We start from the raw sequence: 120,557 nt of genomic DNA, 5'->3' as shown, positions 1-120,557 counted from the left end.
CTTGCACAGCTGCATTTTTCCTAAATAATGTCAAGTTCCTATTTGCCAACTGTGTAGCAATTCTCTGTGTCAATTTAGCCTTGCCTTTCTGATTGAAATGAATCCTAGGAGATAGAACAGGATGAGTTTTAGAGAAAGCTTTTGCAAAGAGGCATCACAAACCAAAGCATGAAGGATTTTTGGTGAGAGAGGCCAACTCTGTTGCCTTTTTTTGCCCCATTTCCATTCTTGCAGTGATCCTTACGAAGATACAAGTTTTCTGTGCATGATCTTGGAGGAGCTAACAGGGACTAAAATAAATGCCCTGGTTTTGAGGTGGCACCACATGTTCACCCACCTAAAGTCTCGTTTAAGAGGCCTGCAGTAGTCCATGGCACCCTAAGATTGGGGATTAAATACAGATCTAAGAAAAAAGATGATAATTTTTTATACAGAAGTGGACCGATTGAAGACATGAGACTTAAAACTGGGTTCTTTGACTCAGTCCTGCCTTGTCTCACATTTAGGGTCCTATTTACCATGTTTACTGTCAGTTTTGTATTGTCAGCTCTTAAAAATAGAGTCTAAAAAATATTCCAAAATAGCAGAGTTAGTTTTGATCTGTAAAATAACACCTGAGCAGAGCATTGGTTGTGCAGTAAAAATACCAGTTTCTGAGCTGACAGTGGAGCACAGATGAGGTGCTGAGGTGTTAAGATTTCCAAATAAATTGGAATTAATTTGAGAGAATTAGGTCTGGTTTTATTAGACAACGTTTCCTTTGTGTTCATTATTTCACAGGGAGAAGCTATGAAAAAGCTGAGAGCTGCATTATAGTTGGGCTTCAATATAAGAAAGATAAAAGATAATCTTATGTTTTTTTTAAAAAAATCAATTTTGGGGTTTAGCTAGTGGAAGTTAGGATGCCTTGTTCAATATTTTGTCTTTCAGTATAAACAGAAGCTGCTTGATCCTGTGAGCAGAAGTGCATAAGTTAAATAGATGGTTTTTTGTGTATATAATTCATGCCTAATAGTTATGATACATTTTTATTGACACTAAGTAATGTGTATACTGCAGTACAAAAAGACAAGGGATGTCCTGTAAGGCATTGTAGTTTAGGAGCAGGAAGTCTCTTTTCTGTATCATCTAAACCATCCTTCTGTCAGTTAAAAAACATTCCCCCTTGTCCTAGTGCAACAGGCCCTGCTGAAAACTTTGTCCTCATGGTGCAAAGACAATTTGTCATTTTGAACTTAACTCTGGAAATCCAGGTATTGAAGCTGATAATAGTTGGAAGCTGTATCTTGTAAGGCACATTACTGTGGAAAAGATATAATTTTTCTTTTTAAGTCTGTAGTTAAGGACTATGTAAGATCTGTCTTGAAAGTACTTTTTGAAGTGAAAATGTCCTTTCTGAGAAGTTTTGAATGTACTCTCTTTAGGTTTCTACTCATACCCTTTCACATATATCCTACAAACAGTGAGTGAGTGTATGGCAGGAATAGAGAGCAAACTTCAAAATTCGTGTGCACGAACAGACAAAAATGTCATCCTTTGAGCTGTGTTTTTCGGTGTTTACACACTTTGTCACAGTGGCATTATCAAGGGCACGCATTCTCTCTTGCTTTATCGTGTTTGCCTCGGTCAGGGGGCCGTAAATAGCAGCGGGTTTGGGATCTTTGCGGGGGGCTGCGTTTTGTAGGAAGATGTGCAAAGAGCGTTTTTAAGTTAAATTACCGGGATTTGAGGAGCCGAGCCCGAAACACAACCAGACCCGCGGCTCCGCCCGCCGCTCCCCGCTGCGGCCGCGCGGGGGCGCGCTCGTCCCGTGCACGCCGGCGGGACGGGGACGCGCTGGGCTCCTCCGCTCCGCGCGCTGCTCCCGGCCCGAGCCCGGTTTGGGGGGACCCGCCGTGACTCAAAGGCTCCTGTCGGGGGCTCCGGGCCCCGGGGCCGCCCGCCCCATCCCCGCTCCGAGCGCCGCCCGCCGCCCGCCGCCCCGCACGGCCTGCACGGGCCGCTCCCCCTCGCCCCGCCTCCCGCCCCGCCCCTCTCGTCTGTGATTGGCCGGGCCGTTCCCCCGCCGCCGTCGATTGGTGCTCGCCGCGCGCCTCATTTGCATGCGGCGGTGCGGGGCGCGCGGCGGAGCCGCGGCGGGGAAGTTGCGCCGGAGCCGCCGCCGAGCGCCCGTCCCGGCCCGGCCCCGCCGCAGCCTCCGCGCCCTCCGCCGCGCCCGGCCCGAGCGGGACGTGGCTGAGCGCAGCCTCCCGCCGGGATGGAGGTAGCCGGGCCCTCGGGGAGGGCTCCTGCCCGCTGCGCTGCCAATCCTCCCGCGCTGTTCGGGGCTCGCTAGGGATCTGCCCCAGCCTCACCTTTCGCGCTTGTCGTGCCGCTTGGCTTAACCCGTCTTTCCTATGGCTGGGATATACAGCTCGACTCTGAAGACCCTGGAGGATTTAACTTTGGACTCTGGTTATGGGGCAGGGGATTCCTGCAGGTCCCTTAGTCTCTCTTCTTCCAAGTCCAACTCGCAAGCCTTCACCTCTTCTCAGCACAGAGGCAACTGGTGGTACTACTCGGGCTCCATGAACAGTAGGAATAACAGCTGGGACACCGTGAACACCGTGCTGCCGGAAGACCCCGAGGTCGCAGATATCTTCTCCAAGTGCCCTAAGCTGCCGGATCTCGAGGAGTACCCTTGGACTGATGAAGACATCGGCAGAATCCTGCGCAAAGGGAAGGGAGAGGGCCAGGGCAGGAGCTTTTCGCAGGAGGCTGTCCGGCGGCTCTCGCAGCTGCTGCGGCGCGCCCTGATCAGGGTGTCCCGGGAGGCTCAGCGCCTCAGCGTGATGCACTCCAAGTGCACCCGCTTCGAGGTGCAGAGCGCCATCAAACTCATCCAGAGTTGGGCCCTGGCCGAGAGCTGCGTGCTGGCCACCGTCAAGGCCCTCTCCCTGTACAGCATGAGCGCCGGCGATGGGCTGAGGAAGGGCAAATCCGCCCGCTGCGGCCTCACCTTCTCGGTGGGCAGGTTTTTCAGGTGGATGGTGGACACGAGGATCTCGGTGAGGATCCACGAGTACGCGGCCATCTCCTTAACCGCTTGCATGGAGAACCTGGTGGAAGAGATTAAGGCTAGGGTTTTGGCGAGTCAGAGCCCCGATGGTGGAGGGGAGATCTCGGCTGAAATCCTGGAGATGGTTATCAACAACGATGCGGAACTTTGGGGAGTGTTGCAACCTTACGAGCATCTCATCTGTGGGAAAAACGCCAATGGTAAGATCCAGCTTTTACGGTCTGTTGTCTTCATACCAGGAAGCTTTACAGTAAAGTCCTCGCTCTCTGTGGACTTGGGGTTTTTCTGGGTTTGCTTTGCATCTGGATTGCGTCTTGGTCGTGGTTTGTGTGTGCGTAAAGTAGGCATGATGGTCCTGCCAGGCAGGATCCTGCTCTGTTCTTAAGCTGTACCAGGTTATAAAAGGCTATGGGAAACCAAGCCCTGTTGTCCTAACAAACATCTGACTTTCCACCAGCTGCTGTTTTGAGCATATTCCCTCTAATTGGCGTGCAAATATGTTCTCTGTAACCCTAACGTGAAATGTGCTTTACAACCTGCTGTCCAGAAAGAGCCACTATATCTCTTTTAAACAAAATTTATCTTACAGCGAGTATCTTGTAGTTTCATCTTAAAGATGCTGTTACCACCTACAGCCTGGAGAGGGAAAACAACATTAATTTTTTTTTTCCTCTGCGGTAGTAAAATTCACTTTATGAGCAAAAACTTTGAACTTGTATGCTTTGGAATTCCTTATAACTCAGCAGAAACCTGTGGTGTCCTTTCCTGTCATAAACAAGAGCGTGTGTGTGAGCGTAGCACGGTGTCTCAATGATGAGAATAACACAGTGTTAAGGTACGTACCGCTGCCATTTGTTTGGAAAGCAAACTTTCCGAACACTTAAGCAGATAGAGGAATGTTGGCATCTTCTTACGGGAGCGAGGAACAGTTTGGAAGGCTTAAGCCGTGACAGTTGTGTTAAGGAGCTGCACTGCTTATTTTGTATTGTCACACTGAGGAATACCATATTTTCCCATGGAAAATTCAGGGAAACGTTCAGTTTAGGAAAGTATTTTGTGTACCACCCACGGTTTCATGACTTTTGCTGGCCTCTGTTACGGTCGACTATTCCATGCTTAACACGTTTGTGATTTAACTCTATAAAACCAAGGGGCTTGGTCTTTTCAAAGGGGAATCTCGTAACGAGAGAAGTAAAGGAGCTGTTTTAATTTGAGGGAAAAAAACCTTTGAAATTGTCAGAGATGGGCTGACTCACCTCCTCCTCCCTGGCTGCATTGATTTCCTGCAGTTTTTCCATACCCAGGCAATTCTGTTGTTCAGATCACGAGTAGGTGACTGCAGGGAGTTGTCCCCATTGGGTCAGCATTACTAAACACTTGTGAAATAAATGTGAAGAGCCTTTTGGATGTTCTCTTGGCTCTGGTTCAAGGCATAACTGTAAGTTTCAAGGTCAAACACAGACATCTACACTTCTAACCAAAAGCGCTTGGGTGATTAGAGAGGTATGAGGATGTGTCTGCCAGAACACTTGTCATTCTTCGTTTTTCATGGGAGTGTTTGTTTGCCACCAGCTCCGAGAAAAGGACTTGTTTCCCCTCCCTTGTTCCTTATTCAGGGAACCTGGAGTAAAATATTTTGCTTCTGCGAACCAAAATGTACATTTAAGCTCTTCTCTGCTCAGTGCTTGTGCCACACAGGTTCTGTGTGTAAAGTGAAGAGTTGGACCCTCAATCAGCTTTTTTTTTTTTTTTTTTTTTTTAAATCTATTTCTTTAGAGAAATTTCCCTGGGAAAACTGCAGTGAGTGAATGGGTGTGAATGGGTGCTGGTGTTTAATGGGAAGAAGAGTGAGTGTACAGAGAAATGCTTATAAATATTCAGAGCACCAAATGGTCAGTTATGATAACGCTCCCACACAGTGGAAAGCCAAGCAGTCAGTGGCCACAGAAGGATTGGCTTCTGTTGCCTCTTTTGTTGTTCCTGCCTTTCAGATCAATCCTGTCAATAACTGAATGCATTTTTTAAGTCTGGAAATTGAATAAAACCGCACATGAAGGCATCCTGTGATTTCCTGTGACAGTCTGTCACTAGTGTTTTACCTGACACAAGTCAGTGAATCCTCTAAATGGCTTTTCTTGCAGTTGGAAGGCTACAAATGGTTTTATATGGATGCAAAAAAGCTTGAAATAACTTCTCTATTCTTCTCCCTGTAGGAATTGTAAATGAGTAGTATTCACATCATTCTCCACAGTGCTTTCAAATGATCTTGTCTTTTACATTAATTTAAATCTGAAGTAGATCTGGCAGTGAAATAACTGGATTTATTCCTGTTTAAGGATCAGGGAAACTTGCTTTACTGTCACTTTTGGTTCGTTTCTAGTAAAAGCATTAGTGGAGCACTTGTAAATTGCAAACTTGGGGGTGTGTGTGTGTTGGGTTTTGTTTTATAGCCCTGAGTTTGATGGCAGAGATAAAAAGCACTTAGAGGTTCAGTTCTAGCTCCAGTCAAGCATTGTAATCCTTGGATGAAATCCATGGTGCTGTCCTATGCAGAAGATTGCACGGGATTATCATAATGGACATTTCTGGCATTATGATCTATTGAATACCATTTTCATTATTAGATCAGGACAGCCTGCTGCTTTGGAGTCAAAAAAACAGTAAGTAAATACATAAATCTTCCTAAATTCTCATGAGACTGAGGTTTGGACCTGTATTTCTCCAGTGACTAATCTCCCATCAAAGACCACAGTCCAGTCCCTTGAAGCTTGGGAGGCTGAAAGAGCAATACTGTGCATTACAACAAACGTGTTTTAATCAACACCTGCTGCGTGAAGGGTAAAGTTTAAAACTCTGTAAATGCTTTAGGGGGAATTTTAATATTATTTTTAAATAAATAATAATCTGTGGCTTGCTTGTTTATTTGCCCTTTCTGTGAAGCTGTTCTTTAATCAACTTTTTTTGCTGCTTCTGTGAGCTGTTCTCTGCCCTCAGTGTGAGTTCTGATTTTGTACTTGGGACTTGGTGGCTCTGCCTTGGAAGGAGGAGGAATGACCTGAGCCAGTGGCCCTGAGTTCTGCCGGGCTCTGGGTGTGTTAATGCCTCCAAGGGTAAGGTGTTCTTAGGCAGAGTTCAGAGTTAGGCAGGTGGGACATTGCAAAAACCATGCAATGCTGGAAAGAAAATGAAACAAAAGCACCAAAAAAGATAAGCAGCTACTGAACAATGTAGCTAATGAAAGGTAAAACGAGTGTAAATTGAAATACCGGTTTTATTTTCTATTTTTATTTATATGGAGATGTATATATGCAGTGGTGGAAAATGCACCAGTGGTTTCGCAAGGATTTTGTGACACGCTAATTAGGAATATTGGGGTCTATTAATTTAAAATACTTGAGAGGGAAGTTGAAATCTAAACTTACCTTGGGAGTGTGATTCTTTTACTTGATCTGCCTGTGTTTGGTGCATGGTTCTTTAGACTCTGAGCTGTCAGCACTGCAAATACATTTGGATATCATTGCCCTGTTAATTATAGCACCTGGGTTGTAGTGAACTCTCTGGTTATGGTCAGGCACTCCCGTGTCTGCCAGTCCACCTGCAGTGCTGTTTAATGCATCAGCACATCCTGGTGCTCTGGAGATAGAAGTGTTGACAGATGTTTTGCCAAAGGAAAAAAAAAAAAGGAGAGGGGGAAGGGTTGGAATTTAACCTGATAATGCTGTTTCTTCATGTACCTCTTAGCTCAAACACTTGAAGTTCTCCCTGGACAAGCTAATCCATAAATGAGTCTGTGGTTTGCTCACCTGAGGATGAAGAAAAATAGGGTCTGAAATAATTCTACTTGTGTTTTGAGGTATTTTTCTTAGGAAGGGTTGAGGGGGGAAATGTATAGTCTTTCCACACAGTGTAAGGGAGTGGTTTGGACTCTATAAAATTAAACAAGGCATGAATTTTCTCCTCTCTAATATTAAATATTGCCAAAGCTTATCAAACATGGGCTTAGCATTTACTGTCACCAACCTTGTGTTCTTTTATATTTTACACTGCGCTACTACAAATTAAAAATTATAGCCAACTTTAACAGAGGATTTTTTTAGAGCTATACTCTGATGAAAATTCATTTTTATACCTATCACATGGCCTGAAGTAACTTTTTTATTTCTGCATAGTCATGGTACTGTATTGAAATGCAGCATGGGGGAAAAATAATGACATTTCAATAAGCAGAATGTCCTTTTGTTATCTGAGCTGAACAAACTGGTGTGCTCATCAAGAGCCTCATCAATTTTAATAAGCTATCAGCTCCACAAGTCTTCAGGAAAGCACTGCATGGTGGAAGGGGGGCATTTTGGGGAAAAGAGCTGCAAATGCAATCAATAAATGAAACTATGGGGAAATACAGGATTCATATGGTGGTACAGTAGGCAGCTTGTAAATTGTTTCAGAAAAGAAATAATCAAGTAACTCTGTCTTCTGTGTTACTTTGTCTGAAGCAGGAGTTTGAAGCAATTTTGGGGATTCCTGGGCAGGAATTTGGTAACTTATGTACACATTTCCATATTGGGTGAGTTGGTTGTGGCTATGATCTTTTTCCAACTTTGGCTTCATTCACCTCTGGACCCTCAGCCCACCTTGTGTGCTTCTACTCCTACAGAGCCAAGGGCTTGGATTTCTATCCACAAACCCACAGGGACAAATTCTTTAAGCCTAAATATTAATGCTTGTACACACATGCTCACCTCTCCTACAAAAAACAAACCACCAGGTGCATATCTGCAGATGTTTGTGTTTTTAATTGTGCATCTTATGTTAAAGTACAGAGCAGGTAAGGCTGACCTGCCTATTTTTTTCCACTTTACTGTGTGTCTATCTATATATTTTTAGTTATAGTACAGGAAAATTAATGATGTAATGATTCTGTCTTAAATTAATCATTCACATTGCTGATATTGCCCCATGGCAATAAAATTTGTGTCCTTTCAGTAAAATTGGTTAAAGAGCAAGTGCTGAAATCCCTCTGTCTGTAACTACCAGCAGCAAATGCTGCTGATGTTTAGATTTTTAGTGGAATCAGTGTTGGTGGCAACTTAACCTTGTGAAACAGGAGTTGTTTCTCTCTGAGAGAAAACTCTGTGATCTTTTTTGTCAAGGCTGAAATCTCTTGTTACTGCTAAAGTTTGAACTGAGCAAATATTGTTTGGGTCAGGACAGAATTTTATCCCTAAGTGACAACAGAGTTCTGGTGTTTGGTTCATTGATTAATTGATTTTCCAGGTGAAAAATCATGCTGGTTTAGTTCAAAGATTAGCAGTGAACACGTGTGCAGTATCTGGGGTGCTGTTACATGTTATTTTGTGCGTGTGTGTCAGCAGAAAATGAGGAATGGGCTCTAAATGCGATGTGTTTGATGTACATGTCTTCTGATCCTGGAATAACTGCAATTAAAGTAGAGATCTTGCAGCTGATTTTGCTGAACGGAGCCACCAGAGTGGGTTTTTTTCTCACATACCCCATCTAATTTCTTATGTGATTTGAAACAGCAAATCACCTGATCAAGGGAGGGTTGCTTAATGTCAGTCAACTTCCATAACTCATCTGTAGGATTATGGATATCCTCTTCCTTGAGATCAGCACTCATCCAGAGCAGGGATGTCATATATATATTTTTTGGCTGTTTTGACATCTTAATCCACCCTAATTTGGAGTTATTCCAAAACTAACTAAATAGTAACAAAGGGTAGTGGTGAATTTTGAATACATTTTGTTCTGATAATGGAGTTGAGATGAAACATCTTTTTACACTGAAAAATCTTGTTTGGGTAGTAATGCTATTGCAATGTTTTCATGTTGTAATAATTTGTTTCTGCTGATATACATCATATGATTCAGTTACTCCAGTTAATGGTCCATTTAGAGCTTTCTTCATCTGTTTGATTTTTCTGTCCCTTTCCCCAGTTTGGTTTGTAATGGATGGATCTGCAATAACTCAAAGGAAATGTTTCATTTTATGAAGTACTCTGTTGCAGGAGACATAAGTAAAAGTACTGGAAACGTTTATTTACAATAAACAATTCCAAGTTGCAGAGGAGGATGGGTGAGGACTCAAACACTTAACTTCAGAGAAAGCCAAAGCTCCAAAGTGCCCGCTTGCACTTGGGAGCTTAAACCCAAAATCTTGCTGCTGAAGTAGAACTAAGTTGTTAAAAAACTAATTTTACAGCAATGCAAGAAAATGGAATAAGACCAAAAGTGGTATTAATCCTGTGATCTTCACTAAATTAGCTTGTTGTCCTTTCTTAAAGGCTAATGCATTTTATATTTCACTTTTTCTTGAGCAATTTGTGAGTTGTGCCAGCAGAATTAAACAGAACAGAAACAGAGGCTTGTAAACACAATAAACCCACTGGATACTCTGCAGTGCCCAGTTAATCTCTCAGCTGTCTTAATTCTCCTGAATGTTTGGAAACAAGATGAAAATAATTCTCCATTTATGTTTGAACTCTCACTGAGCTTTACAAGTCAGTTTATGTGGTCCTTATTTATAAACATTTCCCATTGTTGGAGGCTCAGGATTTTGCAAACTGGAAAAGGAGTTTGCAAACTGGAAGGAAAACCTCTCTCTCCCTGATGTTTTGCCCCACCAGGAGACAGCAGGAGGAAATGTCCATTTGCTCATGTTGAACTATGAGAATTCAGGCTGATGAACACAAGGATAAAGCCAATTGAATTTCTGGTGCTACTCTTGTTTTATTGGGATTGACTTATGTGGTATTTTGAATTTAAATGCCTAACATGATATTCCAATAAATCCAAACAAGCCTGAGACACCAGTAAATCCAAGACAGTGGTGGCTTCGTGCTTTCTTCATTTACAAATTGGGGCCAAAGTACTTCAGCAGAACTCTTGATTCTTTTCCATACAGAAGAACAGCTACATTTAAAACCAATATATATATATAAAACTGGTGGACCTTGTTGAGAGCATGAGTCAATTAAGGGTTCCAAGTTGTGGATTTTTTTATGGAATACCAGGTTGGAAGGGACCTGAAGGATCACCTTTCAACCACATGAGTGAGGAGAGCCTTTGAAGTGCAGTTGCCTTGTTTGCATCACAGGACTTGTCCTAATAAAGCAACAATAGAGGAAAGGTTTGTTCCTTGCACCCCCAGCTCATCCAGACTTGCCTTTGGCCTTGGGTCCCAAGCCAGGCAGATCTGTGAGCTCAGCCTGGTCCTTGGGAAGGGTTGGGATACTGAAGGTGACCTGGTGAGTCTGGCAGGGCATGGCTGAGATGGTTTTGTCAACCCCTAATTCAGGTGTCTGCCTGCAGCCTGCCAGGGTGGTGGCTGCACTTCTGTGAGCTTGGGACATGTGGGATGGAATTAATAGCGTGGAAGTAGCTTCTGAGGAAAGGAGATGATGTAACTGCTGTGCTCTTCAGGAGGGGACGCTAAGGATTGAAGTTAAATGGAATTCTGAGCTATAAAATCCTTGTCTTCTAAAACCTACTTGTTACATGGTACTTGCAGGTGAAAGCCCCTTAGAATTGTAAACTTCCTCTTTCTCATGTGCTCAAAACCTATTCCTTAATGCTGTGGTTCCAGTCGGGCTGATGCTGTTTGAGGAGCTCCTCCGTGGGGCAGTGGTTTGGGTCAGTCCGTGCTGTGATTTTATGAGAAGAATTTCTCTGAAATTGCCCCTGAGCAGAGCCTGAGGTCCTGGGCTGCAACCTGGGAGCATCATTAAATCAGGTCTCAGGGATAGTTTGGTGCTCTTGGTGTGGTTTTGACCCAGACACTCAGAGGTCAGTTGTACACCTGAGCACTTGTCAGTCTTGTTCTGGTTGTTTAATTATTACACCTGGACCATCTCTTTCTTAAAACCTGTTTGATGTTCACATCATGTTGTACTTGACCTGCTTCAAGTCTGAATTGAGCAAAATGCCAGAGCAATCTGTCATAAGGCTGCATTTAGCTTTCCCTGTCCAAAAATTTAAAAGCCTTGACATAAGCAACAAAAACCAAAAAAAGAGGAAAATGTACTTAAACAATTCCTGTAGTTTTTGTGTAGTGACACTAAAATGCTTGAGATGATGAAGAGTGTTTGTGGTAGAATCCTGGTGTAGAGACAAAGAACTGAAGCCAAATAAACATTTCAGAGCAGCTTTTCAGTTTGTGGATGTAGATTTATAGCAACTGATAAATTTGCTGTGGGGCTGTGCAAGATCAAAGTAAAAGTTGTTTATGATATTTTGGGGATGAGAGGAAAGGACCACTACAGAAGACATGATCTGCTTGTTCCATTCTTCAGTGTTTATAATATCACAGTCCATGCTGGATACTTCTGTCAGTTTAATTTCTATCCCAATCTGGAATCTGTTGCTTGGGACCTGGAGAATAAAGAAAAAAATGCAACTCTGTTTATGCTGGGACTTACACATTAAAAAGATAAGCATGTAGAGGCATAATTATCTTTTTTTTTTTTTGATCCTATATAGCTCTGGATTTTTTCCTCATTAATTCCAAGATGACAGTGAACAGATTTTCTTCTAATATTTACATTTTATTGTTTGTGAATCAAGCACACTACTATTGGAGCTGAACGACAAGAGTTGAATATTGGCAAACAGTTAAAGTAGGGAATTAGGCCAGTTTTGCTTCATATTTATTCTTCAGACTGTTTGGAATTTTGATGTTTTACTAGAATTTAGTAGAAGTCAGTTTCTTGTTTATTTTGTTTAAATGACAACTCAGTACTCCAGGCTCATGTCAGGTGAAAGCAAAACCCAGGGTTTCGAGCTGCTTTTAGACAGTTCACTCATCTTTATCTGTGATTCCTCTTACAAGTAGTTGTGAGGTTCCTTTTTATTTCTTTTCCCAGTTTTTATGCAGTTTCCTGAGATAACACCACAGGCCTAACCAAAACCTTAGGGATGGGTGTTTTTTGCAATAATATGAGAGATAACATATAATGAAATGTATTTCCTCTGTGGAGGTGGATAGAAGTTCTCTTGAATTGCACATTGAATTTCTGCTCTTTGGTTGAATGTTATCTTCATTCCAGCCCCCCACCCGATTTTGTGCTCAGCTTGCATTGGCGACTTTGTTTAGTCTAGACATCATAAAAATTTCTCCCGAGCTGCATTGATACAGTTTACAGGTTACTATCTTAGTGTGGTTTCTGCTACTTTTAAGCTGTTATATGAATTTTATAATGTGTCTGTGTATATTTGCACTGTAGGGACAGCTGGGCTTAGAGGGGAGGGAAGAAGGTGAAAAAAAACCTATATTGGTAGTAACCAATTCATAATCTTTATTGTTGTTTTTAATAAACTATCGCACTCTGTTGTCAATATATAAAGACTTTTAAAGCTTTTTTTCCCTCCCAGAAGTGTTAGGATAATTTCTGTTCTGCTTTGTCAGCGTATGTTGAAACTTTGCCTTGAATGGATATCAGTTTTGTTCAAATCTGAAGTAAGATCAGATTTGTTAGAGCTGTTGTCAGTGACCTGCTGCTGAAGGAAGCTCAGAGTCCATGCAGGAAGTGCTGCTTACCTCGAAGTTTAACCTTGCTGCCACCTAAGGAATAATTTCCACTTGTTTTAATAGATACTTGATCAATTTTTGCTTGTCAGAAAAGACTGGATCCTTTCTGAAGCAGTTGCCTGGGTTCGAAATTGCTTGGATTGAGGCCACATGTTTGTCTGAGGTGGTTTTGTTTTAGTACTTTGTAATAAACTTAAGGGATTTACACCTTGAGGTGGGAGCAGCTTTGGCTTTGGTGACCATTTCTTCCATGGAAAACCTGCATTGGGGGATTTAAAGCATCTGTGCCCTGAGGTAGTTTTTTGTAGCTGTGCTGGTGAGTGCAGTGTAGGTGACTGGTGTGTTTTTGTTAAGCTTATTATTTTGTTAATATTATTTGGGAAAGTGTGTCCATCCTCCAGCTCTGTTCTCTAAGGTTAATTCCAGATGCAGAGTCTTTTATTAAAGCCACTCAAGGAAGATTCATGCTGAACATTTCTCCATGGAAAGCAAGCTTGGAATTGTTTCTGGCACTTTTTCCCTGTGTGTGTAATTCTGTGGCTCATGTTTTTGTAGCAGGCATGTGGAAATGCAGCTTTCACCACAGGTTATTTTGTGGGATGATGTATGTGCTGCACATCCATAAATTTGGGGAGGGGGCTGTCTTGCTTTGTTTTCAAACAGTTGAGGTGACCTGTGACCTGCTGGAATTGAGTGATAAAACTCCGTGAATTTTCTTGTACCTCCACAGCAGTTCAGAGTATTCAAAATTCTCCTGTACATGCAAGGTTGTGTGATTGTGGTTTTTCACGTTCACTGCAGAAGGCCAGAGCTCCCCTAAGGCAAGCACAACTTATAAATGAAAATGAATATAATTTATTAGCATGCAGGTAACCCTTGCCACACAGCCAAGACTTAGATAATTCTTAAGTTATGGCAGAAGATACCGAGCTGGCATGGGGCATTTGGCCTTGCACCATCTGCAAAGCCCGCACTCCAATTTTCTGCTGTTGCCATGGGCTGCAGACTCAGACAGGAAATCATGGTAGGATGGGAAAGGCTCCAAAATACACACAGCCTGTATAAGGTTTGCAGTTAAAAGGGAGTTTCAGAGAACAGGCTATCTGTTCTGCTCACCAGGCAGGGAGAAGCAAAGCTGCCTTGTGTGTGCCCGTGTGCTTTAAATGTCTTGGTATGTTTTATACGCTCATTTTTTTAAAAGCTTGAATTTTTTCCACGTAAAGTAACGTGCGTAAGTTCAAATGATCCATTTATATACAAGGGGCCTGATTCAGCCCTCGCTTAATTGGTCATGCTGGGCTGAGAGCAGAGGAGAAAGGAGTAACCACATGGAGCTTGGGGCACATCAGGCAGAAGAGCATCCCCTGCCTCCCCTTTCCAGCGACTCATTTTGGGGCTTTGGTTCTATTTTCAGGGATCAAGGCCCGGGTTCTGTGCACTACAGAGCGTTGCTATGGGAGGCTGTGTGTGTATGGCCCATCAAGTGACAGGGATGCAGAAGGTGTTTGGTTAGTGGAGCTGGGTTGCGTTCTAGCCCTGGGTAGATCACAGGGTCAGAGTTATTAATGCATTTTCCTGGAGCCGTAGGTTAAAATAGGGAATACTGGAGTGATTTGCTTTGGAGAGCAAACAGTTTTATCATCTGCCTATGAGAGATAAGCACAATAATCTGTGTGTAATAAACTGCACAGTCTGCAGAGCTTCCAGTGTGTCTGAAGAGTAGTGTAGGACTGGTCAGCTTATGCTGCCTTGACAGATGGGGGAGAGGATAATTTCTCCAGCAGTTCATAATTTAATTTTAGTCAAGGAGATGCTCCTTGACTAAAATTTACAGCAAATCCACACTGAGCATCATGCTTGGGAGGCATTCTGGACAGACAGAACAGGAGCTCAACAAACTTCTTGTGGTAAAAGCCTGCTTTAAAACTTTCTCCAAGGCCCATCTGTGGTTTTTAATTCTGACTGAAGGGAGCCATATAAGAGGGCGGTTTGTTCACCGGGCATTTTCCAATTTGGCTTGTGTATGTAGTGCCTCTCCAGCTGCTTGGAAGAATGGAACTGTGAACAGGAGTAAGGTGAGGTCTGTGTGTTACACTGCCAAATATTGCTGGATGCACTGGTGATGTATTGGTCAAGAATGAGACTGGAGCTACCAATTAATCTCATTAGAAATTAAAAACTTCGGTAGGGTTTAATCCTGGGCCTGGGATCAGTGACTGAGGCAGTTTATTTCATGACCCTGTATCTTCCAGTAACTGCTGCCTTTTTATGTGCAATATAATGTCAGAAAGATTTGCTGCTTTTCCTTTTTGATTTTATTTAAATCTGAGGGGAGACAGCGTTCAAATGGCAGACTGTCTCAGCCAAGCCATCTGCCTGAGCCCTCAGCAGTGCATTGTATTCCTGAAAGAGCATTCTAGGGAAACATCCCAATTCTGAAAAGTTTGAGCTGATTCTACATTAAAAGAAGTGATCCAAAAAGCTGCTGGTGATTTACATGTGAACACTGCCAAGTATTTCTCTGATGAGAGTGCATAACAAAGGAGTGCTCGAGTGGTTGAGTAAGGCTGATTGGAACAATCTGTTGTGGGCTACAGCTCTTTCTGATGCTCCACAATGCTGAGAAGCTACTGTCACTTGTATTTTCAATCTGTATTTTGCTTAGAGGTACAAGATCTTTTGTTGTCAGGTCCCTCGAGCCAGTTGTGGATGGGGGGAGAGACAATATTTCTTGCTTTAAAATATTCATGGAGCTTGCATGGGCTGGCTTCAGCTGACTTTGTCACCCAGAGTGATTTCTAGAAGACGACAGAGAAGTTGTATTTGATTCATCTTAATTAGGGCTTGATAGACACATTCTAATTTGACTTCTGGATCTGAATATGGATCTGCATTAATAATCAACTGCTCTCCTAACCTTGCTTTTTGTTCTCAGCTGTTACTGAGGAGTTTGCTCAGGGAATAGCTGGAAGAATGTGTAGTATTTGTTGTGTGGACAGTTCATCTGAGGACACTTTTCTGTTGTTCAGGGACAGCAGGTTATTTTCTGGGCTTGTTCTGTGATGAACAGCACGAGCTTTAGGAGACTCGTGTGGGACTGATTTCTTCTACTTTTTTGTGATTTGCTGTTGAAATGAGGCAGGTCATATAAAGCAGCTGCTTATTTTGGAACAAAATCAGCATAACACATTAAAGAACTCATTAATCACTTAGCTCAACAATTTATTATTAAAAAAACTTATTGCACCTCTTGTACACTTTGAAATGCCAGGGATCCTAAGACATATGTTGTATATTCAGATCTATAGGTTAAGAGCATCAAATAGTTATAATAGGGAGTGAAACCAAAACAGATTCCTGCTGAAGTATTTACTCTCCTCTTAGTCATTTTTAGGAGTGGGAGGTGGCTGTATAAATACCTGCACAAAGAACTGCTCTGAGCTCTCCTCTTGTGTAAATTATTGTCCTGCGATAGTGGCTTCTTCCCTTTGTTCAGTTTTTGCTAGCACAAAAGCCTTCACTTTCCTGAAAGTCTTTCAGTGCATTAACCAGCTTCTGCATCTCCTCTCTTCTCGAAAGTCCCAGTGCTTATTTTACAGCAGGACTTATTCTGTAGTTAAACCCCCAAGTTCCTCGGGGATGTCTTTCTTCTATATCCCCTGTGTAGTCCTAATGGTATGAGAAGAGCTTACTATATTATAATCACATTAACTTGTTACAGAGTTGGGCTTTTTTGAGGAGTGGGAGTAAATGGATCAACCATTAAAACCTAGATTAGTTTTGAGACAGAGGAAGGGATCAGTAGATTTGGTCAGAAACCTGCTCTGTAATTGTCTAATAATACAATTGTCTATTCCTGCAAGCCAAAATGGGATCATAATCACGGGACCCAGCTTCTGTTCAGCCTTTAAGGAGGGTACTCAAGCAGCATTTTCATTTTATTGGGAGGGTACAGTCAGGTTTGTGTGGTCATTAATATATAGGAGTTCATAAAACTGGCAGCCTTAATTGGATAGAAGGGTTAGTAAAGCATGAGGTGAACCAGAATGAGATCTCTTGGGGTCTGAGTTGTGCCTCCTCTTAAAATACGCATGGCTTGGCACAGTGAGTAGCTGGGGCTGAGAGCAGTGTAGTATTAATTTTGTTTGAATAATGGCATTCATGTGCCTATGCTAATGAGTGTGTTCTGCCGCCCGTCCTGCAGATTGTGGACTGGACTCTGAGCTTATTTCACATCTCTAGTGCTTATTTCACATCCTTAATGGCTTCCTTCTGCAACAGAGCCTGTCTTGATTCCCAGTGATGTAATGGATCAGAACCTGACCTTGCTGCACTGCTTTTCCCACAACTGTTGTGCAGCAATCACACAGCTGTTCACTGATTATTTTTTTTTTTTTCCAATTGGCTTCTTTGGGATACATTATTCTTTGGCCTCAACTTCCTAATGCAAGTCATCAGCTACTCTTTGGTAACAGCATTCAGGCAGTGCAGGCAGTGGTGTTGAAGGCTTTAAGTATTACTGACGTGTTTGGGTCTGCTCAAAATGTTGAATGGATATTAGGTTTATTTTTACTGGTGGGGAATTATGTGCTTCCTTTGCCCCTCTCTTTTCCTCAGCTTATGACAAGCTAAGACAAAAGCAGCATTTAATAAACAAGTGAGGTGTTTCAAATAGAAATATCTCATAGGGTTTTTTTCCCCAGTAATGTCATGGATATGTGCTCTGTTACATTCAGCATCTGGGAAGTTGCATGGACTGGCAGTTCAATGTTGTTTGGGGTTTATTTGTGTTTTTGGGGGATTTTTCAAGTATTTGTGATTCATCCATTGTGAAAATATTGTGAGCTGATGAATTAAAGCTGAGAAAGGGTGGGAAGAGGTATAGAAATCAATACTTCACAAGCTGGAAATCTCAGCTGCAGTGTACCATAGAACCACTGAAATGCCAGTTAGGATTTGCTCCTGGAGGTTGTTCAGTCCATTTCCACTTCTGGTTGGACTCCTGCCAGAACCAGATCAGCTGAGTGATGGCTTTGCATCTCTAAATCTTGGGAACACCCCTGTGGTAGATCCCACATCCTCGCTGAGCAACCTGCTTGCTTTTATTAGTGAAGAAGTTTCTCCTGATGGTCCAGCGTGAGGCCCTTAAGTCACTGTTTGTGCCAGTGCCCATCATTCCACTCCATAAATTTTGTAGCCACCTAGGTGTAGGTGCTTTTTAAATTAGCCTTTAGGGTCCTCACAGCCAGACTCTACAAGCCCAGCTCCCGTACCCCTCGCCATTTCCAGGCAGAGACCATCCAGTCTCTCTGCAGTTTATCCACATCCCACTTGAAGTGGGGAGCCTAAAAGAGTGTTCCCCACAAACCTGCGGAGGCTGCTTGTGGAGGGATTGAGCAAGCTGGACCTCAGGACCAGCTGCTGTTCTCTGATCATTATCATGGCATTGTACTGTGTGCTTTGCTCTCATCTCTGCCTCACCTGGAGTGCTTTCAGGTCGGAAAGTGCTGCTGAATTATGTGGTTGAGGCTGTGACTTTTTGAGGTGGAAAAAGAGGAGTTTCAAATGTAGAATTTTCATTCTGTCAGAGCATGAAACGCATGAAACTCAGAGAGCCCTTTGGAGTTTCCATAGAGAAATTTGAGTTTCAATTTGAATTTGAAACTCAGAGAGCTGTTTGAAATTTCCCTAGAGAAATTACTTCATTTCATGAGTGGGATGCTTGCTGCCACAAGCAGGGCTTCTTGAGTTCCTCTGTACCCACTGGTACAGTCAAAACTATTTCTGATGTTTAAAAAAGCTGAAAGGAAACAAAAATGAAAAAGCCACCACATGTCCAAACCATCAAAAAACTCCCTGAAAAATCCAGCAAAATCAAACCAACAAATATTCCTTAAAGTCTTCTGTGTGGCAATTCAGTATTATGGGGTTTTTTGCAAACTCACCTGAGTTACAGCTATTGCAGTGTGTGAGAATATCAGTGTTTTCACTGTCCAGACACCTTCAAAACCAAGAGTTTGAAGTCTGGCTCTGAGTCTGCTTCTGCCTGAGACCTGGTCTCAGGTTTCAGTGCTTGTTTTCTTTCTCCTTTCCTTTCCTGTCCCCCCAACCAGAGTGGAAGGCATAACCTGCCTGATGATTTTAAGCTTAGAAGATGGGAAAGAAGGTTACAGCACACTCTCTTTTGTAATTCTTCATCACTGGCTGCCCTTTCTAAATTTACCATCACTTAGATGAATGCTGTCTCTGTGGTCTTGGAGAATTGAGGCACTCTGTGTGACTGGAGAAGTGAGAAGCAATATTTTGGTTTCTCTACCCACTGCATTGTGGAGCTTTCACAAAAACCAAAGGCTCATTCAACATTTCTTTGGAAAAATGTGGCTCTAAACACTGCTTGTCCAAGAAAACAGGTACGGGATTATGTTTTAGTCTTACATAACCCTTAAAAACATAACATCACCACCAAAAATCACAGACCAATAATATAAAAGCAAGCAGTTGAAGAGGATTCTATACCAATTAAAATAGGAGTGCTGGTGACTGGGCAAGTTTCAGTGTAGCCACACTGCTCTTCTTCCAACTTTCATTTATTTTGCTTCTAGGGTTATAAACTTTGGGAGAGAGAGGGGGATGGAGACTGTGACACTGAAAGTTATTCTGTCTTAACTTGTTCAGCTCTTGAACAAAGCTCCTAAATCTCGAGCTTTTGAAGTAATTAGTGCAAATAACTGATAAGAGTTGTAACTTTCTCTCCTGTGGAAATGTTGAGCTTGTGTTGAACCCTTCCTTGGAGAGGCTGGATCCCATTAGCCAGCAGTGCCATTCCTGGATGCACGGTTCCTTTGGAGGAATGGAAGAAGATGGAAAAAGAGTAGAGACTTCTTTTTGACATAATTAAAAACCCTGGAAAATGTCAGCAGAGATAATGCTGACTAATGAAGTGTAGACTGCAAATATTGGTATATCCCAGAAAATGGTGTTCTCCTGTCTGGGAGCAGAGGAACTAAATTGGGTTTGGTAGTAGTAAGAGGGGGCTTGCTCCCTACACACAAATTCATGTCTGTCTTGCTCTAATTGAAGTAAACCCCCTGTGAAATTGCTACCCAGAAATGACCTCACCAAGGCTGTTTGCTCAAGCTCTTGGCAATCAGTTTTGAATACTTAATGCAGTAGCCAGAAAGGAGAAAAAAAAACCCATGTGCTTGAGGTGGTGGTATTGTCCCTTACACCAAAATGCTTTGTAATTCCTCTCTGCTTTCAGTTGAAAAAATAATTAAACTAGTGTTTTAATGTTGCATTTATTAGTTACACCCTACCATGTGAAATCCAAAGAAATGGCTCTGTCTAGATGCTAAAAATGCCAGAGGTTAACTGCGCTTCAACATTTCATATTCATCTGAGTAACTATATTGGGCTACTTAAATACAAACATTAGGGGGGAAAAGATCCTGCATTACCCTTGTTGCCAGTGAGACTTTGAATTTAGGTAATTTCATGCATGCAGAGGTAGACTTTATTTTTCCTTCATCAGCTAAAACAACAATAAAGCTCAACTTGGTATATTTATTTAATGAAACACAGGATCCCTGCCCTGATGGTTTTAATCAGTCCCCTCGCTATGTGGTAATTAGGGGTTCTCTCCCGTGGTTCTGTTTTTACTTAACTTTCAGAATGTGCAGCCAGTTTAAGTTTCAAGAGATACTTGCAACTAAACGTTGCCTCATTTACATGTGGATTATCCAGAGGGGACCCTTAAACACACTCTCCCGTTACAGAAATGCAGCCCCTTTCAGCACTTTCTCATTCAGGGAGCAGCGTTCTCCAGGAAAATGTTATCTTTTGTCAGGAACTAATTCATTCCACTCGGAGGATGTGACCAGCCCTTTGATTCCTCGCACACACGAGGATTCAGAAGCTGGAGATGGCTCAGAGCCAGGTTTGCCTGTGTCCCAATGGATTCAGCTCTGCTAATTCAGGAGAGCATCCCTGAAATCAGGTTCAGGCTGTGCATCTGTCACAGGCGAGCCCTGTATTAAACACAGGGTGAGGAATGGCCTTTTTCTGACCAGACAGAGCCTGTCAATGCTTCTCATCTTTGTTTGATAATCAGCTCCCTTCAAGGGACCTGAGAAATGCTGTATTTGTGCCTCTGACTGTGCAGCTGGGTGCCATTTGCTCCTGGCAGCTATGGAATCGCTGGAGACGTGAGGAAGTAGAGCAAATACAGAGTATTTAAAGCTCTCTAAAACAGCTTCCCTGCATAATGTGTGATGTTAAAATACTAGGTGGCAGTTTGGGCCAGTGTAAAAGTTTTATTGGTGTGAGTTTGAGCCAGCCACATTATTCAGGAAGCCACTACTGAGCTCTCAAGTCATCTGAAATGTGTGCTAGTAAAACACTTTTTATAAAGCAATACAACCCCATGCAAGTTCCCCGTGTAACTCCTCATCTGTGTCCTGGGATTTAGCTGGTGGGATGTTTGGGCTGTTGGTTTGTACAGGTACTCTGCTTGTAAATCCAGACAGGAGTGAGTTTATCCCAGTCCCAGGATTCTGGAGAAACCACCTCTGCACTGTGCTGAAAGCTTCTAATTAAACTTTTCTTGTTGCAGAACTCAGCCCTGCTGCTGGTTTATTCCCTCCCAGATTAGGAGGGAATTTGTAAAGTTTTATCCAGCACACCATGTACTTACATGTTTCTGATTCTACTGTAGTTGTAGCTGGTGTCTTCTCTAAAAGCACAAATATCAAAAAGCCTTCCAAAAACGTGACCATTGAAGGGATGACACTGAGACAGTGGAACTGGAGTTTGGGATTGCAAAAGGGGAAGGAAAGTTCTCTTTTATAGCTTTTGTCTCAGAATAAATTAATCTGAGACTAGATTAACAGGAGATTAAAGCATTTGAGTTGCCAAATACAAGTGAGCAGCTGGAGAGATTTGGGATCAGAGCTGAGACAAGTGGTACAGGAGCATTGCTCCCCAGATGTGGATATACACCCCACTGGTTCCAAAGGTCCCGTGCCACAAATGTCCTCTTGCTCACATTCTTCGGAATACTGATAATTGTGAAATACCCTCATAGCAGAAATGCAGTGTTAGGATGAAGGTCTCTTGTGTTCTGAAGGCAGTGGGATCTCTTGTTATTTGTCTAAAAAGCTGTTTATTTCTGAGCTAAATAGGTCTTTCCAGGCTTCTTCACTCACTTCTTTGATCTGGTTTGGCACTTTTCTCTTTCATTCTGTTGTAATTTTTTTTCTTTGCAGCTCAGCTGCTCTTAATCACAACAGCTCAAGAATTTAGGTACATAGCTTTGCTCTGACTTTGAGGGGGTTCATCTTTACATTTTTTATCATAAATAACAAACCCAAGAAACTGGTAATGTGCTTTAAACAATTTCAATAGGAAGGCTTGTTGTGATGCATTGTGAGAAACCTGTTTCACTGGTACCAGTAAACAGTGTATTAACAGCAGCTTAACTTTAAACTTACACTTATTGCCCACAAAAAAACCTCATACACTTAAAGCAAAGGTAATTTTCTGTTGTGAAGAAGACCTGGATATGATTGTGGAAGAGCTGTGCGTGAATACTGTGGTTTGGAAACCAAGCAGGAGGTGGAGATTGCAAAACAAATTGCTCAAAAAAAGGGGGGAAGGATGACCAAGAATGAGAATTATTATGAGCAAACAGCAGGGAACTCAGCACTGAATGGATTTACTGTAATAGTAGTACACTGTAGTTACTTCTGTAGTAGAATCCTATGAAGAGCATGTAGGTGAGTGGAGGATTAGGGGTGTCCCCTGCTTTCCTGAGGGATCAAATATTATTCCTGCTTTTATGTTAATTGGCCTGGATGCAGTCAAAATATTTGAAATATTTGCAAACCTGTCCAGGTTTGTCCATGTTATTTCTAGGGAATGTAGCAGTGGATGGAAGATTGTGGGTGAATAAATGTGACAAGGTTTGAAAGATGGGATCTGTATTCACTGCTGGGGTTGTTCTGTGGGAAAAGGGAAACTAATCCCTTTGGGGAAAAAAGGAAAGCAGATCCCTTTATGAAAATAAAGACACGTATGGGATAGATTTTTCTTGTACTTTGAGTACCTTTTTATTTTTTCAGCAAGGCCTGACTTTATTTAATTTGAGTATTGATGCTAATTAGTACGGCACCCTACCTGTTACATTGATGTGGCACTGAAAACTCAATTAACTGTGCAAGACCACCTTTTAAGTTAGTCTTAAAGTTGGGATTGAATTCTAGATGTCCTGTTCAAGTTTTAAGTTTTTGTGTTCTCCTGGTGTGAAAGTTTAGAGCTTAAGATTCCAGAGGATGACTTGGCACAGCACCAGTTGATGGGAATCTTTAGCAGTGATTTTATACCATGAGCCTTCAGTGAAAATAACTGCAAGACCTTATTGCAGTAAAAATCACTGATGTTTGCAATAAATTCCACAACTGCTTTGAACTGCTTGCTCATCTGATGTTTTCTCTCCAGCCTGGTAGGCTGGGACAGCCATGAGGAAGAGCAGTGAAAATCTGAGTGGCCAGATAACTCTGGGGATTTCCATTCAGCTCAGCTGTGGCATTCTGTCAGATTGAAAGTCAGTGTATCATGATGGAGTATTCTAAGGAATACCCTGTGTACAGCCAGCCACATTTGGGTAACATTTCCATGTTGTAGGAGAGCAGAGCACTGTGAAACCTCATTACAGAACATGTTGGGGCAGTTCCCCAGCAGCAACCTCCACAGATCTGCCTGGTGACAAATGCTGGCTCAGCCCAGCAACTTCTGCTTTCTGATAAGCCAAGGTGGTTTCCTTGTTGCAAATGATGGGAAGGTCTCTTTCTCCCTCTCAAGCTCAGTCTTCTATTTTTGGATTCAGTTTGCATGGCGTTGGTGGTGACTCTGCCGGGTACGTCAGAGGCTGTCATTGTTCTTTTTTAAAATATTCTCCAGCTGAGCAAAATTAGGGCATACCAGGCACATGAGAAAAACCTCTCTTCCCCATTCAGCAATATGGAAAAGCTATGTGGGTTCTCTGGGTGTTTGTACAGATTTCCAAGTGTTGTAGGCAGCTTAGAGGTGGAGAAGATGACACACACAATTTGTGTGCTGTTTCTACCTCACACCCTGCTTACAAAACACTGCAAGGGCTCAAGTCTTACGTATATAAGCCTATAAAACTTATAATAAATAACTTGGAATTTTTATAAAGTATTTCTTGTTGGCATTTTGAAAGTACTAAATAAGCTTTGTAGTGCTTATTAAGGCAGAAGGTATTGCAAGTTTAAAACAAAAAGGAAAATGTAAAATGTATGCAGAAGTGATTTGTTTAAAATTATACCAAAAATTGGCAAAACTGGAAAGAATCCTTGAATCTGAGTGGTGCTACCTAATGGCCAGGAGTGCTGTTAGTTCAGGACTTATACCAGTTCTTCAGGAATTGAAGCAGAGGTGTCCTGAACGTGCTGTGAGATTGCAGAAGAATTCAGGAGTTTTCAGAGCACCCCCAGGACTGCATGAATTTATAGCCCACAGACAGTGCAGGGGGGAGACGACACAGCAAAGCATCTTCAACTTCCTATTCTATCCTCAGGCAAGAAATGGGATGCTGTCTTCCTGAAGTTCCTAAGGATATTGGGAAGTTGTCAGAGGGTAGTCTGCTTGAGACTTAGGGAACCAAAGGTGGTGCCATCCTTAGGCTGTGGAGTGTTGGCTGGTCATTTAAAGGAATTATTCTGGTTAGAGGTTTTGCAAGGAATTTTGCTGAAGAGAGATGCTCCTGCAGCAAGGTGAGAATGGGAACTGCCTTCTTGGATTGAGCCAACTCTCAGTGCATCACATGATTACAAAATTCCATGTTGAAAGTGAAACCTCAGTCTGTTTCCATTTGTTCCTTCCCAGAAGGAGTTCTTATTTCTTTTCCAGCCCTCTGGTAGATGCTGAAAGTGAACAGGGATGCATCTGCTACTGCATTTTTCTTTATGGAAGCTGCATAGAGAGTTCATTACTGTCTATTTTATAAACCTTTACCAAAAAAATAATCAATCCCTCATTGTTTTGATGGCTCCTTTTAGAACTGCAACTCAATTCAGTGTTACATTAAGTAAGAACTGGTTTAGCACAGATAAAAGCAGCTTCTGTCATTAATCAGCTAAGAATATGATTTCTTTTTTTAATTACAAATAGAAAATTCCAAAGGCCTGAGGAAGTTCACTAGCATAACTTAAATATAAAACAAGAAGTTGTGATTTATTGCTTTCAGATCAGGCTCTGACTTTACCAAATGGATCTGGTGTTCATCTGAGCTCCAGTCATGTATCTGAAGTGAGCATCTGGGCTCCTATCTCTTATCTACAAAGAAACCTGTTTTAAACAATGGCTCTTCAGACCAATAAAAATTAGTTACTCTGAAAAATTGGTTATTTAAGGTAAAAGCAAGTTCTGCATGGAGATTTAGCCTCGTTCCATAAATGTGTGTGACCATAAATTTATCTGGTTGAGTAAACTTGTAACAACAGTCCTAAATTAGACATAAAGAACATCTTTTACATAAGTCATGTTAAACCTCTGGAAATGTTATTGATTTATGAGTGGCTGAATTTCCTTGTTGCTAAATTTGTTCTAAAATGTCTCTTCCTCTGGAGAAAAATAATGTTCAAGTTTTGGTCTCGCTGGTTCTGCGTAAGCTGTGGGGTGGATTCATCCTGATGTGCCTTGCAGAGCTGGTCTAACACCTTCTGGTGTTCCTACCACAAGGCACGACAAGACTTGAGTGTGGATCTCTCCACCTCCTCCCCAGTCTGCCTGGTTACCTCGGTACCCAAATGTTCTTCCAAGGAAAGCGGGAGTTTCCGGCACAGTTGGGAAAATGGGACTGCAGGGAGTCCCTGGAATGGTGTTGTTTTGGAGCTTGGGCACGACTGATGGGTGAGGACCAAGTGGGGCCATGCCAGCATCCCAGGATAGGGTTGACACCAGAGATAGGCAGAGCATTCCATATCTGTGGGTAGGATTTTGACATTCAGATTTGTAGTATAATCTTCTGCAAGGCAATGAGATGTTCATGAAAGTATTTTCCAAGCAGATCCCAGTAAATAATATATATATCTTAATGAAAGCTAATTGTCCCTTATGGGGGAAAAGTTTCATTTTCCTCACTGCAATTTGAAACAGTGTTGGAGGTGGCTGCTTGCAACAGAGCCAGACTTGGCTCTGAGGTCTGAGCTCGTCCTTTCCCATGAAAGGTTCTGGAGTGCAAATCCTGCCCTTCCAGCATGGGTGGCAGCTGCACCAAGCTGTATTTGTGCTGATGAGGGGTTGGGATCCCAAAGCAAGCAGCACCTCTGTTCAGGTGCAGCAGGAGAGGACTTGACAGATAGGATCTCATCCTCCTCATGCCCCCACTGTTGTGGTCTTTTAGTTGGTGTCTCTCTGTTGAATATTTTCCCTAGTGAAAATTTCTGGTGTGATTTTTTTTCATTGGCTAGAAATTGAACTGAAAGAACAGAAAAGTGCAAAAAACATGATGCATGCCCTAAGGACAATGATCTGGCTCTACCAAATGTGAGAAGGAGCAGAGCTGTTAAAAAAGAGCTCATCATTGCTTTAAAGTGATTTTTCAAAGTGGAAACAATCCTGAAACAGAAACCTGAAGAGTCAGGTGCTGGTGGAAGTAAAACTGAACAAAACACTTGCACTAAAGCAAGGTAACTGCACCATCAGTTGGATCCTGCTTGCAAAATAAGCAGTGGTAAACATTTGATAAGGCTGTCTTAAAACTGAATAAATGGAGTTGCTCTGTATTTGTCAGGGTTGATCCAAGAAAGAAAAGGGTACCCAGAAAGTCATCCCCATTTATGCTATGGCTTGATGATGATTACTAAAGCTTACACACTGTACTTCCTGGAATATAACAACTCTGCAATTGAGGGGGAAAAAATATGGTATTTCAGAATATTCTTAATGCCTGTGAACAAAGAGAGAAGATCAAAGCCAACCAATCAACCCCATTTTTTTGTTTTATTGAATTGATTTCTAAAGGCCCCGTTACTATAGTAACTCCAGGAGGTCTTTTAATTACAAAATTTGTAAAAACGCTTTAATTATTCAGAACTGCTTGGCGGGGGGAACAGTGGCACAATTGCTTTTTAAAAATATGTAGAAAATTTGCAAACAAAGCTTGACAGACTTACGAAGCTCACTAGGGGCTTACATACCATCAGCACAAACACACTGAGTTCAGGTTCTCAGCAAGCAATCTCTTGTGAGAGGGTTCCCCTTTGGCTAAAGAGGGACAAATCCCAAGCAAATCCCCATCCCAGTCCAAATCAAGCACTTCCCTCTGCACAGATACAGAAGGCAGAGCTTGTTCTTTCTGTACCCTTAGTTCAATTACAGTGTATCTGAGTGGAGCCCTCCTGTTATCACATTAATTAGCAGTTTAGGGAACTGCTCGCTCCTGGGAGCATGGAATTCCAGTGGAATACCAGTGTGTGTTGCAGGTACTGAGCTCTATCAAAGAGGAATCATTTAGCAGTAACGAGCACCTTTCAAATAATAATTGCATTGAAAATAGATGCTGTCATCTTTTATCATCAGGTACATTTCTCGAATGGATTTATACTCCAAATATATTTATGGTATCAGAGTAGAATTGGAGACATCACGTGAGCAATTTTGAAATGCCATCTCTTGACTTGAATCCGTGCTGAGCTAATGTATTTGGCAGAGCTGCTGGAGCTTTGGGAAGTCACTGACATCCCTCCGGAATGCAGTAGTGAAGTTTGGGTTCTGAATCTAATCTCTGGATTGAATTTGAGCTTTAGCCCAAACCTAAGTGGCTTTGCCTGTACTAAACTATTCCACTTGCTTGGCTGTGTTGGAAACAGAGTCTGCCAGTCTTGGAACATCTTGCTTTACAGGTTTCCGTTTTTATTAATTTTTCTGCTTACATGCTCCCTACTTGCCCTCTGTATGTCAAAACCTGTTTGCTTCTATGGTGTGGCCAGGGTTTAATCCTACATTTCTTATTGCCTGTTCCATTTCTGCAAGACTTGGACCCTCTGAAGTAGTGGGAGTTGTAGCAATGTGGGCCAAGAAGTCTGGATTCTCTTAAATCTACAGTGAAACAGGGAAAGAAAACAATTTTTTAAGAAGTCATCCTAGATTCTTATGATGGTTTGGGTGGAAGGGGCTCAAAGACTATCTTTAACTCTCTGCCATGGCTAGGAACACCTTGCACTAGACCAGCTTGATTTTTTTCATTCTTGAAGAAACTAGTTAGTGTCCAGTGTTGGAAATAGTAGAAATAAGGAATTGCTGTGCTGTATAAAGTAATAATGGGTGTGGATACCGTTCTGACCCTGGTAATTAGCACTTCTCTCTCAGCCTCTTCATTAACCCTGATGGCAGCACTGTGGTTTGAAGTGCATGTGTAGTTGTAAGGCATGACTGGGTTCAAAGCAGGTTTGGTGAGGGTTGCTTTCATCCTTGGAAAGGCATCCCTAATATCTGCTGTATGTAAAGATGCAGGTTTTGAGCAGAGGCATCCCAGGAACTCAGTGGGAGATGAAGTTGAACTTTTCCTTGTCAAACAGTGAGTGCTCTGAAGGGCTGGGAACAACTCCCCATTAGCCAGTTGTATTAATGAAAGTAAAACATTTTGTGAGTCTTCCAGAATCTCAGTTACATAAAATTTGTCCTTGCTTCTAAAACAAACAAGCAAAATGAACTTACTGCTATTGTGGGAATGTTACTGATTTTATTCTTTCCTGCTGGTGTAGTTCCTAGTGCTACAAGGAACATCCTGTACCTGCTGTTTACTGAGCATGGGTTTGTATCAAACAGAACAATAAAGGATGTTTGTTAACCCCCCTTGGGGTGGTATGGTGTGAGCTGCATTACTTGGCCAGAGTGAAAATGCACCACAGGTTTTTGAAAAGGTTCCCCCAAGACTTGTGTGTTTACACAATGTCAGCAGGTTGCAGAACTATTCCCCTGAGATGCTTTCACAAACACCACCCTGGTGGTGGATGCTTTTTCACGTTTTTCAAACTCTGGGATTATGTAAATCCAAGGAGTTGTGGTTAACAAAGCTTCAGTGTTGGTGAATTCCTGGGAAAGAATTTGTTTCTCCTTAACATCTTGCATTCTGTGTAAGCTGTGAATGGGCTGTGTGAGTACGGAGAAAATGGGAACTTTCTTCACCTGAGGAATAATCTATGCCAATGTAGAGGGAATCATACTGTGCTCAGTTCTGGGCCCCTCCATTCAGGAAGGACATTGAGGGGCTGGAGTGAGTCCAGAGAAAGGAACGGAGCTGGGAAAGGGTCTGGAGTGACTGGGGAGGCTCAGCCTGGAGAAAAGGGGGCTCAGGGGGGACCTTCTGGCTCTGCACAACTCCCCAGCAGGAGGGTGCAGGCAGCCAGGTCAGTCTCTGCTCCCAGGAACAGGGACAGGACAAGGGGAAAGGGCCTCAAGTTGTACCAAAAGAGGTTTAGTTTAGATAGTCTGAATTATATTTTCATGGACATAATCCTTTATTGGCTTGCAGAATGTTATTTCTGAGTTTGTGAAGTGAGCTAATGGTACAGAATTTCAGGACACAGAATTGTGAGAAGCCCTTGTTTATCCTCGTCTTTAAAAACTGCTTTCAAAACAATTTATTTAAAAAAACCCCAAAAAAATTCTGGAGTTTTGGGAAGAGGACTGTAATTTGGGTGTTCTTGTGATGTAAGAAAAGAGCAAATGTCTTGTATAGCATCACAATATTTCAAGGAAAGTGGAAAACACTTTTCTTGAATGATAACTTTTAATGGTTAAAAGTAGCATGTCTGTTGTGTCTTAATAGCACAACCTCCTTAAGGTTCAAAACTGCCACAGATGAAGTTTCCATTAAAGGATAATAAAGTCTCTCTGTCAATGTGACAAAAGAACTCCCTTATCTCTTTGGAATAAGAATGCTCTTTGAAGAGTGCCATAAAAGGCTGCGCTATGAAATAAGTCTGGTGGATGGTTATTTTGAATTTCTGTAAAGTGCATCAACCCAAAGGCTAAAGGGATTATCTGGCAAGTGCCAAAATGTGAAAGATGAATGCTTTCCTTCTGTGCAGTGAATGACATCTTTTTAGAAAGCACAGGTATGATTTGTTCTTGTCTCATTGGAAATGATTCCTTGAAATTAGCAAGAGCCTCTCAGATCCAAGGGATGCAGCTACAGAGGAGCTAATTCAGCTTATCTTGAATGTAGATCTGGAGTGGATATAAATAGCCGTAATCCTGATCCAGCACATGTATCCACCTCTGCCATTGGAACACCTTCCTTCTTTTAGCTTTCCTTATACCTTTAGGTGAATTGTAGTGACCAGGAACAGGCATTTTCCACACATGAATTTACTTAAGAATTGCTCTCCCTGGCCTAAGTGTTTTCAAGTCTGAAGTCAGAGGTAGGTTGGATCTGATGAGTCATATTTAATGTTTATGCATTACTTTTTATTATTTTATTCATGAACTATCAAAATACTGAGCTTTTACTCAAAGGCAGTGGGAATTAAGCTGAGGAGAGAGTGCATTTTACTCAATATTGGCCATATACACAAAAATTATTTTTTAAATTTTTAACTAGCAAAGAAGAAACTCTTTCCATTTCATCACATTCCTTGTGTGCCAAAACTGTAAAAGTCCCTTTAAGAATGAACAAATTTGACAATAATTGCCACAGAATTGTTCTTTTATGATAGAAAATAAAAGCAAAAAATCAAAAGCAATGTGAAATTTATTCACCAAAATTCAAGTTATTAAAACCTTTGAATTATTTTGGTGCTTTTCATTCATTAAATGCCAGGACTCTGGGGAGAAAATAAAGGGATGTAGGTGAAAGCTATGAATTCAGATTTCCAAGCCCCTATCATTCCCAATTAGGTTTGGCAAATGGCAGAACAAAATTAATGATGCCAAATTATCCTTCAGTGCAGTGTGTGATAGCTTAACTCTTTTAGCTGTTCCAGGGTTGTAAATGATGAAACTGATAACACACTAATGTGCTCCTTTCAGGCTTCTCGTTTATATTAATGAGTTTTAGTCATCTAAGGCAAACTGATAACCACTGATTAATAGCTCAGCAACTTCCAGACTGGCATCAAAGCCTGATCTCTTTTTTTTTTTTTTTTTTAATTTTTTTAACTCTTTGATGGGTCAGGAGTTAAGACAGTTAACAATTAACTCTGAGCTTAATTGAAATCCAGATGTAAAAATTTTGATGGGAGTTAATTTAATTCTGGTCTCTATGCTTATAGCTGATTTCAGTCTTTTTTTTTTAAGTAGGTTTGAACTTGCAAATCAAGAGTGTAATTTGTTTCACAATTTCTTAAAAATTTATTTCCTCACATGTGCAGTCTTTTGGAGAAGGCTTATTAAACAAACATTGGACAAAGATAAGTTATCACAGGGGCATCAAATCACTGCCAGCAAAAGCAATTAAACCCCTTAGAAAATCCCAAAATTAGCAAGAATAGGCAAACTGCTCAAGCCTTTAAGTTGTTTTTAATTTTTATATGTGTATATATATGAGGAAAAGACACCACATTTCCTGGGCATTTTCCTGGTAGAGACCAGAGTGAGAGTTACGGAAGTCAAATAACCATCACTTGATTAAGAAAATAGATTGGAGGGTTTGGAAGAAAAATTACGGAGAGTGAAATAACAATCCTGGCTATAGCATTGACCGAAAGTGTTGGGACAGTGAATGTAAGACCCTTTATTAATAAGAGACCCTATTACTGTGGGCTTTGCTTACACAAATATCTCCACGACACTTCGAAACATTCCACTTCTGTAGCAGAGGTTTTCAAAGCCAAGGAGACAACAATTTAGAGGAGAGTTTGTGCAATTATTGTCACAAACGCTCTGCACTTTGCCTGACCTGCTTACTAAAAATTACATCAAGCAGCTGAAGTTCTTGCCCTGACATTGATAATCCAGGTCAGCTTCTGCTTTTTAAACAACTGCCTTCATTGTTTTCCAGGAGGAATATTGCTCCAGATTTCCAAAGAAACCATTCCTCAAAATAAGGAAACCTGATCTGCTGAGAAGTCTTGGCCTAGAGATCAGAAACAGCATTTTTTAATCAGTATTTCTTTAGAATATAGTGCTGTGGACACTTCATCTTGGTGCCTGGAGTTTTAAGGCTGTCCCACAAATTATAGGAACTAGATTTGCAAAAAACCAATCTCCCTGAAGAAAGGGGGTTATCTGTGCACGTTTTAGTCATCACTTTAGATCAAAACATCTTGCAATCACTGGATATTCCACACAACATCTGCTGGAAAGATAAATCCATTGTAGTGGAAATGAAATGCATATTTTAAGTTCAGGCAGTTTCGTATTGTGTTGTCAGTGATGGAGAGGCAAAATAAATGTGAAAGCCATTTAAAAAGCCTGTGTAAAACGTGCCTGTGTGCTAAAGGATGTTGTCCTCTAGAATTAGACCCCAAATCTGACTCTCTTGTCAGATTGACTGGGTTGTTTCTAATCTTAACAGTTCTTTTCATCTTTAGAAACTTGAGTTTGAAAAAGAACTTTAATATTCTGCAGCAGAATTGTACATCTGAACAATGAGCATCTGCTGCCATTTGGGATTCTTTCCTCCCTTGCAAAGTGCCCTGGTTCAGAGTGTGCTGGTGTTGGTGTTGCTTGGGGAGTTCATCTTGAGCAGCTTAACCTTTTTTGCTCAGTTTTGAGGAGCCCAACCTGAATTTAAGTACCCTGTAACTCAAGTTGGGCAGGTTCTGTTTGACCAGGTGAGTTTCCTGGATATGCAGTAAAGACCTGCATGGCAGAAATAAGATAATTGCAATGTGAATTCCTAAATTCCAAATTTTCTCCTCAGAGCTGGCGTAAGATTCAAATACCAAAATTAATAATAATTAAAAAAATACATAGATGATGGTATAAAAGTTTTAATACTTATAATTGGCATCCTTTAAATATTCACGATATTAACCACAGAAGAAAAGAACACTAATAAAAGGAACTGTAGCCTTTCAACTAAATCAGAAGGACCCTTCTAGCAGAAAATACATTATACATTGTTTTGATATTGATGCTAGTCCTGGAATGCTAAAGAATTCTTATTCACAGGATCAAGGCTTGGTTCTTTTAGCATCTTCAATATTCCAAAATCCTCGTCTGGCTATTCAAAAGTTAGGAGCCTGATTTCTTTTTTTTTTTTTTTTTTTAAATACAGATCAAAACAAAAAACTTACTTGTGGTTAGGTTTTGGTTGTTTGGTTTTGGTTGTTTTCTGTTTTTAGCTTGCAGTGTTTAAATTGTCCTTACCTGTGAAGAATGAAAAGATGCATGTTTTGCCTTTTTTATTGTTGTTCTTCTTCTAAAGAATATTTTTCTGCTTATTTAACACTTGTGTTTAACACTTGAGAATTGGAGAAAGCCCCAGATTTGCAATAGGCAGGCAACTCCTGACTGTTCTGGAGCCTTGGCTTCGCACTGAAAACTGCTAAGAGCTTGCATAGACCTAATAACAATAAATAATTTGGTAAATCTTGTTTTTCCCGAGTCCATAGTATGTGGACAAGGTTTTATCAGGAAGATCTCACAATTGCTTTCTGGATCTGTTGTTCCTCAGTTTATCCAGAGCTTTGTTCCAGCCTCTGTCACCACTTACATATGAAAACTGTTGCAGTAAAATCCTTAACATCTGTTCCATTTTCTCACATGGGAGAGAAGAGGAATCAGCCTCATGCACAGCAACTTTTGTAGCTGTCCAGAGATCCTTCAGTGTCCTGTGAGTCAGTCAGAGACAATTCAGGGTGCAGATTTGTGTTAAATGGAGTTCAGCCCCAGTTTGGGCTGCCAGTGAAACAAGACCCTGTTCTCCATGTGCTCCCTCTGTTTGTGTTTGCTCTGGCAGCTCTGACTGTGGGCAAGCTGGATCAGTTTGCTGACTTAATGGAAAACTGGCTTTCCAAACTGTAAAAGCAATTTTTCTATTGGATTGGATTCTGAGACACAAAACTCTGCAAGGCTGAGGGTGTGAATCTGCTCCTTAAGGGGAAAAGAAAATAGATTTTCACTTTTTGACAGCACCGGCGTGATGTGACCTTAGTGATTGAATTCTGATAACACCTAGCTAGAGTTTACAGAATAATTTGGATCTTTTTAAGACATTATTTGATACCTCCAGGTGAGATCCTGATTTCTGTGTTGTTGGATGTGAGCTGCCCTGTGTGGTGATAGCTCTGCATGTGGAAACACTGGAATGGGTGGAATTTGATAGGGAAATATCCCGTCCTTAGTACCACTGACTCACCCCTTCCCAATGCATAACCTGCAGTCTTGAGCAGCTGTTACATCATGGGTATTTCCTAGAGAAGGATGAGATAAACATGAAACTTCCCTGCAGCCTTATCAGAGGGTGTGGACCATGTCTTGAAACACCTTGAGTCAGGAGCAGGAGGAAGCTGCAGCCCAGGTCAGAGTTCTGGGTGAGCGCTTCCCCTTGAGTTGGTGACAGACTTAACCAGCAGGAAACTGGAATTTCCAGCATGAAAACAAATGCTTTATCCTCTCATCTCCTGTGGACTAATCTCATCTTCCTGATTGGTGCTACATGAAGGAGTGGATGGACACACTTCTTCCTTTTCTCTTAAGAAGCTTTATTGCAAGATCCCATCTCATTTTGAACTCCTTTCTGTAACTCTGATGTACATCAGGAGTAATTCTGTTTGAAGTCAAGGTGTTCATAAAGCAGAATATTACCCTTTATTCCTGGAAGTAGTCCCTACAGGTAACCTGGGGGGATATGCACTGCAGAACCTTAAATCAGTGGAAATCGTGATTTTTTTGTACGAGGTTTATGGTGGGAATAAATACTACAAAAAGCATATAGTAACAATTTATAAGACTCTCTGTATCACTCTCCCACCCCTCAGCAGGGGAAAGTAGAATAAATAAATTAACTTTCTGGTTTTAAGAGAGCAATATCCCTGTAAGATCTATCCCAGACATGTGAGCAGACCCAGCCTGGTGCAGGGTCTTGGAAGTTCTTCCCACTGAGAGCAGTGAAGCCACACTCAGCCCATGTTTGCACGTTTTTAGGAGGACTGTTCCAGAAATTCACTTTGCTTTGTGCGCTGCAGATCAAGGTTCTTTATTACAGTAGCTACTAAAAAGAGCTTCATCAGGTTACTCTGCTTTGTAGCTGGTTCTTGTATCTGTCTCTCTTAAACATTTCCCTGTTTATTGCAAGGACAATCCAGTCCTGCAGCTGTGCCTGTGGTGAGGTGTTCCACAAACAGGAGTTTGTGGAACAACTTCCCAGTAAATCCTCTCCTCCCAGCTCTTCACAATTTCCTTTGCCAGGCACTCACTTTAACTGGCCTGAGCACATATGTTGTGGTAAAAATTAGTTAAAAAAATCTAAATCATGCTATTAAATATGAGCCAACCACTGGAATGCAAAATGTACAATCCCAGTTTTGGTGTATAAAGCATGCAGAAGTATCTTATGGCCATGGTGCAAATCCTTCTGCTTTACCTGCTTTTGTTCAGGTACAGAACTGGGGTAACAATAATAAACAGCCTCTCGTGGCTCACAAGTGCATTTTCCAAAGCTGCTTTTTCATGTTAATATGGTTCATTGTTAATATACAAGGAACAAATGCAAATCTGAAGGCCAAACTCCAGGCTTTTTAATGAAAATTGAAATCAGTGTCACAACACTGGAGCAAGAACAGAGGCTGTGCTCTGACACTGGGAAGAGAGCAGGAAATTCAGATGGGTAATTCTGACTGGCCCTCTGTTAGAGGCATTGTTTACTGTACTGAGTTTTACATTCAGAAAATGACTACTATTGTATACGATTAATTTTCCTTAATGTTTATTTTTCCTTACAGTTAGTAAATGTCTTAATTTTCGCTTCGCAGGTCTGCTCAGTGAAAGGGATAGAAAATGGCAAAGTTGTTTTGATCTCTTTCAGCATAACCTCTGGCCAGAAATTCATGATATTACAGAACAGGATGGAAAAAAATGAGAGAAATGTGAAAGCTCATTGGTGTTGTGAGTGGAAGCCCTGCTCCCTGAAGGATAGAGCTATTTCATGTCCCCCCTATTCCAATGGAGCATTAAAGCCTATAATGCAGCAATTCTTTTGTTGGGTAGGTGTTTCATTACCAACCTGGGCCTTGGAGGTGATGGGAGAAAATTTGTCTTGACCTCCCAGAGAAGCCATAAAAGAGAAATGATGTCTAAATAATAAATGTCCCAGAGAAATGGGGGATGCTTGACAGTGTTGCATTTAGTTTCCATGATATCTGGGCATTGTAGGATAAGGAGCTGGTATATGGATAATTTCAAAAGCTGGAATATTTTCTGTTGTTCCCCTGCATTTTTGACCTTCTTCCTCCTGGTTCAATCCCTGTCAAATAGGGTTTTGGTTTTTTGTGTTTTGGTGGTTTTTTTTCCCCTGCAGAATGTGCATTTTCTTGGTTTTCCCTTCAGACTGGAGCAAACCACAAAAAGCAGATCTGGAAAAAACCCTTTTGATTCCAAAGTGAGGGTGATGGGATCAGGTTTTTATTTGCTGTACTTTGCCATATGTGCAGCATTTGGAATTGGGAGCCACCCAAGAAGGAATCTTGCCTTCTCCCTTTGATCCTGTGACAGTAGAACCAATAATTGTGTGGAAGAGAACATGCAGGAGTATCTGTGGTGACACATGGCCCTGTTTTGTTTTGATGCTCAGGGTGGGAGTGCAGGTTGCTCTTGGTTTGGGATGTTGTGGGAGCTTTTTTTCCCCATCATTTCCCAAATTTAAATGTAATAATTTCCAGGACTAGCAGTTGAGGTTGTTGTCATTCTGAAGTTCCAAAATACTCTAATTCTGTTGTGTTGGTCAATCCCTTGCTGAATATTCATATTGCTTTCTATGCTTTTGCTCTTTCAAATTGTTTCGAATTCCTCTGTGAGGGATCTATGATAAAGCTGTTTTTAATGAAAAAGTAATTGTCCTAGGATAAATAGTCCATTAAACCATCTCATTTTTAAAATCTTTCCTTCTAAACAAAGATGAGAGTTGCCATGTGCTGCTATTCTTATTTTATGTTCCTCTGGGTGTAGTGGAGATGGAGATTCTCCTTTGGCAAGTGAGTGTAATGCCCCCCAAAGAACTGCAGATCTGGGCAGAAAAATGACCATTATATTGGGCTTTAATGTTCCCAGGAAACCTTGTGTAACATTATCCATCCTAGCAGAGCAGGAGGAGCTTCTGATTTTATCTGTCTGGAGTGATCTGCCTCATTCACTGGAGTTTTACAACCTCAACAATCCCAGATACCGATCGATAGCTGAAGGGTTTCAGTTCACAGCTCTGATTCTTGCATAGAATTAATCCTTCAGAGAAATAAATGCTGAACAACTCCCCTGCTGCTTTATTGCAGGTTTAGCTCTGTCAGGCGGGTCTCTGGGGCTCTGTAAGGTTTGGGGCAGTGTATCTGTACCCAAAAGCTGATTAGGAAAGGTTCAAAGCAGGCTGCTGAGGCAGGTGTAGAGCAGAACTCACAGCCAGGTCCTTCAGCTTTGGCATGTGAAGTATCAGTGAGGGCAGGGGCTGCTGAGCTCAGAGTGCTTCTCCCTCCTGCAGAGATAAGGAACTGCTTCAGAAACCACTGATAAGGAAATAAGCAGGGTCTAGCCTCTTTTTGAAGTCAGTTTGTAACTTTAGATTCCCATTGGGAAAGGAGCATCTGATCTGATACCTCGGCCTCAAAATGTTGCCTGTGATAAGTCGAGCTTGGAATCTAAGGAAGCACAAAGGGAACGCTGTCCAGAAACCTCTTCTTGTCACAGCAGCTCACTCCTAATGCTTCCATCATGCCTGGTGTGTTTCTGAGGTTCTCCTGATCCAAAGAGAGCTGTGCTTCTCTTCCTCATCCATTTCAGCTTCACTTTTCCACAGCTGAGAGCCTTCATTGGTGGATTCCCCAGTAGAGCTCCAAACACACTTAATTTGAGCAAGCTGAGTGCTCTTCCACTGCACTGACCTCGGTGACATGCCCTAAATCCTCTTTCTATTCTCAAGACTTGCTCAGGGTCTGTTCTCCTTCCTTCAAGCATCTTTCTTCACCGGTTTCTTTCTGCCTTCTCACAGTTGCAAATACTCAGAATTTGATTAGAGAAGCTTTATTTTAGTTTTTGTCTCTTCCTTGGAGTGTGCCTTTTTGCCCATGAAAAGCCCATGGTAAATGTTTGTTATAGAACAACTTCTGGGAGCTGCCATGTCCCTGTGATGAGGTTGTGCCTCTGATTTCACCCATGGCTGGTTCAGTTTTGAACCACAGGCCCAGTCATGTGCTGTCTGAACCTTGTCATCATCTTGGGGAGAAAATAGGTGTCTAAACTTCTTTAATGAGTATTGGTTTGGAGGTTTCAGATGACTGGGGGTACTACACAACTCTGGCAGCAGTAGGAGTGTGATGGATAATTTGTAAAAGCAGAAACTTGATGAGTTGAGAGGACAGAAAGTGTGATTCATCAGTTCATGTCACTATTCCAGACCTAAAAATATCCCCAAGGAGTGGCTCTAGTGTTAAGTGAGCTCAGCTGAGAGGTGGTTTTGATCATGTGAAGAGCTGCCAGTTCTTCTCAGGATTTCCAGACAGCTTGGGTACCACACTGACATCATGATCACTGTCAAATATATAGTTACATGTATGTACATGCAAAAAAGATTTACACTTGTGATCCCTTATCTCATGACAGATGTGTCTTGCTTTGCTGTGCCTCAAAACAGCATCACTGCTGATATGTTTTCTCTCCTTTTTTTACTGCCTGTCAGTCCCTTGGTTTTGCCATAAAGTGGTGGTTTTAAAACAGAAATGTACCAATGTGTACATTTAGATGATCACATTGGTGTTTGCTGTCAGCAGATAGTTGAGATAAGCAAAAGCACATTCCAGATTGGAAGCTGGAAGGAGCAGTCATCATTGCCCTGCAGCATGGCAGTGGTAAGAATAATGATAACAAAGCCATGTGGTTTTCTTAATTTCCTAAAAAGTGAGTCCTGCTCAGTGTAATGGGGCTGCTCATTAGGGGGTCTGTGTAATATATGTAAAGTGAACACAAAGATATTTAAGATAGGAAGTTGTTACTTAAGTTAATTATTTTATATAGACCTTAAGCATTAGTTAAGCAGTTGCTGCTCCAAAATTCCATGCAGATAGTAGGAAGAAGTGCCATAATAGTTAATGAAGAAAAGTGTGTGGAGTCTGTCCATCCATACCTGACAGGGATGCAGGGGACAAAAATGGGAAGAGCAGAGTGAAGATGAGACCTCCAGGTTTCAGCTCTGGGGTGTGGCTACCCGAGTTTATCTCAGAAATGCAGAGGCAATTGCAGAGCCTGAAGGTAGTTCTGAGGAAAAAATTCTCCCTCTTGCCCCCTGCAGAGACCTTCAAGTGCCATCTTGACACAGCCTAGGGTCCAAGATTTTTTCCTAGTGGATGAAAGCAGATAAAAGTCCTGTTCAGGATTGCTGTTCTGAGTTAGTCTCACCTGTAAGTCTAAGCAGCATTACACCAGATTTAAGCATCTGTTAGGAATTAAGCAGAGCAGTGCCCTGACTTTTCCTTCTATCCTTACTAATTTTCTGGGCTTTGTGTGCCTTTTTCTTGACTGTTGGTAAGTGGCCCCCACAGTATTCAGCTGCTGAAGTGTGGTGTTCCCCCAAAACCTACCCTGGAGCAAAAATAAAAAAGATTCTGTGTGTGCAGCTACAGAGGAAGAATCTTTAAAGGAGTGATAAGAAGAACATCCCTTGGGATGCTAAAAAAATATGGGATCAATTAGTCTTTGTGGCCCACTAATGAATTTATATCTGAACTAGAGATGGATCCTACCTGGTGTGTTTGCTGGAAAACTTGAGTTGATGGCACAACAAAAAGGCCACTTGATCCTTGGGATGCCAGCCAACAAAATTCCTGGATTTCTGTCGCATTGCCTGTTACCACTCTGGCAGCTTTGCCTGTCAGGGCTGGTGCTTCCCCTTCAGAGGGGTTAATTTTGTCTCACTTTGAGAACACAAGGGAATCAAACTCAGCCTCTTTATTCTTTTGTTCCCCCTCCATTGCCCATGTTAATTTAATTTGACAGCCTGGCGAATAGGATTTGTCAAATATGGTAACCTTAAGCATCTGAGATATTGAAAACTGTGCTTTAAATTTATATAATCCAGATGTGAGAACCAATAAAAGCCTTGGATGAAATGAAATGTCAGGCTTTGTGGGGAGAGAAAAGGGAAAAAGACTTTGCCACTTATTTTTCCACATGGCATGAAGTGCAGAGCAGGGTCTAATCAATTATATTAGTCAGGAATAGAAGCAGGTTTTGTCATCTCAGTGCTGGTAGCTGGCAGTAAATCTGATTGATAGCAAAGTGCTGAATCTCACAAGACCGAGTAAAATAAAAACTCAAAGAGTTTGGGCGAAAAGGTGAGTCTTGGAAAGGATTTAGGTATGATGAACACAAGGCATTGCTCAAAGAGAATATTTCTCTTAGTACTTCTAATAAAAAAGCCAGTTTAATGAATTTATGTCTGTAGGCATTATCCAAATGGAATAATATTCCACTCACTCATTCTACAAAATATATTCTCAAATTATACACACAAAACAATTTATGTTTCCACAATATTTGTTCTCCTGTATAAAGAAAGAGCCTGAAAGATGTAGAATAATTATCTTAAACTAATTCTCAGCTAAATCTCTTCATTCCTCTAGTGACCTTCTTTTGGCAGGAGGGAAGAAATAAATACTGAGGGAATACTAGGAAGTATTAATCAAATAGTTCATTCCCCAAAAGTGCAATTTAATTGTAGCTTAAAATGGGTATTCATCAAATTCAGAGCATTGGCCTAGTAAGTAGGATTAAAATTTGGAAAGTTTAAAACATTTCCATTTTAGACTTAAAAGGCAAGGATTTTAAGGTCAATATGAATTAAAATTTTAAATTTGCCTGCATTTAATATAAAAGATGAAGAAACTTTCAATCAAAACAAACCAGTTTTTCATGTTGTAAAAACAATTTGATAGTAAGCCTGAAGTTGTATGCATAGCTCAATAAGTAAATTGATAGACTTATTTCCATTATCTCCCATATGCATTCAGTGTTCAAAAATAGTCATAAATTAAACTATATTTAAACCACCACCCTCAATTCCACTCTCAGGCAAAACTGCCTTTAATTTTTAAATAAAGTTAGACCTGAATCGAGTCCATCCATGATTTTGATCACATAAAAGCAAAACATGCAGGACAAGATTTTGCAAATCCAACCCAACCACTGGCTTTGTGTGTGTGTGTGTAAATTATGATTTGCTTCATCATAAGCTGAAGGAAAAAAAAAACACAAAGGTTTACTGAGAAAATAAAGAGTAGGATGAGAAAATGCATGTGTTGGGATTTTTGTTACTGCTGAGACACAAACCTAATAGGCCATGATATTGAAAGAGCTGCTTTGGGCTGATGGAGAGGCAAAGCTTTCATCACAGAGAGTTGTTGGAATGCAAACCTGGGGCAAAGTCTGGAGTCTCCAGGTATCCCAACCTCTCCAGGCCATACTTAGGGTACAAACCAGCTTAGAGGTTCAGGCTGATAGTATGACTAAAAGGGAAAAAACTGAGCAAAAAGAACTTCACAGCCCTGGATATTTTCCAAGAGAAGTGTCCTGTTAGGATTGCCTGGTGCCACGGGTGTATTTGAGAGGAAAATGCTCCCAAAGTTTTTCTGTCCCAAGTTTTGTAGATGCTGTCACGGAAGTTTTTGCATCAGTGGCAGCTAACTTGGATGGAGACAACACTAATGAAAGATGTCAGTGGGGGATGATCCATACTGAAAAATTCCATGGTTTTGGAGTTTTTTTAAACAATTCAGTATCTGTCTGGATCCTGGCTCATTGAACCGTGTGTAACCATGCACAAAGACCTATAGCAGAAATGCCATTTCAAAAAGTGAGTCCCTTGCAGCTGATGATATGATCTCCCCTCTTGGGTTCCTTTGATTCATTCATTTTCCCTGTAATCCATTCCTTTCTGCTGGGCTCCCATAAATCATATGTTTGCCTGAGTGGAGAGGGTTATTTGAAAGGATGGAAGAGCCATTAAGTAGGAATGAGAGCGTGTGTAAAAAGCTCATCCTGGTGTAGCTGGAGGGGGATGAGCCCTGGCCTCTCTGAATGTGGAGCCCAGCAAAACCTCAGCCATTTCCCCTCTTTTTGGTTAAAGTAATAAACACGAGGCTGGGCTGCTCCCAGGAGGGACATCCTGCAGCTTCCAAAACTGGGAATAGCTTTCTCCCGTCACGCTCGGCCGTGGCTTTGTATGTTTTCCCTGGAAATTACAACATGGTTTTAATCTAAACAGGCATCGGCTCTCTACGCCAAGCACATCAAATCTGTACTGCAGGGATCACAGAATGGAAGGAACATGGCTCATGGAATGACAGTGCAGGGAAGAGGAGGGGGAATTGGAGGAAAGGGCTGAGCAGGGCATGGACCTCTCAAGGAAAGCAAGTCAGAGAGGTTAATGAATAGAGGTATTGTATTCGAGTTTGTGAAGCAGAGTCCCCAGGGAAAGGGTAGGTTCCAGGAGAAATGAAATCTCCCCTCAAAAGTTCTTCTCTGTTTGGGTACAGGCCTAGTGAATACCTGGGAAGAAGCAGAATTGAAAATATTTTATCACTTATGCTCTAATTTACATGTCTGTACATGTGTCGTCTTTTTGCCTGGGTTGGAAATGCTGTGTCATCAGGAGAGTCTGTCTTTCTGGGAGATATTTTCTTGTAGGATCTCTCAAGCACCTCCTCCCATTTATTTTCTTTATTTTCTTACAGCTTTCTCTGTGTAGTGCTGGAGGAAGGTCCAGACTTTTTCCACAGTCACTGCAAAACTGTTCAGAGAACAGAGTGAGCACTGTGTGAGTCCCACACTTTGGTGTCTCTCCATCTTCAGAGGAGTTTTGGAAGGGAGTGTGACTGGAGAAGCGCTGACCTTGTAAGCCTTAAATCTTGCGTGAGCTCCCAGATTTGTACAGGCAGGGGATGTGAAGTGCACACGTGCCTTATGGACTGCTTCAGGTTATTCAGATACTGAATTTGAATAAAATTAGTTATCAAGCATGTAGATATGCTCATCTATTTAGCAGATCAAAGGTATATTAAACCAGAATAATCTGCAGCTGCCACTAACATGGTGAGACAGACTGTGATATTTGTATTTTTTGGAAAAAAGACAGATTACAGAAGTATTCATGGCCCAAAAAAAACCCAGGCACAAAAAAGAGCCGTTCTCAGAGCGTGAGTGAGAGCGCAAAGGAAACAAGCTGCTTGTAGAAGGTGTAGAAATGGCTTTAAAAAACAAAAATCAAGCTGAAACATGTTCTCTTTAGTCTCTGGTCTCAGTCTACAGCTGCTCCTTCTCCAGCCAGGCATGCAGCAGTTTCCTTGCAGTGCTCCCTGAGGACTTGGCATTGGTCTGTCAAGACCAACAACAGCTCAGCGCTGCTGAAACGTATGAAGCAGGAGTTGAATGGTGCCAACACTTCAGAATGTTACAGGGCTTTTCCCCCCAAAACACAGGGATCCTGCACTGAACTGCTTTATGTTCAGTCCTCTTTACAAATCTACACCTCTGACTTGTAGTTTTGGAGAGGCACTTGTGGCTTTTTGGAGGTGTGGCACGTTCTCAGGCTTGTGCTTTGATGCTGAGTATTTTGACATTTGGCTTCAAAGCTGAAGGGGATTGGGCTCTGGAGGGTTGGAGGTTCAGACTCCAGTTTCAGATGGATGAGAATGGGGGAGGCAAGTCAAGTATCAAAACAGAACCCTGAGAAGCACAATGGTACTCTGCAGCAGAGCCAGTACAATAATGCATGACAGAGTGCCAAAAGCAGAATTACAGGACAACTGGGGCTAAATTCATGTCTTTCTGAATTTTTTTTCTCTGGAGCTCCTTCAGTTTCTTTTATGGACCAATGGAAATGGTCTAAAGTCAAAGACTAATGGTGAAATGCTGAATTTCAGGCACTGTTTTCACGCTGACTCTCCCTTTGTGGCCAGAGGTAAAATGTTTTGTTGTTTCTAATGGGTAGAACAGGCCAGACACTTCCCTTCTCAGAGAGACATGTGGGAATTAGCTTCCACTTCCAAAATATTTTAATATGCTGTCGTCCTTCATGGTTCAGAATGGACTTTAACCATGGAGATCTCTGCCTGTGGCTCAGCACAGACCACACCTACCACATTGCTGTGAGCTTTATGCATTTGAGTCACCAGAAAAAAAGCTCACAAATTGGCAGGAGCTCACAGGGGAGCAACCCAAACAACTCAGGGACTGGCTGGAGGGGTTAAATTAATAGCACAAGATTAAAAGAGATAAATACAGGTAGTTTGGTGAAAGCTGTTCCCCTGGAGTTAATTATGCCATATTATTTGAAAGATGTAAATGGTGAAGCATTTGCTTAGCGCGCTCTGGAGAGGTAATTGGCAGAGGAAAGAGGATGCAAAAGGGAACTTCAAGTTGAATACCAAAGGATTTCCTGACAGTGGATGTCTTGCTCTGTCAAGCAGACTTGCAGGAAAGCAAGACTTTTATGTTTCCAACAGAGAAAGGCCCACTGTTGGAAACATAAAAGTCTCCTCAACAGAAGAGAAATCCTGAACTGAGATGAAGATGTAACCCAGTGAATTTTGTCTGTTCCAATTACTGTAATTAGAGAGACGATTGATACAGCAGTAATGCCCTGGAGCTCAAATCATAGAGATGCTGTAGGAGCTCACAAGCAAGCTTTCCCTCTCTGTCATAAAATCTGTAATCTGGATCTAGACTGACTCAGAAGTCAGTCCTGAAGGGCCACAGCCCTGGATATTCCTCCCTTTTCTGTTCTTGTCTACCCTGGAGTACACAAGAGTGGAATACAGCTCCTTAACTCATTCTCCGTGTACGGACTACAGTTCACAAACCCAAAAATGCTGTCCCAGGCTTCCAAGGTCCTTCTGATCTGTAATCGTGAAAAAAGCTACTAGAAGCTTCAGAAACTACAGAGAAAAACTAATTTTCCTGCAGGTTTTCTACTTCAGTTAACTTCCCAGTTAATTCTGAACATCTTTCCCCCTTCTTAAATATTTTTGTTTTCCTCAGATTCCAGGTGTTCCTATGCTGCAATACACAGCAGAGTTGACCTGAATATTTGAGGGAGGACAGCTGGGGTGCCCTGGAGTTCCTTGCAGGCAGATTTATCCTGGAGTCCTAGCAGGGTAAATTAACCCATATTTAGTGCTGTGCTATTGCAATTACTGCACTCACAGTGATTAACTTGTTTAGACTTATCACGAACATCTCTGCAGCGCTCAGCAGTCAGCTGAGCCTTTTTTCTAGAAAACAGTATCAGCAAAAAATCAGTATTTCTGCCAGCTGAGTAAGCTGCAGTCCTAAAATCAGACCACTCTGGGCACTTTATTTAGACCAGGCAAATCCTGAGCTCTGTTCTGTAGAGTAAGGAAGAGGTCAGCCTAAACAGTCATGGCTTTTAACTTGCCACACACTGGGTTTGATCTGAAAGCTGGATCAAATTGTCCTTTGTAAACAAAACAGCACATTGGAAACCACATGTGAGAAACGACAGCTATGAAGCTGTAATCATATTGCACGGGAAATACTGAAGTGACTTGTTTAACTAGGAGCATTTAAATTTCTGGGGGGGGGGGGGGAAGTCTGAAGGGTTAACACAAAATTATTTTTTTTAAATCTGTGATAAGCACATGAGATCTGCCAAACTCCATTCTCTGTGCTGATGAACCTTCCAGGGGTTTGTTCCCAACCTGTAATAGTCCAGGAATGGAATTTCAGTTCCATTCCCTTTCCGTGTCAGTGTTTCATGGCTTATCTACAGCTTTCTGCCAGACCAAGCCTCAGCCATGGCACAGCAGCTCTTAACACTGTGGTCATGATTTGTGGTTAGCAGGACATTTTATTTACAACATGAAACTTCAGGGCATCTCAGATGGAGGGTCTAAAATCCAGGGAAGATGTGGGGGTGGGATTTCAACCTTTTCAGTTTATTTTCGTAGGATACTTCTGTTTTGGGACACGAACTTGGAGATGGCTGGGTTTTTAGGAAGCAGTCCTGGTGGAATGAAAACAGTGAGAGACTTAGTGTTGCTGAAACTCCAAGAATTCCCTGCTGTTCCTGTGCTGGGTAATTCCAACACAGGAATACGTACAGCAGCGTTTTTATCATTTTAAGTGCTGCCAAGCAGTTCGCTAAATGTGGGAAAACTCGTGAGCTGGAGCTGAATGTATTTGCTCTATTCTTTCAAAATAAAAATGCACGTGCCACGAAAAAGCTTCCAGAGTAGTGATGTAATTCTGGTTAACTTAAGAATTGAAAATTTGAAAAGCCTGTAGAATTTCTGGGTTTGTTCAGCTCTTCACTTCAGCCTCGCTGCTTCCCAAGGGGAGAGAAAGTCTGGTGTGCAAATTAAAGCCAAGGTGACGATACTATTCCCAGGCCCAATTCTGGAAGTGGGAGCAGAGTGCCTGACTTATCCAGGCTGTCCCAGCTTCCCTTATCCGTTCTGTGCCGCCCTGCGCCCCGTCACTGACGCCGCTCCAAAGAGGAATGCCACGATAGGGAAGGGCAGCTGGGCTGTCCCGTGGGCTCTGTGCTGTGACTCCACGATAACAGAAATGGAATTGGCTGAGTAAGTGCTCTGTGGGCGGGGTGCCAGCCCTGCCGGGGGTTCCTGCTGCTGGGCCAGGGCTGAGATAGGAGCCGCTCTCACCGTGGGCACGGCTTCAGCGTCGCTTCCCATCGGCTCACGGCTCCCAAGGGATGGGTACGGACACACAGGGCTGCCTGTGCCCTCTGCTGCTTGGGAGCACTGGGGTGTTCTCCTCTGGCACAGCAGTGACAGCTGGAATGAGCTCTTCACAGATGGAATTCCCTGCCTGGGTGACATGTTCACCACCAGCCACACTTCCTTCTCCTTTGCCTCCTCGGCTCTCTATGTCCCTGGCCTTGGCTTGGGGTGGTCAGTGGCTCTTTCCTCTACTTGCTTCCTTACCTTCTGCCCTCTTCATCTCTCTAGCAGGGGAGAAGTAAGAAGCAGGAAAACTTTTTCTGTTGTCTTTTGGACATTGGCAAACCTGCTCCATTTACTACCTCTGTGTGTTGTTCCCCATTCCTCAGAAATTCTGCTAGGAAATGCTGCTCTGCTTCAGATACAGGGCTCAGCCTTCCAGTGATGATCCCACTGCATCAGTCAGACACAGGATAACTGCAATAGTTACCGTGCTGATGTTGTCATCAGGAGCTGGACTTGGATGATCCGTGAACTCGGGATATTCTAAGGGTTAACTCCCTGTGATCCACATGAATGCACAGTGTGTGTGCATCACCAAAATCTGAGTTCTTTCATTGTTTAGTCATTATTTTTATTCAGGGACAGTATACATAAAAATCTCATATAGAGGCGAAAAGTGTGTGTATGTAGCTAGAGAGACAAGGGCAGTCTTTTTAGGTATCCTGTTTTGTTCTGAACAGAAATATATTATTCCCATTTTTCCCCCTTCTCTGTCAAATTTGGAGCTTCAGCAAGCTGATTCTAACTACTAACATATGTCTGGGGGTGGGGAAAGTGATGCAGGAAGGAATACTCCGAGGAGTACAGTAGCATTTCTATATTCAGCAAGTTAGTCATCAGCTCCTTTAGTTGTAACACAAAAAAATAAAATGAATGGTCTGTAAAGGAGCTGTAAATCTGGGAGAGCAAAGCTTGTGCTGTTCCTGAAGTGATCACATAGCAGATCATAACTGTACCTACTGCTTTCTCTGTGAGGAGGAGCTCAAAGCACTGCAGTGCTTTGAAGTAACAGAGATGTTTATTGCCTCTACTTCACAAATGAAAACATGAAGTGCCAGACACAGACAAAGCCAGATCCTGAATTTCTTGCTTCTCAAGGGCCATTTGCTGTTTTCAATGTGAGGTGCTGTGTGGAAGGAGTTTTGACAATTCAGCAAGTTGTGATGGGAGTGGGAGATGAAACCATGTCTGAGGTGGGGGAAGACCAAGATCTCTTGCTTCTTCATCTGTTCTTTGAACCTTGGGATCATCTTAACTTTTGTCTTCCAAGTCAAGCTTCACCAGCAGCACTAACAGCTCTACCTGAGGGGGATCTGTCCTTGCCTGAACTTTTTTGAAATCTCTCCTTTGAAGCTGCCCCAGTGGTGATCCCTTTGAGACAGAGTTTGTTTTTTGGGGTTTTTTTGTTTGGTTGGGTTTTTTTTTGGTTGGTTGGTTGGTTGTTTTTTTTTGGTTTTTTTTTTTTGTTTTGTTTTGTTTTTGGTTTTTTTTTTTTTAGTTTGGCCTTGTACTGTACAAATCATGACCTGGTGGTTGTCTCACCACCTCATGTTCCCACCTCTGCCTTTGAGTGCTTGAGAATTTCTTCTTTCTGTTCTTTCTGTGTTCACCCCTCCCAAAATAGATACTTTACCCTCTCTATTTTAAATGACACACATCCCTATACCTGGAAGTGTTCAGGACCAGGCTGGATTGGTCTCTGAGTAGTCTGGTGTAGTGGAGGGCGTCTCTACCCAAGGTAGGGGATGGAACTATGGTGATACTTAAAGTTCCTTCCAAGCCAAACCACTCTAGAATTCTGACTCTATGACACAGGTCTATTTACGTTCAGTCCTTAAGGATCAACAAGTTGTTTTTTAATTGCTGTCTCCTGAGTGTTTCTTGGTTAGGCACGTAGCTGGAGAAAGAAAAGCACTAATAGCTGTCCTTTAAATCAAATTACTTTAATGCATGCTATGTGTGTGGTCAGTATCTCCATTAATTTTTGGTCTCAAATATGAGTTGCCCATAAAACCTCTATGAATCTTGCTGGGAGTGAGCCAAGAGAAAGGAGAGCTGTGAGGAGTACAAGCACATTTTCCCCATAATTGCAATCACGTTTGAGTCTGCTGGTGCTGCAGATGTAACCTTCTGCTGGTGCATTCCTTCACTATGATCACCTGGGGTTCAGCACTGGGCTGAGGCTTTTGCTTCAAGTCTCATCTTGAACACACGCTCTGCCTTTCTTCTTTTTCTTTTTTTTCCTTCCCTTTGTGTTTGCTCAGACTCAAAACTCTGGTTACAAATCTCAGTGGAGGAGTCCTTTGAGCCCTGCCAATTGTTTCTGGAAGCTAATTATTGTGTGTTAGTAAATGAACCAGGTAGAAAGAATGTTAAATATATCAGACTTGCAGCAACAAGTCTCCTGTCAAAAGGCAAAACACTCACCTCTCCCTAGCAGATGAGATAGCAGCAGTTGCAGCCACCAGCTGGTAGGAAGGTGAGGCACAGAATAAACCAGGAACAGGAATAGAATTGTGATTTTATACAGTGAGCTGCTTCTTGTAGAAAGGAAACTATCTGAAAAGTGGAGCCAAATACTGTTTCCTGTAGCACACACATGATTGTGTGCTGCTGGCAGTGTGAGGAAAGCCTCGTCTCTTTTTTAGTTCCTCTCGTCCTTTCCAGACTCAGTAGATGCTGCAGTGGAACAGGAATTTGAATGCTGACTCACAGTATGTATCCCATCCTGGTTGGTTTGATTCCTGCTTTTCCAGCTATAGCAGGATTTCTCCAAATGAAGGCTCCGGCTCTGAAACAAATCCACTTGCCCAGAGGGGAATAATGAAATCCAGAACGTAGCAATTCAAACCATTCCTGATTCCAAACCCATCCCCTGACTCACTAAGTTGAGGGGACACCATTTAAGAGAGAGCTCAATTCAAAACAAACCTGCAGCCCGTTATCAATTTGGGCTGGTTTAATCTTTCAGCCCTTTTATTATTATTCCTTTTGGGGACTGTTTGAGGTGAAAGTTGGATCTCCCACTGCAGAAAGTGCCTCATGTCACTGCTGTGCAGCATAACGTGTTCACGTTTGTCTGACAAACTCCAGGAACTTTGCAATCCAAAAAGGAAGCTCTTGCTAAAAGTAGGGCACAGTTAAAGAGTTTGTCATGAGTCTGTGAGCTCCTTGTGCCTTTTTGGTTTTACCTATAAAACACAGGTGATCTGAAGTGCTGCATTTTTTAAAAATTAAAAACACCCTTTTCCCTCTGTTTTTCCTGTGTCTGTGCCCTGTCAGGGGAGGGGATCATTGTGTTCCAGCACACACTGTGCCAAGGTAGCAGATGCTGAGGCAGTATCAGGTGTCTCCAAAGTTCTCTCTTCTCACGGAGTCTGGTCCTGGAAGAGTAGAATTGGGACTGGATCTCAGGTGTTGACGGCTGTGCTGCATAATTAATTAAAACTTTAGATGGCAGAGAGAGAAACAGCAATGCTTGCTCTGGGTGCTAATGTTAATAAATGGATCTGGTTACCAAGGATCTGTATCACACTTCAGCGTTTTTTTTAATCTTTCCACTGGTTTATCATTTCATCCAGACGTTACCATTAATTAATTATGTTGTAATTAATCCTTGTTGCTGTTCATATCTGTTCTATCTGAATAAATTTGTCTTAGCCAGTTGACTAAGAACAAAGGTATTTTTGAACTCCTGTCAGTGCAGAAAGTGACCCCAAGTAAACTATACTTTTAATCCTGTGGGTATCAGTCACTTCAGCTCCACTAAAGTACATCTATTTCTATTTTGTAATAATATGTCTTTACACACATGCTGTGAATTTCTTTTCGCTACATACCTTATGTAGCCTGTCCTATGAATCCAGAAGTTGGGAGCTGTTGGGATACTTGGGTTAGGCTGGCTCTCCCTGCTAGGACCTCTCTCCCTCTGCAGACACTGAAACATCCTCTAGATGCACTCTGTGCTCTTCTTGAATTGGGACAACAGCTAAAATACAAAACTATTTCCCTTACAAGCTACACCTCTGCACGTTTTCCAGGTGTAACCTAAGGATGTAATTTAATCCTGACAGTCTCCATCTGCATAGTAACCATGACAGCTCCAGTGAATTTAATTTTCAATGTGCAGGAGAGGTGTATGTATTATTCAGGATGCAAAACATAACACAGTGAACAGGTATTTGTGGTTTCATTCAGGCCAGTTATTTGACTCTCAAAAAACCCAGCAAGTAGTAGGTTGGGTTTTCTTCCCTCTTGCTGATTGCACTTTATCCTCTTTCCTCATAGCCTTCTTATCTATTCTTAATTCTCTATAGAAATGCTTCACTGAACATGTCAGATGTTTAATACTCTGGTGTTCCCTGCATGGGTTCAGGCATTTTAAGCAGTTGCTTTAGAAGACCTATAAAGTGATCTACTAAATACAAATAATCTTATCTTAAATTGGTCTGTTTAAGAAAAAATAAAGAAATTGAAATTGCAGAGAAAAGTTCTTGGTTAAAATGTAAGCATTAATCAAAAATTGCGTCTGAGGATATCTGAGTTTTGATTGTTTCTAGTGCAAATGCTGCACAGTCAAATTTTGATCTGATTTAAACCCCTGGCAGGCCTTTGATGTCAGCGAGGTTATGCAAGGCTGGCTTTGCAAGCCTCTCACCATTTCCTCCCACGAATCCAACCCAGACTCTCAGTCTCTGCAGGATGAGTGGAAATTCACACTGGATGACTGGGAAATTCACTTGGTTTCACCAAGGTTTTCCCAAGTTTTAATGTGTAGGTGAGGCAGAAATGAACACAGGCCACCAAAAGCAGGTCTGATGCAGTATCCTGGCAGTACCTGCCCTTGGAGCACAGCACTGGCTGAATGCCCAGTGAATGAAGGATCCTATTGCTGAACTGGGAGGTGGGGGATTCTCCTGGTGTTGAGAGGAAAGGTTGCACTTTCAACCTTTACTCACCCTGGTTTCATCTGGCCAGTGACATTTCCCAAACGGCCTGGCACATTCTCACTGCTGTTTCTTTAAGGTAAGAGATCTGGAGGCTGCAGGAGCTTTAATAACCATGTCTGCAGATACTGGTGTGGCCTGCATAGCTCAATTCTTGCCTGGGCTTTTGTGCAAAGCCTTTCATCTGCCAGAACAGTGTCTGAGTCTCAGGCTCCTCTTGCTCACACTGATTGTTGGCCATAAGTTGTGCAAGTCCCTGGCGTCACAGCATCCAAAGAAGAAATCTCTGGAACCTTTGTTACACGTGGGAGTCTCCTCAGTGTTGGCTGTCTGACAATTAATAGGGCTACTTAAATATGTCCAGGGTTCCATTTGGGATAGGTTAGGCAGAATGTTTAATAGTCCAGTCTGCTCCATTTTTACAGTGGAGAAGGAATGTGAAGGAGTAGATGTGGCACTTCATGAAATGGTTCAGTGGGCACAGGAGCATTTCATCTTAATGACCTTGGAGGTCTTTTGCAACCCTAATGATTCTGTGATTCTCTTTATATGATGAGCTATTACACACTCAAAGCAGAACCAGCCCATCATAAGCCTTCTCCTAAATCCAAAGTTCACCTCTGGGCACTGTTTCTATATATAAAGAGTCACAGTGCAAGACACTGAGTTTTCTGTCTGAAAGAGCTTTTTGTCTGAGATGAACCCTGCTAAACAGCTGTGACCACCATGGGAGAAGAAATAAGTAAAAAAAGGTGGATGGAGATGGCCTAAGGAGAGGAGAATGGGGCTGCATATACAGAGAATTATAGAATTAGGGTTTTTCAATTCAGCAGAATCAACTGCTCTCCATAGGTATTGGTCCTGCCTGTTCCCTGAGAGCCCTGGCAGATCCTTCAACCTGGAGAGTGTTTGTTCTGACAAAGTGTGATCAGTGCAGTGGATCCAACTCCAGTTTATCCCACAACCTCTCCTAGGGAAAGGCAAGGCTGCAGTGAAGAGTATAATTTGGGACTTGTTTGCTTTTGTAGCCTTCTGGACCTGCCTTTTCCTGTAGGGTCTCCCATGACTGTTGAATGTAAAATAAGAGAGCCTGGAGCCCCAGGGGGCTGTGATCACACTGGCCTTATAGCAGGGCTAACAGAGCTAGAGTGTGTTACCTGGTTTTGCTTGGAGAAAGAAGTGGAGTGTGCTTTTAAGTAGCATGTTTCCTTCCTACCTTCCCTCAGTGCACACAGATGTTATTCCAGAGAAAGTGCAACTACACAGCTTTGTAGAAATCGTAGACGCTGTTTCCTTCTGAGCTGTTTCCTTCTCAAGTCTCATGCATCTGTACAGCCTTGTAACTCTGAAGGGCTCTGTAACTCAGAAGTTCTTATCGTTTCCACCATGAGATTTATTTTCTGGGCCTGGCTGGAAGCATTACCAGAGAAAACTCGGAGCTAGCGATCCATCTACGTTGTGTTTTACTGTCTGGTTTTTATTATGCCTGTGGTTTTCACTAGATTTGCTTCAGCTGTGATTTATTTTGGTCTCCAGCTCTGGCATTTGCTGGGTAAGCTTGCATATTCTTTGCATTTTGTTGTGTTACTACTTTTCTCTACTGTGAATTGTTATTTTTAGGTGACTTTCAGCCCTTTGTCTTTCTCCTGAGTACAGGTTTTCCAGATCCTGGTCAGAGGTGGATTGCAGGTTGGCTCAGCACCTCCTGCTTGACTTGGGAGTTCTTGCTGCCTTTTTTATCTTGCTGAAAAATACTCGGAAAACTATTTTAGTAATGGATAGGTAATTGTTGTCAGGGTGTTCAGCAGTTTAATGTAGTAAATAACAACTTGGTGGTGCTCAAAAGCATCTGAGTAAATCTTTTTTATTTAATTTATTACCGCAAAGTTCTGAAAGAAGTCTTCAACAGGGAGGGAATGTGGGGTGAAGTAGGAGACAGTTTTCTCTGTAGGTTTGAGGTTCTTTTGTTCAGGGAGACAGATAAAGCGTGACCATTCCAGAGCCCAGGTTCTCCCACTTTTTTTTGCTGTTCAGACTCTTTCGGGGGCTTTTCCAGCTCTCAGTCCATGAGCTCAGGGCTGCTGCCTACACAACCTGTAGCCCAACACTGTGTGCATTGTTTGGGCAGGAACTTCTCTGATTACCATATGATTCACAGCCTTGCTGTGCCACCAACTTATGTCATACGTGTCCTGCTCCCACACCCACTGTGCTCACAGAAGTCCTCTGCTCGTATTTATTTTGTTTCTTTTGTAATAAAAAAGGGTGGCTGGAAACCTCAGCTGTGGAAAGCAAGTGTGGTCAGCTCCGACAAGGTTTTTTTGGCTTTCCTTTCGCTTTTCCTTCATGTGTGTTTGCACACAGAGCACAGCCTTGTCTTTCCTCCCCAAGCCAGGATCCAGTTACACTCCATCCCTGTGCTGTTCCCGCTTTTCCTCAGCTACTAACCCAAACCTAGCTGTTAATACAAGCCTCCTGCAGGTTCTGCACCTTCCTGAGCCTTCTCTACACAGTGCCAGCTTCAAAAGCTACCAGGCTGGTGCTGATGTGACATTAGTGACTTAAGCCTGGCTCCTCTCATCTCCAAGTGTAACAGTTTTACCCTCAGTCATTCCCATGCAGCAGGGAAAGGTGGTTTCTCACAGGAATTAAACATGAAGGCTGCCTGCCATGGCCTCTTATCTTGGGGATTGAGCTGGTGTGTGTCCCTGTGGGGATGGGATCCTGCTCCTTATCTTCAGTCAGTCACCTGGGATTCATCAGGACAGTTTCCAGTGCAGCCATGGCCCTGAGGGTGGCATTGCACTGGGTGCTCTTCTGGAGATGCTCTGGACATGGACAGTGCTCCTTACCCAAGGGGACAGGAACTTCTGAGGCTGATTGCTGGTTATACTGTGCTGTATCCCACTGGATACCTGTGAGGGGATCCAGATCCAGGCATCTGCTAAGAGGCTTCAGGACAGAGCTAAAGCACAGATATTCTGGTGGCCCAATGTGGATTCCCACTGGAATTTTATTGTTTCAATGAAACCCTGCCTAGTCATTTAAACCAACTTAATTGTTGGCAAGGCTCTGTCCTGAGCACAAACACAGAGAAGCAGAGAAATGTCACTTGTAAACCACAAAAACTGGAAGAGAAATGAGTGTGAATAAGCCTTTTCCATCCTTTTCCATGAGGCTTCAGTTTGTGATCTGATGAGGCAAAGATACCAAGTGCTTTCTTGGTGTGAGGATCTTTTCCCCCCAATTCTTTATCCATAACACCTTATTTTAGCTCTTTAATTGGGTATTGCAGACTCACAGTTTGACTTTTGTTGCCTTAAACTGGAAGGGAACCACTGTCTTAATACAGTTGATTTTTCAGAAGATCTAGAGAGATCGCCAGAAAAACCTTTTTCACTTCTGGTTTCTGCTTAAGTCATTCTGAACCGTGCAGATCTGTGCACTTTAGTTGGTGAAATACTGTGTGAGAAGATGATTTGTATTTCCTTGGCCAGCACAAAGCAGAATATACTCCAGTGAAGGTGACAATGTAGAAATTCCAGCAAGAGCTGCCTCCTTACAACTTCCTCAGCCCTTACTTCCAGTATTACGAGCTACAGGTGGTACCTGGGTCTTCTGTTGTTTTCTTTTTGGCTTTTGGGGTTGGTTGGTTGTTAATTCATCTAGACTTTATACGTGGCAGGATAAGCTGCTTGCAATAATAGGCTGTAAAACATATCAGGAATAATAATAAAAAACTATATTTCAGTCTAGTTTGTGATGTGATTTATGGGCACTCCAAAATCACTCTGCTTCCAGAGTGCAGGATCAGGTGCTGTTAAATAATAAAGTGAGCAAGGAATGTTTGTTGAAAAGAAAAAAAAAGACTGTGGAGCAGCAATCGTATTCTAGTTGGTGAGGAGAATGTATGAATACAGCAAAGAGATTAAAGAGGCACAAGGGTGAGCCAAGATGTTGCACTTTTTAAGAGATCAGGAAGGGAAAATTCATCCCTTTCACAGCCCTTGGTCGTGACCTTGGGAAAGGCAGCAGAGAAGCTGAACTGACCATTTACTTGCCTTTTATTTTTGGAAGGAATTGCTCTGGAATTAAAGTAAAAAATCAGTCTCTTATGTGATGAAATAAGCCTCTTTTTTTTTTTTTTGGCTCTGCCTGTCACAAACTTGTCTGCAGTTCAGCCCCAAGGGATGGTGCAGCAGGTCCTCACAGGGGCAATGTTATTAATGTCAGATGGATATGGGAGTTCCTCAGAACCAGGCAGGGAATGTGGAAAACTGCAAGGAAAGAAAGAACTTTCTTTTAAAGATGACAGTTGAAGTCAGGAGTAAAAGTTGAGGGTGATAAGTACAATTTCAGCATGGATTGGTTCTATTCAAGAGGGAGATGCTGGAGCACGTGGGTTGGGAGTAGCTGCTGATGAAGTCCAGCCAGGCTGGGCTGCAGGGAAAAGCCTTTTCCTCCTTTGGGAAGTTCCATGGGGTCACATGCCGCAGATGGAAGCCCTGTGGGTTCATTACTCATTGCAGAATTATGGCAAACTGTCCCCTCTGCAGCCTCTGTCAAACTGAAAGAGAACTTTGCTCAGAGAGAAGCTGTGTTGCAGAAATGAGCCTTGCCTGTCAAGAATTGAAACTGTGAATATTGAACAGAAATTCCCATGTTATTCCTCAGTTCCCTGGCATGGAAAAGGAGGCATGGAGTAAAATGTCCTAATTGGGGGATATAATCCCCCAAAAACAACATCCTTCTGTGCTCTACCTTGTGACAGAGCAAGCCTCGTGCTCATCTCTTGCTCTAAGGCTCCAAGTTTCAAACAAAGTGGAGCTTTGTGTGAAGCTCAAAGTGAAGATGGCTGGCGAAGCTGGGTGTCTTCTAGTCTCACCACAATGGATTGATCTTCTTTTTAAGTCTTTTTTAATTGATTCCCGCCCCCCCCCCCCCCCCCCCCCCAGTCAGACAGTGCCTGTAAAGGGAATTTTCTGTGTGTGTGACCGGTGATCTTGAAGTCATTTGCCTGCTCCCACTGGCATGCCCTGATTTGCCTTTCATGTCCCTTCAGGCTTTTAAAGGCTGGGGAGACAGCAGAGAGAGATTTAGCCTTATCTCATAATTTGTTGTAAAACAGCTTCTTTGCTGTGTAATTTGGTTTGGAAATGTAAAAAAATTGTATTTTTATCAGGACACAGATGTTGCCACAAACGTAGAGGCAACGAGCAGCCCCTTTGGTGGATCTGGACAGAACTCCTGCTTTCTTCCCCAACCCTGCCTTGTCCCTGCACTGGTTGAGAATTCACGATTTAATTGCAAATACCAGAACTCTAATTGCAGCAACACCTGCCTTGCCATAGACATGAAAGTGCTTGTTTTTCGTGTTAATACTTGTCTCAAAGCAGCTGCTGACTTTGTCATGGCTGCGTTCACTGAGAGTTGTCTTGCTCTGTGTTGGTTGGGTTTTTTTGTTTCCCCCAAGAGTTCTTTGGAGGAAACGCAGAATTCTGAAGTTGCCTTGCTTTGAGGCTGATCTATACAGCATTATGTTTTATATAAAGCAGCAGACTAATGCTCAGCTTTGGTCTCAGTGGATCAGGAATTTAGTGTTCAGTTTAGAGCTGCGCACACTGAGAGCTTTTGTCTTGCCCTGCCGCTTCCTTCCTCGCATCGCGGAGCATTTTCCAGCACCTCAGCGGCGTGGTCTGTGGGAAGCAGGGCTGGTAACTGTTTAACAGATGAGAAAGCTGAGGGAAATGCCTTAGCCACATGATTTAGTGGCAGACTGGAATAAATTCAGTATTTTTGCTGCTGGGTCCCAGGAGCTGTGTACTAAACCTACTGTTACCTTTCCAGCCTCCAAAGGCTTTTCCCACTCCAACCTCTGTTTCAGCACAGGCTTAGGGTTTTTTATACTGCCTCAAAATAGCTGTCCTCTTCTGAGACTAGAGAAGTTTTTCTTCAAAATACCTTCCCTCCCCCAGTTCTGTTTTTTTTTGTTTTTTTTTTTTAATTTTTAATCATTCCCTGCTGAAAACCTCCACATCAATCTGATCTCAGCTTGTCCTTCCAGCAGGAGAGAGGGGTTTGCACAGGCCCCATCCAGAGCTGGGAATGTCAGCGCCTCTCTGGGTTATTTAAGATACGTCTGCCATGCAATAAATCTCATCTTGTCATTCTAATGGTACAATAACTTGGAAATGAAAGAAGTCAGCTGGGGGAATATGTGTGTGCACTGGAAAAACCATCCAGAACACTGTGCTGGAACAGGGCTTTGGATATTGTTGTGGAAAAAGCTTGGAAGCCGTTAGCCTGGTGCACAGGGAGCAGTGAAGCAAAACAGGGGTGCTTGTTTAACAAAGGGAGAAATAGGAGAGCGGCAGAGTGAGTGTGTCCTTTCCTTCTGGACTCCTCCATTGCTTTTAAGTAGAGGTGCATGTTCTGTTGGCACTATCCCTCAGGAGAAAGGGCACATAGAGAAAACAAGCCAGAGGGTAATCAAAACAATACTAATGTAGGCTAGCATTGAGATGATTTATTTTTTTTGTTGTACCTCCCAGCTGAAGACACTGAATAAACCATATCCATATGGAAATGCCTTGAGCTTTTAGGCTGTCAGGCAGGTTCCATGGAGGATATTGCATAAATCTGCTCTGGGGAGATGGATTTCACCTGGACATGGCATCAGGTACCATGTGGTCCCCAAAGATGTGCAAACAAGAAAAGAACTATTGATAACCCCTTCTGTTCTCCCCCCCTTTCCCCTGACTTCCAGGGCACTGGGTTTCCAAGGGCTTTGATGGCTGTGCCTCTGTTTCTCCTGCTGGAAAACAAAGACAGTGATACGGATCTTTGCTTTGTACCAGGTATTGTTTGAAACTTCAAACTGCTTTAAAAGGAGGAAGGGCCAAGGCGATTCAAATCCATAAATCAGTGTTTCTGCAAAGAGTGGTTTGGGTCTATTCATTGCATCCCAGAAGAAAAGAGGAATTGTCAGTTTGTTTTTTCAGTCTATTACATGAAAATAAATTCAGAGACCTTTTCCTTCCTACCTAAGAGCAGAGATGGAAATAGTTCCTAAAGGCTCCAGTTAGACCCAAACCTAAGCTTTTTAACCATGCTTGAAACAAGAGTGGTGGTGATGATGATGTCTTTAGTGAAGCCTAAATCTGAACCTGATTTTGACAAAATACTGTGTTTGTGTAGTGGGCCCAAATGCTCCTTCACAGCTTTTTGTGATAGTTTGAAATCCACACCTCTGGTTTCAGGCAGGTGTGGATAAAAACAAACAAAAACCCTAAATAAACAAATAATCGCCAGCCCCTGTGATTTTCCTCCTCAGTGCTTGGTGAGAAGAGGAGAAATGCTGATGTATCTAAAGTGCATTTCCTTTTTCATGACAAAATACAGAAAGTGAAATTGGGAATGAAACCTGATGCAACAAATGCTCTTTTATTCATGGAGAAGACATTTGGCAGCAGAAACACAAATGACAACATAACCTCTTTGAAACAGATGACCTCTGTTTGCCCTGTAAAATTTCCTGCGTTCTGCTTTTCATTAGCTATTTGCTTATGTGGTTTATGTATTTTATAGATTAAAAAAATCACATAAAATATGAACTAAGGTATGATTTAGACCTAACATGGGCCTTATGGATGATGTGACCAAGCTTGTAAGAACTGAGCTCTCTGTGGTTGGATGCAATGTGATTCTTACTTGAGTCAATGCTTAAGTGGTATTTTTCCATCTGGGGATGCCCATGGTATTCATGGAGGTTTTGGGTCAGGATATGCTGATAACTTGGAGGGAGCCTCTTCATCCTGGGATGATGTACTGAAAGCTTTAGCTCAGGCACTAAGTGCTTTTGGTTCAGGGTTGTATCCTGGAACTTCCCCCAGCCCAAAAGGACTGAAGATGATTATGTTTTTGCCCCAGAGTATTAATTCTGGTGAGAGATTAACAGGAGATTGCTGGGCCTGTTAAAGAAAATTCACTGTTGTAAGAACTGAATGTTCAGAAGCAGAACCTCATTTCAGACCTTTTTTCCTCAGAATGTTCCAGTGTGAGGGGAGAGAAAGAGAAGGGAGAGAAAGCCTCTTTCCAGGAAGCACTGCTGATGAACCACCTTGTGTAATGTATAAGAAAGTTCTTTGAGATGCTTCAAGGTAACAGGCATCTATAATGCTGCTTCAGAATTAATGATGTCATGCCAGCTCCATCAGAGAATTTATGAGTCTTGGCTTCTTAGACTCTCATAAAATAGGTAATTTATCAGTGCTGCTAAATGAGAGAAATCACCCTGCAGCTGCAGTGGGGAACACTCAGGCTTTGATTGCAGTGGAAGAGGAAGAGAAAGTTGTTGGATGAACTGTCATGTTCTAAGTGATCAGTGCTGTGTTTTATTTTGGAGGGAAATTGTCTAAATATTGCAGAGGTGTTCTCTAATTCTGATCTTTGAATTACTTAAGTGTCAGCTGACCTCTTTGCCTGTGCTGTGCTTTCCTTTTTTGAATGTGGCACCACAGAATTCATTGGCTTGCTGGCACTATACTTAATTCTAACTCGCCATCAGCTCCAGGAGCTCTGTGGCTTTTGGACTGGAGTAGTTACCTTGTAGTCATCCCTCTTTCAGCATGAACCAAGAAAGCTCATGTGGAGTACAGCGAGTTCTGGAGGCCTTACTAAGAGATGCTCACTACCCTAAGAATCTTAAGATGTTGTTAAAACAAACACCATTTCCCCAACCAATCAACCTCAGGAATAAAGAGAAGAAATTCTTTGTTTCTGGTCACAGGGAGTGAGTTTAGAAGCAGCCTTGCCCATCAGAGCTGAGGAGAGAACCCAGACCTCCTGCAAAACCATTTCTCCCTGTCTGTGGTACCAGCAACTTGCTAATTTGAGAGCAATATTGTTCCAGTTCTCAGGCTATCTGGGCTGATGTAATATTCTTGGCTACAGTCAGGTGGGTCATAATAAATTTTCTGGAACCACTTCCAGTTCTCTGTTTCTTTTCTTATAAACAACTTCTTGCACTTGGCAAATTCCTTTTGCTTCAGAATGCCAAAACTCTGGATAAGTTTTCTATTGACTTCTAAAAGTCTTTTACTATTTTCTCTGAAAGCAGAAGAGATTAAATTTAAGGGGTTTTATTTAATTTATGATTTTTACAGTATTTCAGCAGTTTCTATTTTTTCCACAAGATGTAGTGGCACTGGCAGGGTGTGATTTTGTGGCAGTTTAAGCTGAACTAAATCGGGGTGCTGCAGTCTCACCCATTTTTTTTTTTTGCCCCCAAACATTTCACCACTGCCTTTTATGCCTGCACTTGCATTTATATATTTGTATAGTGCTTACTCTGAGGCAAGGAAGTGATGTAGCCAAAGCTGAGCCTGCTGAGGGAGAATATTGAACAAAAGCAGAGGCCAGGAGTACAAAGCTTGGGACACAGGGGAGCAGGGCTGCTGTCACTTAGGATATAGTTCACTGGAAATTTAAAACAATGTAGGTGGTAATGAGAGCACCTTCAGCTCATTTTTAGTGCCCTGGGTCTCTGAGATATTGCCTCTTATCAGTGTAATGTGGAGACACGAGGGTGGAATCCAGCCTGGAGCACATAATATCGATGGTCTTTCATCGGAGAGGGTGAGAGGTGACTCAGTCTCCAGCAGGTTAAACAAGTGCCACTCGCCTGTGGGACTTGAGCTTCCCAGGCTGCCTGCACCCAGGTCCAGAGCGAGCTGGGAGAGCAGCCCAGGCACAGAACCCTTGTTTTTACAGAGCCAAGTGTCCAGCTCGTGTCACAGGCACAGGACAAACATTGCTCTTTTCTTGTTTTGGGTAAGTCATACACAACTTTTTCATCTGGAAAATGCCAATGGTGGAGGCTGCAATAGCTGCAGGGCTTGGATGTGTTTCCTGCTCTCAAACCCTGCAGCTTTGCCACCAGCCAGTGATGCAGTGCATTTTAACCACTCTGTAATATAATACAGTACAGCTCCAGCTACTGCACATGGCCAGAGCTGAGAGGTTTGGCCTTGACTCCCAGTGAAGTTTTCTCTGTGTACACTAATGTTTTTTTCCCCTCACATCTGTTTTTGGCAAAATTGCAGTTGCCAGATTTGATCCAAACATGTGCTTTTTGCTGCTGGCTTTGTATAGTTTTGTACTTTGGCAACATGACTGGATACCAGGGAGAAGGCTTGGGGTGACCTAATTGCAGCTTCCAGTACCTGGAGGGAGCTACAAGAAAGGAGAGAGACTTTGGACAAAGACTGGAAGTGACAGGATGGGGGAATGGATTCACACTGACAGAGGACAGGGTTGGATGGGATATTGGGAAGAAATTCTTCCCTGTGAGGGTGGGGAGGCCCTGGCACAGGTTCCCAGAGAAGCTGTGGCTGCCTCGTGCCTGGAATTTTTCCAGGCCAAGTTGGACAGGGCTTGGAGCAACCTGGGACAGTGGAAGATGAACGTGGCCAGGGGTTGGAATGAGATGATTGCTTGAGATGATCCCTTCCAACCCAGACCATTCTGTGAGATACTGAGAACGTTTTTCCATCCAGTCCCTTCCTAGGCACCATCTATGACCTGCTGGTTTACTGATAAGAATGGGATTACAGGCAGGAAGTCAGAACTGAAGAAGTCTTTTATACTCTAGAGATAGTTTTGGTGGGCAGTTTTGGTAGTGACGTTTCCCAAGGGGAGATGGATTGCTCACACCTGAGTGAGAGCAAAATGCAAACAGAGGAGCAGTGCAGCTGGAGATCAGGATTCTTCCTGGCTTTGCACAGCACAGATTTCCACATTAGTTCCTGTCAGCTTGGAGACCCCTTGACATTATTGGGTCAAAGAAAGGTGCTAATCCATCACAGAAAATGGCTTAGCACTTGATTTATATTCATTTATCTTCACTCTGTACAAATGCTTTGTTCCTTACCCTGCTTTGAATCAGGCCAGCCTAATATATTGGCATCTCAATCATCATTTGGCTCCCACTGAGATGAAGAAGCAATGGTTGAGCCTGCAGGGCCCTAACAGTAAATCAGTGATTTATTAGGAAGAACAGGGCAGGAAGGTGAAGATCATCTTGAAAATAGGTAGTGAGGAGACTGCTACATTTTTCTGTTTGTCTGATTCTTCTGCCCTGAAGAACTATAAAACATCAAAAAAACCCCAAATCAAACCCAAGTAACCTTAGGTTTCAAAGCACAGTGCTAAAAAATTGAGTCATTTATTTTTTTATCTTATTATGGTGATCTTGAAATTAGCCCAGGAAGGGGCATTGGAAGCTGAATGACTTTGCCCACACAGCTACAGTGGGTATCAAGTTCCATCAGCACGGAGCCAAGGCATGTCCAGCTCTGCTCAATCACCCTTTGTTTGTTGTGCCACTTCTCAGGGAATGGGATGAGGGGAAGGGAGACAAATGATACTGGGGGTTAAAGGATACAGTGTTACATGTTCCTCAGGAATTCTGGGGAAAAATAAAATATTTCCAAGGTAAAGGTGCAGAATTGGCTCTTATTTATAGGACTGTTTCCCATTCTTTCACTGATTTCTTCCATCGGGGAATGTTTAGGGTTTGGGTTTTTTTTTTTTTTCCTGTTCCTTTTCCACCATCCTTCTTTCATATCTCTATTTCCAGCCTCTCTGAGTCTTCTGTGTGCTCCTTTCCCTTCCCTGTTGTTATTATTGTATTACTTTTGGGGGAAAAGACTGTTTTGAAGTACAGTTTGAACTCCAAACAAGTTTCTGTTTCCAAGTTCCAAGTGATGTTCCCTATCTCCTATTCCAGTCTGTTCCCACCCATAAGTGGAGCTGCAGGGCAGCCCAGTTTTAGCCTTTACCAGCTTGTCCTTTTTTAACAGAACAGTCTCTTATTTGAGCTGTCACTTCAATAATTTGGTGAAAAGAACAGAAAAAAGCATTCTTAGACAGTTTAGCCTCCCCAAATCTGCCTCTGCCATGGTTCTGCCTTTTGCTTTATTCCATGACAAATTTAAAAAGCCTTCTAAGATGTTTTTTTCCCTTGGCAATAATCAAAGCTATTAATATTGCTGGGATATGGTGGTTGCAGACAAACAGCTGGATCCAAAAAGTGATTACTTCTGTGGGATGGGGTTATTTGTGTGGGATGGACCTTTGCTTTTCAAGTCCTTCCATGCTGTGTATCTCTGCCTCGCAGCAGTGGTGATGCTCCACGTTGCCCTCAGAGAGAAAATCAACTTAAAACAACACAGAACCAACAAAATAGAAAATAGAGATTTTATTTTGTACCTTAGTGACCATAGAAGTTTTATGGACAAAGGTAACGCTATGATTGTTCATTAAAATGAAGGAAGTTTTTTTCCAGCTGTGTAGTTCTTGTCAGTTAGAGGATCTTGCTCTAAAAAGTTCTTTCATTTTCATTCCATTTTCTTCTGCTGTGAGGCAATTTTCCCTGTTTTTCCATCATTTTGCCTGAAATGATGAAAAATGTTTGGGGTTTTTTTTCTTCATTTCACCTCTACAAATAACAATGTTCCAAGTGTCAGGAAAATAATTGCATGCTATGAAATGGGGTACTGGAAGTCCAATGCAGGAAAGCCCTGAGACAGCAGCACGCTGTCAAAATCAATTGGGCTGAATGCTTGAATCCATTATGGATCTGCTGCACGGGTGTGGTAGAGATATCACAGTGTATTTTTAAAATAAAACACAAGATTGGAATTCTAATTTTCGTTTCCTACACAGATGTTATGTTAAAAACCCAGAACATGTGGTCATGTTTCCAAATTCTTCAAAGAACCATGGTCATCCTGAGAACTGCTGCTTTTGGTGCTTATGCAAAAAATTTGCTGTTCTAAAATAAAAATACTAGTTTTCTTCTGAGTTATAAAACAACGTTGGGGGTGCATTAATCAGAGTGGTTTCCTGACCAAGTATTCAGATCTTAATGTAAATGTCTATAAATAATATAGTGGCAGCAGCATTCTTTTGGAAACAAAATTCAAAGAGGTCCTGTTGGAGCAGTGAGTACTTGCTCAGGGCAGTTATATTTAGGGCTCTAATGGAAGTGTACAAGTTATGCTTTTTATACAAACTATAAATGGCTACAACCAAGAGACTTAGACTTTGAAATGCACTTGGCACTTGTGCAATAGAGAGACAGGCCAGAGCCTTGTAGTATAGTTGGGTTTGGTTGTTGTTGTTTGGTGTTTTTTTTTTTTGTTGTTGTTTTTTTGTTTTGTTTTGGTTTTTTTGGTTTTTTTTTTGTTTTGGTTTTGTTTTTTTTTTTGCCTGCCAGCTTTACAAATATTGCCAAATTCTTACAGTGTTGCCACCCCTGAAGGGCACTGTCAAAAATAGATGTTGGATCTGCTCTCGTTTGGGACTGGTGTGGAGCCTTGGAAAGGTTGAACCCTGAGTGCATATGTGATGACAATGAAGCGGTGATGGGGGACCAGAAAGAGGAATTCAGATGCAGAAGCAGGGAGTAAAATAGGTGCTGAAACCAGAGCAAGATGTCATGGAAGGAAGCCACATATGAATGGGAATGGTATGAGATGGTCCTTGAGTGCCACACAGGATGCGAGAAATGGGCTCAAGTGTTGCAGATCGAGGATAAAGCTGAGCAGTTGGTGAGTAAATGGAATTCCTCAGCTTCGCTTCTGAGTGTCTAAACAATTGGTCATTGTTGACAAGATCTCCAGGATGCTTTGATGTGAGGAAGCAGAAAGTTGCAAAATGCTGTCATTAGTAAGAGACTAATCAGCTGTATTGGGGGGGAAAACTGCCAAATACTTCCAAGTGTTTGTTTAAGGAAATGAAAAGTAAGAGAGGCATAGCTTCTGTCCTGGGCTAGAATCGCTGCTGGTCTTTAGTGCTATCAAAATACTCTTGGAGAGCAAACCCTGCCTAATGGTGCTTGTCAATCACAAACATTGTTATCAGGATGGTGAAGCTTTTTGTGTTTGTCTTGTCCCAAAAGCTTGCACAAATATGGGGCTGCGGACAGAGCTGGGGTAAAAAATGTCAAAGCTTGTGATTCAGGAATTACTCATGCACGTAAACGCTGCTGTGAGCAATTTACTGTGCTGAAATAATACTGAAGATTAAACTGGAGGTATCAAATCCACAATGGTGCTGTCTCTTTTCTCCTGAACTACTCACCATGCACCCGCCCCAAGTTTTGTGTTGTCTGGCTGGTGACTCAAAACCTGAATCATTTTTGTCTGCAGGCAGGGTAGGAATGTGCTCATCCTGGGGAGCCTCCAAGCCTTGCCCTCCTGAGGTCAGACTTCACGGTCTCAGCACTGCACTGTGTTTCTCTTAGATAAAATTTCAATTTCATATTGAGTGACAGATGCATATTTCACCCTGACAAAATCCAAGCTGCTGTTGCTGACAGCTAAAGGAGACAGGCCCTGAGCTGCCTAAAAAATTCCTTTAGGAGCAGTAAGGTGGTTACTGCTGAGTTCCTATTTCCTCATGGCTTTTTAAAAATAAACTGAGAGTAATCAGCTCTTATGACACTCTTGTATTTTAGGTCATTAACTGATGTAATTGTAGTCCTGATGTTTATTATTAAGTGACCATGGTTTCTGAAATCTGATTGTAATGGCTTGCAACAGCCAGGAGAAGCTAAGGAGGGTAGATTTTATCAGGCCAAGGATTCACCTGTATAAAGAAGCTGCCATGCAGGGGTAATTTCTTCCAAAAAAAATTGCTCTGGAATACATTAGAAGGGATTGCACTGGATTATTCTGGAGTACTTCCCTGGTCAGATTCTCCATCTTGACATTCCCTAAGAAAAGGAACTGGGAGTGGCTGAGGATATAAATTTACTATCCTCTTTGTTTGGCAAGCATACAGATCATGGGATGTATAAATAGAAGAATTGAAAGCAAGTAAAGAGAGGTCATTATGGGATGTACAAAGAGCTTACTCAGATCACATCTGGGGAGCTGGGCATGATTCAAAGGCCAGATTACAGGAAGGACAGTGAACAATAAGGAGTGGATTAGAAGAGGGTATTGTGGAGGGTAGGAGGGCTCGAGCTGGTGCCTGCAGTTGCTGCAGTCCCACTGCTTACACCAAATGAAGCTGGTTTTACTAAAAAGCACCTAAATTGGAGACTTCTAAAGAATTCCAGAGGAATGGAGACAGGACCCTCTTCTTCCTAAGCTTTCTGATCCCCACAGCAGTGCCACTAAAGGACTCTTACCACTGCTTACCTGTCATACCTCTCTCCCTCTTTCAAAAACAAAGCTTATTTTTTAGCTTGCACATATATATGTATGTTGTTTCTTTGTAATTTCTTATAAAGAAACAACATATATATATATGCAAGCTATATGCAAGTATTTCTGCTCTGTTTATCAGAACAACTGCCCAGTATTTTATCCACATCCAAATCTCTACAGGGCTGAAATAATTTTGCTTTCCTTAACCCTCTCATAGTTGGGCAAAGGTTCTCTTCTGATGTCATAAACTCCACTGAGGCGCAATTAAATATTGTCACAGTATCTGTCCTTTCATCTCAGAAGTAGCTACGTCTTGGGGAGCTTTGTTGAAGGTAAAAAGGGCTTTGTAAATGAAAAAAGAGCTGTTGGTAAGGGGCAAAAAAATGTGCTGTTGACACATATGGGAAATGGGGACACTGCTGAATGTTGAGCAGCATGAAGGAGTAAGTTGAGGATGATAAATGAAGCAAGAACACTGCTGCTATCACACCACCCTTACCAAGAATGAAGCAATATCCTCATTTTCCAGATAAGCAGACTGAGACTCTGAGATTAATCAAACTGGTTAGGGTTTACACAAGTAGGGAATTCCAAGTCTTCAGCCTCTTGGACCACAGTCATTTTTTGGCACAGGATTCTGGTTTTGTATTTCTTTAACAGTGTTCATAATCTATTTATCCCACTCCTCATAAAACTTGGCTTTTTCATTTATATTTCTAACCCAGTATGGGGTTTCCTCTTTTGTGTGCCATACTGGATCCTGAAAATAAGAGTCCTGGAAACATGGATTTATTGATAATTGGTAGATTTTTTAATACTGATATTACAGTGTAGTGCAGGTCTTTGCCTGCCCTTGGGCCCTGCATAGAAGAGCCAATGCCTAGAAAATCACACGTACAAAATTCCAAAAGGATCAGCTGAGTTTTAGGGATGTACTTGACATCTGAGCACACACGCTCCTCTTCAGAAGTAGTTGTAGGAAGTAATAATAGTAGGAAGCATTTACAGTTTATATTTACAGATTACATCCCCAAAGGCCTTTTATTAGGACACATAAAACAGGAAGCATAATTCTACAAACCTACACTTAAAGCCACACAAAGTTATTCCATTCATTTCCAATCTCTGGATCCGGATTGTGGGAGCAATGGCTCTGTGCTACCCAGTTTCATACAGGGAATTTGAACTGGGAATTTTGAGCAGGGAGCAATGGTTCTGTGCTACCCAGTTTCATACAGGGAATTTGAACTGGGAATTTTGAACAGGGAGCAATGGCTCTGTGCTGCCCAGTTTCATACAGGGAATTTGAACTGGGAGGTTTGGGCTTTGCCAAGTGCTGGTTCTGGTGGAGGAGTTTTGTGGTTGCTTCTCTTCCTTTTGCCCAATATTCTCCGTCTCGGAAATGGGAATGAGGACAGTCATTGTGCTGTGTTTTTTGGCAGTTGTGACAATGTAAGCCCAGGATATGTTCCCTTGTGCTTATGTTCAATTAAGTGCTTGGGGCCAGGCCAGGTTAGTGGTTGTCCAGAAGACCACAGGGGTATGGAAGTGGGATTAGTGACTCAGTAAATTCTGACTCGGTATTAAACCGAGGCCTTTCTCCTACATTTATAGTCATTTGCAAGCTCATATATCACAGCTGGATTCAAATGGAATACAGATCCTTCCTACCTTTATCCAATTCCACCATTTTCATAGCAAAAGGGAAGCAAAATGTGTGGGGTGAAGACGGGCACAGGGAAGTTTCCTAGGTATAGGGAGGTATTTGTAGTGATTGTTCACAGGCTCCTGCCCTTTCCCTGGCTGTGTGCTCCGTGGCTTTCCCTGCTTTTTAGACTTCCAGTTGCTGCAATGACCTGCACCCCAGGAGAAAGGGGTGGTGAGTTTTGAGAGTGCTTTATAAGTCTCTCCTGGGTTATTTTGGTACTTCACTTAAGAAATGCCTGTTGACACTGAGCTACAGGAAGACTGTGAGCATGAAGGCAACTCATTCTCTGATAACATTCTTGAAGTCCAGGAAAACTGTATTTTGCTAATTTGGAGAGAATATTGTCTCTGTGATCAGTAGGACCAAGACTGAGGGCTGTGTGACTCTGAGGTGTCCAGAAGTGTCCCCTTAGGACATCAGCTCTTTAGTGGAGAGATCCAGCATAGCACTTGCAGAAAATTTAAAAATCACCTCCACTTGCAGCTCCTCTGTTTCTCCTCCTGTTTCCAATTACAGAATTACTGTTTAATGTGGATGCAGATATAGGAAACTCTGATTTTTTTTTTTTTTTGTACTGCTGACAAACTGGGAGAGATGCCTGCCTGCTTTCTAGCAGAAGCCACGCTCTTTTCCTATATATGAGCAATTAGGTGCATTGTTCCCTGATCACAAGCCTCTCTCACCATCTATAGCATGGCTGCAGTTGATTATAGAGCTTGATGTGTTTAGATTTTGAGGGAGCTCCATCAGGAACACTTTGGTTGCTGTTTTTCGGAGGGGTTTGTTTATGTTCTGTCAAAATGATCCCATCTCATTTCATAAAATAAAGAGGGGTTGAGCTTTCCTAGCAGCGGTAGGTCAGCAAGGAGAAAACAGAACTCCAAGGATTGGCATTAATTCCTGCTGGTGCTCCACACTGGGAACTGATTGGCAAGAGGGAACTGCGAGGCATTGTGTGCTGTGGGAGAACGGGGAAGGGAAAACAAGGAGAGCCTTGAATGCTCCTGGCCATGAAGAATGGCAGGACTTTGTGCAAGGTGACAGCCATCCCGATGTCATGGCCACGTTCCAGCGTGGGAACTGCACTTGCACTTGGCTCAGCTTTCCCCTGGCTCTGTTGGAATTGGTGGGATTTGGCAACTCCAGCGCAGTCAGGTCGTCACCGACCGCCTTCAAAACTTGGGCCTTCCAAAATTTCAGTTCACAGGGATCAGCTATCATTCCCACCTCCCAGAATGTTTCTTGCAGAATTTATCCCAAGCCAAACATTGCAAAAGCACACTGGTGTAGGGATTCCTGCTTGGTTTCCTAATGCATTTTTCAAGCATACTCACAGCACTCCTGGTTTCATACATGGGGCTTTTAGCAGCAATTTATAATGTATAGAGATGATTTTGAATTTTCCAAGGGCTTTCTGGTTGGTTTGGCCAAAGAGGTGTTTTATTCCCTACTGTTCTGATTTGTTTTATGGAAGTGTTTAGGTATAAATAGCACATTGTATTGTCCCATGCATTTTGCTAGGTTTATTTTTTAAAAAAGCAGTTTTTCCGTGTCAGTAGTTTATGGTGTATATATATATCCCTGTCCTAATTATATTCCTGATTCTTTGCCTAATCTGTCATGAGCAGAGCCAGTGCATTTCTGAAGTAAGGAAATCAGTATCCTGGGCAATTTCCATGAGGAATCCCAGACAGCAGAATTTGAGTGCTTTCCAGCCAAGACTCCTTGGCCCTTTGCCACTTGTGAGTGGCCCCATCTTAACCTCTAGACATCATACAAGTGTTTGAAAGCCATCAAATGGCTGATGAGTTAATCTCTAGGAAGTTGTCTGCCAACATCAAGGGTCCAGACTGGAGAAAGCCCAGAGAAAACCATTACAACAAGGTAAAAATGATGGCAAGTCCCTGTGAGGTGTGAAGGGACCGTGGGTAGTTGGAAAGTCAAACATTCCAATCTCAAAGCAAAATTCAGGGAAAGGTCTGCATTTGCTGTATCTTGAGAGCAAAAGAACAGACTTTGTTGCCAGCCTCGGAATTATGAGGACATTCAGAGATGGACCTGGGGTTCCTTACAGGAATTGTCCTTCTTGAGGAACTGGATTGACTGCTCAGCTTGGGGAATCATAGAATCAGGCAGTGGTTTGGCTTGGAAGGGACTTTTAAAGATAATATTGTTCCAAACCCCCTACCATGGGCAGAGACACCTTGCCCTAGGCCAGGTTGCTCCAAATCCTGTCAAGCCTGGCCTTGAACACTCCCAAGGATGAGGCAGCCACAGCTTCTCTGGGAAACTGTCCCATCCTTATAGTAAAAAATTCCTTCCCATGTAAACCTACCCTCCTTCAGTTTAAGGCCATTACCCTTTATGCGGTCACTCCATGCCCTTGTCCAAAGCCCCTCTCCAGCTCTCTTGGAGCCCCTAGGTTCTCCTTGGACTCTTCCCCTCTCCAGGTTGAACATTCCCAGCTCTCCCAGCCTGTCTCCAGGGCAGAGGTGTTCGAGCACATCCTGGAAGCCACACAAGAGCCTTGCCCAGCCCTGCTCGGGGGAGCCATCACATTTCAGCCAAAGCTGCTGCACCTCTTAAAGCAGAAAGATGTCCAGGAGTGTGAACAGACTTTTCCCTGGATCTTGCTCAGACTGGAAACATTTTCAGTTGCTATTAAAAAGCATCAGATTACGGACAACAATTTGAAACTCTTCAGGCAAGCAGAATAATTTGAGTTTAAGGAACTGCTTAACTGGAATTCACTCAGTTGTGACTGCCTTTTAAGAGCGTTGGCAGCAAGTGCTCGTGAACAGGTTTCATATTTAACTGAGGCAGAATAAATATGGCTTTATTTCCAGCTGCTGTTTCAAAAGCTATGGAAAGATCAGGAAAAAATTGTTAGCTAGCCATGCTTTAATTGAGAATCAGGCCATTCCAGTGGTGACTTGTGAGCTCCTGCTGCTCCTGGAGTTTGAGCTAAGCTACACTTGAATTCAGTCTCTCACCAGGGCTTGGATCCTGTACTTAAAATCTTAATTAAAAATACTGCCCAAGTGGTTCATTCCTGCACAGTAATTATATGTTGTTTCACATTGTTTTGTGGGAAAAACACAGTTTGGAAAGTCAGGAAGTAAAGGTGAACATCAAACTGAGAGCATTCTGACGTGGATCGATTTATTTCAGTTGCAGTTTTGCTTATCTTGCTAGTCATGATTAAAACCAGTGTTGCCACTAATATGAAAATGCAGGAATGTGAATGCCAGACAGAAACTGCCCATGGTTTATACCATTGTAACACCTTTTGACTGAAAATTCCATGATTTGGAAAGCAGGAGAGCAAGAACCATAGGTTGGAATACAAATAATCAGCACAAGGCAGTTGTCTGTTATCAAAAAAGGGGGGTTTTAATTGGTATTAAAGATTAAGTCCTGTTCCTACTTAAGACATCAGTGGGCAAAGCTTGACTGCAGATGTCCTTGTGCCTGAATTTCTGATCTGAGGAGCAGCAATGATGTTTTTCTAACTCACTGAAGTTACTGGAAGGGGATCAGAGGGGAAATCCTGATTAGCGTGCTGTAAGTAGAATAGTTGTGGGGTACATTTCTGTTTTGCTTCCTACTGCCCCAAAATCAGTGTTGGGAGGTGTGTCCTCATTCCCAGGCCTGCTTGTACCTGTGGAGACCTGCCAGACATGAGGGAGCCTTGGAATCTTTATGTCATTCATCCCCTCTTCGATCCCAGGGAAAATCCCCGGTGGCATCACTGGGTCTTGGTACATGGCCAAAGTCTTGGTGAGTTCCTTATTCCTCTCTGGTGCCTAAAGGATGCTCCTCAGCTGTGCCAAGGCAGGTGACAACATAAATCTTGTCCACAGCTATCTTGGATGAGTCATTTTTCCCAAGGTAAATAAATCCTCCCTGTTTCCACACGTCACCTGACAAACTGTGAACTGGAAAACTGAGAAAATGTTGTTGCCTTTTGCGAGCCAAAGCGTTCTGCAAATCTTTAATTTTTAATTCCTTGTTAGAAAACAGAACCAACTGAAAGGGGCTGGCAGAGAAAATGTGCCCCACTTCTTTCCCTCTGCTGGGCTCAGCAGTGGAGCTGCCAGTTTCTGTTTTCGCCTCTGTAGAATTATGTGCCTCTATTTGAAAATTTTGACAAATCAGGCTGTTTTCATTCTCCCTCTGCCATAAATTCAATCCATATGTCTCTAAAACATCCTTTCATAGCTTTGGCATGGAAAAGGAAGTGGCTTAGGCTCTGTATAGTGTATTTAAAGCAAAGGTCTCCTAGTTTGCATGCATGGCTTCTGGTAGCTCTTAAAGCCTCAACTTCCTAATTATTCAGGTTAAGAGGGCATTGGCAGAGCGTTCTCCATTAACTAACAGTGATGTACAGTGAAGAAGCACAACAGGATAAATCATTCCCTTATTCTCATCATGTCCAGGAAGTTTTTGATACAGCCCTTGGCTTTGCCACAAAGCAGGATGCAAAGAGGATGTGAAAAGGGTAGGAGAGATCAATCCAGCATAAAATCTCAAAAGAAAACATCAAGACAAAGAAACAAAGGGTCTTGCACAATGAGCTGCAGGGTTTTGTTGGGCAACAATACACAGCACCTATGTGACAGGAGGTCAAGGATCTCCATATCCCAGCCTAACCCAGGGCCGGGAGGTGAGGGAGGAAGGAAATGTGGGTCCGAGCTGAACTGTATTGCTGTGGATCAAAGTTAAAAATCAGAAATACAGGATGCAGCAGGCTAAGAGCACAGGCAGTCGTGGCTGCTATGAGTGGCCTTGCCTGGAATCAGGGAAAATTTGGGCCAGGAGGTGCTACTGGAATTGTGGGATAGATCTGTAATTAAAAATGGGGCAGTAGTGAGGGCACAGGAGCAATGGCTGAGTGACTACAGGTGGCTTTTTGGAGTCCACCTGCCCTCCAAAAAGGGCAGGATGCAGTGGCACCAGACCTACCCCAGAGTGCCACTGCACAGGGCAGGTCACTCTCCCAGCCCAGCCTCTGTCACAGACCCTGCTCCCTGCCTCATATCCACTGCAGAGGTCACATTCCCCCTTTTCTCTGTGCCACACAGAGCAATCAGTTCCTGTGCATTTGATGGAGAAGAGATGTGTGTGGTACGCACGTGTGTGCAGTGTAATTACCTTCCTAATCTCTCTCACACGGGGGTCATTTACAGAGATGAAAATTCAGGCAACCTCAGAACTCCTGGGCGTCGCTTGGCGCATCCAGAGGTGTGCACATGCAGAAACCACAGTCTGAGCACCTGAAACTGCAAGGCAGGTTCAAAGGGCTGGCACAGCCCCTGGTTTTGTTTGCAGGGTTGTGGGGATGAGGTGGACTCCAGGCTATATTCCACATCTCTCCAGATCAGGCCCTTCTATCTGGGGATCTGCATACAGCTGTTCAGCAGCGAGCCGTGTGTGCGTGGCCCTGTTGTTGTATAAACAAGAGTAGAGACTTAACCAAAGCTTTTCATGTAGTTTTATCTGGACTGCAATTTGTTTCCAGCTCTTAAAGGCTGTAGGAACATCCAACCTTACTCCCTGGAGCCTGTTTCAGCCATTCCAGCAGTGTTCACGGCGCTGTTTGATTTCCTTTGAACTGTTCAAAAATTCCTGGAGAAAGGTGTGAGTTCTGTATCCCTCCTGGAGGGATTTGCTTTTGCACACAGAGTGTGGGCTGATTTGTAAGAGGTGTGCTGTGTGCTCTGTCCCAGGTGTGCTGTCCCTCCCTGCCTACTTCAGCCCCTACCACGATGGCTCTGTGTGCAGCGACGGCCGGGCTGACGCCTACGCGCAGCTGGAGCTGCGGACCCTGGAGCAGTCCCTGCTGGCCACGTGCGTCGGGAGCATCTCGGAGCTGAGTAAGTTTGGGATGTAATCCACCATGGGGCTCTTTCAGCAGAGCAGGAGAGCCCATCCCTCCACTGCTGAGGGGCAGCGGGAGTGCTGCCACTGTTGGCAGTGTGAGCAGCATTTAATGTTGGGTGAGATGTAATTGTCTGGTGGTGCTGTTTATGAAAATCAGCTGGTTTCATTAGTCTGCTTAATGTCTAATTCACCTGGAGAGGTGTGAGATGTGCCTTTTTTTTTTTTTTTTTTTTGGTAGAGATGTTACTGACAGCTAAAGTTGGATGCTCTTTCCTAGATGCCTCTGGAGGCTCTCCTGTGCATTTATAGAGCACAGCAAATCTCCTAAAGACAGCAAACACTTGGTTAGTGTTTCTACAGTGGAAATGTCTGGGATATTCAAGGAAAAGCTTTTTGGTTACTTAAAAAACAAAAAGCGAATGAAAAAGAAAATCTGAGAGCACTCTGGTAACAAAAACTTGTTCAACCCCCTTTTTTTTTTATAGCTGACCAAATGAAATGTTCCATTCCTAGAGTACTCGCAAAGCCCCTTTAAAGTAAACAAAAATGATTTGTGTTTTCCTGGTCTACTTTCCTCCTTGCAACGTTTCTGCTGGCATCATTTTCTTAGCCTGCACCATCTGAATGCTAATGAATGCCAGGGCCAGTAAGGAGTTTGTGTGTTTCACCATTTATTTTGCAACCTGCCTTAGTTTGAGGTTTTCAAATTCCTTCAACATACCTCTATTTATCCTGGAACACAAGAGAACATTTGTAGCGAGGGCCTAAGATTGAATACAGCTTCCTCTCTCCCTCTTCCCCCATCCCTGCCTGGCCAACTTGGTCAGTACATCCAGTGAATGGCTCTCCTGATACAGTTGCCTTTTTTTTTTTTTTTTTTTTTTTTTTTTTTTTTTTTTTTAATTTTTTTAAACATTGCTGCCCATTGCCAGAAAAATAGAGTGAGTGTGCAAAGGAGAAGGACCGTTATTCTGAGCTGAAAATTTGAATTCCAGATGCGTTTCTGCTGTAAACTGTGCAGACTTCTGTGTTAGCACCAGCGCTGGAGGATCCGTGATGCTCTCGTAAAACGTGAGGATCCTGGAGCTACTGAAGTGGAAAGGCAGAGTTGTTAGAAGGATTTTTTTATTATTCTGAAGTGGGTCCTTAAAGCTGAATGTGCTGTACAACAAAGGAGTGGCAGGGCTTTAGACTGCAAGCTGAGATTTTTAATACCTCGTTGGTCTGAACCACTAAAAACGTCATGTTTAGACATACAGTAGCTTTGTGGGGCTTTCTCCTGTGTAACAGCAGAACCCCAGGGTTTCTGACTAACAAATTTAGTGTATTGCTTTTAGATATAAATAAACAAATAATAACTTCCCAAGAATTTCAGAGGGAGGTGTTGCTAATGCATATGTGACACCACTAAACTCAGGTTGCTTTCCCAGGAGCCAGCTTTGTGATGGGGCGACTATTTCGGTTCCATCCTTTCCCAGTATTGTAACTTTTGGACACAATAGAGCAATGTTTCCTGTGAGAGTTCGAGGGGATTGTGAAGCATAAAGCAGCAGAGATTCTCCCAAGGAAAAAACAGATCCTAGCTAAGTATAGTAATAATTCAGCTCACTGGTTGGTAGTCACACTACTCAAAGATGAAGCTTTTAAAGCTTTTTGGAGTTTGTAATGCACCACAACACAAGGAGATTAAACAGGGTTGTGCCTAAAGCAAGCTTATTGCAAAAAGACCAGCTTTGGGTTCATTGCTCTGGGAACTTTTTAAAAATCTGCAGTCCTAAAATTCTGAGTGCAACTGTGTGATGCAGGTCACCTTCATCACGGCCTCCTCAGGTCCACCGTGCTCCGACACAGAGGCAGCTTGGCTCCAGTTCAAAAACCAAGAGGAATAAGAAGCCCAGAGACCTCCTGGACTGAGCTTCTTATATTGCTGAGGAACAGATTTCTGGCACAGCTTGAGACAGCCGGCATGATAAAGATTGGCCTATTAATAAGAGAGTCAGGTCTTGCTGTTCTGGAGAAACCTGCATCTGGAGTGAGAATGGGAGCAGCAGACTCCTCAAAGAAGGGATTTCTGTCTTGAACATAATGTCACTAATTTGTCTCAAGTGCCAGGCAGGAGGGTAGAACAGCATGACCCAGTTGGAAGAAATGGGAGCAACCTCCAAAAAAGATGAGAGTGAAGTATTGGTGCTACTGATTTCGCCTTGTGAAACAGTCGCTTCCAGGTTGGGCAGAGGACATTTTACAAAGACATCAGTAGTTTTTGTAGGCTGGCAAAAAAATTTGGTATTTTTGGGTGAAAAGAGGAGAACACCAGCAGTAAACCAGCAAACTCACTGTAAAGAATGTGTGGCAACTGAGAGGTGTTGCACTTCATGTTTTCTAACTGATAACTTGGTATTTGAAAGAAAGCGCTGCCGAGTGGCAGCTTGAGGGACAGGACACTCTCTGCCTTTGTGGAGGAGGTTCTGTGCACACAGCAAACATTCCTCTGAGCTGTGAGAGCTTTGATTTGTTCAAGAAGCATGATTAAAAGCGCTGTGGGTGACTGATAAAGAGATGATTTTGTGTTTTCTCCCTGTGTGTGCGCGCAGGCGATTTGGTCTTGCGAGCCATGCACCACATGCAGTGCCTGAACACCGTCCGGCCCGGCATGAGCCCTGTGCGGCAGACCCGGCAGCAGCAGCCCATCTCCTGGTCCCCTGATGCCCTCCACACCCTCTACTACTTCCTACGCTGTCCCCAGATGGAGTCCATGGAGAATCCCAACCTGGACCCTCCGAGGATGACGCTGAGCAATGAGCGGTAGGTCGGTGAGCTGGGAGCGGGCACGGAGCAGGCTGAAAGGGCTCCTTCTGTTGGATTTCCAGGGCAGGTTTGTGGGATGCTACCTAGGAGGCATCAGTTATTCCTGCAGCCAGGCCAGATTGGGTTGTTAGCCCTGCCAAGTTTGCGAAGCCTTGGAATGGGAGCTGGAAAGTGAGCTGGTTTTTCGTGCGGTCTTTCCGAGCGAGGCACAAGGCTGTGTGCTGCCAGCAGGGCTTGTCTGGAGACCTTGCCAAAAGTACATGTGGTTGCCTAAAGCAGGAAAGGCCTTCCCAAAGAAAATGTTACCTCCTGAATGGTGCCAATTAATAATTGTCATCGTTCTGGGGAAAAGCAACGCCGTTTGCTGTGGGGAGGGTTCAGGGGATTTATGAACATCCTACTTGAGGATTACTTCAGTTGGTGCTGTTTGTCTGGAGTAGAAAGAAATTTCTACAGGAAGCCGGGAGCTAACCAGGGAAGGCAGTGGGTCTTCCTGCCTTCTGCCAGCTCTGTGACCGACTCGCAAAGTAGGGCCATTATTAGAGCAGTCAGAAATTTTCCAGCGGGATGTTTTTTCTCTTGGAAGCCTCCCTGTTTTCCTTCCTGCCCAGCCCCTTGGCAGGCTGCCTGACAGGCTGGTGGCACAGGAGAGCTGAGGAGCCCTCAGAGCTGAGTTCTTGGACAGGTCAGGCAGCTCCTGCTCCCCAGTTGCATTCTGTAGGAAGACCTAGGCCACTCCAGACTTGTTTCCCTACTTCCAAGTGCACATCCAAGTTTCTGTTCATTTCAGAAATCTTAAATGGGAAGTTCTGTTTTCTGGTTATCCATTATTTATTCTAGCTTGCTTTTTGGATGTCTTTTTGACCTGTTGGACATCAGGTTGAGGGAAGGCTCTATTCTGGCCCTTCCCAAAAGCAGCCTGTGGTTGGGAAGTTTCCCAGTATATTGATGTGCTGAGGCCATACTCATAAAACAAAAATGCAGAATGCTTGTTGGACAAATGAGCAGGGAAAGGAGAACATCTCTGCAGTTTTGTAAATAACATGGTTTCTTCTTCCCACCTTGGGCTTTACTGTACTCAGCCCCAGCTTCTGAAATCTGTATGAAATCATAGCAACACACAAATAATTAAATACAGGAGTAAAAAAAGGTTGCCTTTCTGTTTGATCCTCCCCTGAAATCGTTTCAAAAAGAGCAGAACTCTCCAAAGAGAGGGAAGAGATGTACAGATATGAAGAATCAGGAGGAATTAAGTTGAATGAAATAGGAGAAGCATGCCTGCACACCTCAGCCTGCTGGTGGCTCAGTTTTTTGTGCTCACTAACCTTAATCTATGTTACCCCTACCTAGTGCAAGGCTGTTTATTTTGCACACTGTGCAAAAAAAAAAGTTTTCATAAGGCCAGATTGTGTAAAGTTGTGCCACTGTTTCCCACAGTGGTACAGCTGAGCCTGCTGAACAGCTCGTATCAGAAATGTAGATTAAGCTGTCTCTTTTGTGCTCTTTTCACTGCTCTCAGTGTAATAATGTTACTGCAGCTACTTGTTTTGTACACTGGGGATAATAAATGAGATAAGTCAGGAGAGCAGTTGCAGTTATCTCTCCAATTGCTCCCAAACAATGCTCTTCACATGGTTCACCAGAGTTTTTTTGGAGGCTGCAGCTCTGCTCTGTTTTGAAATCCACACTAGATCCTACAACAGCTGGGGTAAGGGAAATTTCTGCCATTTTTTCTGACCAGTACTTAGCTGTAAAGGAAATTAAAGAGGATATATTAAAATGGACATTATTAAAATTTGACATGAAGAAAAAAAAGAAAACAACCTGAGCACTTAAAGGACTGGCTTTGAAAAATTTATGGAAGCTGGAAATGAAATGAATACTGCCCATCCAACCCTACATTCCATCTGCTGCAGGATGTGTTTGTTGCTCGCTGTCCTGGGCTCTGGGCACATATCTAGCACAGGCAGGGGGATGGATCCTGCTGGCAGCACTTTGCAGAGGAGGTGCTTTGCTCTCTCCTGGCTGAGGAGGAGAGGCAGCTGAGGCTGTGTGCGAGACGCTGGACTTGTGGCGTGAGAGACACGAGGGCACTGATTCACCTAATGTGACTTGGCACGGCTGTGCAGCCCAGTTCTTTTATTCTTCCCTGAGCTGTGCTAAATCAGCTGCAAACTGGGCACTGCTCTTTTGTGTGTCTGTGCTCACTTTCTGGAATACACATGTTCCGTGCTCTGCAGTCCCAGCTCGCTTTCTGCTGGAAAAATCCCGGTCACGAGCAGGGACAGTAACGCTGACCTGTTCTGCCTTTGCTCGTGCTTCAGTCCCCACGCTCCTGCCTAAATCTGTACATCCATTGATCTGAAATTCAGCAAAGAGGGGGATGGCTGTTAGAGCTGCAGGCTTGGTAAGACCTGATTTTGGGGAAGATCCATGAGACACGCTGATTCAGTGGAAGGAGCTCCAGTCGTTCATCAGACCTGACAATCTGCTGTTCATTTTGGCTTTCTGTGTGTCACACTGCGATGCAGAATGCTGTGAAAATCATAACACTGTAGGGTCTGGAAGTTCTTCACTTCAGCATGAAGGCAAGCCTAGGATTCAGTTCTGAAACCATGCCTAATGGAGGCTGTCATGTGCAGTGAAGGGCTTTTAAAAGCCTGGCTGAGCTTCTGCACTTACCCTGCAGCAAACTGCAGAGGGTATGAAAACAGACACACTTGCAGATTTGAGGCACCCCGGTGAACAGAGCCAGTTTCAACCCACACAAGTGGGTTTTTATCCATGCTAAACACCTTGGCAAAAGACATGAGGTGAGGAAGCTGGAGAGGGCTGCAGCAGTGGGGTGGATGGAGTGGATAAACATCTGCACAGCTCTCTGGAGTATGTGGATGGTTTGGGATACCCAACAGGCTGAAACTCTGTGGAGTTTGTGGCTTGGTGATGTCTGCTTCTGGCACCTTCTGGTGAAGGTGTTGAAGCAGAAGGAGGAGAGAAGGCAGAATTAGAAAGCGCTCAGGTATCTTAGGCAAAACGTGAAGCATTTCCAAAGTGAATGCAGCTGCTTGCTGTGCAACCAAGCCATGGCCCACTTAGAACCCCAGAATGACCTTGTTTGCTGCACAGACAGTAAACCATCTGCTGTTTGGGGTCAAACAGGACACCTGAGGAAGTATTTTGCAAACGCAGAGTGCCACTTGTGCAATATTTTGGCAAGGGAATTAGACCCTGAGGTGAGCACGAGCTCAGTGAGGATACACCTGAGTGCCCGGAGGCTCGGAGCTTTTCCGTGTCAGCAGAGTTCTGTCTGTGCTGCTGCTGCAAAAAAGGCCTCTGCTGGGCAGTGAGATACTTCTATTTTCTCTGAGATCCTAGTCTGTGTTGTGTCAGGGGTCAAACTATGTGGTTTTGGACCAGGCATGTGGCATTTCTGCTTTCTTCACTCTGTTCTTGCTCTGGGATTTCTCCCATTGCTTATGTCAGGCAGGCTGAACTTGGGAGCACTCCTGCAGCGTGAGCTCATGTCCCAGAGCATTTTTGCTGGGATTGTTTGGGATACTGTGACTTGAGAAGAGCCATTCAAAGGTAAACGAAGTTCCTTTCTCCTTTTTCACTTTTCCCCTTGTGGGATATAAAGCTTTTGTTTTATTTTTAATGGTGTGTCAAGGCAGGAATGCTCTCGCAGTGATGCTTATCTTGGGGAGTATTTGTCAGCTCCCACAGAGCCCAAATCGAGGTCAATATTTAGGCTCATTTTACTGCTGAATGGACTGCTCTGCCCTGGGTTAATTACTTGGCCAGCATAGTGGTTCAAGCTTTAAGTTGGGAATAGACACCACTGACTGCCCTCATCCTGTCTCTTTTTGGTTATCATCTGCCTGCAGCACTTATTGTTGGAAAGTCAGCATGATCTAATACCTAAGAACAGGCAAAAAAAGCTGGATCCTGCTTCCTTGTGTAGCTGATTATCTGTAGGTTTGGGTAGGCTGGGTTTCTTCCCCTTCCAGCTGCCCCATTAAAAAAAAAACTCTTAAATTTTTGTCTGTTGTTGGTACTCTTGGTCTGTAGGACATTGTGGAGCTAATTCCAGGCTTGTCCATCAGTGCCTGTCGATCCAGCCATGTCAGGCCTTTCCAGGCTGTCCATGCTGCAGCAGTGCCAAGTTTTACATGTTGTCTGAGTTTGCTGGTGCATTATTTTATCCCAAACATCAGGGAGTGAGTATAAAACAATTTACATCTGCAGAAGCCCACAGACTGCACCCATCTTGAGCCTGTCAGTAGAAATCCAGCAAAACGCTGGGGAAATTCCAGAGCTGATGGAGGATTTGTCAGCTGCCAGCAGTTAAATTTTGGGGCTTGTCAATTTAAAGGAAATTCACAGCTCTTCAGCTGGAAAACTGCAAGAAGCCGACTACAGGGGCCACCTCTTAAGAAAAGAGAAAGCTTCGTTGAGTTTGCCATGTGCATGCTCCAGATTTGCTGCTTCTAAACAAACCTGGCCTCACTCAGTTTGTCCCTTGTCACAGAAAATCCTTCAGGAAGGCTGCTGCTCATCCTGCCTTCAGCTCAGTGGCTGCTCTTACCTACCAGGCTCAAAAGTGACCTGGATTTGTTTTCTGCTTCCAGCAGGAGTCTTCCCATTACATCTGTTACCTCTCATGATCCAAAGCCAAAGGATAAACATGCAAACCATATTTTTCAGGAGGGTCAGGCAGAAAAAAAAAAAAAGGATTCCTCTGTACCATATTAGCTGGGCAGAAGAGGAAGGAGCTGAGCTGTCTACTTGGGTTTTCTCTGTGGAGTATTCCCAGCAATGTTATTTATTGGGAAAGGGTGAAAAATGCATCTGATTCTGAAGGAAGATGTATCAGTGCTGCAGAAGGAAACATTGTAGCCCTTTCATGCTGTTTTTCAGTGCTCTTTGCTCAAATACTTTCTTCTTCCAACATCTGAACTATTGATTTAAATCATCATTGGCTGGAACACTTGATAGTTTTTGTCATGTGTGTAACCTAGACTTATTTTGGCTGGAACAGAAACCAGAATTGGGTATAAATTAATTCTTCCTGGTAGAGCATCAAAATCCTGCCCAAGCAGGATTGATTTATTGATTGACTGATTGATTTGCAGTGGTCAATGCAAATAAACAGCCCCTATGCCATGACTGTGACCCTTGTGACCCTGGGTCTCCTCATCATATTTCCTAAATTTCATGTTTTAAAAACACATGACTTTGATCTCACTTAGTTCCTTTTTACTCAATGATTTCTAGGTGCATCATGAGAAATAATTAGAACCTGCAGCTCCTTCCCTTGTGGTTCACTGAGTTCTTTCCCTGTGCTCAAAAAATGCCTGCCACAACTAAGTGTTCCTTCTGGAATTGCTTGAGACGGGAGTGATTCGGTCACATGGACCACATTTATGCAAAGATTCTAATTCAGATTAAAGAGAATATGAACAGCCCAGTTATTAATGGGAATTGTCTCCAAAAAGTCTTGCTTGGCATAGCATGGGCATCCAGCTGGCAGGAAAGGAAGGAAAATCAGGAATAACCTGCAGAGCCTGCTGCTGAGACCTGTGTTTGCTTGAGCTGCATCCTCAACATCACTGAGAGGAATCCCTGCTTTCAGAGCTGGTTGAGGCTTTTCAGGACAAATCTCTTCTCCAGATGGATCTTTCCAGACTCTCACTCATCTGTCATGAGGTTTTTTCCCCCTCTGCTCCTTTTAACTGCAGGTTTATGGAATTTTATTAAGTGCCATAGCTACATCATTGCCTGTCTTTTAGATTTATCTGTGGCCTAGTCTTTCCTAATTCCAATTTAATGTATTTATGTCTGAATTCTTTTATTTTACAGCCATACCCTATTGTTTCCATGCAGTATCAGGAGCAGAACTTGATACACTTAGTTCCTTTGAAAAGGTCTGCAATAAAACAAGTTCTGGGGTCTCTTGTCTGAGAGCTCTGAGTATCTTTCCATTCTGTCTGCAGCTGCCTCACCACTCAAAAATAGGTGGACAGGACTAATAAAAGCAGACCCTGATCTGGTCATTTGCCTTGAGAGAGCAAAATGCTGTGATCATGCAGAATTTAACAGTACTTAAATTCACCCAGAGTATCCCTGAAGTCAACAGAAAGATGTGTCCACACATTCCAGCCCCATCCCCATGCCACAGTCCATTGATTTTATTCTTTTCCCCCAGAGCTGTTTTGATAGGAATATAGTGATTAAATATAGGGAAAGAGAAGGAAGCCTTACAGTGAGCTGTGTCATTAGGGCATTGCTTGTGCAAAGGGCACATATATATGTGCCCCCTTTTTTAAAGGAAAAAAAAAAAAAGCTATTTGCTATCCATGAAAGCCTAGTCTGGTAGATTTATTAGAAGAATAAAAAGGTCATAAACAGAGAAAATCAACTTCCTTCACCAACACAGGGAGAGAGGCTGCTACCATACATTTTTCAGACTTTGACCAGTAATGTCAGCCTTAATTGTGATTTTGAGGTGCTCATTCACAAGGAGATGATGTGAATAACCCTATTTCAGAGGCCAGTAAGATGCAACCCACATGTACCTATTGACTGAAATTAACTGTTCAGTGGCAGTGCTGTTCCTGACCTGTTCCTAGGCTGGATCATTTGTTTGCTTAGTCCATACTAAATAGTTCAAAACATTGAATATATTGCACAATTTTGAGATCTGAGAACATCTATCCTTTTAAAAAGAGAAGTGAGTAGCTTTAGCACATTTATAATGAACAGCTTTCACCTTCCTGCTGTTTGTGGGACATCTCAGCACATATTCAGCAGTAACTTCTAGATCGAAATGAAAAAAAATGACATTTTGACAGATTCAGAGCCCATGGAAGTGGCACTCCTGCATATGTGCTCCTGGTATTTTAACTGAAAGGCTGCAGAGAGATGCAGGATGAAGTGTTTATGGAATATTAAATGGAAGGGAATTAAAACAAGTCTGGCTAAAGTCAGTAGGTGACAGACACCAGTTATACTTCCATTCCTGGAATATTCCTGCCTGTGCCTGGCATCACCTATTGAGGTATTTTTAAGCTGTATTTTTAAGCTATTGAGGTAATTTGAGCTGGTTTTTTTTTTTTTTTTAATTGTTAATTTCTTTATAGTTCAAAGATTGCAGAACTGGAATATGAGGGATGACCTTGGCAGTGGTGAAGGGAATTAATTGCAAACCCTGAGGATCGAATACATCCAAGTGCAACTGCTGAAGCTGGCAACACACTCTATTCTCAATTAGATACTTTCCCCCCTCTCTTTTATGTTGTTTGTATAAACATGCACTGCTCAATTTTATTTTTTTTCCAACTCTACATATCTCACACCTGGGACAGACCAGCCTTTCTTCCACGTTGCTGGCTGTAAGCAGTCTGTAGTGTTATTGTAGTGCTTCCAAAGGAGCCCCTGCATCTTCTGATCTTTCTGTTTCAGAGCAGGGGTGTGATACAAACACAGATTATTTAAATTCTCTGCAAAACTGGGAGGAGAAGACTCTCCCTGTGTATGAACTGGAGCAGCACAGAGCAGACTGCGTGGAGAGACAGGGGAAATATTGCAAGTACAAAAGAGAGTACAGTGAAACAGAAATTGGATTATAAAGGCTGTGTTTGAAGCTGTGGGGGGTAAAGTCAGGTTTTTGGGCTGTCTTGAGATCTGGCTGCTGTTTTTCATGTTCTGAGAAGTCTCAGGTGTCCCAGGTACAGGTGGGACAGGACACCTGAAAAATCACCTGTTTCATGTGGTCCTGGGCAGTGTTCGCAGCTGACCCTGCTTTTGAGCAAGGGCTTTGGACTGAATGATCTCCAGAAGTGCCTCCCACCCCAGCTGTCCTGTGCTGCTGTGGCTCTAATTTCAGTATTTGCCCTCAGAGCTGTTTAACATCTCTCCACTTGGTGATTCCCCATTCGACAGGAGTCAATACCTTGTTCCCTGGAGCTGGTTCTTCAGCAGGCAGTGGTTGATCCTCACCACCTACCTGGAGAAGCGTGAGGTGTCTTGACAGTCTTTGTCCTGTCTGTTGCAAAACATTTGTTTGAAAACCACGGTTTTCTGCTCTTACAGTGGTTTTACCCCAGTGCTGGGTGGAAATCCCCTCAAAGGCCATCGCTGACCAAAGCCACTTCTGGTGAAAGTCCCTGCTTGTAAAAGTGTTGAGAAGTGGAGAGATCCCTGGCTGTGCTGTTCAGCAGTGGAGAGACAACAGGCACTGTGTGTGTGTTTGTGTGTGTTACCACCCTGCAATTACAGCTCCAGCAATTACTGTAACTACAGCAGAGATGCCCACGTTGAGCTCTTGGCTCCTGCTCCTGAGTTTCCATCTGTTCAGATAAAAAAGAAGGTGCAAGGAGATGAGAGTCTGGCAACTCAGCTGCCTGGAATCTCGGGGCTGGTGCACCCAGGAATCTCCAGTGCCCGTGGGCAGCCTGGGTTGTGCATTGTTTGTTGTTTGTTCTTTGTGATGAGCAGTAAACCAGCATCAAGATTGAAAGGAAAATAATCCAGAGAGACCTAAAACAAAGCTGATAAGAGCATTACAGAAACACAGGAATGAGTTAGGCAAGGTCTTCTGACTTCTTTTCCCACCTTTTAGACAGTGCCTATGAGAATAATAGAGGACTGCCTGAGAGTCTGCACCTCTCAGCTTGACTCCTGCAGGTTTCTGTCTTTCCTGTCTCCATCTTTCCTTAAGGACAGCCTCCTGATACCAGCACTGTGCTCTTGTAACTAACACAATGAAAAATCAGTAATTCTGGGGATGAAAGGTTCTGTGCACGTTGCAAAGAACGGTGATGGTAACAAGCCAACAAGTTTCTTCTTTTTCAGTAATTGCTGTTGCCAATTGAAGTTAATATTGTTTCCTATTGGACTAAATTGCAGCCCTTCCCTTGCAGAACTTGCCTGTTTCCTGAGGAAGGAGTTATCTGGTGCTTTAACAAAGGCCACACTAAATAAATACAATCCTGAGCCTTTGCTGTGCAGCAGCCAGGGCTGGCAGGTTGTTGGGGGTTTTGCTGTTATTGTTCTTAACATCTTTGTAACACATTGCTGAGAGCCAAGCTCCACTGTAGAATAAATATTTCTGGGTGTAATTTGTGATAATAGCAGCAATCCTTCTCTCTCTCTGACCTTGTGGAGATTAGACCTAAGCTTTCCCTGGGGTAATCCTAGGTTGATGTGTCTCTGCTGAGTTTCCTTTTCCAAGGCAGTTTGCACTTCCCCATCCCATGCCTGGGCTGCCCTGACCTCGTGGTCACTTACAGAGCTAAACTGCACCATTTTAATCACGTGGTTTTTACAGCAGCTGCTGAACTGAGTGTTTCCAAAAGCACCTCTGCTCTGCAAGACAAATCCTATTCAAATGAGCTGCATGTCTGAGCTGATTCAGCCCTGGGTTTAGAGTCTTCTGGGGCTGAAGCACCTGGGGTTGATCCCATGGGTGCTGGTCTAACCCATGGGTGCTGGTCTAACGTGTTTGCTGAGAGAGGAGGGACCAGGCTGTGCTTTGCTGGTGATGCTGCTGGAAGGGGCATTTCCAGCCTGGAGTCAAACCACTGGCAACTCGAGTTCCACTGGAGAGTTTGTACCTGCAGGTCTCTCTTCCAGGGATTGGAAAGTCTATCATAATGTCTAGAGAATAGAAGGGGCAGGCAGAAGCTGGAAGGTTTTATTCCTAGGCTTGCTGGAAAACTCTCTGCTGCTGGAAGGAGTTCAGTTAACAATTCCTCACTCCTTTGGCTTTGTTCAGAAATGGAAAAGATCCTTCTAGAGAAACGGGGGGCTCTTCTTGGGCAGGTGCTGCAGAACTGGGGACATTTTCAGTGGGAAAGGATGAGTTGTCTGTGATGCAGTTCCAGAAGATGGTCTGAGAGGAACAGGAGCATGTTAGCATGAAATTATAACCGGCTAACATAACCTGCTCAGAACTTAGCTGCTTGTAATTATCCTGCTCCCAGCAGCCAGACTGGGTGAATAAGAGTTCCCTCTGTCAGCTCTGCACTGTGCCAGGTAGCCAGTGCTCAGTTCCCTGTTGGAGCTGCCAAATTCTTCAGGAAGGATCTCTCTGAAGAGCTGGTGCAGTGGAATATCACAGAAACATATGTGCCTTAAGTGACTTTCCATCTGGGAGTCCCATTCTTCCTTGTACAAGAAGTTACAATGGTTTAATTAACATACTTTGGGGCTACTTTGGGGCTGCTAAACTGTCTGTGCTCAGACAGTCAAGACACCTAAAGATAAGTGGCTTAATCTGAGAGCACGGTTTGTCCCAGCATAGTGACAGTTTGGGCTCTGTACAGCTTCATTCACAGTCAGGGCTCAAAGGTACCCAGTGCAAAGAAAATAACATGAAAGCCAGTTTATTTCTCAAATAATTTTGTTCCTTCATGGCTCTTTTGAGGTAGAAACGCTGTGAAGAAAGGTGTGTCCCATGTGTTGTAAACATTTTATTGATGACTCTTTCTTTGTCCTTGAGATGCAGAGCATTGGTTGCTGAGAGAACAATTTATTAAAGCAACAGGTACTCAGGTGTAGGGCAGGATTTTAGAATGTTGATATTTTCCTCAACAAGCTGAAAAAGAATAATTGTGCACGTTGAGTGCAATGGTGTTAGAATAGGCTCATTTTTATCCTGTCAATCATTGATGCTTCTGTGGTTTGTGATTTGCTTTTTGGCAGCAGTATTTTAATGGAGCTGAGAAAAAGAAATAAAAAAATACAAGAAGTCCTTGCCATTTGGCATTAGAAACAAAAATTATTGTTTTTTCATGCTAGGCATTAGCTGAGAGAGCAGCTGAAGCTTGAAATTCCTCCATGTTCCTGTAGGAAGCACAGAGCTGTTCCCTCTGCCATGGTCAGCATGAACCAGGTTGGGCCTGTTGCAAGAACAGGTTTTATCTGAGCATAAGAAAACTTCATTCTCTTATTCCTAATAGAATGTTTATCTAATCTATTAATATGAGACTATTTAAGTGTGGCTTTTTAGAGAGAGAGAGATGGGGTAGCAGATAACTTGATATGGAGACTTGAGTGACAATTGGGCTTTTTCATCTCCCTGTGCTGCAGGTGTCAGGGTGTAAACAAATACTGCTGGTGTCTTACTCAGGCATTTGCCATCTGGGCATAAAATCTGCAACTCTGTAGTTCACAGTCCATGAGAAATAGCTATAAAACTTTGGTAATTTGACAAGTTGCTTTGTAGGAGGGCATTGGTTATGCCTCTGGCCTCCTGTTTGTGCTGGTATTTGACCACAGCGTCCTGAGGCTGTCAGGATAAGAGCTTTTTTTCCATGTGTCCTGTCAGCATTGCTCTTGGTTAGGCCAAGCTGTGACCTGCTGAAAGATCTCCTGCATCCATATATTGAGATTTTTGAATCATTTTAATTACTCTCATTTGAGATTCAGTAGTTCATACACTATAGCAGGCAAAGCAAGAGGCTGCTCAGCAGCACTGCTGGCACTAAGAGCAGACTTAATAGCTGGAATTTGTGGCATCTGCTGAGAAGCTCCAAATGTTGAAATGTAGTGTATGCATGCTCTAAATTTAGGATATTTGAAAACTGAAAGAATTTGAGCTTGGCCAATTAAATCCACCTACCAGAATCCCAGAGTTAAGCTGTTGTGTCTGCCATTCCCAGTGCTGTTTAGGTTCAGTGATGATGCCCATTGATAGGATCATAAAAATCCCAGAGATAGAACCATAAAAAGAGTTTGAAATTAGGAGATTTCACAGTCTTAAACACAAAATGGAAAATTATGATTTCTTGTCTGGCATAGAAAGACTTTGTTGCAACAGTTGTTTTCTTTAAATTCAGGACACTTCTGTTGCTTGCATTTCTCATATCTGTAACTTTACATGACACTGTTTATTCAGTTTTTTAAGGCAAAATGCAAACATGGAACTCTATGCTTTCCAGTAAAAAGCAGAAACTAATTCATTCACCACTGGAACTTTCTCTTCATTCTGCACAGCAATTCTTCAGTGTTTTAAGACAAGAACTGAGGAGCAGAGTAGAAGCTCCTTGAAGATTTCGGTGAAATGTGTTCATTGAGCAGTTTGCCATTAAGACAGAGTCTTCCTGCAAAATAATAATTTTAAAACTTTAAAATTATAAAATTATAAAAAATAAAAAAATTTAAAATAATCATTTTTAAAACTTTATAAACGCCACACTGGCATCTATTTGATCCAGCAGTGATGTTACTTCTCCTTCTGAACTTTGATTAATGGCAGATTTTGTGTCTTACATGGCACTATTAGAAAAGTGCTGTCCATTCATTCACAAATGCTACACCCCATGGGCTTTGAATGCCCTTTATTTAAGCAAATGAACTCTTAAATTATATTATTGGGTAGAGTGGGTACCTGATTTTAGAGCACACATTGCATTATTTTACCGAAGAGAGCAGCAAACCCTCATGTGTTGGTGTGTTCTTAGTGCCTTCATGCTAAATTAATTCCTGGAACATCTCAGATTCTAGGAAAGTGAAAAGCCAAAAGATTCCTTGGATTTTCATGAAGAAAGCACTGACATCAGCAGTGGAATGACTGATGACACTCAGTGTCTCTGTTCACAAGAGTGTGACATGGCACAGGAATGTCACATCAGTCAAGTCAATAGAAAAACAGGAGTTTCATCAACTCTTTCTTAGTCCTGAAATGGAAAGAAACATCTTAGAATCATCTTCTTAACCTTGAAATGTTTTGCCTCTAGATACCAGTATTCTGTGTTTTAAAATGTCTTATTTGAAGCACTAATTAGGTTTTGGCTTGTGCTGGGATGTAAATGGGAAACCTTTCCCTGTTTATTGTGAAAACCCCTTTGCTTTGGTAAGAATTGTCTTTGTTTAACTGAACAAACGTTTCCAGCTATAATTAATTGAACAGCTCTCAGTATTCCAGAACTGCAGAAAAAAACATTTATCTTCCTGGCTCTTTGCTCACACAGCTTTAACTGGGGAGCTCCGGGCAGTTTTCATTAGCGTGGCAACGCTTCGTGTCAGGATTTTACAACTGGGCCCTGAAAACCAGCTCAGTGATTGAATCTGGCAGCTTGGTTTTGGCTCCAAAGCCAGCATATGCTTTTAACATATGCACGTTGGCAAATCAGATTGAAGTCATAACTAAAAGGGCTGCTATCTCAATCCTGCTCCTGCTGTTGGGAATTACATGTAATGGGCAAAAAAAATTGGGGAAGGAGGAGTCTGGGCTGTGGGTAGTGAAGAACCAGCTGACCCCTGGTAAATCTGCTTGCAGATAGCATGGGATCTTTTTTTTTTTTTTTTTTTTTTTTTTTTTTTGTTGTTGGTTTGGTTTTGGTTTGGTTTGGTTTTGTTTTCGTTAGTTTGCGAGTGTAGCTGCTGGAATGCACTGTAGCAGTTACCGCTTGGTTTTTCTGCCCACAGGATCAAGGCTGATCCAAGAATAGCAGACACCCCACTCTGGCTCTCTGCCCGTGTTTATCTCTGACTATCACCTAACGTGCTGCTACAGGCTCATTCCTTTCATGCATGTAAATTGTGCTCCTGTCCTGCTCCAAAATGTACCAGTTTTTGCCTTTGCGGCTGGAATTGTCGGGCATGGCAGGGTTTTCCTGGGTCAGATTCCTCCGGGTGGGTCCTGGGTACCAGGACTCCACATGTTGGACTGGTTGGATCTTGTCTGGAAGGTGGTTTGTGCTTGCAAACCAGGGCAGTCACCTTTTTGCAAGAGTTGGGAAAGGCTTGGATCTGATGTAGATGGCTTGGCCAGAGCCACTGTTGGAATAATCATGGAATCAGGATAATGGAATGGTTTGGCTTAGATGGGGCCTTAAAAGTGATCCCCACTGCCATGGGCAGGTTCACTTTCCACTATCCCAGGTTGCTCCAAGCCCTGTCCAGACTGGCCTTGGACACTTCCAGGGGTGGGGCAGAGACAGCTTCTCTGGGAATTTGTTCCAGGGCCTCCCCACCCTCACAGGGCAGAATTCCTTCCCAATATCCCATCTATCCCTGCCCTCTGGCAGTGGGAAGCCATTCCCATTGTCCTGTCACTCCAGGCCCTTGTCCCAAGTCCCTCTCCAGCTCTCCTGGAGCCCCTTTAGGTACTCCCTGAGGTCTCCCTGGAGCCTTCTCTTGTCCAGGCTGAGCAATCCCAGCTCTGCCAGCCTGGCTCCAGAGACGGGGTGTTCCACACCTCGGAGCATTTCCATGGCCTCCACTGGACTCACTCCATATTAATTGAGGTCAGGACTGCAATTAGGTCCAGACACAGTTCATCCCCCAAATTGTTTGCTGTAGTTTTCACCTTATGAAGGGTTTTAGGGCACTGAGGAGGTGGGAGCAGCAGCAAGAACAGGATTGGTGTTTTCCCTTCCTCTGCATTTCCTCCGTGTCCATCAGGGCTCCAACAGCTCCGTGTGGGGCTGGGGGGACAGATGGAAATTGTCACATGCTTGACCCCATAACTGTGACCATATTGTCATAGTTAAACTATCATGTATATTTTTCTCCCTCTTAACAACAACTGTATACATTTTAAGTTGGTTTTCATTATTTTCTGCTTCCCTAGAAACCTTCCTCCTGCCTCAGCTTTGCAGATGTTGCAAATATGTTTTTCTAATGAGACACATGGCACATTCCAGAGCAGCACCAGTGCTTGTCTCCAGCCTGAAAATGAAAGCTTTTCCCTCTTGGTAAAGTTCGTAAAATGTGATTACAATAAGTAAACTATAGACTTGAGAGCTCTTTTTAAGTTTCATAGTGAATTCTCAATGATTACTTCATGTTACTTTTTTTAAGTGAACTCAAATTTAGTTTTTCCTTTGATTTGTAGCAACATGCAGTAAAACCTGTCTGATGCTGCACCTTATTTTTAAGTGTGGTTTGCAAAGGATGGAAAAGGTGTTATTTCTGTCTGTGGGAAGCAGGATCAGAGCTGACAGTTCTAGATTTAAACTACTCTTGTACCATTTTGTATTGTCTATATGAAGAGGAAACTCTGAAGGCAGATTCAGTGGAGAAAGCATCCAAATAAATATAATATTAACCAGATGGGTTTCATTCCATTAGTGTCTGACTGCAGGGTAACTCTCTAAACTCATGGCATAGCCAAGCCAAGGCCTTAGTAACTTGATAACGATCCACTAAAATTTGAGAACTCTTATCTTCTGAGATGTGAGCCAGTCATTGTTTTAAGGGAAGTCAGAAGAAACTTTTTGGGGTCAGTTGGATGTGATTAAATTTCTTCTTCCTTTTCTGTAAGGATCTGGACTGTCTGCCTTGAAAGATGTTGCACATGTTGAGATGATCCTTGAATAGGGCTCAGCATACTTCCTATTTTATTCTCCTGTAAATGTGGGAAATTCTTGAAATATTGTAAACTACTTTTGAATCTGTGAGGAATAGCTCCTGTCTGAAACTGATTGTATTTTGGAGCAACAATTTTGTGTTTCTTCTAAATCAACATCTCTGTTGTTATTTTATTCACATATAATTACATACTCTGAGATATATTTTTTCCTCCCTGCTGCTTGAAGAGGGGTTTTAGTGTTTGAGAATCCAAATTGTAAATATGCCATGTTTTCCACATCAGTGTGCCATGGTTTGAGTTTTGGATACTCTGTCTTGCCTCAGAATCTTTTCCCTTCTCTAAGTAATGAGACTTGACTGATTTCTTTTTGACTCTGTTGCCATCCTTGGGGTTTTTCCATCTGAGTGACTTTGAGCCACAGCATTTGATTCCAGCAATAAATTCAAACATTAGCTCGCTGCACTGAAAACCTTTCCTTTTTATTTTTTAGTCCCTCGCAAAACCCCACACTGATCTTTAAAGATTGGGGATTCTTCTCCCCAGGAGCCTCTGTATAGTTCCTGTAAGTCAAACATGGGGGGTTACCATGGACTATCCCACTCTGACCATAAATATTTGAGATTTATAAATAAATAATATAAATAAAAATAAATATAAATAAATAATATAAATATTATATATAATAATAAATAATAATATTGATACTATTAAATATAAGTAAGTACGTGAGATTTCCACGTGCTTTAGTTCACTCAGACCATTTAGGCCTGGGGACAGGTAGGATGGGAGACTCTGCCTGTGTGGCTCAGGCTGCCAGGAGGGAGGTGAATTTTGCCATTCCCACCTGCTTCCATTAGGACAGTGTTTTGTTTCCTGCTTTAGAAGAAGGAGAGCCTTGTTTAGAAGAACAAGGTTTTTCTTTCTTGCTGTTGCTGTCACCGTTGGCTCCCACTTAGTTTTGCTGTAGCAGAGCAGAAGGCAATGAAAAACAGCAGAGAAGAGGTGGGGCAGCGGGGAAAAATGTTTTATTCCTCCTTTTTCCCTCCAGGCTGGAAGGGGCTCTGAGCAGCCTGGGCTAGTGGAAGGTATCCTACAGTGTCCCTGCCCATGGCAGGGGGGTTGGAACAAGACGAGCTTTTCCCACCCCAAACCACTCTATGACTCTGTGATTTTTCAGCAGTCTTGTCACTGGATCCTCCTGGGGGCACAGGCAGGGGGAAGGAATCTGATAGAATGGCTGTTTTTTGTGGGAAACCCCACTGTCTTCACCTGAGTTAGCAGTGCTCAAAGCAGAGGAAGGATCATGTGATTTTCTAACTCCCCTGGAGTGCTCTCCTTTTTGCATACAATTAATTTCCCTTTGCCAAAAATGCCTTGATCCCAGTGCTCCTAGAAATCCCCAGAAGAGTCCACTTTGGGGAATGATTTCTTTGTGATGGATATCCCTGAAAGTCTGATCCCACAGCTTCTCATCGAGATGCTGCATGTGCTTTCCACATGCCAGTCATGTCCAAAGCCATTCTAATGAAAGTACCTTTTCCAGGAAAAAGTTATCCTAAAGCTTGCTGTAAATTCTCTGCCAAATGCTGCTTGGCCTCCTTGGCTATGTCTAAATAAAACACAGTGGTTTAGCTCAAAGGAAGGGGGAAGCCCATAATAAAGGCTGCTCTTTCTCAGAGCACTCTCACCCAGCTCCAAGGTGATCCCCTCGGGAATGGAGGGGCTGTCCAGTTCCTGATGGAGGGAATTTCAGAGAACTTACGGGTGGAATACTGACAGCACACGACAGTATCAGACCTCAGTGTGATCCTTCACAAGGTGTACCGAAGAGGAGCAGTTCCTGTTCCACTTCCCAGTCTTGTGCACATTCCCAGTTCATGCTGGCATCACTCCAAGACAACTTCATGGCAAAAAAAAAACGGGAAGAAGCCATGGTGACATTGCGCTTCCAAGAAATCTGAGGGTCTGTGTCCCCAGCGAGCTGCTGCTGGAATATGACAGCTTCCCAAGGCTAGATCACTTCATGTATGGAATTTAATGAGCTGCCAAATGCTTCTAAATGTCAGGAAGACCAGAGGAAAATCGCACCGGGCAGAACATGGCACAGGCAGGAGCACAGAGGCAGAAATTAATTCTTTAGCTCGCAGCATCTCCCAGTTAATTTTCCATGAAGGTTTCTCCCCTTCCCCTTCCGCAGACTGTGAAATGATCAGTGATTCCTTGGGGGCAGATGGATGCCCAGATTAAGGGCCACAGGGTTGAGAACGGCATTTTATTTTCTAAGAAATGAGTAATTTCATTTATTTTCTTAGTGCAGCGTGACCCAGCGTTAGTGTTTCATTCAGCTGAACTGCACCTCTTTTTTCTGCTTCAGTCCTGGGATAATGCTGCTTATCTGGTGGAGTGTCAGTGAGCAAAGGAAGATAAAGCTGTTGTCAGAGCGTGGCCAAGTTGGGAGAAAGGAAATAGTTGGATAAAACCAGAGGGAAAGAGTAAAAACCCCATCCTCAAGATAGAAATTTTGCAGAGAAACAGTTTTCTCAGCAAAATAGCAGTTTAAGCCATTATAGTGGCCCTCGATAGAATAATGAATAATAAAGAATGATTTATCCAATTTGCACAGCAATGCCAGTGGTGGGGTTTGGAAAATCAGGACAGCAGGATGAGAACATCCTTCCTGATACTGCTTTTTGCATTCCAAAGTCAGCTTCCCTTTGGACACAAGGAGAACCAGGCAGTCTGAGCTGTCACTTTTAAAGCCTTTGGAAAAAATCTGTTGAGATTAAAAAAAGAAACAGAAGGGGGGGGTGGGGTGGGGAATCTTTCTTCTTGCTATTCCTCCCAAAGCAAGTTTTCCACATCCAAGGTCTGCTTGTGTGGAAGCCATTTATAACCCTGGCACATGTGGATTTTTTTGCAGAGTGGAAATTCCTTCAGGATAGGTGTTATTTCTGGTGCAGACTCCGTGGCATTTACTGCTGGCTGACCAGAGGTTTTGGCTGCCCAGGGCCCTGATTCAGTCACCAGGGTTTGATCAGGGACCTGGTTCCCTGCCCAGCAGGGTTCCCACCATGGGAGTGTCAGGGAAGCTGGGATGTGGTCTAAATCTTTGTTTGCCACAAAAGGTGGCAGATGGAATCTCTTGTAAGATGAGTTTTTCCAGTGCTCCTGAGCATTCCCAATCTAAATATAATTTAATTCTGTATTTAATTCTGGTGCTTTTAGCCTCTCTGCCCTCACCACCTCTGTGGAACTTTGAATCACATGCTAGAGGCTCTGCAGAGTACATAGAAAAGATAAATAATTATTTTCGCTCCTCTCTTAAGTACTTGCATTCAAAAAGTGTGAATGGCTCTTTTCCAGACCGGATAAGAGTTGAAATTCTCTGGAGCAGAGAATTTGCTGAAAGGCATCTCCCAAATACCTGTGGACAATTCCTGCTCTTCCCTTAAGGAGGTCGATCAGCTCTGAATTGGATGAGCTGGAATGATTCATCCCATCCCTTTCAGAAAGTCTGGGGAAGGATGAGCTGCTGGGTGGTTTTCAAAGTGGTGATTGTAGCAACCCTGATATTCTGATTTTTTGACAGAAAGGTAAACTTGGTAACAAGAGAGTCATTGTCCTGTTAGAAACACCCTGGCCCTGAGCAATCCAGGATCCGGTGCTTAAAACACCTCTGGTTTTGTAGATGCTGTTTCACAACTCAGAAGAAAAGGAAGAGAATGAGAAGAGGGGAAAAATACTGGGTGTGTTTGTAGAGTGGTAATGGCAGCGTTTCAGGGTGCACCTCGCAAGTGGTAAAATTGGAACAGCACATATTTTTACAGAGTGGAGTTATTCCAGGCCGAAGGGTGTTCAGAGTCGTGATAAAGGGAGTTCTGCTTGTAAATCCCATTATGAATAAATGGTTTCTAACGGGATTGGTGCAACTCACTCTTCCTGCCCTCGCACACGTACACAGGCACAGCTTTGAAAATGCCTTTCATGGCTTCAGCTGCTTTCATTAATGCCCAAATCAGTTCATATTCCCTCATATATATATTTTCCTCTCTGAAGTTGGTAAAGGAATTGATCCTTTCTCCCCTCAGTTCTTCTCTTTTGAATGGTTAAATGGAACAGTCTTTTTTTTTTTTCCTTTTTCCACAGCATTAATGAAGTCGTTACTGGGAATGGGAGAGGTGTTTTCATGACAGCTGGCACTTCCAAGCCTTCCACTGGGGTGGCAGGTTTCCTTGGGGAAAAGTCAAGCAAAATAGATCAGTCTGGCTGTATATTGAGAGGCTGGATGAGATATGTTGTGTATGAGAGTATTATGGTAACTATACATTAATGTGTAATCTCAGTGCTGTGTTCATTCTTACAGCAGGAGTAAGGGGGGCTAATCACGAACTGGTGCTGCTGCTATTACCTTATTTATATTCCTTTATTGCCTTGCAGCCCTTCATATTGAGTAAAACCTCATTGTTCCACCAGTTCTTTGGTCTGGAGGCTCAGAGGGGCAAAACTGAGGGTCAGATGGGCAAAACTGAGCTCTGCATAAGACAGGCAAAATGCAAAAAGCCATGGGGATAGTCGTAGTGTAAAGATTAATGGAGGCAGGACTGAATTAGCAAGATTTGAAGTTGCAAACAGTCAAGGACATTTTTGGTGTTCCTAGTGGAGGAGCATAAATTTAGAATAACAGACACAGCTATTACATAAACTGTTTGGGTGACCGAGGCTGAGCAGCTCCTTCCCGCAGCCTTGACCTTCCAGTCGAGTTTCCTTCCTCAGGTGGGATTTATCCGTGCCAGGCTCCCCCTTGCACACCCAGGAACCCACGAAGTGTCCTCCAGCCTCAGCCCTTGTTCCATAATGGATTTCTCCCCTCCCTTCACAGCCCCTTCATGCTGCTGCCACCGCTGATGGAGTGGATGCGGGTGGCCATCACCTACGCCGAGCACCGGCGCAGCCTGACCGTGGACAGCGACGACATCAGGCAGACGGCCAGGCTGCTCCTCCCGGGGCTGGACTGCGAGCCACGCCAGCTCAAGTATGTGGGCTAAGCTTTGGGAAGCTCCTCTGGTCCTTGGAGCTTCTTAAAACTTTCCTCTAGTGGTTTTGGTTTGCCAAGTTGAGATTTCCCAGTCATAAGTTAGTGTGGTGGATTCAGTGCTGGCCAATCACCAGCACAAAAATGGACAGTGTTAATGGACAGCAGCTCTTGCTGCTCCAAAAGAGATGACAAACTCAGACAGTCCCCTCCGTGGGCTGTAGCTCGGCTCACTCAGTCTCTTATCAGTCCCTCCAGCGCTGGAAATGCCACAGCCCAGCCCGGTGCACCACAGGTGCTCAGGCACAGAATATTCCTAGCTGGAAGGGACCCACAAGGATCATCGAGTCCAACTCTTAAGTACTAGCACTATGCTCTAACCAAGTGAGCTAATTTCAGGGTCATACTTTCACTACATTTCCCAGAAGCCAGATCGCGCTGTGCCGCACAAGCGATACACGTTTAACCTTCTGGTACATCCAGAGATAAAGGAACTTTGGCCAATCTCTGCAGCTGAGGCAGAAAGATTTTTTGTCTTTCTGAAAGTTGAATATGAAATGCAAGTATTTGGATTTGGGGTTTTTCTGTGCCTCAGACTTAATTGCAAGATTATTCCTTGCTTTTTAAGATAGCTTGAATGAAAGATCTAAACCAGAAGAGAAAAAAAAAAAAAAAAAAGTTGATTCCAGATTGCATTATTTGATCCTTTAAAGCAGTCATTTTGTATCCAGCACATTCAGGAGGAACAAAGGTCTTGAAACTGGTTTGTTTGTTTAATGGTTTATTTATTTTTTTTTTTATTCCTGGCTTGCTTGGTGGGATAGAAACAATGTGCAAAGGCAAGTTCCATCCCTTCGAAAACCTCTGTTTTTCTGAGGTTCACTGGATTTCAAATGGAATAATTTTATTTCACTTTTTTTTTACATAATTCTTCTTTTTCTTCTTTACTATTATGTAAAGTAATTACATCTTATTCTGGGTAACACTGTAGATTGTGATACCAGTTAGAAAAAGATTATGGTAGGATTTTATATGAGATTCATCCTGAATCTTCTGTGTGACGTGATGAGTGGCCTGTTCCTCTGGCAGGCTGTCCAGGCTCTCCAGAGGAAGATGGCTGTGCTGAAAGCATCTCATTTATCAGAGGAGCTTGCAGGTTGATATCTCACTCACTGAGAGTTTGCTCAAGAGCTTGTGCTGGAAACCAGGCGGGTACTGTGGAAGGCATTCACCCCAAAATAGCATCAAAGAGCTGAGCTCCCTGTGCCAGCCTCCAGTTGGGAAGTGATCCTTCAGGGAAGGAGACACACTTCCAGGTCTGGAATTCAGAAGAGTCTGAGCAGCCAGCCAGAGGATTTACAGTAATCCCTGGGCTCCTTTCCTTCCAGATGACATAAAAGTTGCCCTGATAGTCATCTAAAGGATAAGGATTTAGTAGATCCTCACAGAAACGTTAAAGCACTTCCTTCAACTGAGTTGCTGGAAAAGTGTTTGAGGGTGTTTCCCTGCCTAAATTTGATTTTTATTTCATACTTCTGAAAAAAATTGATATTTTTTTGCCCAGCAAAGACTAAGGATCTATATATATATATATATTTTTTTTTTTTTTTTTTTTTTATGGTATATGGGCACCATCCAGGAATTCTTTTGTCTTTCACAGACCTGAATGCTGCTTCAGCTCCTTCCGGAGACTGGATGCTAAAGCTGCTACTGAGAAATTCCAGCAGGATCTGGGCTTCCGGATGCTGAACTGCGGGAGGACGGATCTGATCAACCAAGCCATCGATGCACTGGGCCCCGACGGGGTGAACACCATGGATGATCAGGTGTGCCACAGAACAAACCCTCACAACCCCAAAATTCCCTGCATCAGCAGCTGGCTCCTTCCTTTCCATGTGGCAAATCAATACCAGGTCGTGTTTGTTGCCTCTCCAAGGATTTTCTAATTCTAGCTCGTGGTTTAGGCTGAAAATGCATCCCTTAAAAGACAGAAAAATACTTCCCCAACCCACTCTCACGTCATCCCTCCAAAAAAAATCCCATTAGAGCCCAGAGTGGATTGTTTATCAGCTGGAATGTCTGTTCTTTGGATGGGCTGTCTCAGGCGCTGATGGCAGGCAGGTTAACACAGGGGCAGTGAATGGAAAGTCTGATATGTGCTGAGAGGATGTCAAAGCAAAGTGGTTTCTTTTCCAGTGACACTCCCCTCTGCCTCAACAGCCCAAATCCCAGCTGGGTTAGTGAGAAGTGACCAAAAGGTGTTTTTGTCTCTTGACTTTAGGGCTCAGAGCAGTTTGGAATACAAGAAACAGCACTTAGGACCCCACCCCAGTGGCCTGGTGTCAGTCACTGTTAGATTTGCTCATAGTCCATCATGCTGATGTGTCTGTTTATCCATTTTTAACTGTTCCTGCTCAACTACACTGAACCATAGGGATTTGGTAGTCCTGGGAGTCTCTGGCTGCTTCTGCTCATGCTGTCAGTCCCATCAAGTAACAGCAGAGACTGTCCTCTGGGATATCATTCAATGCATGGAATTAGCTTTTAATTTAAAAAAAGGGGGGAAAAAGCCACCTCTCCTAAATAAACACTCGTTATAGCTGTCACAGCGAGGAGAATGAGCTGTCACATCTCTGGAAGAAGAGGATATTGAGCAGTGGGAAGGGTTTATGTTCAGGTAGAGAGGTTTTCTCACTGCCAGCATTTTACTGCAGTAACATTTCAGACCCAACTCTGAACCTGGCACGTCTTCCATAGCACTTCCCACCATCCTGCAGTTTTAAGGGAAGTGTGAATGTATACACAAATAGCAGAAGCTGCTCCTGGACATATCTGGTGTGTAGTTGCCTTATTTACAAATCCCATACCAGGAGCTTTGTGGTCACTGGGGTGGGTATCTCATCATAGATATTCACTTAAGTAAAGTGATTGAGGTGGCAGATTTATATTATGAAGGTTTCCCACTTCCTCTTTATATTTTTTTAAATAAGTTTTTGCAGTTCCTGTAGCCCAGAGGCCTCTCATTCTCTCAAAGATGATTTGCATTGTGAGACACTGTGCCCCAGCACCTCAGACACTGGTGCCAGGACTGTCACTTCTCGCTGCTGGATGTTCCCTACCTCTCATCCAGCCAGCAAAGTGGGAGCTGTCTGGCTTTTGTCAGCCCAGAGACCCCTGTGGGCGGCTCCTTGGGAAGTCTGTGGAGTTTCTGCTGTCACTCACTGATGTCTCATCCTGTGGGTGGGATCCTCTTGCCAGCCCTGCTACGAGAGGGGCAGCTCTGTCATCTGTGGCACTCAGAGAGTGTTTTGGCACCAACAAAAAGGGCAGGACAGGCCCCCTTTGGAGATATTGTTGCTTGGAAATTCTCCACTTGACTCTGGAGCAACTCAGCTTTGTGTCCAAGCAAGTACTTGTGTGGCATTGCCCACCCCAGGCAGAGTTAAATTCAAGTTCTGGGAATGAGCTCTGCCATGGCTGGAACAGGAAACCAAAGATGGATTTTGCCACCAGCTTGTTTTGCTCCTTTTGGAAAAGAGTAAGACAAAGCCAGATGCCCAAACTCGGGAAAACTGACTTAGGCATGACAGAGCTGCTGGATAATTTAATACAAAGGCTTTAGATCCAGGTTGGGATTTTGACCACTCCCAGGGTGTGAGCATGTCCATGATGCTCAGACCCACTTGTCCATCTGTGTACGTGGAAATCTGTGGAAAAGAGCTCAGAACATCCCCTCAGAAATGCGAGTTTGGAGCAGGACCCTGTATTCAGTTCTGATGGGCACCAACAAGCTCTCTGGTTTCAGGGGATTGGAGATGTTTAGGAAAACAATCTCTTCTTCCCTTGGCAAGGTGCAAGCAGGGAGTGCAACACTAATATTAAAAATTTTAAAAAGGACAATGTAAATCTATACAAGTTTTAGAACCCTGACTGGGGTTTGTGCCTGCAGACCTGCATTTTGAATTCTCAGTTTGTTTGTCTGTAATGAGTGTGGAGCCTCCCAAGCCCCACAAAAGCCAAAATATCTCACCCAGAAATATCCTCACCAATGGAAGTGCCCCAAAGCAGGAAGCTGGGAGTTGTGGCTGCTTTGAAAAGACACCTTTGCAGAGTAAAGAGCAGCACTCCTTTGTGAGAGATGTAATTCCATTTTACAGTACAGCTCCCATTAAGGATGAAGCTCTGGTATTGCACACTGAGCTGTGGAGATGCTGCCTGTAAAAAATCCAAATGCCTGCAATAATTAAGGGGAGGGGGCAGGAAAGCTGTGGGATGTGAGCAAGAATGGATTTTACCAGGCCATTTCCTTTCTGTCCTTGGCTACTTCAGGAATGAACTCCATAAGTAAGGCTCATTTTTCTCATAATTCATCACTGAGCCGTCATGGTTTGCTGGTTAAGTAGAGGGAAGGAGATTTATGGGATTGAAATGCTGAAATATTGAGGCAAATAGGATTTTAGCAATAGGAAGAAGTTGCCAAATAAATTCATCGTCTGTATTTTTGTGTTGCTTTCTGCCTTCAGTTCATTTGGCTACAAATGAGCCAAGAAATGGCATTTCTTTGTTGGCAGCCTTGGGAAAGCTGGAGAATTGTGGACAATACAGGACTAGGATTTTCAGTGATCCTTTTTGTGTTCTTTCAGCCTTGTCCAGTAATGTTTTGTCCAGGTCATTTTCCAATATCAGTTGTGCCCCCTCTGCATATAAGTCAAAAATACTTTATAAATATATATGTGCTGTCCTACACACACATTGTACATTAAGATTCAAACTCGCTGTGTCCATGACAGTGTCACTGTTGATAGGGATAGAAAGGTAACTTTCTTTTTGTTCTTATTTTTTGTTTCCTTTCTGAAGGGTATGACTCCCCTCATGTACGCCTGTGCTGCTGGAGATGAAGCCATGGTCCAAATGCTTATAGATGCTGGAGCAAATTTAGATATACCAGTGAGTATATGCCCTCTGCCCATAAGTATCCAGCTGTAAACTAACAGGAGTTCTGAAATCTCTCCTAGCAACTGAAGGCTTCAGTCCTGGAAGCTTCAAGCAAGGCATTTTTCTCAGAAACTGTCGCTTCAGGGATTTGGGAGCGGGGAGAAAACCTTCAAAACCTCTTGGAGCACTCAGTGGCTCCAATTAGGATTGGCACTGGCAAGTGTGATGGGCACGGGGAGGGGGAGGGAAGAAGCTGCCACAGGGAGAAACCAGTGATGCCATTAAAGAGTCCCAGGGGATGGGGCAGAGCGAGTGGTGGCCGCAGTGTTCTCTAAGTGGCCCAAGTCCCTTTCCCTGGGCTTGTCACTCACAGAGGAAGTTCTGTAGAAGGCAGGGGAGGAAGGCAGGCAGGCTGCAGTGGGTGATGAGTGCTGCTTCCCTGCTCCAGGTGCCCAGTGCCTCTCCACGATACCCCTCGGTCCATCCCGACAGCCGGCACTGGACTGCGCTCACCTTCGCCGTGTTACACGGGCACATCTCGGTGGTCCAGGTAAGATTCCAGCCAGGAATCCTTCCAGCAGGCACAGGGGACTGAAATGCAGCCCTGTGAGACCTCGCTCCCAGCCTTCCCGAGCCTCCTAAACACCAGTGGAGAAACTGCGTGCTGTTTAAAACGAGGAGAATGAAAACTGGTGACTTAATTCCTAGCAAGGCCTTGAGAACGAAACACGGCGTGTTTCTGTATTTTATTTTGGTTTCAGTATTGCTCCAAGGCTCACTGCTCCCAAAACAGTGCTGCACAATCATTTCTTTGGTTTTAAATAAACTAGTGCTTCACGTGGAGTGGTTGCAGTTTGGCTGTTTGATCAGGAGCTTTATAACAGTAGATATTAATTGGTTTATAAATTTATATGTGCAAAAATCCAGTGTATGCTGATGTCTGCCCTAATGGCAGCAAATCATCTGTAACTTCCTTCATAATCCTTGAGAACTGAATGAACAAGACTTAAGCTGTTGTGGGATTTCAGCCTGTGGCATCCTCCCTGCCCCCTTTTCTGTGGAATTATCACAGGAGGCAGCAGGATGGCATGGAGCCCCAGAAATGCTACCTAGGCTTCCAGGGGAATGAAAAACTGATCACAGCAGACAATCAATTGCTGTTGAATTTCATTTACCTTCTGCTCAAAGGGAAGGAATTAAAAAAAAAAAAAAAAGTAAGTAAATGGAGGCTGCACACACTCATCTTTTGTTTGTGTACATTTGTACATAATTATAAAGATTAGATTCCACCTGGCAAACTGCCCAGGCAGCCTTTGGTATTCCAGAGGTTGGACAGCCTTAATTTATTTGTGAGATACGAGTTTGATTCTCCCAGGAGATGAAGCCAAGTGAATCAAAGCTCCTGTTGTGTACTGCAGTGCCCACAGTCGTGGAAGCATGGAATATCCTGGTGGATACACATGACAGAGCTGATCCTCCCTGCCTGCCCCTGCCAGCACTGCTCTGGGTGCTCCAGAGCCCTCTGCCAGCCCCACCTGGCCATAAAACATCCCCATCACCCTGTCGCCTTCTCCCCCTCCCCTGGGAGGGAGCTCTTTCCCTCACAGCAGCTCAGTGAAAGCAGGCTCTGTGTGACAATCCCTGCAGCTGCCAGGCCTCCCTACACAGGCTCCACGAGGTATGACCAGCCTGGTAATTCCCTGGGGGAACCCTGCTTCCTGTGCACAGCATGGAGCTAGGATGGGCTTCCTGCTCTGACTGCAGAGCCCTTCGGAGTTGGAGAATCCAGTTGCACAGCCACGCCATAAAGGAGATTTTAAAAAGGAGGTGGTGCTCTCCAGATGGGCCCTCCTCACTCTGAACCCCCTGATTCTCCTTTCTAACACCAGCCCTGGCTGCTTGGTCCTTCTGAATTGCTCTTTTCCCAACTCCCTGCCTTTCCTGTGCCCCTTGCAGCTGCTCCTGGATGCTGGTGCCCATGTGGAGGGCTCCGCCGTGAACACTGGGGAGGACAACTACGCTGAGACACCCCTCCAGCTGGCCTCAGCTGCAGGTGAGCTCTCTGTGGCCTCAGCACTCTCCATGTCTTACTGCCACCAGCCTGATGGGCCCCAAGATCTGTTTTCCAACTTGTCCCACTCTTGACTCATCCCCAGAGCCCCCACAACAGAGCTGATGGCACCAACTCCTTCACAAAGCACTGTCAAGGAACATAAACCAGCCCCTGTCTAGTCTGGGCACGTCTGTGGCCCTAAGCAACACCCAGATGTGAAAAATTAACAAGTTTCCATTCAGCCTGGGGAAAAATAACTGTTATATAAAGAAATTTGGTATATTAGTTTATTAAATGCAGGTAAAAATTCTGCATTTCTTCTAGCAGGCTGTCAGGAGCTGAGCATTCTGTGAACGAGTCTGTGCTGGCCTTGTTTGTCAACACTTTTCACCTCAAAGTGGTTTTCGTTTTTTTCCTTTTGTTTCTTTCTCTGTTGTCTTTGTGCTTTTATGAAGATGAGTGGCTGGCTTGCTCTGCTCCAAGCTTTATGGAAGGGATAAAAAAGGCCTCTTCCTCTCCCAGTGACACCCAGTGCTGGATCTCCTGCCACCACTCCCTACTCCATCTAATGGGAACGGAGCCAGGGAGTCCTGCCTGTGGCCAGTCCTGTGCTTTGTGCTTCCACAGAGGGACCATCCTGATGTTCCTGTCCTTTTTCCCCAGGGAATTATGAGCTGGTCAGCTTGCTGCTCAGCAGGGGTGCCGATCCACTCCTGAGCATGCTGGAAGTCAACGGGATGTCATCGTCACTCCATGAGGACATGAACTGCTTCAGCCACTCAGCAGCACATGGCCACAGGTAGTGCTCTGCTCCTGCTCAGAACAGGGCTTTTTGCACTCTAGGTGTTGCTGTGTGTCCTGTGTGACTTTGTGACCCAAACCCCAGCGTGTGCAGTTCAGCAGATGGGATTAAGACTCTCCTGACAACAAAGAACAAAGATCTTTGTTTGCTGTTTCTTGTCTTTACACTTGCTGGTCTGGCTCTGCAGCACTGAGAGTGAGCTGGTTTTAGGCCCCACATCAGCAGACCAAGTCCCACCTAAGGGTAGGTTATGAAATCAGGGTTGTGAGATCCTGGTTCATGTTCTGAGATGGAATTTAATCAGGCTGAGGTGGCAAGAATAACTTACAGTAGAGCCTGGGCGTCTGCATCTTTGGTTTTTGGAGGGCCAACCAAGAGGTGAATCATTAAACCAGCCAGCCTGGGTTCTCCAACCCTGTTTTCAGGGTGGTTGTTCAGAAATAAGACATTACTTGCAAGCTCCTCCAGAAATCTCTGTGTTCCCTAAAGAAATGTTAGTGAGATCCAAGGCTTGTTCTGCCACAGGATAGGATGGGGTGATCCTAAAGCTAGGTCCTTAAATAAGCTGGATTTAGCCCCAGGGAGGGGTGTGGGTGCATGGAGAGCACCGGCTGGTGGCAGTGCAGCAGCACAGGGAGTGCTGGGTGGCCCTGCTGGGCTGGGGAATGTCTGGAGCAGCTGTCCCCAGCTGGCTGAGGGACACCCGTGATGCAAACTCCCCAAACAAGACACAAACAAGAAAGTCTGTTTCTTGCAACTGCCGTGTGAAATTCCAAACAAACCCACCATGTGAGAAGTACGGGCCATGTTTCTGCCCTTGTTGAGGGGCACCAGTTTCTAGGACATGGGGTAGGGAAGGACAAGTGGTTTCTATGCTGCTCCACAGTGCCAACTGTTTTTGGGAAGAAATTACTGTTTAGTGAGCCAGATCCCAAATCCCCACAGTCCTTTCTGAGTTGTTGAAATTTCCTTTGTTAGTAAGTGTAACCTCTCTGCTCAGGAACGTCCTGCGCAAGCTCCTGAGCCAGCCCCAGCAGGCCAAGGGGGATGTGCTGTCCCTGGAGGAGATCTTGGCCGAGGGGGTGGAGAGTGACACCTCCAGCCAGGGCAGCTCCAGCGAGGGGCAGGTCCGGCTGTGCAAGACGCGGATGAAGGCTCTGCAGGAGGCCATGTACTACAGCGCCGAGCACGGCTACGTGGACATCACCATGGAGCTCAGGGCACTGGGTGAGCCCTTCCTTCTGAGCCTTGTGCACATGAGGCATAAAAACCTTCCTTTTCTGCCCCTCTCACTTAGAAGAGCAACAACCCCAACTGCAAAGCTATCTAATCTAAATTTTAAAAGTGTTTAAGGCTCCTCACAAGTTGTTGGGGTTTTTTTTCAAATTCCTGCTGCTCTGGGATGTCCCTCACTCTTGGCTGGATCCTGTGTTACCATTTATCAAAAGCAAGGGGCATCTCTCCCTGTTGGATACTTACACCTAAAATTCAGTGTTTATCAATGGTTTAAGGTGAAGGAACAAAACTGATCTCAAGGTAGGAGAGAGACAACTTTGTAGCTGTGTGTAACTGGGAGGAAAGACCTCACACCACAGTTGTGTAGCATTAGGTAGCCTTACAACTTCAGTTCAATTTTTTTTTGTGTGGTTCTGACTAACCATGAAGCTCAGAATAAAACAGGGAGTCTCTGATCCTTAAAAATCAGCAGAAATTTCCAATTTATGATCCTGCTGCCAATTCTTTGTCACTTAATCTGTCAGTGACCCAGTTCAGTCACCTTTAATATCAAGATAAAAATCTATCTGCTGTTAGGATGTAGGTAGAGCTACTTCAGTGCTGCCAAGTGTTAGTAATAGGATAATCTCCTCACAGGCACTTCAGGAAATCATCTTTCACTGTCCCTTTTTCCTGTGGCTGCAGGAGTGCCCTGGAAGCTCCACGTGTGGATCGAGTCCCTACGGACAACCTTCTCCCAGTCGCGCTACTCTGTGGTGCAGACCCTGCTGCGGGAGTTTGTCACCATCAAAGAGGAGGATTACAACGAGGAGCTGGTCAGTGAGGGGCTGCAGCTCATGTTTGACATCCTCAAAACCAGCAAAGTAAGTCAGAGTTTTATAACTCTGTCAGAGCTGAGTGTTCTGGGGTTTCATTGTTGTTGTGCACAACAGGAACAAGGGAATGGCTGGGCAAAGTCCCTAGGAGTTATGGCATGGAAATGGCCCTGGAAGCATTTATCTGAATTCATGAACAGCCCCTAGACAGTCCTCAGACACACACCTGGGCGTGTATACAGCTCTTTATACCTCCATAACTCCACAGATCCAGTAATTCTGGCTTAATTTAAAATGTGTCCCTCTGTGGGGAGGTTACTCCTGTAAGGCTGAGTTGTGTAAGCCCCAGTGGACCCCTTACAGCACATTTGGATCCTGCTCAGTGTCCAGTTGCTGATCCCTGTTCCATCCTCCTCACAGAATGATTCCATCAACCAGCAGCTGGCATCCATCTTCACCCACTGCTACGGCAGCAGCCCCATTCCCAGCATTCCCGAGATCCGAAAGACGCTGCCAGCTCGGCTGGGTAAGGTGCTCACCTGAGCAGTGAGCTTCTTTTGGTTGCTGCTGGCTTGGTTTTTTATTTGTTGGATTTCTTTCTGAAAAGCATGAACAGTTTAAAAAGAAAAGTCACCTTTTTTTTTTTTTTTTGGTCCATTCACCCAACAGATCCTCACTTTCTGAACAATAAAGAAATGTCTGATGTAACTTTCTTAGTGGAAGGAAAGCTCTTTTATGCACACAAAGTCCTGCTGGTTACTGCATCTAACAGGTGAGTCACTAACCAGGGGCATAATGAATCCAGCCATGATTATCCCTGAAATCATGTGTGGTAGTTGGAGTGTACATATCCAGCCATTCCCTGCCTTCCCATTCCTTCTTCCAGAGGTTGCAGGGAGAGCTGCACTTGCTCCAGCTTTCCTGGAATCTCACACTGGCCTGGTGCACTTGCAGTTAGCAGTTTCTTTCTCTGTTCTTGGCACAGTAACAGGGTTTTCTACCTATCACAGGGTGGGATTAGATCAGATCCAGGCAATTTACAGTTTTAAATTGTCCCTGAACTAATCATCATTAAATTAAAGGAAATGTTTCGATTTTCAGCTTGCAAAGAACAAGGAGGGATTTTTGTTTTCCCCTTGCTCTTTGTGATGAGTGTGTGACACAGTAATACAATTAAATCTTTTCAATTAAATCTGTTTAAAACCATTCCCAGGTTCAAGACACTAATGACCAATAAAACAGAGCACGATGGCCATGGCAGCAAGACTGTTGAAATCAGCGATATGAAATACAACATTTTCAAGGTATGGGACTTAATTCCACTTTTTCTTTATTCTTTTTCATCTTTTTTTTTCTCAACCACTTGGAAGGAAAGACAAACCCAAGTAGTAATAAGTAATATCATAATTAGATAATATTACAAGTAGAAATGGAGTACCTTTCAACAGATATGAATTTCAGGAGTTTTCTGAAATACCCTTTTTCCAAAGTTCCAGCTTTAAAACAGGCTCTTCCAGTCTATATTCTTATTTTCTTCCTAGGCAGCTGACTTCTCCATAAAGCAGGAGAAACTAGTCTACTGGAAAGTAGTTTTATACTTTTAACACACCATTTTCATACATTTCACGACACCATTTTCACGTTAGGATGTAGGTAGAGCTACTTCAGTGCTGCCAAGTGTTAGTAACAGGAACAGGATAATCTCCTCACAGGCACTTTAGGAAATCATCTTTTACTGTCCCTTTTTCTAAGCAAAGAGTAACTTATTTACAGCAGCTGCATTGCCAGGCTTCATATTAATTCAAATCAGATGATAAGAAATCAATGGTGTCCCTGTCAAGAAAGGCTCAGAACTGAGAATTGTGCTTTGCTTTTATGATATTTCCATATTTTGTGGAGGAACAGGGAGATGTGAAGTGCAGAATAGGTCATGTAGCTGTTTCACTAAAGGGTTGAGGCTTTTTTTTTCTCTTTGTATAAGCAAACAAACCTGGTCTGTTGGTCAGCAGTGCTGTTATATCACTAGAGGGAAGAAAGTTGACCATGAGAACATCTTTGTTCTGCTTGTAAGGGGCTGTACAAGTTTTGTGTTGGATAGGTGACATCCAAGTTTTGCAGCTTCAAGCCACAACAGAGAAGAAAATAAAACTGAGTATTGAAACAAGCTTCCTTAACAGCATTTGTACATCAGAAGGTTTCTAAAGATAAACTTGTGCTTCAGTGGAGGGAGAGAGACAAATCAGAAAGAATTGAAACAGTGAAGTATTTCACAATTTGATGGTAAATACAGCAGAGGGTAACATTAAGGAGAGGCGGGCTCAGGTAGGGCAGAGGATGCTGAGCCACCAGAGATGTGTGTCCTGCTCAGGGCTCTGCTGAGAAGAGCTCTGCTTTCACATAAATCTGTTCTACAAATAAGGCAATCTCACAAAGAGCAGCTTAGTTTTGTTCTCAGCCCTGTTAGGCATGGCAAGCAGAGCTTGCAAGCCCCACACAGCACCCAGGACACTTCTGTGATCCAACACCAGATCCATTCCCTCCCTGACACTGCTCGGGCTGGGGGTGGGCACATGCAGATCAAAGAGCAGGAGCTGCCTCTTGCTCTCCCTGCAGACAATTAATGCCTTTTCCTCCGGGCCTGGTGAGGGGCTGGAAGCTGATTAGAAGCCCAGCAGGGGAGGCAAGTGGCTGGGAGGTCCCCGGGATGCTCACGCTGGGCTCGCTGGCAGCTCCGCACGTGACCAGCCTGCCAGGCTTCACCAGCCCGGATCCCAGACAAGGACAGTGGTGTTGCTCAGAGACACGCTGTCACCCTCAGCCCAAAGTCCCCAGCAGGGCCCTTTTCAGGGCCCAAGGGAAAAAGGACTGTTAGAAAGCAGCAGATTTGCCACGCTAGGGAGTGAAAAAAAAGCCGCCAGTGGAGGTGAGAGCCGGCACAGGACACGATTCCCGTCTGCTCAGGAAGGGGAGCACAGCCATCAAGAGCCCCTTGTGACTGCCGTGATAACTTCATGCCTGGCCTTCTTCCCATTCCAGATGCTGATGCAGTATTTATACTATGGAGGGACAGAATCCATGGAAATTCCCACCACTGATATCTTAGAGGTGAGAGAGCTTTTTCTTCCAAGTCTTGCCAAGTGCGCTGGGGCATAAAATAGAGTTGAAAGGCAAAATCCAGGAGCTAACAGCAGGTTCCCATTCAGTCCAGGAGCATGTTTAATGCTTGGAAATGAGCTTTAAAGTTTCAAAACATCGCTGCTTGGTGTTTCTGTGTCGTGGTGACAGACAGGAGAGCAAATATGCTTGTGGGGGGAGCTTTTGCTGAGAGGGGAAATGTGTCAGTCTGTCACTTCAGCATGGAGCGGCCTTTTTGCTGTTTGATGAGGACTTGGCCATTAAAACAGCGAGTCAGAGACTCCTCAGAGAGGAAATCATCCGTCCTGTTTGCCTTCCCCAGGCCTTTCAAGCCTCATGATCTCAAATAGCCTCTCTCTTGTCCTCCTAGCTGCTGTCGGCTGCCAGCCTGTTCCAGCTAGACGGCCTCCAGAGACACTGTGAAATCCTCTGTGCCCAGACCATCAGCATGGACAACTCTGTCAACATCTATAAATATGCAAAGGTAGATCCAACCCCCCTGGTTTAAGAACCCCAGTGAGCAGCCTGTATGCTGCTGGTGATAACTAAAAACCCCAGGTGGGAACCCTCCCTGCAGCTAACTCCCCCCAGCCACAACACCAGCGAGATGATTCCCAGCTCCAGGCTGGAAAGTCCTGCACAGCCCCGGTGTGTTTTCTTGTCTGGAGCAATCATGGATGAAATGGATGGGGGATCCCTGCAGAGCAGGGGAAAGCTGTCTTAGCAGCCTGATACAGCAGCATCAGCAAATCCTGAGGGATTCAAATCTTGGGAGCAGCGGGGGCAATTGATCACAGCATAGCAACTAGAGAGTAAACCCTTTCCTAGCACCCCTGCTGCTAGAAAATACTCTTTTCAGCTCCAAAAGGAGCATAAAGTCTGTTGTGTGACAGATATGCACCTCTGTAGCAAATAACCTAAATCAGAGAAATACTCTGCTTTTCCTGGAATTTTGCAGGATCAGATCCCTTAAAAACAAGGAGAAAACTGCACAGAGGGCTGGTAATGATTTTTTTTTACACTGTGTGTTTAGTGTCTGATACACTGATGCTTTTAAATTTCTCTCACATTGGGCTGGTTTCTTTCAGACCAAAAATTTAACAGTGTGCAGTGGTAAAAAGGGGAAACAGCATTCCCTACTGGCCATTATGTACTTTTCCTTAAATTATTATTTGCACAGAATTCCCAGGCAGAGGCTGTGTGTGCACAGAGCTTCTTATTATTGAACTTGAGTTTTGTTGTTCTCGTTACTGATCCTGAAGCAAAAGGAGCCAGATCCCAGGCAGAAATCACCTCGTGGTGGTTCAGGAGTGCAGCATTCCTGTTCTCCTGCGTTCAGCCCCTCCTTGTAGGGATGAGGCTCCCGTCCTGTGACCCGTGTCCTGATTGCCCCGAGCCCTGCTCACCATCTGCCAGCACAGCAGCGTTGTTGTGTGCTGTGGCTCAGCCAAACAGGTACCTTGGCCACCTCATCAGCCAGCTGCTCTGCTGCAGGAAGGGAAGGGGCTGGAGTGCAGGCCAGCAGCCCTTCCCACAGCAGGCCAGCAGGGGAAGGAATTAAAAAAGCCTGGATGCCCCCCTGCAAAAAGCACTGGGAGAAATGATCAGAGTCCTGCCTTCAGTGTTTTTCCACTGTTACTCCTGTCTTTTAATGTTCTAAGAGACAAAAAGGAGAAAAGCATTAGGAATGAGAGGCTCAGGGATGTCATTTAGGTCTGTGACGTACACAAGGGGTTAATAATCCTGCTGTCTCCCTCAGATTCACAATGCACCAGAACTGGCCTCTTTCTGCGAGGGCTTCTTCCTCAAGCACATGAGCTCCCTGCTGGAGCAGGATTCATTCAAGCAGCTCATCTACGGCAGGAACAGCAAAGTGCAGGGCCTGGACCCTCTGAGGGACCTGCAGGCAGCCCTGGCCGGCCGCCTGCACTCCGTGTACGTCACCTCCAGGGTGTGAGGCAGCCCGGCTGGCAAACCGCGGTGGAGGCGTCGCTGGGGCTGGTTGCCTTCTGCATCTTCCTGAGAGCGCCCTGGAACAGGCACGCCCGTGCTGAGGGAGGGGAGCTGGCTTCTCTGTGCTGCTGCTGCTGCCACAGGAACAACACTGTCACACCAACAACACTGCCACGGCCCAAACACCAGCTGAGGGTGCAAGGGGAGAGCCCGAGCCGCAGCGATCGATGGGCGCTGCCCTTTCCATGAGCACGGTGCCGGGCTGTGGAGAAAGAGGCAATTGAGCTAAGCCCAGCACTAATACACGGGCTTAGGTTCATCCACACAGATGTTTTCCCTGTAAAAAGGCTGCCTAGAAGGAGTTTCCTGATCCTAAAGCCCATCCTACGAGCCATCTGTCTGCACACAAATACTTCCCCTCAGTAGTACCAGTGTCTGTGCATCGCAACAGACCAACAGAAACTTCCCCCAAACTGTTTGCACCTTGAGAGAGAGGTTTTGTATGTTCAAAGCTGAGTAGAAACTAATACTAACACTGAAATTACTCATTGTTTAAGCCTAATATGAGGAGCTGAGCTGGGGCAGGGAGGGGAGGGGAGAGTTGGGGGTTTGAGTGTTTTTAAATACAGTTTCACTGTGCCAGTTGTTAATCTGGATCTGTTTTGAGGAGAAAGAAAAAGATTGTCTACCCTTTTCCCTGTCAAGGTCTGACAGTGTCAATCAGTCATTTTTTTTCACCTTAAAAGCCTGTTTCTGAACATTACCTGTGAGACCTGACATCACAAAACACCCTTTGTAGAAGGCTCAGGTATAGCAGGAGCTGGCACTAGGCTGAAAAACTACCCAGTTGCAATGAAAGCAATAAAAGCCTCCCCTGGCCTCCAAAGAATATCCAGCTCAGTGGTTTGCTCTCTCTCTGGAGCTGGTTTGGATGAAGGAAAGACCTCCAGCCATTCCCACTGAGCTTTGCTAAGCACCCACCAAAAGCCATTTGCCAGGACACTTCCATTTGTTGTAGACGTGTGAAGAAGAGGAAACCAAGTTTTCAGTGGAGAACTACTTATTCCTTATTAGAAATTCAACAATTTATTCCCATTGTATCTAAACACAGTGGAAGGAGGAGGCTCAGCTGGGCCCAGGCTCCAAAGCACAGCACAGACACAGTTTAGATAAAGGGAAGGAGAAAGAACCACCAGCATCTCCCAGCAAATCCATCAAAATCTGACATGGCCTTGTTCCTAAAGGATTTACACAGAGGCAAATTGCATGCATGGATAAGGATTTTCAGTCAGCTGACAGGTTGGTCAGGGCACACTCCCTTTGTGCTTTAGGTACACATCTGCTGAACATCACCAGCTCCAATAACCCTATTTATTACAGAAAGCCATACAGGGGGGTCAAAATTATCACTGAGAAATGCCACAGAAGGCTTTATTTTGGAAAGTATTTTCAAGTAGCTGCTCCAGCTATCTGTACAAATATGTAGGTCCTCTTTTGTTGCTGTAATATTACAATGCTTTGTTTAATTGTACATTAATGTTGTCATTTATGTAAATGTACCAGGATTTTATTAACAACGTAATTTTAAAATACACAGGTGATGTTATTTATTCTGTTCCTCTAACAGTAGGAAAAAAAAAAAGATTTAAAGACACTTACGTGGAAAAGGCTGTTGCCGTTGAAGCATCTTAAATTGGTTTTGTTGTACATATATCTAATTTTAGGGATACAGAGGCATTAATTTCCCCTTCCTAGGCTCAGACATTTTTGTGAAGTTAAAAAGTTTAACTTGCATTTTTCCCTAGCTGGAATAAGATTACCTGCTTTCCAGCAGAAAGCAGCAAATGGTAGTGTCCAAGAATCCCCTAATTCCAGGATTCTTCTCTGCAGCAGGAAAAACAGTGAGGCTTAAAGTAACTCCTAGGCCAGAGGTATTAAAAAAATAAATAGGTGATCCTTCCATGTCACCTCAGATCCCAAAAGCCAGAAGGGCTCTGGTTGGTGCTCTGTGGGAGGATTGATGTCAGAGCACAGGACTCATCCGAGAGGTAAGGAGTATAAAAGCTTAAGAGCAAGAATTTGACCCAGAAGTAACCTTTTTTTTTCTCCTTATTTGGAAACCTGCCAGCATAAACAGTGACTCGTTCTCAAGAATCATGGAATACAAACACCTCAGATTCCCTTTGGAGCACTTTAATGAGTAGGCTAAACAGAAATTCCTTGTGAAACCAGTTGTACACTGCCTGTATTTTATAGAGTGCTGCCTGGGGAGCCTGAGAAAAGTACCAGAGCAGTTTGCCCAGCTTTGGGGAAGCACAGAACTTTGCTGGCCATAATGACATCATTCCAGGGAGCAGAGGAAATAAACATCTGCCTGAACAGGCTCGATGACTTCCAGCCTGAAATAAAGCCCTTTTTGCTCTCTAATAAGGCTTTGCACAGCAGGCAGGCCTTGGCTAATGCAGCAGCACCACTCACAGGCCCTTTGCCCTCGCCAAATGCTGCCTGGGCAGGCAGACACTGCTTCCTGCACCTGCCACAGGCACAGCCGGTGGGACACGCAGGGAGAGAAGGCAGGAGAATCCCCGAGGAACGGGGCAGCAGGCTGCTGTCACACTGCTTGTGGCACAGAAGAGGACTCCAAAGCTGGATCTGCTTTTCCAAAGGACAGGGCTGGAGCCTGGGGGATCCATTCATCCACAGAATATTGCACTTGGCATTATTTGCTCAAGAAAAAGAAGGGCAGAAAATTGTGATAGTGATGAAAAATCGCAGCAGAGCAAGGAAAAAGGAGCCACACAACCCAGAGCTGTCCCTATTCCTGCTGTTCCAGGTGCAGGATTTCACCTGATCCTCTCTCCATGCTTAACTCGGGCAGAAGTTTTCTCGTGTCCCTTTCTACCCCTCCATCCACACGAAGCCCTGCCCACAAACCACGCACCAGGGCCCTCACCGAGACGGGCCCGTGACTCCCAGGTGTGCTGGCAAACAAAAGCCCAGCTCTGCAAGGTAAAAACTCCCAAGGGAATATCACCAGGGCCAAGCAGAAAGGACACACCCTCCTCCTGCCCCTTAGCCAGTGCTTCCCAGACAGCTCCCTTTTCCCTCACGCTGCTCTGGGATGCCAGACCTGTCCCGGCAGCACTTCCAGCTAGCTTCAGCTTCCCTGGTTCTGCTCCCTCCCAGGACATGGCCGGGGTCAGCTGGCTCCAGCTGTCGGAAGAGCTCAGGGCTCTCCGAGCAGGCGGCGTGATTCCAGTGACAAGTAGGTCACATCTCGCCGCCACCTGCAGGGAGCTGCTCAGCCAGACGTGGCTGCCACATTTGCCTCCAGTCAGCCACAGGACCCCGTCACTGCGGGCAAATTGTGGGCATGCAAGAGGAGGGAGAGATCCCGCTGCAACGGGATCAGCGGTCTGGAATGGCCAGACACTGGCCTGGAGGGTGTGGAACAGGCCGGGGACTGATGCACCTGGGTGCTGGGATGTGCACAGACCTGTCCTGGCCTGTCCCTGCGTTGGGACAGGCTCAAAGGCTGAGCTGGCTTAGCCCGGGATTAAAGGCACGCTCTGCAATTAGAGGCACACCCGGCTCCTTCTGGCATTCCCAGCCCCATCTGCACGGGGTTTGGAGAGAGGGAATGGTGAAGGTGCTCATCCCTAGTGTCCAAGGCCATTTCTCTGCTTGTCATTCCTTGGAATAACAAAAAAATCCTTTCCCTGATGCATCAGGATGTTTCCATTCCTTTATGGGGAGGGAAATACACCTAGAAACTGTGGGATCCCTAAAGATTTCCAGGAAAGCTAAACAAGGACAAAGATAAGGGAATGGGCTTCCAATTTAAGAATGATTTGATGCATGAAGGGATGATTCTTGTATGTTTTACAACTCCCCTTTTTATTCCTAGAATAATTTTAGATTTTTTTTTCCTTTAACAAATCATCTAAATTTGAGAGGAAAACACTGCAAAATTAATGCAGGGAGAGATTGTGGAATCATCATGGAATGGTTTGGGCTGGAAGCCTCATCTCTGAGCCTGTCCTGGGCTGGCTCCTGTCCTTCAGCCACTCCTTGCAGGTGGACATGGAAGTGATGGAGATGTGCAGGGAATGCTGGTTGGTTTTCCCTGCCTCTGGCAATCTGGCCATGAAAAAGACTAATTGACCTCTTCCAGCAGGGAAACATTTAAACAAGAGGTGCCCCAAAGAATTGGAGCTTCCGCACAATGAAATCTGCAGGAATCCAACTTAAAATCCTCCTGGATTGTCACCGGTCCAACTTCCATGGACTGGTCACTGTTGCCAGGAGTGTCCAGTCCTGCTGGAAATGCACTGGACCAGGATGTCATTTTCTCTTTATTCAGGTAAAGACCCTCTGGGTGACCCCCAGTGACTGGAAGGACCAGACTGGGCTCCCAGGGCATAATTCCAGGTGTTCTGGTTTTGGGAATAGCACAGGAGCCTTTCCCTTGCCCAGAGGAGCAGCCAGTGTGTTTCCCTGCCTGGGACCAAGGAGGTGGAAAACACGCTGGGTCAGTGCGAGAGCTTGCAGGGAGAGGGGCATCCATGGGGACGGGAGACTCCCGCTGCAGTTCCCATCTCCCTATAGGCATGGACAGGTGATGCCGAACCCGGACAAAGCGATGCTCTCGGCGCATCCCGGGGCGGGCGGCCCCAAACGGGCGTGGCGGGGCCTGCTCAGGTGCGCGGGGCGGGGCCGAGGGGATTTAAACCCCCGGGAACCGCCCTCGCTTCTTTCGCTCGTTCAGCGCTCGGTGCGGGTGGCAGCGGCCGGGCTGGGCTCCTCCGGAGCCTCGGTGTCCCATCCTGTACCTCCCTCTACCCCTCCTTCCTCCTGCCCTTATTCCCTTTTTCCTGCCCCACTTTCTCCCTCCCCTCCTCATCCCCCACTATCCCTTTCTCCCTCTTTCCCCCGCAGCCGCGGGGCTCGGGGCGCCGGAGAATAAAGCCCAGAGGGCCGGAGCCCGGCGCCCCCCGCTGTCCCTGGAGCCCCCACACGGGGCCGGGCCCGCTCGGCGGGTCCCCCCACACCGGTCAAACACACCGCCCGACACCGCCGGGGCTCCGGCTTTCCCTACATCACACTGGGGGTTCCCGGGGGGGCGGGGGGTCCGGGCAAGTCCTGCAAGTCCGAGCTCAGAAATAAAACCCGAGCTTTTTCTGGGCCCAAACTCAGGGGCACCGTGGCGGAGCCCGGGGAGCAGCGGAGCGGGGCCGGGGACACCGGGGGCGGCTGCGCCGGGCTCGGAGGTGAGCGGGGAACCGGGAGAACCCTGAGCGGGGACCGGGGACAGCCCCGAGCGGACGGCGAGGGCCGCGAGGGTTCGGTGTCCCGGTGCAGGATCGCTGTCCCGGCACAGGGATGGCTGTCCCGGTGCAGGGATGGCTGTCCTGACACAGGCATGGGTGTCCCAGCACAGGGATCGCTGTCCCAGCACAGGGATGGCTGTCCCGGTGCAGGGATGGGTGTCCCGGTGCAGGGATCGCTGTCCCGGCACAGGGATGGCTGTCCCGGTGCAGGGATGGGTGTCCCGGCACAGGGATGGCTGTCCTGGCACAGGGATGGCTGTCCCGGCACAGGGATGGCTGTCCCGGTGCAGGGATGGCTGTCCTGGCACAGGGATGGCTGTCCCGGCACAGGGATGGCTGTCCCGGTGCAGGGATGGCTGTCCTGGCACAGGGATGGCTGTCCCGGTGCAGGGATGGCTGTCCCGGTGCAGGGATGGCTGTCCTGGCACAGGGATGGCTGTCCCGGTGCAGGGATGGCTGTCCCGGCACAGGGATGGCTGTCCCGGCACAGGGATGGCTGTCCCGTCCCGGGACACGGAGCGGGAAGGCGGCAGCAGCGGGAGCTGCCTCGGCCGAGCGGGGCCCGGGTCGTCGCTCTGGGGCGGATTCTGTAGGGGCCGAAATGAACATTTTGGGGTAGAATCTGAATTAATGTGCAGGGGAGAGAATGCACAGTTTGGGGTAAGGATGAGGTGGTCGGCGCTCTCCGGAGCGACCAGCTCGGGCTGGCTCTGTGTTGCTGTGAATAATTTGCTTTATGGAACGAGACACCTGAGACTGCCGCAGGGCTGGAGCCGGGAAGGAAACCTGGTCTGACTGCGGGAATGGGAGTGGGGGGTCAGGCGGGGTTTCCGTCGGTCACTGGAGCCGCCGCCGTGAAGGCGACGGGTGAGGATGTGTAGCGAGATGTAAGGGACATATTGATTGCAGGATTACCGATAAGGACACATAACGGATCTATAGAACGATCGTATAACGAGACATGTATTTAAAAACCCCGTCGTCATCCTTCTCCCAGCCCCGCTGCGTTTTCAGGATCTTGGGGGAAGAGCCGGGATCTGGACACGGCTCTTGTCCCTCTGGACAAGGGAACAGGGGGGAATTCTTGGGGTCCTGTGCGCGGCCAGGATTTGGACTCGATGCTCCCCGTGGGTCCCTTCCGGCTCAGGAAATGCTGCGATCCTGTGCCTTGGAGGGTGAAATCAAGGGCATCGGCGGGGTTTTGCCCGCGGTGTCCGCGGCCCCGCCGGGTCAGGGCGGGTTAAAGCCGGGACCGGGCCCGAGACACCGGGACCGGCCGGGCTGGGAGCGCCCGGTGCTGCCGCCCCGTGGGGAGCGCCCGGCACTGCAGCCCGGGACGGCGCTGGACCGCGGGATCGCCGTGGAGCGGCATCCCTGGGAATGCTGAAACATCCCGGGAATGCTGAGACATCCCTGGGAATGCTGGGGCATCCCTGGGAATGCTGGGGCACCCCTGGGAATGCTGAAACATCCCGGGAATGCTGGGGCATCCCTGGGAATGCTGAGACATCCCTGGGAATGCTGGGGCATCCCGGGAATGCTGGGGCATCCCTGGGAATGCTGGGGCATGCCAGGGAGTGCTGAAATGTCCCAGGGAGTGCCGAGGTGTCCCAGGGAATGCTGATACACCGCAGGGAATGCTGAGGCGTCCCCTGCCCAGGGCAACTCGGCAGCACATCCCTGGTGTGGTGCAGAAAAACCCCTCCTGGGTTAGTGGGAGGATGTTTCTGGAATGGAACTGGGAGAGGTGCTGATCATACCATGGAATCACGGGCTGCTTTGGCTTGGAAGGGACCACAGGATCGTTGACACTCTCTTGTCTGATTGCACAGCAAAGAACATCCCAAACTGCCTCCTCACCCTCATGGACAGCAGGAGTGTCCTCCATAGCTCCTGTTTAGGAATGGCAGTGGCTGTTGGGAGCTCTGGCAGGAGCAGCTGGAGACCAGGTAAGAACAGAAATGGGATCATTCCTGCTGCTGCTGGAGGCGGTTTTCTCTTTTCAGGATATTCCTCTGATTTGTGTTCTCACAGCAGTGTTCTTGGGCACATTGAGGGTAATTCCAAGCATTTTGAAACAGTTGAGAAGCAGAGGGAAAAAATGTGAACCTGATGAATTTCTAGTAATTCCAAACTTCTCCCACAACACCAGGCTAAAGGAGACCTGGGTAAGTGACAAAGATGCAGAGGAACAAATGTTGTAAACACCCTTTGGCTCTCTGGCAGACCAAACCTTCCAATAATCCCAGCTGATGTCTCTGAGAAACTGTGGGATCCTAAGGATTTCCAGGAAAGCTAAACAAGGACAGAGATAAGGGAATGGGCTTCCAATTTAAGAATGATTTGATGCATGAAGGGATGATTCTTGTATGTTTGGTGCTTCCCTTTTGATCCTTGGAATAATTTAAAATTATTCCTTTAATAAATAATGTAAATTTGGAAATTTATATTTGAGAGGAAACACTGCAAAATTAATGCAGGGAGAGATTGTGGAATCATCATGGAATGGTTTGGGCTGGAAGCCTCATCTCTGAGCCTGTCCTGGGCTGGCTCCTGTCCTTCAGCCACTCCTTGCAGGTGGACATGGAAGTGATGGAGATGTGCAGGGAATGCTGGTTGGTTTTCCCTGCCTCTGGCAATCTGGCCATGAAAAAGACTAATTGACCTCTTCCAGCAGGGAAACATTTAAACAAGAGGTGCCCCAAAGAATTGGAGCTTCTGCACAATGAAATCTACAGGAATCCAACTTAAAATCCTCCTGGATTGTCACAGGTCCAACTTCCATGGACTGGTTACCTTGGCCAGGAGTGTCCAGTCCTGCTGGAAATGCACTGGACCAGGAGGTCATTTTCA

The 120,557-nt window shown here is 44.2% G+C and overlaps 1 protein-coding gene and 1 long non-coding RNA gene across 2 annotated transcripts; one reads left to right on the top strand and one right to left on the bottom strand.

The window, feature by feature from the left end:
- The first annotated feature begins 2,175 nt into the window (after nucleotides 1–2,175).
- On the top strand, nucleotides 2,176–113,968 carry ABTB2 (ankyrin repeat and BTB domain containing 2). The gene is made up of 17 exons (XM_053979887.1): nucleotides 2,176–3,258; nucleotides 74,133–74,279; nucleotides 76,881–77,091; nucleotides 97,293–97,445; nucleotides 99,106–99,271; nucleotides 102,303–102,392; nucleotides 102,829–102,930; nucleotides 104,337–104,433; nucleotides 105,097–105,232; nucleotides 106,236–106,462; nucleotides 107,156–107,334; nucleotides 107,707–107,812; nucleotides 107,956–108,058; nucleotides 108,500–108,590; nucleotides 110,323–110,391; nucleotides 110,792–110,905; nucleotides 112,181–113,968. The coding sequence occupies exons 1-17, from the start codon at nucleotides 2,397–2,399 to the stop codon at nucleotides 112,376–112,378; spliced, it is 3,051 nt and encodes a 1,016-aa protein (XP_053835862.1). The 5' UTR covers nucleotides 2,176–2,396; the 3' UTR covers nucleotides 112,379–113,968.
- LOC128808591 (uncharacterized) lies at nucleotides 49,801–51,612 on the bottom strand. The gene is made up of 3 exons (XR_008437502.1): nucleotides 51,490–51,612; nucleotides 50,371–50,519; nucleotides 49,801–49,914 (listed from the first exon to the last, which is right to left on the bottom strand). It is a non-coding gene; the product is annotated as an uncharacterized LOC128808591 (long non-coding RNA).
- Nucleotides 113,969–120,557: the final 6,589 nt, after the last annotated feature.

The sequence above is a fragment of the Vidua macroura genome, chromosome 6, assembly GCF_024509145.1.
Source record: "Vidua macroura isolate BioBank_ID:100142 chromosome 6, ASM2450914v1, whole genome shotgun sequence".
Classification (NCBI taxonomy): domain Eukaryota; kingdom Metazoa; phylum Chordata; class Aves; order Passeriformes; family Viduidae; genus Vidua; species Vidua macroura.
This window is presented reverse-complemented; position numbering and strand designations above follow the sequence as displayed.

Bases quoted from the DNA above. Each gene is read 5' to 3' on its own strand.
- ABTB2 (XM_053979887.1), top strand. From the start codon at position 2,397: ATGGCTGGGATATACAGCTCGACTCTGAAGACCCTGGAGGATTTAACT. The intron at 97,446-99,105 runs GTATGTGGGCTA...TGTCTTTCACAG, and splicing joins TGCGAGCCACGCCAGCTCAA to ACCTGAATGCTGCTTCAGCT. The intron at 102,393-102,828 runs GTGAGTATATGC...TCCCTGCTCCAG, and splicing joins GAGCAAATTTAGATATACCA to GTGCCCAGTGCCTCTCCACG.